Source organism: Heterodontus francisci, chromosome 28 (genome assembly GCF_036365525.1).
Source record: "Heterodontus francisci isolate sHetFra1 chromosome 28, sHetFra1.hap1, whole genome shotgun sequence".
NCBI lineage: Eukaryota > Metazoa > Chordata > Chondrichthyes > Heterodontiformes > Heterodontidae > Heterodontus > Heterodontus francisci.
The window spans coordinates 14647751-14791929 of record NC_090398.1 but is presented as its reverse complement, the minus strand read 5'-3'; the positions used below and the strand labels follow the sequence as shown (position 1 = coordinate 14791929).

General features: G+C 46.8%; 1 protein-coding gene across 1 annotated transcript; it reads left to right on the top strand.

Moving 5' to 3' along the window:
• Positions 1-31742: 31742 nt before the first annotated feature.
• LOC137385227 (equilibrative nucleobase transporter 1-like) lies at positions 31743-105607 on the top strand. The gene is made up of 14 exons (XM_068060213.1): positions 31743-31932; positions 49271-49403; positions 62664-62710; positions 73684-73760; positions 77626-77718; positions 80220-80359; positions 91301-91533; positions 92520-92687; positions 97501-97653; positions 98883-98888; positions 100448-100640; positions 102367-102490; positions 103252-103401; positions 105503-105607. The coding sequence occupies exons 1-14, from the start codon at positions 31743-31745 to the stop codon at positions 105605-105607; spliced, it is 1812 nt and encodes a 603-aa protein (XP_067916314.1).
• Positions 105608-144179: the final 38572 nt, after the last annotated feature.

The window sequence follows — 144179 nt, the reverse complement described above, 5'->3', positions numbered from 1 at the left end:
GGGGGATTCAGAGGGATTTATGTTCATTGTTTGTCCACATTCAGGAGGTTCCGGCTCCCCTGCAACTGCTGTCCTGGAGAAATTAATTGTATTCAAAATCTTTCCCTCAGTTTGGAGACGGTAGAAGAGACTGTTTACACTAGCAGAGGGGGGAAACAAATAGGCAGGGAGTTGTTCTGGTCTGGAATTCACTGTCTGAGAGGTTTCTGAAAGCAGATTCAAAATTAACTTTCAAAAGACAATCGGATCAAAACTTCAATTACTCGGAGTTATAGTACAGAAGATACCAGCATAGAAAGAGAAGTGAGAGAGAGAGAGATGTCATAACATTAGTGATGAAGAACTCAACACAACTTATTTAGAGAGTTTTTATTTGTAAATGATTGTTTGAGTTTAATTTGATGCTGTTGTTTTATTTATAAATTATCTTTAATCACCAAAAATAATTTTCCAAACAGGAACCAGTTTAATGTTAGAAGTGTTTACATAGTAGGAAGATAGCCATTGAACATAAATTGTATTGAAATTATTTCATTCAGCATCTCAAGTTTACAGAAAGTAAACTCCTCAAACTTTTGGAAACTTTCAAACTCTCAGTGACACAGAATTTCCCATCAGCAATGGCTCAGCATCTCCATCTGCTGGTGTCCCTGTCACACTGCAGCTACTGCCCACTCTCACCATCTCCATCTGCTGGTGTCCCTGTCTCACTGCAGTTACTGTCTCCGCCCTCCCCCCTCTCACCATCCCCATCTGCTGGTCTCCCTGTCTTACTGCAGTTACTGCCCACGCTCACCATCTCCATCTGCTGGTCTCCCTCTCTTACTGCAGTTTTTTAAATTTTTTTTTATTTCCAAAATATACTTTATTCATAAAAATCTGTAAAAATTACATTGCCAAACAGTTTCCAAACAGCACCAAAAAATACAAACATTGCAAGGGAGATCAGTTTCCTTCAATACTGTCATGAGTTTCTTCCCAACCCTTCCGTTTCACAATTGTCATGTCAATTACAGTTTTACATTTACAGCAATTGAGAATATTAACGATACAGTTCGAGGGGTTTCCCATGGATCCAGCCCCTCAGTTCAGCTTGGTGGGGGAACCTTACACTGTGGTCTTTCCCCATTGAGCCTTTGCTGCGGCTTACCCAAGCTTTAGTGCGTCCCTCAGCACGTAGTCCTGGACCTTGGAATGTGCCAGTCTGCAACATTCGGTGGTGGACAACTCTTTGCGCTGGAAGACCAGCAAGTTTCGGGCAGACCAAAGGGCGTCTTTCACCGAATTGATAGTCCTCCAGCAGCAGTTGATGTTTGTCTCGGTGTGCGTCCCTGGGAACAGCCCGTAGAGCACAGACTCCTGTGTTACAGAGCTGCTTGGGATGAACCTTGACAAAAACCACTGCATCTCTTTCCACACCTGCTTTGCAAAGACACATTCCAGGAGGAGGTGGGCGACCGTCTCTTCCCCACCACAGCCAACGCGGGGGCACTGTGCGGAGGGGGCGAGACTTCGGGTGTGCATGAAGGATCTGACGGGGAGGGCCCTTCTCACCACCAGCCAAGCTACGTCTTGGTGCCTGTTTGAAAGTTCTGGTGATGAGGCATTACTGCAGTTACTGCACACTCTCACCATCTCCCAACAATCCCAGTTTCTCCAGGCACTTCACATTAACTGAAGTCCCTCATCCCTGGGCCCATTACAGTCAATCTCCTCTGAACTCTTCGAAAGTCTTCATGTCCTTTGCAAAGTGTGGTTTTGAGTACAGAAGTAAAGAAATCTTGCTGCAATTGTATTGAGCCTTGGTGAGACCGTAAATATTGTGTACAGTTTTGGTCTCATCATCATACTTGCCATAGTACTCTCATACCCTTAGTACTGACCCTCCGACAGTGCAGCGCTCCCTCGGTACAGGGGTAATTTAATGGGATCTGTTCCCTGCTGGGGGATAATTTTGTGAGGTATATTCATGGTTGGAAGGTAATTTGATGGGGCCTGTTCACGTGGGTGGGGTAATTTGATGGGGCCTGTTCACGGGGGTGGGGTAATTTGATGGGGCCTGTTCACGGGGGTGGGGTAATTTGATGGGGCCTGTTCACGGGGGTGGGGTAATTTGATGGGGCCTGTTCACGTGGGTGGGGTAATTTGATGGGGCCTGTTCACGGGGGTGGGGTAATTTGATGGGGCCTGTTCACGGGGGTGGGGTAATTTGATGGGCGTCTGTTATTTAATTTGATGGGGGTATTTCCACGGGGTGCGGGGTAATTAGACGGGGTTCTGTTATCTAATTTGCTGGGGTCTGGTCACTGGGCAGTAAGTGGATGAGGGGGAGAGAACATGTGTTAGGGCGCGGGGGGAATCCTGTGGATATTCACCGAGGGAATTAGTTAATGTTTAAAATGGAAGGGGGTGTCATTTCTTCAGGTTTTCAGTGGGAGGGTGTGTGGATGAGTGCGTATTTATGTAGAGGGTCAGTGAACGAGAGAGGGCAAGGAGGAGAGAGGGCAAAGAGATGGAGAAGGAGACTGAGAAAGAGGGAGAAAGGCATATACTGGGGGCTGTTCAGGGGATTGGTGTAATAGATGAAGTTGCTGTTGTTGGGAGGGAAATTTGCAGGGGGATGAATTTGCAAAGGGGGGAATTTGCATTGGAAATATTGGTGAGGGGTGGGGGGAACTGGTGTGTGTGTGGAGAGATTTGCAGCGGGAAAATTTTCGGGGGTTGGTCGGGGGGGAGAGAAAATTGCGGGTGGTGAAGAATTTGCCCAGGGGGCACCAAAATCTATGATTGGGAGTGAAAGAAATCCAAAAAGAGAGAAAAATCCAGAGAGAGAGAAAAATCCAGAGAGAGAAAGATAGAAAGAAAGCCAGAGAAAGAGACAGAGACAGACAAAGAGAGAGTGAAATAGCCAAAGAAAGAGAGAGAAAGCCAGAGAAAAAAAAGTAAGAGAAAAAGCTGAAGAGCTAGCCAAAGAGAGAGAGAGAGAGAGAGATAAAGACACAGCCAGAGAGAGTCAAAGAGTAAAAACCAAGGAAAGAGGGAAACAGCAAAAGTGAAGGAGCCAGAGAGAGCGAGAAAGAGAAAGTTATAGTGATAGACAGACAAAGCCAGAGAGAGGGAAAGTCAAAGACATTGAGCCAAGAGAGAGAGAGAGAAAGCAAAAGGGAAAGAGCCAGAGAAAGTGAGAGAGAAAGCTAGAGTGATAGATAGGTAAAGCCAGAGAGAGGGAAAGTCAAAGACATTGAGCCAAGAGAGAGAGAGAGAAAGCAAAAGGGAAAGAGCCAGAGAAAGTGATAGAAAGCCAGAGAGAGAGAAATCTAGAGTGATAGATAGGTAAAGCCAGAGAGAGAGAGAGTCAAAGATAGAGCCGAGAGAGAGGAAAAGCTAAACAGAAAAAGCCAGAGAAAGAGAGAGAGGGAAAGCTAGAGTGATAGATAGGTAAAGCCAGAGAGAGAGAGAGTCAAAGATGGAGCCAAGAGAGAGGAAAAGCTAAAGAGAAAAAGCCAGAGAAAGAGAGAGAAAAAGCTAGAGTGATAGATAGGTAAAGCCAGAGAGAGGGAAAGTCAAAGACATTGAGCCAAGAGAGAGAGAGAGAAAGCAAAAGGGAAAGAGCCAGAGAAAGTGAGAGAGAAAGCTAGAGTGATAGATAGGTAAAGCCAGAGAGAGGGAAAGTCAAAGACATTGAGCCAAGAGAGAGAGAGAGAAAGCAAAAGGGAAAGAGCCAGAGAAAGTGAGAGAGAAAGCTAGAATGATAGATAGGTAAAGCCAGAGAGAGGGAAAGTCAAAGACATTGAGCCAAGAGAGAGAGAGAGAAAGCAAAAGGGAAAGAGCCAGAGAAAGTGATAGAAAGCCAGAGAGAGAGAAAGCTAGAGTGATAGATAGGTAAAGCCAGAGAGAGAGAGAGTCAAAGACATTGAGCCAAGAGAGAGAGAGAGAAAGCAAAAGGGAAAGAGCCAGAGAAAGTGATAGAAAGCCAGAGAGAGAGAAAGCTAGAGTGATAGATAGGTAAAGCCAGAGAGAGAGAGAGTCAAAGATAGAGCCGAGAGAGAGGAAAAGCTTTTTTTTATTTTATTTTATTTTATTTATTTATTTTATTTAGAGATACAACACTGAAACAGGCCCTTCGGCCCACCGAGTCTGTGCCGACCAACAACCACCCATTTATACTAACCCTACAGCAATCCCATATACCCTATCACCTCCCTACTCTAGGGGCGATTTACAACAGCCAATTTACCTATCACCTGCAAGTCTTTGGATGTGGGAGGAAACCAGAGCACCCGGCGAAAACCCACGCAGACACAGGGAGAACTTGCAAACTCTACACAGTTGATAGAGTGACAGAGTGATAGATAGGTAAAGACAGAGAGAGTCAAAGATAGAGTCGAGAGAGAGGAAAAGCTAAAGAGAGAAAGCCAGAGAGAGAGAAAGCCAGAGGAAAATAAAGTCAGAGAAACAGCTAAATAGAAAGCCAGAGAGTGAGTGAAAGAGGCAGAAAGAAAGTCACAGGGAGAGAGAGTCAAAGAGAAAGTCAGATAGAGAGAGAGAAAGAGCCAAAGAAATAGAGAAAGACAGAGAAAGAAAGAAATCCTGCGAAAGAGAGAGAGAGATATAAAGAGTCAGAGAGAGCCAAAGAAGGGAAAGAAACAGCCAGTGGGACAGAGAGAGAGCCTGAGAGAGAGAGAGAGAGTGAGAGAGAGAGAGCCTGAGAGTGAGAGAGAAATATAAAGAACGTGAGAGGGAGAAAGGTTCATCATAATGTGTAGCTTTTGTACTCTGTGCCGCCCATCCATAAAGTTTCTGTGGCTTATTCACTGATTTCTCAATCTGCCCTCTCACTTTCAACGATTTGTGCACATATACCCAAAGGCTTCTGCATCACTTTTAAAATTGATTCCTTTATTTTATGTTATGTTTCCTCGTTCTTTCCACGAAACTGCATCACTAAACATTTCATTGTATTAAATTTCATCTGCCGCGTGTATCCCTATTCCATCAATCTGTCTATGTCCTAAAGAAGTCTATCACCGTCCTCATTACAATGTTGTGCCATTTTCAAACTGTAAAATTGTGTGCTTCACAAGTCTAGGTCAGTAATAGAGACCAGGAAAATCAGTGGTCCTTGTACTGACCCTTGGTAAACCCCACTATATACATCCTTCCAATCCAAGAAACTTTTCTTCACCACTCCTCTCCACTTCCTGTAACTTAGCCAACTTCACACCCATGCTGCCAATGTCCGTTTTATTCCCTAAGCTTCAAATTTGCTGACAAGGCTGTTATGTGACACATCATCAAATGTCTTTTGGACGTCCATGTACACCACATCAACTGAATTATCCTCATCAATGTTCTCCGTTAACTCATAAAATTAGTTAAACACTCTTTGCCCTTACCCAAATCCATGTTCAGTATTATTTCTTAATTAACCCACATTTACCCATGCAACTGTTAATTCTGTCCAACAATATCGTTCCTTAAAAAAAAAACCCCACCACTGATATTAAACTGACTGGCCTGTAATTACAATGCATATCATTTAGTTTTTGTTTCAATGGCTCATGGGATGTGAACATCACTGGCAAGGCCTGAAATTTCTGCCCTTTCAAATTGCCTGGCGGAGGGAGTTTTTGAGCTGCCTGCTAGAACTGCTGCAATCCATGTTGTGCAGGTAAACCAAAAGTGCAGTTAGGAAGAGATTGTCACGTTTTGAACCCGACATGAAGGAACAGCGCTTATAGTCCCAAGTCAGGATGGTGTTCGCCTTGGTGGTGTTCCCATGTATCTGCTGTCTTTGTCCTTGGCGGTGGAGGTCACGGGTTTGAAAGGTGCTGTCGAAGGAGACTTAGCGAGTTGTTGCAGTGCATCTTGCAGAAGGTACGTTTTGATATTTTATCGAATGTGTCCAGTTAATTGTTTCAGTTTCCATGTGTGAGGACTGAGTCCAGCCCTGAAACGTGGATCGAAATTCTGTGCGCTTAAAGGCTAGAACAGGATCACAAAAGTAATTCGAAATCAGTGAATGAATCAGCTCTGACTTCACTTCATTTCTGTTAGATAACGAGATTCGTATTAGCTGTTATTCCCAAAAGTTATTAAAATGATCATATTCACCTTTTTCTTTTCTTTCAGGGATGTATGCATCACTGGCTAGGCCATCATTTATTGTCAATTCATAATTGCCCTTGAGGAGGTGGTGGTGAGCTGCCAATTTGGAACCACCACAGTCCTGGCAGCAGTGTGATACAGCTGAGTGGCTTGCTAGGCCATTTAAGAGGGCATGTAAGCGTCAATGACGTTGCTGTGGGTCTGGAGTCACATGTAGGCCAGACCAGGTAAAGACTGCAAGTTTCCTTTCCTAAACAGACATTAATGAACCAGATGGGTTTTTATAACAATCGGCAATGGTTTCATGATTTCTCCCATATCTGGTTTTAAATATATTCTTGTATAAAAAGACTTGCATTGTAAATGGTTAATGCTGCTGTGAAGTGACTAGTATTAATTTTACTCAGCTGGAAACCAGTTATGCCTGCTTATTACTTACAGTAAGTTAAAAACAGATTAACTCAATTCCACCATTAACGTTTCTTATCTAACTGAATTTCTCTTACCATATTTTCTAGACTAATTCAAGGCTCAATTCAGCAATTTAATACCTACCAATTCAATCCTTATATTCACTAATTTTATAATGTGAGAGATTTAACCATGGCTGGGAATGTAACCTGTCTTGTAGCTTCACTCTTCTGGGGGATATTTCGAAGGGATGTTGTGTTGGACAGTGTCAGCTCAGTAACAGTAAATTAGGAACAAAAAGAAAATGTGTACCAGATTGTCAGAGAACTCTCCCCTGCCTCACCAACCCTCTCCACCCCAATGTGGGACCATCCATATTGTGTGGTTTTCCCCCTATTCAGACGATTTGGCATTTACACAATGATTCTGTATAAAGTAACAGTTAAAGAGAGGAATAGAGACTCCGTGAAAGGTGCTGCTTACAATTGTGAGACTATGTTAGCGTATTTTTTCAGCCCTTATATTAAACGAGCACTTTCCACCCAAAAAGACTGTACTTTCAATCCAATACTATCCCTGATTAACTCCTGCCTCTCTAAGTGGAGATTAATCCTGGCCCTCATTTTTTTCCCAATAGTTTCCCAACCACTGATGTTAGACTCACTGGCCTGCAATTACCTGCTTTACCCCTGCTACCCTTGTTTAATAATGGTACCACATTTGCTGTCCTCCAGTCCTGTGGTACCTCTCCTGTGGCCAGAACGGATTTGAAAATTTGTGTCGCGCCCATGCTATCTCCTCCCTTTCCTCACATAACAGCCTGGGATATATCTCACTTTGGCCTGGGAATTTATCCATTTATAAGCCTGCTAAAACAGCTAATACCCCCTCCCTTTCAATGCTAATTTGTTCAAGTACATCACAAACCTTCTCCCTGATCTCTACACCTACATCGTCCTTCTCCATAGTGAGCACAGATGAAAAGTAATTATTTAGAACCTCACCTATGTACTCCAGCTCCACACATAGACTCCCAATTTGGTCCTGAATGGGCCCTACTCTTTCTCTTACCCTTAAGATGCTTATAAAACGCCTTGGGATTTTCCTTTATCCTGCCCTCTAATATTTTTTCATGTCTCTTCTTCGCTGTTCTAATTACTTTTTTACTTACCCCCCCCCCCACCCCCCCCCCCCCCCCCGCACTTTCTATACTCGTCTAGGGCCTTCACTGTTTTCAGCGCTTTGAGTCTGCCGTAAGCTTCCTTTTTTTCCTGATCCAATCATCTAGATCCCTTGACATCCAGGGTTCCCTGGACTTGTTGGGCCTACCCTTCAACTTTACAGGAACATGTTGGCCCTGAACTCTCACTGATGTGATGCAGACTTTCCTACAAGTAGCTGCTCCCAGTCCACTGTGGCTAGATCCTGTTTTATCATATTGAAATTGACCTTTCCCCAATTCAGTACTTTTATTTCCGGTCCCTCTTTGTCCATTTCCATAACTACATGCAATCCAGCCTTGCATTATTCACTTGTATCTTAACAGGTCTATAGTTGCTTTGCCTTCCAGACTGACTCAGTTTCCCTTCCATATTTGACGGTGCATCACCCACTACTGTACCTCCACTCTGTATCAGATCCCCTTGCCAGATTAGTTATCCCCCTTACCCCAACAGAACTAGCAAACCTCCCAGCAAGGATGTTGGGCCCATTCCGTTTCAGGTGCAACCCGTCCAACTTGTACAGATCCCAACTTCTCCAGAAATAGACCCAGTGATCCAGGAAACGAAAGCCCTCCCTCCTGCACCACATCTTCAGTTACGCATTCATCTGTTCTATCCTCCTACTGCTATAACTGCTATCACGTGCCACCGGGAGTAATCCAGAGATTACAACTTTTGAGGTCCTACTTTTTAATCTGCTACCTAGGTGCCTAAATTTTTGTGGCAGGACCTCTTCCCTCTTTCTACCTATGTCGTTGGTACCAGCGTGTACCACAACCTCTGACTGTTCACCCTCCCCTTTCAATGTCCTACAGCCGCTCTGTGACATCCTGGGCCCTAGCACCAGGGGGCAACATACCATCCTGGAGTCACGTTTGTGGCCATAGAAACGCCTAGCTGTTCCAATTACTATTGAATCCCCTATGCCTATAGCCCTGCCACAGGTGGCTCCTGCTCTATCTGTCGTCCTGTACTCTGCCCGGTGGTCACCAATTCTTTGGTGCATTTTGCGGCATTTTCCTGCGGTGTGACCATCTCGCTGAATTTGCGATCCACAATGATCTCAGCATCGCAGATGCTCCCACAGTGAATCCACCCGCAGCTCTAGCTCTGCAATGCGGGTAGCCAGTAGCTGCAGTTGGATACACGTCCCGCACACGTGGTCCCACATCGCGCAGGAGGAACATTTCACGGGTGTGAGCTCTCCTGCTGTGACTTACCTTTAGACTACTTAGTTACTCCCTTTAACAAATATTAATTACACCAGGGGCTTTGCTCTACTCCAAACACTACCCACTACAATCTAAGGATCTCAATAAATTTCACGAATTAAAAAAAAAACACAATTTAGTTGTACTAATCTTATCAATTATACGGTAGGTTCTGAGGTTTCTTTTTTTCTAAAAATAAGAACTGTCCCTTTATTTTAGAAGCTAGTTACAGGCACTAACAGCTGTTACTCACCAATAAATCACTTTGCAGCCTACATGTCAATCTTGACTTTTTGTACTTCTGTTTTGAAAACTCCAGCGCGCCTAGACTGCTCTCTGCTCCAGTCCTGGAAGATAAGTGTCTAGGCCACAATCCTCGGGCTCTATTTAGCCACCCCTCTCTCGGTGTTTTCCCCTCAGGTCCGCTCCGCTCCTGGAAGGTAAGTGTCCAGCCCACGATCCTCGCCTCTGTTTATCTGCTCCTCTCCCTGCGTTCTCCTCGCAGGTCCGCTCCTCTCTGTCCACTCCCGGAAGGAAAGTCTTGTCTTCCTGAATGCCTTGAGTAAGGGGGTGGTGGGCAGCAGCGAGGGGTGTGGAATGATCGGCAGGCTCTCAGAATGGGAAATTGGAAACGTGACATTGAGGCAGAAATGATGGGAGGGAACAGGAGACTATGAATGGAAATGGAGTTGGCGATCGTGGTTATTAAGGGGTGAGGACATCATTGCACGGGAACATCGGCACGTCCATGAGCACACTCATATTGGCAAGCTGGCAAATGTTTGCATGCAATGATGACATCCGGGATGGCACTACATATACTATGCATTGTCAGGAGTCACTGTTGTTAGGACAAGGCAAGACATGTGTCAAGGGGTCTTCTGCTGCCTTTACCTGGTCTTATTGTAGCAGGGTTTAAGTCTGAACAAAATGTGTTTTGAGTTCCCCTTTTGCGAATCCTTGTTCATAGCTTTCCAATTATAAGGCAAAGAAACCAACACACCAGGTTTTCACAGGTTGAAAGATGAAAGAGTGAAATTTATTAAAAAATAAACTTAAACTCTAATAGGGTTAACACATACGGATATATGTCGCACTGATGCTGGCATGCACACGTGATATACACACGCAAATAGGAACAGAAAAGAGGAGGAAAATATAGTAGAAAGGGGTATGAGGCAATATCAGAAGAGTATCTTGTCTACTGTGCTTTGAGCTCACTTGATTGTCGGTAGTCTTGCTGTTTGCTGGGGCCCAGTATTCTTCTCAAACCTTGTTCACATAGGAGACTTTTCTGTCTATGAGGGTGACGTGTTTTCAATGGATTCCAAAGCTGGTGAGAAACGGGATGATAGCAGACAGGAGAGAGATCTTCTCAAACTAGGAGCCAGGAGCTTTCTGAGTTCAAATCCTCTGTTAGAAGTTCAAATTCAAAAATTCCAGCAGTCAGTCTGTCATGTGACCAAAACTGGTCAGACCACTTCTTCTGTGCATTACAGAAGGGAGAAGAGGGGTGGGATATCCAGGGATTTAACTCTGCATTCTTAAAGGGAGGGGGGTATACAGGGGTCTCACTCTTCATTCCGGAAGGGAGGAGGGAGGGGGGGGGGGTGGTATACAGTGGTCTCACTCTGCATTCTGAAAGGGAGGGGTTCTGGGATTGCTGGAGGGAAAGCAGTGCTGGCATGAAGGAAGTGTACCCTCCCTCAGTTAACCATGTGCGCTCTGTGTTTGTGAGGGGGAAATGGCACACTAGGCACCCTGTGTGTGGGGAGTGTATCAGAAAGGGCAGGAGCATTAAGGCATGGATTTTCGGGGCAATCGATTCAGCTGCTAGGATCTTGATATGGTCATGCTGTGCCATTCTGAGTGTTGGCCAAGTTGGGCAGTGACGTGGCACGCCACATATTTGATAGAGGACAGCAGCTGATGTTCCCGTCAACACCAGTCCGTGCTCTGTCAGGAACCTTCGAATACATGCAGGGTTCAACGTTATTTATTATATGGAAATAGGTATGGCTCATCCTACATTGTGTGATCCTCTGCACGTGAGGAGCCGTAAGCGCCAGAGGCAATGCCAACAGGAAGGTGCGATCCACGTAGAGGCCCCTGCTCGTGAGCAGCATATCTCAAGGGGTGCCCGCCATTATGGTTGCCATGCTGCACATGACATGCCATCGGATGTCAGAGCACCAGTGTCAGAGGAGATCGCGCATATAGTTTTTTTTTCAAAATATACTTTATTCATAAAAATCTGTAAAAATTACATTGCCAAACAGTTTCCAAACAGCACGAAAAAATACAAACATTGCAAAAGAGATCAGTTTCTTTCAATAATGTCATGAGTTTCTTCCCAACCCTTCCGTTTCACAATTGTCATGTCAATTACAGTTTTACATTTACAGCAATTGAGAATATTAACGATACAGTTCGAGGGGCTTCCCATGGTTCCAGCCCCTCAGTCCAGCTTGGTGGGGGAACCTTACACTGTGGTCTTTCCCCATTGAGCCTTTGCTGCGGCTGCCCCAAGCTTTAGTGCGTCCCTCAGCACGTAGTCCTGGACCTTGGAATGTGCCAGTCTGCAACATTCGGTGGTGGACAACTCTTTGCGCTGGAAGACCAGCAAGTTTCGGGCAGACCAAAGGGCGTCTTTCACCGAATTGATAGTCCTCCAGCAGCAGTTGATGTTTGTCTCGGTGTGCGTCCCTGGGAACAGCCCGTAGAGCACAGACTCCTGTGTTACAGAGCTGCTTGGGATGAACCTTGACAAAAACCACTGCATCTCTTTCCACACCTGCTTTGCAAAGGCACATTCCAGGAGGAGGTGGGCGACCGTCTCTTCCCCACCACAGCCAACGCGGGGGCACTGTGCGGAGGGGGCGAGACTTCGGGTGTGCATGAAGGATCTGACGGGGAGGGCCCTTCTCACCACCAGCCAAGCTACGTCTTGGTGCTTGTTTGAAAGTTCTGGTGATGAGGCATTCCGCCAAATGACTTTGACGGTCTGCTCGGGGAACCATCCGACAGGATCCACCGTTTCCTTTCGCGCATATAGTGAGGGTTGTAACATGCCTCTGTGCCTTGCTCAAGGATGATTTGAAGTCCATGGGTTCTGGTGGACATCCCATGCCTTTGCTCCTCATAGTGACAACGGCTCTCATGCCTGATGCCTCTGCAGCCCTTATTTGGGCCCACCAGAGACCTTTGTGGGCTCACACAGTTAGCTGTGCACAGCTGCATCAGGGAGGTCACCAATGCCCTGCAATGGTGGTGGTGGGTGGGGGGGGGGGGCGGAGGGGGGTGGTGCAGTGAGGATGTCCGCTTCAGGACGGACTCTCACAGCCCGGCCCAGAGGGCCATTGGTTCTGGCACCATTGCTGGAGAACCATAGGTTATAATGTTCATAGACTGCACTCATGTGACCATCAGGCCCACTGCCAGGCTACCACCTGCAAACATCACCATTAAAGGAGCCCTCTCAATCTAGGTGAAGCTGGAATGTGATAACTGCAGATGCTTGCAGCGAATGTGTGACCACTTCTCAGGCAGCTGCCATGACACCTGGGATTTGCGCCAGTCCCGGCTGCCACCGCTGTTCACTGAACTGGCTCTGATGGAGGGGTGGAGTCTCACAGATAAGGGCTATCCTTTGCAGACATGGCTCCCAACACCAGTGAGATACCCCACCATTGCTGCTAAAGAGAGATACAAGGCCAACCACTGAGCTACATGAGCCGCCATTGAGCAGGAGATTGACATGCTGAAAGAGTGCCTCCAATGCCTGTATGGACAAGGTGATGCCCTGTACTATGGGCCTAAAAGGCCAGCTCCTTTCTTTGTTGCTCTGCATGACCAAGCACCCAATAGGCGCCGGGCCTGACATGATGAGCAGAGACGTCAACAGGATTCCTCCTCGAACTGTGCGGACACTGAGGAGCTGCAACATGAGGAGGGCAGATTGCACCCAGGCTCTGCATGCAGGGCTAGCAGTGAGCTAGCGATATATGGAAGTGTCTTATTGGACAAAGGTTGTCTGAATCATAGGCACCGACATGAGCTCTGCAAGTCACACATCACCCTCGCTCACCTGCTGTGCACCAGCCCACGTCTGCAGCATCCCTGTGTAAACCATTAGAGGCAGCAGCTGACTGAGCCAATGTCCATGTCACTGCATCCGTAGAGACGCTCATGAGTAATGGTGGCATGGCAATGATGTTATTGTATACGTTGGATCTCCTGAAGGGCCAATGGTGAAAAGGGATGTGACATTGGCGCTACAAGCTGGCACACATCATTCACAGAGAAAAAAGGACACACATGTTGGTGAGGAACATTTAGTGAAAGACGTATTTACATTGCTGTGACAACCGTGCATTCTGATTTGTTTCAGTGTGTTCTCTGTAAACCTCTGTAATACCTTTTATGGTCTATTTAAGTCTCCCATCCTGGAATGTGCAAATTTAAGATTATTCACCCATGTGCGGCATGCCTACAAGAAGGAATATTGCACTTGAGTAGGAGAAGAGGATCACAACTTCACAGGACACTGGGACACAGCAGGGTAAGTATGTGGCAGCAAAGCCGAAAGTGCTGGGGTCATTCAACAGGTCAGGCAGCATCTGTGGCGAGAGAAGCAGAGTTAACTTTCAGGTCTTTGAACTTGGACAAGTTAACTCTGCTTCTCTCTCCACAGATGCTGCCTGACCCGCTGGATTTCTGCAGCACTTAATGCTTTGCTGCCTGATTGACAGCCGCCCCACTCTTCAGTAGTCAGCTCAGTATTTCTTTGACAGATGTCAGGAAGCAGGTGCTGGGGGCGCTTAAAATAGGGTCCCAGCACCAGCTGCACAACTGTCAAAAACTCTCACTGCGTCAAATGTCCCAACTCTTCCACATAATATTGAAATTGCGGGGTCTCGGCGGCAGCTGGCGAATGTGGGTGTGCCGCCAGATTCAAAGGGTGCCGCAGTGGATGGCAGCACCGCAATAAAATTCATCCCAATATGTGCCTCAGTTGGCAGGTGTGAGGGAGCGGTGTGGAGGGGGGCGGTGGGGGGGGGGGGTGTACACTGTGGAAAACTATCAAGGCTGAAAGTTTAGGAAACAACACAATCGTGTCCTGATCAGAGAACTCCTCTACACCGATGATGCTGCACTCGTCGCTCACACAGAAACTCAGCTACAAAGACTCATGGACTGTCTCTCCAGTGCCTGTAACGTGTTCTCCTTGACTCAAAGCGTCAAGAAAAGCCTGGTCAATGTGTTTCATCTCCGCCCCTGTTAACACCCCACTGGAAGTAGTTAGAATATTCTGCTGCCTTCGGGTCCACAGAGACACTCAATCTTCCCCTTGATACAGAGCACCATATGTGCACAGGGAGAGAAACTACCACCTTTGTGAAACTTATGAAAGGTGCATGGGATAACATCAAGCTGACCTTTAGGATCAAGCTGATGGTTTATGATGCCTTTGTTCTCAGCAGCTTGCTGTAAGACTATAAAACATGGGTGACTTACAGCTACCAGGAAAAGAAGCTCAATAATTTCCATCTTCGCTAGGCTGTAGCACATTATAGATATATCCTTACAGAACAAAATCAAAAAAGTGACAGTCCTCTCAAACGCAGAGCTCCCAAGTGTTTTGGCACTAATCAAACAGAGGTAGCTTTGGTGGATCGGATATGCCTACGGAATGGAAGACGGTCGCACACCCAAGGAGATCTGTATGGTGAGGTAGCCGGGGCCAGACGACGAGTGGGGAAAACAAAGCTCCGTGTCAATGATGTTTGTAAGTGTGACATGAAGGCCCTAAATGCCGACTATTGCCCCTGGGAGTTACGAGCGAAAGAGGGGAATGACGGCACACCCTGTGGACTAGTGTGCATTACCACGACGACTATTTGCTACAGTAACTTGGCAACAGGCGCCAACATCAGAAAGAACAACTCACAGCGTCATTTAACAGCTTGACATGCAGCACCTGTGGCGGAACCTGCCTCTCAATGACTGTCCTTTCCAGCCATCAACAAAGGTGCACCAGGGGAAGACACCCCACTAAGTAGATTGTTTACTGTGTATCCATCATGTTTTTAAATGGAAGGATGTCAACACACACACACACAAACTGCACTCCCTCCAAGGCCAAAATCTCCTTCCTACGTTGTCGGCCAGTAACTCTGGATGTGGTCTAACTCAGCTTTGTACAGCTGAGGCCAGCATTTATTGCCCATCCCAAATTGCCCTTGAGGTGGTGGTGAGCTGCCTTCTTGAACCGCTGCAGCCCATGTGGGGTAGGTATACTCACAGTGCTGTTAGAAAGGGAGTTATTTACAGACTGGCCCTTGGCGACAGAGGATGATGTATTGGTTAACAACTCACCACACCTTTGCAATAACAACAGCAAAGATAGGAATGCAGAATATCAAGATGTACTGGTTAATCCTAAACTCAATGTGAAAGAGGTGGGGTCCAGAATGCTGTAAGAGATTTCATAGCACTGTTGCTTGCAAAAAAAGATGTGCGGGCCTAATAGCTATTCATGATCAATCACCATTGAACTAGGCTCCAGCACAGAAGGACATTGTTAGGCCCTTTGTACCTGTGTCTGTATCGAACCCTGTTTTTTTTTCTTTCTTTTTAACCACTCTGTACTGGGGACAGTATAGAGGGAGCTTTACTCTGTATCTAATGCTGTGCTGTACCTGCTCTGGGAGTGTTTAATGGGACTCAGTGCCTCTATTTTTTTCGCGCTCTCAATTTCTTTCCCTCTGTTCTCTCTTTCTTTTTTTTTCACTTTCCCGGTCTCTCATTTTAATTCTCTGTGTCTCTCTGTCTGTCTCTCACTTTGTCTCTATCACTGACTCTAACTTTCTCTCTCTACCTCTGTCTTTCTATTCTGCTTTCTCATGGTGCCTGTCTGCCTCACTTTCTTTGTCTCTCTCTTTCACATGTTCTGTCTCTGTCTTTCTCGCTTTCTCTATTTCTCTCCCATTCTCTGTCTCTCACAGTCTCTGCTTGTCTCTCCCACTTACTCTGACTCCCTGTCTCCCTCACTTTCTTTCTCTCCCTGGCCCTGTCACATTCTCTCTCTCTGTCCGTGGCTGATGCATGTGTTTTTGCAATGTCAGAATGGGAGCCAAACTGTTTGTTCTTCAAATCAAACGCAGTCTCAGCTGGGGCTTTTGCCTGAATTAAGCGTTCCACAGGCGGTGATTCTGGATCCCAGCAAGGTTGAAGTTTGCATTGAATACAATTGGTTAATTTACAGAAGAAATAAGGAATGAAACAAGTGGTCACAACATGATTTATTAGTTGAAAACCCAACCATTTCATCTTTCATCCCTTGCCACATCTGTGAATAACAGCAGTGAATGCAGGGAATGTGAAATCTCAGGATATGTTAGTGGGTCAGAAACTTGATATGAAAAAGGATTGATGCAGACTGGGGATGGAGGGGGAATGTGCTGCCGGATGTTTGTACTGTGCAACGTGAGTTAATCTTGGAGATAGTCTAAGTATGTCCTTAACTTAGAAATAGGGCCAAAAGTGAACAGAACCTGAAGAGATTTAAGCGCATGTCCCCTCGTTTTGAAGACCAGCACTTGAACCTGAGCCATAGAAGAAGCAGAACTGGGCAGATGGACAGACTCCAGTTAATGCCGTGTATTTGAAAAATGAAGTGTCAAACGTACACCCATCGCAAACTTAAACCCCTCCAATATTCTGAGGTTCCATCTCCAAACTTGCACAAGCTCCAGTTCATCCCACACCGCAGTGCTCACTGATCTACACTGGCTCCCAGTCTGATAACATTTGGATGATATAATTCTCCTCCCCATGTTCAAACCTCTCTATGGCTCCACCTCCCTATCTCTGTAACCTTGCTCAGACACTACAGCCCTCCCTTTCTCTGTAACCTCTTCTAGACCCTAAAGCCCTCCCTATCTCTGTAATCTCCTCCATACACTACAACCCTCTCTATCTCTGTAAACTCCTCCAGACCCGATTCTCCTTCCTATCCCTGTAACCTCTCCTAGACCCGACATTCCTCCCTATCACTGTATCCTCCTCTAGACGCTACACCCATCCACATAGCTGCAATCTCCTCCAGCCACTACAGCCCACCCCATCTCTGTAACCTCCTCCAAACCCTACACCCCTCCCTATATCTGTAACTTCCTCTGGACCCTACAACCCTCCCTATCTCTGTAACGTCCAACCCCACACCTCGCCCTATCCCTGTAATCTCCTCTAGACCCTACAACCCTCCCTATCTCTGTAACCTCCAACCCCCACACCCCGCCCTATCCCTGTAATCTCCTCTAGACCCTACAACCCTCCCTATCTCTGTAACCTCCAACCCCCACACCCCTCCCTATCCCTGTAATCTCCTCTAGCCCTACAAACCTCCCTATCTCTGTAACATCCTCCAGACCCTACACCCCTTCTTATCTATGTAACCTTCTACAGCCTGTACTACCCTTCCTAATTCCGTAACCTCCTCTAAACCCTGCAACTTTCCCTGTAACCTCATCTAGTCCCTTCAACCCTCCTTATCTCTGTAACCTTGTCCAACCCCTACGATCCTCCTAATCTCTGTAACCTCCTCCAGCCCCTGCACTCCTTCCTATCTCTGGAACCCCCTCCAGCCCCTGCAACCATCCCTATCTCTGGAAAATACATTATTGTTCGTGTCTCTGTCTGTCCACCTCTTTAGGGGGTTAGTTAATGCTCAGTTTGTGACTCATTCTGTATCACCTGCCTCAGTCTCTTTAATATTCTCAACTCAGTTACACAAGACGAAAGTGAGACTTTAAACCATGTCTGAATTAATACAGTTCCTTTCCCGGACTCAGGACATCCTTGAGCATTTTGAAGTGTCACCATTATTGCCATTTAGTCAACACAGCAGCCAATCCGTGTATCCGAAGCTCCCAGTAACAGTATTGTGATACTCGGACGCAGTGTGAGATAGAGAGGGAGTTGGGTTTGTAAAGGGTTAATTTATGAGGACAGGTTGAAGACTAGGCTCGTATTCCACCAAGTTTGGAATATTCAAAGATGACCTAATCGAGATGTTTTGATGATTAAGTTATTGATAGGATCGATAGAGAGAAAGTATTTCCTTTTGGTGGAGTTGGTGTCCAGAACAGAGGGGCAGGACATTAAAATGAGAGCCAGGCTATTCGGGGCAATCTCAGGAAGCCCTTCTTCACATAATTGGGAACGGAAAGCTGGAACTTTGTCCAAAAAAAGCTGTTGATACTGGGCGTTCATTTGAAATTTCAAACCTGAGCTTGGTAGATTTTTGCTAATGAGAAAGTGTATCATAAAATGCATCATGACATAGTATCTGTCATTCTGAATGTAACAGAGTTACAGCTGCCCAGCTAATGACCACTGGAAAAAGGAGAAATTGTATGAGAAACTGCTAAAGGGCATGTTCCAACAATTGTATTTGCAGAATTATGGGGACAACAGTCGGGACAGTTTTTGTAATCCAGTTAACAATAGTCATGTAGGCTTGGGGCGAGGAAATAGAGAATTGATTAATGATGCTTACACTGTGTTTAAGACAGGAACATCGCCGCTCTATAGTATGGATGATGTTTGAACCAATACAGGTGAAGATCCGACGGGACCAGCTAAACAGATATTAATCGTAGAGGGCGGAAGGAGATGAAACAGTTAACCTGTCTGCACAGAAAGAATAAGTTAGTTGAGACTCTGACTCATGATTAGCTTGGAGGACATCAACAACTGGACAATGTCATACGTTCACAGAAATTATGTATCACGATCAGTTCCTGGCAAGAATGAAGAGAAATAAACACTTGAACAATGCCATGAGCTAAGTGCCCATTGGTGTGAGGGAAATCACACTAACTTCATGCTGTAAAGACAGAAGGGGAGTAGATGAGGCAGTTGTGTAGAGCTCAGGAGATTGAAAGACCAAGATGAGAATGCCCAGCTGTCTCAGCAGGCTGATAACTGGTACTACAGCCTGAGGCCCTGGCGTGAGAGAGCATGACTGGAGCACTAAAAGAAAGGCCAACATTGAAACGTGGGCAGAGCAGTCAGTTTGAAGAAGGACGGGGATCGGTCATCTCCAAATCCCGGCCTACAATCAACATGGATGATGATCATCTACATGGGTGATTGCAACTTTCAATCAAATCATAGAGTTCTGATGAAAGGTCACAGACCTGAAACATTCACTGTGCTTCTCGCTCCACAGATGCTGCCTAACCTGCTGAGTATTTACATCACTTATTGTTTTTAAATCACAGAGGAGTTTGCACTGTGGTTTTGTTGGTCCAATAAACTAATGAATTGAAGTTGAGCCAAAACCTATTGTGTCGCCTGTATTTTGTTCTTGTATTTCTGAGGTCCAAGTTTCATTGTAAGGCGGAAGGAAACCAAATCCCTTGCAATAGACAAAGGCATTATGGGTTATGGAACCGAGGTGCAATAAATGCATTTCAGCCATGATCGAACTGAATAATGGAACAGGTTTGAGGGGCTGAATGGCCTTATCCTATTATTATAAGGGAAAGAGAAAGACAGCTCGAGACAAAGAGAGAGTCTGAGATAGACAGATGCAAAGAGAGAGAGAGAGCGCAGCTACATTGAGAGATAGAGACAGAGAGAGAGAGATAGAAAGGAAGGGGAAGAGACAGGTATAAAGGCATGGAAAGGAAGAGCGTGTAAGAGAAAGTTATAAAAGGCGAAGGGCAGAGGTAGTGAATAGCAAAAGTGGAAGAGGTGGAATCTGAGTGGTTTTGGTCCCCATTCATAAAATTCTTTATTCACAGATCAACACGTTATTGCTGGTTAATGAACACGGATTTAAAAAGAGAGCTGGAGTCGTCAAGCCCAAATAATAAGGGAACTCATAACCATGACCTACTATTCCTCTAACAGAAAGAGAGAGAGAGAGAAAGAGAGTCATAGAAATAGAGAGACAGACCGAGACAGAGAAAATGACAGAGAAACAGAATGAGAGAGTCTGAGGCAGACAGATGCGGAGAGAAAGAGAGAGCAGGTACATTCAGAGATAGAGGCGGAAAGAGAGAGGAAGAGAAAGAGGCTAGCACTCCAACACCTGAGTTCTAACCGTACCTGACTGGCAAGTTTCTATTTTCATGCTATTGTTTTTGGCGAGGAGTTGACACCCAAATGAAATATTCACAATGATTAATAACTGAACAATCTGAGAATTATTCAGCACAGATGGAGAAAGTTTGGAATAAACAACAAATGTTAGATGACAAAGAAATGTAGAGGAGCAGAGGGACCTTGGAGTATATATCCACAGAGCTCTGGAGATAAGATGTTTTCGTCGGTAAATACGATACTTTCCTTTCTTTGCTGAGGGATAGAATATAAGAGCAGGGGCATTATGCTAGAACTGTATAAAACATTGGTTAGATCATAGCGTACACTTCTGGTCACGACATTCCTGAAGGGTGCAGTCGCACTAGAGATCGTACAGAGGCTATCTAACAGAGGAATTTGCTCGGAATGGAGAATTATTGCAATGAGGGAAGATTGGATTAGCTGGGGTTGCTGGGGTGGCAGAGGAGGCTAACGAGAGATTTAATGGAGGTGTATAAATGATGAGGGGCCTAGATAGAGTGGATAGGAAGGAGATATTTCCCTTTGGTAGAGAGATCAATACCCAGCGAGACAGATTCAATTTAATTGATGGAAGGATCATAGGGGAGTTAAAGAGCATTTATTTTCACCTAGAGGCTGGTGGGGTCTGGAATTCAGTGCTTGAAAGGATGATAGCGGCAGAATTTCTCAACGCAGTGAAAAAAAACAACACTTGATGAGCTCTCGAAGTGTTGTAACCTACAGGGCTATGGACCAAGAGCTGGAAAGTGGGATTAGGTTGGATAGATCCTTTACAGCAAGCACAGACATGATGGGCCGAATGGTCTCCTTCTGTGCTGTAAATAGGTATGATTCCATGGTTCTATGAGGGAGAGGAATGGGGGGGGCAAAGTAAGCTAGATAAGGGGAGAAGAAGAGGAAGAGGATGGAGTGGAGAGAGAGAGGGTTCAGGTGAGTGAGAGAGGGAGAAAGAGATGGAAGGACAGAGAAAGGGAAAGACAGGGGAAGGTGGGGGAAGACAGAGGGAGGGGAGGAAAAGGAAATAGATGGAAGAGGAGAGTGAGAATAGGAGAAAGAGAAGGAAGGGGAGAGAGCGAGGTAATGGAAGAGAGGGAGAAGGGGCAGAGAGTGAGAGATAGATAAGAAATGAGTTAGAGAAGATGTTGTTCCAGAATCGGTTTTGGAACTGTTAATGAATGAAAAGCAATTATTTTGGAAATTGACAGCAAAGTTTCAAATATGATTAGGACCCAGTGAGATTTAAATTCAAAACTCCTAGTTCACAAAAGCTGTGCTCTATTACCTGAACTATGGGGCTGCTGGCTGTACAGACTGTTGGATATTCCCCAGTCAGTGCTGTGTGTTTGAAGAATGAGATGTGTGTCAGTTGAACACTCCGATTGCGACCCAACCACCAGACACCTTGATTCTGAAATATGTTTTTTTTTAGTTTGTTTCTACTGTGTCTACCCACTGTTTTTTAATGTTTGCGCTTGGAGTGCTTTGTGCTTTCCAGTCAATTCGCACCCTCTCTGTACTAACACTTTGTCTTTCAGCACACCATTAATATATAATTTGCCTTTGTTCCATGACCTTCTGGTCAGTTATTCTCTGTGGACCCTGTCCTAGCAACACTTTCTCCTGTGTTACATATTGTCCCCACCCCGCTTTGCTTGCTTAAAGCCTTTTACATTTCTAATGTTTGTCAGTTTGATGAAGGGTTACTGACCTGAAACGCTAACTATGCTTCCCTCTCCACAGATGCTGCCGGACCTGCTGAGTATTTCCAGCACTTCGTGCTTTTATTGTCTCTTTCAGTCTTTCTTTCTTTCCAGCTCTGTGTTTTGTTTTAATTACTCGTATGTGGGATGTGGGCATCACTGACAAGGACAGCATTTATTGCCCATCCTTAATTGCCATGGAGAAGGTGGTGGTCACAGAGTCATAGAGTTATACAGCACAGAGGCAGGTTGTTTGGCCCATCAAGTCTGTGCCAGCCATCAAACACTTAAATATTCTAATCCCATTTTCCAGCACTTGGCTCGTAGCCTTGTCTGATATGGCATTTCAAATGTTCATCTAAATACTTCTTAAATGGCATGAGGGTTATTGCCTCTACCACCTTTTCAGGTAGTGCGTTCCAGCTTCCAACTCCCCCCTCTGGATGAAAATAGTTTTCCTCAAATCCCCTCTAACCCTCCTGCCCCTTAACTTCAAACTATACCCCTGGTTATTGACGCCTCTATTAAAGGAAAAACGTTTCTTCCTATGTACCCTATCTATGCCCCTCATAAATTTGTATACCTCAATCATGTCCCCCCTTAGTCTTCTCTGCTCCAAGGACAACTACCCTCGCCTTTCCAGTCTCTCTTCATAGCTGAAATGCTCCAGCCCAGGCATCATCCCAATGGATCCCCTCTGCACCCTCTCCAGTGCAATCACATCCTTCCAATAGTGTGGTGTCCAGAACTGTACACAGTACTCCAGCTGTGGCCGAACTACTGTTTTATACAGCTCCTTCATAACCTCCCCACTCTTACATTCTATGCCTCGGCTAATAAAGGCTAGAATCCCATATGCCTTCCTAACCACCTTATTGACCTGTGTTGCTACCTTCAGAGATCTATGGACAAGTACACCAAGGTCCCTCTGACCCTCTGTACTTCCTAGGGTCCTACCATCCATTGTATATTCCCTTGCCTTGTTAGTCCTCCCAAAATGCATCACCTCACTCTTCTCAGGTTTAAATTTCATTTGCCACTGCTCCGCCCCATCTTACCAGCCCATCTATATTGTCCTGTAAGCTAAGGGTTCCCTCCTCATTGTTTATGACACCACCAATTTACATGTCATCTGCGAACTGACTGATCATACCTCCTATATTCATGTCTAAATCATTCATGTAAACAGCAAGGGTCCCAGCACCGATCCCTGCTGTACACCACTGGTCACAGTCTTCCACTCGCAAAAACAACCCTCGACCATCACCCTCTGCCTTCTGCCACTAAACCAATTTTGGATCCAAAATTGCCAAATTGCCCTGGATCCCATGGGCTCTTACCTTCTTAACCAATCTCCCACACGGGACCTTATCAAAAGCCTTACTGATGTCCATGTGGACTACATCAACTACTTTATCCAGTCACCTCCTCGGAAAATTTCAGCCAAGTTAGTTAGACACGATCTCCCCCTGACAAAGCCATGTTGACTATTACTGTTAAATCTGTGCCTCTCCAAGTGGAGATTAATCCTGCCCCTCAAGAATTTTTCCAGTAGTTTCCCTACCACTGATGTTACTGGCCTGTAATTACCTCTTTTATCCCTGCTACCCTCTTGAATAATGGTACCACATTCGCTGTCCTCCAATCCTCGGGTACCTCTCCTGTGGCCAGAGAGGATTTACAAAATTTTGTCAGTGCCCTGCTATCTCCTCCCTTTCCTCTTTAAATCAGTGCCATTGGTTTGATGTAGACATTCTTACATGGAGCTGCTCCCAGTCTACTTTGGCCAGATCCTGTTTTATCATATTGAAATTGTCCTTCCCTCAATTAATTACTTTTATTTCCGGTCCATCTTTGTCCTTTTCTATAAATACCTTAAATCTTACAGAGTTATGGTCATTATCCCAGAAATGCTCCCCCACTGACACTTCTACCACTTGTCCAGCTTCATTCCCTAGGATTAGGTTCAGTACTGCACCTTCTCGTGTAGGACGTTCTACGTGCTGGCTCAAAAAGCTCTCCCGTATACATTTTAAGAATTCTGTCCCCTTTAAACCTTTTGCACCAAGACGATCCCAATTGATATTAGGTAAGTTGTAATCCCTACAATTATTACCCTATTATTTTTACACAACTATGAGATTTGCCTACATATCTGCTCCTCTATCTATCCCTGACTGTTTGGAGGCCTGTAGCACACTCCCAGCCAAGTGATTGCTCCCTTTTTGATTTTAAGTTCTACCCATATGGCCGCATTTGTGGAGCATTCTACGATGGGCAGCACAGTGGCGCAGTGGTTAGCACCGCAGCCTCGCGACCCGCGTTCGGTTCTGGGTGCTGCCTGTGTGGAGTTTGGAAGTTTTCCCTGTGACTGCGTGGGTTTCTTCCCACAGCCAAAGACTTGCAGGTTGATTGATGAATTGGCCATTGTAAATAGCCCCTAGTGTAGGTAGGGCAATGGTGGGGATGTTGAAGGGAATATGGCATTAATGTAGGATTAGTATAAATATCTTTTGATCCCTTTTGCCCCAAGAGCTATATCTAACTCTTTCTTGAAAGCATACAATGTTTTGGCCTCAGCTGCTTTCTGTAGTAGTGAATCCCACAGGCTCACCACTCGATTGGAGGGTAACTTGCTGGTGGTGGTGTTCTCATGCATCTGCTGCCATTTTCCTTCTACGTGGTAGAAGTCTTGGGTTTTATATATATGTGAAGAGAAAATGATTAGCGAAGGCATGTGTGGGCCCCTTACAATCAGAAACGGGGAAATCTATAATGGGGAGCAAAGGCATGGCAGACCAATTCAATGCATACTTTGGTTCTGTCTTCACAAAGGAGGACATAAATTACCTCCCAGAAGTGGTGGGAAACATAGGGTCTAGCGATAAGGGGGAACTGTATGAAATCAGTACTAGTAGGGAAATGGTGTCAGGGATATTGACGGGATTGAAAACCGATAAATCCCCAGCACCGGATATTCTACATCCCAGAGTACTTAAGGAAGTGGCCCCAGAAATAATAGAAACATTGCTGGTCATCTTTCAATATTCTACAGACTCTGGAACAGTTCCAATGGATTGAAGTGTAGCTAATGAAACCCTACTATTTAATAAAGGAGGTGGAGAGAAAACAGGGTACTGTAGACCAGTTGGCCTGAAATCAGTAGTGGGGAAAATGCAAGAGTCCATTATAGAAGATGTAATAGCAGAGCCCTTGAAAAACAGTGACAGGATCGGACAAAGTCAACATGGATTTACGAAAGGGAAATCACGCTTGACAAATCCACTGGAATTGTTTGAGAATGTAACTAGTAGAATGGATAAGGGAGAACCAGTGGATGTGGTGTATTTGGACTTTCAGAAGGCTTTTGATAAGTCCCACCTCAGAGATTAGCGTGCAAAATTAAAGCACATGGGATTGGGGGTAAGGTACTGACATGGAAAGAGAACTGGTTGGCAGGCAGGAAACAAAGAGTAGGAATAAACGGGTCTTTTTCTGAGTGGTAGTCAGTGACTAGTGGGGTCAGTGCTAGTGATCAGTGCTAGGACCCCAGCTCTTCGCAGTATATATTAATGATATAGATGAGGGAATGTACTATAATATATCCAAGTTTGCAGACGACACAAAGCTGGGTGGGAGCGTGAGCTGTGAGGAGGATGCAGAGAAGCTTCAGTGTGATTTAGACAGGTTGATTAGTGGGCAAATACACAGCAGATGCAGTATAATGTGGATAAATGTGAGGCTATCCACTTTGGTGGTCAAAACAAAAAGGCAAATTACTATCTGAACAGCGATAGATTGGGAATGGGGCAGATGCAGCGAGACCTGTGTGTCCTTGTACAACAGTCGCTGAAAGTCAGCATGCAGGTGCAACAGGCAGTTAAGAAGACCTTCATAGTGAGAGTATTCGAGCACACGAGCAAGGATGCCTTGCTGCAATTACACACGGCCTTGGTGAGACCAAATCTGGAGTATTGTGTGCACCTTTGGTCTCCTTATCTGAGAAAGTATGTTCTTGCTATGGAGGGAGTGTCACGATTCCTGGGATGGCAGGACTGACGTATAAACAGGGATTGAGTCGATTCACTAGAGTTTAGAAGAATGAGAGGGGATTTCATAAAAACCTTCAAAATTCTAATAGGACTGGACAGATTAGATACAGGAAGGATGTTCCCAATGGCGGAGAAGTCCAGAACCAGGTGTCACAGTCTCAGGATAAGGGGTAAGCCATTTAGGAATGAAATGAGGAGAGATTTCTTCACTCAGAGAGTGGTGAACCTGTGGAATTCTCTACCAGGGAAAGCAGTTGAGGCATAATCATTAAATATATTCAAGAAAGAGTTCGATGTAGTTCTTCGCGTTCATGAGATCAAAGGATACCGGGAGAAATCGGGATCAGGTTACTGAGTTTGGATGATCAGCCATGATTGTATAAACTGGCCGAGCAGGCTCGAAGGGCCGAATGGCCTACTCCTGCTCCTATTTTTCTATGTTTGGAAAGTGTTGTCAAAGGAGCCTTGGTGTGTTACTGTGTGCATCTTGGGTTCTTGGGCATGTGGAGGAGCAGAGAGACCTTGGGGTCTATGTGCATAGATCATTGAAAGTTGCAACTCAAGTGGATAGGGCTGTGAAGAAGGCATATGGGGTGTTAGCGTTCATTAGCAGAGGGATTGAATTTAAGAGCCGTGAGGTGATGATGCAGCTGTACAGGACCTTGGTAAGGCCTCATTTGGAGTACTGTGTGCAGTTCTGGTCGCCTCATTTTAGGAAGGATGTGGAAGCCTTGGAGAGGGTGCAGAGGAGATTTACCAGGATGTTGCCTGGAATGGAGAATAAGTCTTACGAGGAAAGGCTGAACATTCTAGGCCTCTTCTCATTAGAAAGGAGAAGGATGAGGGGTGACATGATAGAGGTTTATAAGATGATCAGGGGAATAGATAGGGTAGACAGTCAGAAACTTTTTCCCCGGGTGGAGCAAAGCGTTACAAGGGGTCATAAATTTAAGGTGAAGGGTGGGAGATATAAGGGGGATGTCAGGGGAAGGTTCTTTACCCAGAGAGTGGTCGAGGCATGGAATGCCTTGCCCGGGGAAGTTGTTGAGTCAGAAACTTTAGGGACTTTCAAAAGGCTTTTGGATAGGTATATGGATAAAGGAGAATGATGGGGTATAGATTAAATTGTCCTTGACAGAGGACAAAGGATCGGCACAACATTGTGGGCCGAAGGGCCTGTTCTGTGCTGTATGTTCTATGTTCTATAATCTTGTAGATGGTACATACTGCTGCTCCTGTGAATTGGTGGTGGGAGTGAATGTTGAAGATGGCAGCTGGTGTGCCAATCTAACAGGTTGCTTTGTCCTGGATGGTGTCGGGCTTCTTGAGTATTGTTGGAGCTACACCCATGCAGGCAAGTTGGGAGTATTCCATCACACTCCCGACTTGTGTCATGGAGATGGTGGGCAGGCTTTGGGGAATCAGCAAGTGAGTTATTTGCCACAGGATTCCCAGCCTCTGACCCGCTCTTTTGGCCTCAGTATTTATGTGGCTGGTCCAGTTCAATTTCTGGTCAGTGGTAGCCCCTGGATGTTGATATTGGGGGATTCAGCGATGGGAATGCCACTGATCAACAAGGGGAGATGGTTAGATTCTCTCCTGTTGGAGATGGTCATTTCCTGGTACTCCTGTGGTTTGAATGATACTTGTCACTTATCAGCCCAAGCCTCGATAATTTCCAAGTCTTGCTGCATGTGGGCATGCTCTGCTTCAGTATCTGAAGAAATGTGGGTGGTAATAAACACTGCAATTATTAGTGAGCATTCCCACTTCTTACCTTCTTTCCCCTCTCTCTTTCATCCACTATCTCTAATTCCACTCCACTGTCCTTCTCCCCATTCCTTTCTACTTCTACCCTTCCCTCTCTCTATTTCTCCACTTCCCTCTATTCATCACCCCTCCCTCTCCCATCTTCTCCTTTTCCCTCTTCACTCCTCCTCGCTCTTTCTCCCAAAGAAACTACAATCCAGGTCCGAGGATACTTACAGGCAATGCGACAGGAGACCTGCTGCTTTGCTTTGACAGCATTTCTTATCACATCACTGAATGGTATTGCAACATTCTGGAACCATTATTGTTGATCATAACCTACTCAATCTCTCCACATTTTTTCCTTTATGTTGTTCTTTCAGCAGTGCATATTTGCAGATCAGATTTTATAGAATTTGTCACCAAGTTGGAGTTTTTCTCAAGTTTGTTGAAGTATTCGCAGCACAGATACTGTCCACTAGGCCCATCCACTCTGTGCTGATGTTTCTGCTTCACACGAGCCTCCACCCACTCCGACTTCATTTCACCCCCATCAACAGATCCTTCAGTTACGGTCTCCTTCATGGACTTTTCACAGACTTATAGAACGACAGAGGGAGGCCATTCAGCCCATCATGCCTGTGCCAGCTCTCTGCAAGCACATCTCAGCCAGTCCCACTCCCCACCATTTCCCCATAACCCCACCACATTTTCCCTTTCAGGTGCTCCTCCAATTCCTTCTGAAGGCCCCAACTGAATCTGTTTCCACCACACACTCAGGCAGTTCACTCCAGGTCCAAAACACATGCTGCATGAAAAGGGCTTTTCCTCTAACCTGCCGAACGTTACAATTGAGAGGTTATACTGATCAGGAAAGACAGATCAGGCTGGAGAGGGGGTGGAAGGAGGCCCGTGTTGAGCAGGAACACGAGCATGGTGCGGATGGGCCGACTGGCCTGTTTCTGTGCTGTGAATACTCAATAACATCGTCATACTTTGTAGTAATAGATCTCTCTGAAGAGGTCTGCTCCAGTGGCCTCAGAGTTACAGGTGTAAGACTGCTGTGGCCGAATAGTTTCCCCAAAACATCGAATTTCTCCCACCATATCTTACAGTAATGCTGAATTGTAAAATTCACCCATGAAAAATACGCATCCGGTTGCTTGCGATGATGTTTATGAACAGGCATTTCAAGAGGTTTACAAAACACATATTATTTCTGTAATTTTGGGGGAGTATTCAAGCTTTTGTGCGTGGCCTGACACTTTAACAAAGCTGGCTGTACTTAAAAATTTATTTGGAAGCCTTTGCTTGGGATGGATTCCCCTATAGAAAGCACCCCTTTGACTTATGTATGCGGGAGATAGGCAAACAAATCCCAAAAAGAGATACCAACCAGTTGGCACAGTGTTCCGATCCATTCAGAACTTCTCGGGTATTGATAGGTGGCAAGTAACATTCATTCCACACAAGTGCCAAACAATGACCATCTCCAACAAGAGAGAATTAAGTATCTCCCCTTGACATCCAACAGCATTAGAATCGTTGAATCCCCCACTATCAACATCCTGAGAGTTATCATTGACCAGAAACTGAACTGGAGCAGCTAAATAAAAACTGGTCACAACAGCAGGATGGGAATCCTGAGGCGTGCAACTCACCTCCTGAATCCCCAAAGCCTGTCCACCGTCTACAAGGCACCAGTCAGTAGTATGACGGAATAATCTCCACTTGCCTGGATTGGTGCAGTTCCAACAACACTCAAGAAGCTCGACACCATCCAGGGCAACGTAGCCCGCTTGGTTGGCACCCCATTTACAAAAATACACTCCGCCACCGACACAAGGTGGTAGCAGTGAAGACGATCTACAAGAAGCACTGCTGCAACACACCAAGGGTCCTTCGACAGCACCTTACAAACCCGTGACCTCTATCACATAGAAGGACAAGGGCAGTAGTTGTATAGGAACACCACCACCTGCAAGTTCCCCTCCAAGCCACACACCATCATGACTTGGAACCGTATCACCGTTCCTTCACTGACGCTGGTTCAAAATCCTGGAACTCCCTTCCTAACAGCACTGTGGGTGTACCTACCCCACATGGACTGCAGCGGTTCAAGAAGGCAGCTCACCACCACCTTCTCAAGGGCAATTAGGGATGGACAATAAATGCCAGCCAAGATATCGATGCTCACATCCTGTCAATAAATAATTATATATACGAAGTGGCTTGGCTGCACATTTCGGGATGTGTCAATGGGGTTTTTCTGCTGATGTCCCGTCTCACAAGAGAGCTAAGATCAGGGCAAAAGTCCATAAATGGTGTAATGTGTACAGTTTTGGTCTCCGTACCGAAGGAAGGATATATTTGGTTTGGAGGAAGTGTAAAGAAGGTTCACTGGACTGATTCCTGGGATGACAGTGTTGCCCAAGGAGGAGAGATTGAGTCGAATGGACTGATATTCCTTGCAGGTAAGAAGAATGAGAGGTGATCTCATTGAAATGTACAAAATCCTTAGAGAGCTTGACATGGTAGATATTGAGAAAATACTTCCCCTGGCTGGAGAGGTTAGAACTCGGGGGGGTGGGGGGGGGTGGGTTGGGGGGTGCGGGGTGGGGGGAGGGTTGGAAGGGGCATGGGAGGAGGGGGTGTCACAGTCTCAGGATAAGGGTCGGCCATTTCAGACTGAGATGAGGAGAAATGTCTTCACTCAGAAGGTTGTGAGTCTTTGCAATTCTCCACCGAAGTCGTGTATATTTGAAACTGAGACTGATAGATATTGCCGTGTAGATATTCTGAGCCCAAATCTGCCCTCTCAGGTGGGGAGGGGGGAGGAAGAAATGATCCCATGGCTGCCATTGAAAGAAGAGCAGGGGGGAGTTCACCCCAGTGTCCTGCACACAATGCTTCACCCTCAAACAACATTACTAAATGAAAACTGATGATCCGGTCATTATCTCATAGCTACCTGCGGGATCTTGCTCTTCATAGTTTGGGTGCCACATTTCCTGCAACAGTGACAACACTTAAAAAGTTGCTTCATCTACATTGGACACCATGATCTGGTGAAAGGTGCTTTACAATTGCCACTGCCCCTCTTTCTTCCCATCTTTGTTTCTCTTTGACCGTCATTCTCTTCCTCTCCTTCTCCCTTTGTGCCTTTTTCCATTTCTCTCCCTCCCTTTCCACAGCACATCAACATCCAACCCTTGGCCAATTGCCCATCCTGGTTAAAATATGTCGCATTGCTGTTGGCATCACATGAACTAAACGAGAAAAGGTACATTCCTTTCCGGTCTTTCGAAATCACGTGATGTTTCCACCAGTTTCTTGATCCACAACTATCGAGTACTCCAGAGGTGCAGTAGTGAGAGATCCCAGCACTGTCGGAGGGTCAGTACAGTGGAAGTACTGCACGGTCGGAGTATCACCACTGTGGGAGTGCTGCACTGTCCGAGTGTCACTACTGAGGAAGTGCTGCACTGTCGGAGTATCACTACTGAGGAAGTACTGCACTGTCCGAGTGTCACTACTGAGGAAGTGCTGCACTGTCCGAGTGTCACTACTGAGGAAGTGCTAGACTGCCGGAGGGTTACTACTGAGGGAACACAGCACTGTCGGAGGATCAGTACTTAGCGAGTGCTGCACTATCATTGGGTTAGTACTGAAGGAGTGCTGCACTGACGGAGGGTCAGTACCGAGGGAGTGTTGCACTGTCGGAGGGTCAGTACTGAGGGAGTGCTGCACTATCATTGGGTTAGTACTGAGTGAGTGTTGCACTGTCAGAGTTGCTGTCATTTAAATGTGAACTTTAATCGTTGTTGTGTCTGCACATGAATGTGGACTAACGGACACAGAGTCACTATTGGAATGGGAACTGGATGGTTCTCTCCTGTGACCTGGGCCCCATAGTTATCCCTGAAACAGCTTCAATAAGAAAAGATGAACCGATCATAATCTCATTGCTGTTTGTGGGAGCTTGCTCAGCACAAATCTGCTGTCACATTTCCTAAACAATGATCATCCTTCTACTGTACTTGATTGTCTGTAGAGCACATGGGGACATCCTGAGACAGTGAAAGGGGCTGTTTCTATTGCATTTCTTTCTTTCAGTTTTTGTAGGGAATATCCCAAGAGTCGGGACCGATGGAATCATTGTACAAGAGGGTGAAGCGGTATTTAACCTTTGCCACTGGGCTTTTCGAGTGCATTGGCTTCGCGGGTGTGGTCTTCGGCTGGGCCTCACTCGTCTTTGTGCTGAAGATTGAGGAATATTTTTCCGACCTCTGCGTCCCACTGCACAATGCCAGCGACCCCGGAGTCAGGAATGGCACCGGTAAATGTCCATGTAGAGTGACTGAAAGAAAGAAGAGGAGAGCAGGGACAGTGTAGAGAGAGTGAGAGATGGAATGTAGGGGAGCGGGAATAGAGGGAAGGAGGGGGAATGATATTGAGAGAAGGAGGAAGGGTGGGTGAGTGAGAGGGGTTCAGATGGAAAGAAAGTGGGAAATGGAGCATGGAAGCATGTGTTTGGACAGGTTAGAGAGAGGGATAGAGGGGAAAGTTTCCAGTAATTGTTGAGGGAGGGATTGAGAGAGATGGGGAGGGGGTGGGGGAAGGAGGGAGGGGAAGCGAGAGAGAAAGTGGGAGGGACGAATGTGCAGGGGAGATATTGACAGAGACAGAGAGAGAAAGAGAGAGAAAGAGAGATGGAGGCAGAGTGAGTGAAAGGAAGTGCACCAGTACGTGTTCAGGGGAGAGAGAGAGAGAGAGGATTGGAGAAAGTAGGTGTGTAGGGAAAGAGGGAGAGCGAGAGAGGGTGAAAGGTAATGGAGTTGCATCAGTAAGTGTGTAGGGCAGAGAGAAGTGTCCCAGAGAGAAAGGGAGAGAGAGAGAGAGAAGCAGAGGGAGACAGAGAGACAGAGAGAGAGAGACAGAGAATGAGAGAGAGAGTTGCACGCGTCAGTGTGCAGGAGAGAGAGATAGACCCAGAGACAGAGTAACAGAGAGAGAGAGAGACGGAGAGAGAGAGACAACCGGAAAAAGGCAGAGACAGAGACGGAGAGAGACTAAGGGAGAGAAAGAGACAGCCAGGGAAAGACAGAGACAGAGAAACACAGAGAGAGGTAGGGACAGAGAGAGAGATGGATAGATAAATAGATAAATAGATAGATAGATAGATAGACTGACAGATTGATAGATAGATAGATAGATAGATCGATAGATAGATAGATAGATAGATTGATGGATGGAGAGAGGCAGAAAAAGAGAGAGGGAGGAACATCAGTACACTGATGTCCAGAGGAAAGACAAACGCCGATACATCTGGTATATATTCTGTTGTAGGAGTTGCATGAAGGTACAAACTTGAGGGAAACACTTGCTGCCTAATGGGATTCCACTCCAGGTATTGTTGTGTTAACTCCCTTAGCCATTAGCTCTTGATGTTGTTCTTGATGTCGAAGGCACCAACTGGCAAGGCCCAGAATCAGCACAAAAGTAGGGGTAATCATGTCCTCCCGGTGTGCGAAGGGAGCAGCTACAGGTCTCTACGTAAGAGTTAGTAGCAGGAACAGACGATGCAGCCCATCGAACCTGCCACACCATTTAATAAGATCCGAGCTGATCTGATTGCGGCCTTAATTCCAATTTCCTGCCTGCCCCCCCATAACCCTCGACGCCCTTATAGATCAAAAATCTGACTAACTCAGTCTGGAAAAATGACCCAACCTCCACTGCTCTCTGAGGAAGAGAATTCCACAGACTAGCGACACTCTGAGAGAAGAAATTTCTCCTCATCCCCGTCTTAAAAGGGAGACCCCTTATTCTGAAACTGTCCCCTAGTTCTAAACTCACCCCGAGGGAAAACCTCCTCTCTACCTCCACCCCGTCAAGCCCCTCAGAATCATATATGTTGCAATAAGATCGCCTCTCATTCTTCTAAACTCCAATGAATGTAGGCCCAACATGCTCAACCTTTCCTTCATCCCAGGAATTAGCCTAGTGAACTTTCTCTGAACTGCTTCTAATGCAAGTATATCCCTCCTTAAGTAAGGAGACCGATTCCTAACATAGTACTCGAGGTATGATCTCAATGCCCTGAACAGTCGTAGCAAGACATCCCCACTTATATACTCCATTCTCCTTGCAATAAAAGCCTACATTCCAGTTGCCTTCCTAATTACTTGCTGTACCATCATGCTACATTTTTTGTGATTCATCTACAAAGATACCCAGATCCCTCTGCACCACCCCATTCTGCACTCGCTCTACATTTAAATAATATTTTGCCTTTTTATTCTTCCTGCAAAAGCGGACAACCTCATATTTTCCCACATTGAACTCTAGTTGCCCAATTCCTTAATCTAACGCTACCCTTTTGCAGACATTTTGGGCTGGATCTTGTTCTCCTCATGACTGCGGGTTTCGTGGCGGGGGCTTGGGGGACGCGGGGTGGGTGGCTCGGATCAGAGCGGCAGCGACTGCCATGGAAGTCGGCTGGACAGCACAGTCGTGCAGTGGTTAGCACCGCAGGCTCACAGCTCCAATGGCCTGGGTTCAGTTCTGGGTACTGCCTGTGTGGAGTTTGCAAGTTTTACCTGTGACTGTGTGGCTGTCCTCCAGGTGTGTTGGTTTCCTCCCACATGCCAAAGACTTGCAGGTTGATAGGTAAATTGGCCATTGCAAAAATTGCCCCTAGTGTAGGTAGGTGGTAGGAGAATTGAGGGAAGGTGGGGATATGAGAGGAAACAATGGGATTAATGTAGGATTAGTCTAAATGGGTGGTTGATGGTCGGCACAGACTTGGTGGACCGAAGGGCCTGTTTTGGTGCTGTATCTTTATATGAGTCTATGATTGCTGTTTCCAATTCTCCTGGGGACGGGATAGACCAATGACAGCCATCCTGCCCAGAGGCCAAATAAGGGTCTCTTCCCTCTGCCACTGGATCTTACAAGCAGCGTTCGTCAGATGAAGGGTCACTGGCCTGAAAAGTTAACTCTGGTGCTGCAAGACCTGCTTAGTATTTCCAGCATTTCTTGTTTCATTGCTTTCTTACCTATATTTGTGTCATTAAACACTTGTCTACAATACATTTGGTCGCTTTATCACGTCATTATTATAGATCGTCAATAGTTGAATCCCCAGCATTGATCCCTGCAGCACTCCACTAGTTGCAAGTTGCCAACTTAAAAATAGTCTTATTTATCCCAATTCTGTTTCCCGTTAGTTAGTGAGTCCTATATTGCTGCTAATATTTTACCTCCAACACCATGAGCTTTTAGTGTCGTAACCTTTTATGTGGCACCTTATAGATTACCTTTTGTAAATCCAAATACATTAGACTTTATCCACCCTACTTGTTACACCCTCGAAGGACTCTAATACATTTTTCAAATAAAATTTCCCTTTCATAAAACCATGTTGTTTTATAATTTCTAAATATTCTGCTACTATTTCTTTAATAATTGAGTCCAGCATTTTCCCTCACTGTCCTTTAGTTTTCTGCTTCTGTCTCCTAGTAACATAAGAAATAGGAGCAGGAGTTGGCCATTCGGCCCATCGAGCTTGCTCTGTCATTCAATAAGATTATGGCTGATCATCCACCTCAAAGCCACTTTCCCGCACTATCGCCAAGTCCCTTGATGTCATTAGTGTCCAGATATTTATCGATTTCTGTCTCAAACATACTCAATGATTGAGCTTTCACACCCTTCTGGGGTGGAGAATTCCAAAGATTCACCACCCTCTCAATGAAGAAATTCCTCCTCATCTCAGTCCTAAATGGCCTGTCCCTTATTCTAAGACTGTGTTCCCTGGTTCTAAACTTGCCAGCCAGGGAAACATCCTGTCTACATCCAGCTTGTCGAGCACTCTGAGAATGTTGTAAGTTTCAATGAGATCACCTCTCATTCTTCAAAACTCAGTTTCCTCAATATCTCCTCATAAGACAATCCCACTACTTCGGGGATTAATCTAATGAACATTCGTTGCACCCTCTTTATGCAAGTATATCCTTTCTTAGATGATGTGGCCAACACTGTGCACAATATTCCAGATATGGCCTCACTGAAGCTTGATGCAATTGCAGCAAGACTTCTGTACTCCAGCAGACAAAACCCCTTGTGATGAATGCCAACAAACCATTTGCTTTCTTAATTGCTTGCTGCACCTTCATGCTAATTTTTAGTGACACATGAACAAGGACACACAGGTTCCTTTGGACATCAATACTTTCCCAACCTTATATTATATTATCATATATAATAGACGTCACATTATATAACATCTGTCACGTTCTTGCCCATTCACTTTACCTGTCCAAGTCCCCTTGAAGCTTCCTTGCATCCTCCTCACAATTTATATTCCCACCTAGTTTTGTATCATCAGCAAATTGGAAATATTACATTTGGTCCCCACATCCAAATCATTTCTATAGATTGTGAACAGTTGTGGCCCTGTTAGTGGGAATGAATCTGAAAGAATCACTCAACACTCGGGTCTGCTCCAAACGTCAAACAGTTTATTGAGTTACGCTGGCGGGGAGCAGGTCACTGGGCAATTCAGATTCCTCTCCACTGAACAAAGGAAAATCATCCATACTTATACAGTTTCAAACAGTTACTCAGCCCATCCTGGCTGGACACGGTCCAATCATAGTGATTATAAATTAGATACATTGATTAGTGGAACCAATGAAATGGTAACCAATGGTTACTAGACATTGGGGGACTGCGTGGTCAGCTTATGCTCTTGGACAGCTTAGGGTTACTCATGCATACATGATGTCTTCCAGATTCCCTGCTTCACCGTCCTTGGGCCTTATGTATACATAACATCTTATCTTAACCTTGTTACAGGCTGGTGACTTTGTCAGAATTCCATCTTTGTCGACATTTCATAAGGGAATCGGCTGGAGGTCACTTAATTAGATTCTGCTGAATTTATGTGAATCATCTCTTGTGAGGAATGCGGTCAAGTTAGCTGAGTCCCACGATGCCTTGCAAACATTTCATTGCTCGCTAGAATTCTATGTTATTAGTTATATTTTTATTTTTATTTTATTTTATAGATACAGCACTGAAACAGGTCCTTCGGCCCACCGAGTCTGTGCCGACCAACAACCACCCGTTTATACTAATCCTGCAGTAATCCCATATACTCGACCACTAGGGGCAATTTACAATGGCCAATTTACCTATTAACCTGCAAGTCTTTGGCTGAGGGAGGAAACCGGAGCACCTGGCGAAAACCCATGCGGTCACAGGGAGAACTCCGCACAGGCAGTACCCAGTATTATTCACATAATATTTACTGTAGGTGCCTCTGCCCTGGGAATACACTTCAACAGGCCCCAGCACTGATACTTGCAGTACCCCACTAATAACAGCCTGCCATTCTGAGAATGACCGTTTATTCCAACTCTCTGTTTTCTGTCTGTTAACCAATTCTCAATCCATTGCAATATATTACCCGCAATCCCATGTGCTCTAATGTTAAAGACTAACCTCCTGTGTGGGACCCTACCAAAAGCCTTCTCAAAATCCAAATATATTACATCCACTGGTTATCCTTTATCTGTGCTACAATTAACATCCTCAAAAAAATAAACCCTAATAGGTTTGTCAAACATGATTTCCCTTTCATAAATTCATGTTGACCCTGGTCAAAAATATAATTATTTTTCAAGTGTATCATTATCACAACCTTTATAACAGATTCGAACATTTTCCCTATTACTGATGTCAAACGAACAGGTCTGCAGTTCCCCGTTTCCTCTTTCCCTACTTTATTTAATAGTGGGGTTACATTTGGTACTTTGCAGTCTGCACGAACCCTTCCAGAATCTATAGAATTTTGGAAGATAACCACCAATACATTCACTATCTCTTTGGCCACCTCCTTCAACACTCTGGGATGTAGCTCATCTGGTCCAGGGGATTTATCAACTTTCAATCCAGTTAATTTTTCGAGTACTACCTCTTTCTTAATACTGAGTTCTTTCAGTAATTCATAACACCACTCAGTTGTATTTAACTTGTCAGTAAAGTGATGGAATGTCTCATTGACAGTGCTATCAAGCAGCACTTGCTTCGCAAAAACCTGCTGAGTGACGCTCAGTTTGGGTTCCACCAGGGCCTCTCAGCTCCTGACTTCAGTACAGCCTTGGTTCAAGCATGGACAAAAGAGCTGAATTCAAGAGGTGAGGTGAGAGTGACTGCCCTTGGCATCAAGGAACCCTAGCAAAACAGGAGTCAATGTGAATCATGGGAAAACTCTCCGCTGGTTGGAGTCGCACTTAGCACAAAGAAAGGTGGCTGCTGTTGTTGGAGGTCAGTCATCTCAGTTCCAGGACATCACTGCAGGAGTTCCTTAGGGTAGTCTCCTCGGCCCAACCATCTTCAGCTGCTTCACCAATGACCTTCCTTCAGTCATAAGGTCAATAGTGCAGATGTTCACTGATGATTGCACAATGTTCAGCACCATTCACGACTTCTCAAATACTGAAGCAGTCCTATCGAAATGCAGCAAGACCTGGACAATATCCAGTCTTGGGCTGATAAGTGGCAACTAACATTTGCATCACACAAGTGCCAGGCAATGACCATCTCCAACAAGAGAGGATCTGACCATCTCCCTTTGACATTCAACGTCATTATGGTCGCTGATTAGTAAGGAGGGAAAACTTAGAGTACGAGAGAAAGTTGGCTCAAAATATAAAAACAAATAGTAACAGTTTCTATAGACATTTAAAGAAGATGAGTTAACAAAGTGAGCATTGGTGGTATAGAAAGTGAGTCTGGGGAATTAATACTGGAAAATAGGATGATGGCAGATAAATTGAACAGGTATTTTGCATCAGCCTTCACTGTAGAGGATACAAGTAGCATCCAAGAAATAGCTGTAAATCAGAAAATGGAAGGGAGAGAGGAACTCAAGAAAATTAAAATCACCAGGGAAGTGGTCCTGGACGAGTGTTGGAGCTGCGGGCCGACAAGTGCCGGAGTTCTGATGGATATCATCCTAGGGTCTTAAAAGAAGTGGCTAATGAGATTATTGATGTGTTGGTTTTAATTTTCCAAAATTCCCTAGATTCGGGGAAAATTTGATTAGACTAGAAATTAGTGAATGTAACTCCTTCATTCAAAAAGAGAGGGAGACAGAAAGCAGGAAACCACAGGCCACTTAGATTGACATCTGTCTTAGGGAAAGTGTTAGAAGCTATTATTAAAGACGTTATGACAGAGCATTTAGAAAAAAAAAATCAGGGTAATCAGGCAGAGTCAACATGGTTTTGTGAAAGAGAAATCCTGTTGAATCAATTCATTGGAGTTCTTTTCAGCGGTATATGTGCTGTGGATAAAGGGGAACCGGTGGATATATTGTACTTAGATTTCAAGAAGTTATTTGATAAGATGCCACATCAAAGGTTATTGCGGAAAATAAATGCTCACGTGTAGCAGGTGACATATTGGCATGGATAGAAGATTGGTTAGCTAACAGCTAACAGACAGTAGGCATAAATAAGTCATTTTCTGGATGGCAAGATGTTAAACAGTGATGTGCCACCTCAACTATTTACAATTTATATAAATGACTTGGATGAAGGACCTGAAGGTATGATTGCAAATTTGCTGATGGCATAAAGATAGGCCAGAAAGTAAGTTGTGAAGGGGACAAAAGGAAGCTACGAAGTGATTATGGATAGGTTATGTGAGTGGGCAAAGATCTGGTAAAAGGGGAATAATGTGGGAAAATGTGAAATTGTCCATTTCGGCAGGCCGAATAAAAATGAAGCATATTATCTAAATGGTAAGAGACTGCAGAGCTCTGAGATTCAGAGGGTTCTGGGTGTCCTAGTGCATGAATCTCAAAAGGTTAGTCTGCAGCTAAAGCAAGTAATTAGCAAAGCTAATTGTCTATTGCAAGACAAATTGAATACACAAGTAGGGAGGTTATGCTTCAGTTATACAGGCATTGGCGAGAGCTCATCCAGAGTATTGTGTACAGTATTGGTCCCCTTATTTAAAGAATGACGTAAGTGTGTTGGAAGCAGTTCAGGCTTGTATCCGCGGTAGTTTAAAAGAGTAAGAGGTGACTTTATTGAAACATATAGGATTCTGAAGTTTCTTGACAGGGTGGATGTGGAAAGGATGGTTCCCCTTATGGGTGAATCTAGAACTAGGGGCCACTGTTTAAAAATAAGGAGCCGCCTATTTACGATAGAGATGAGGAGAAACTTTTTCTTCCTCAAAAGGTGGCGGAAGCAAAGTATCTGAATATTTTTAACACAGAGATAGATCGATTTTGATAAGCAAGTGGGTGAAAGGTTAGTGGGGGAATCTAGAGTTGGGGTTACAATCAGATCAGACATGATCTTATTGAATGGCAGATCAGACTCGAGGGGTCGAGTGCTCTACTTCTGCTCCTAATTTTTACCTTCATATGAACGTATGTATACTCCATTATAAATTCTCCTGTCTCCGTCTGTAATGGACACACATTTCCTTCCCTCCTTTCTTAAACAGAGATATTACATTTGAGATTTTCCAAACAGTTGGACTTTTCTAGAATCTAGGGAATTTTGGAAGACTACAACCAATGCATCCACTCTATCTGCAGCCACTTCTTTTAAAATCCTAGGGCGCAGGCCATTATTTGAAAGGTTTTTGTCAGCCTTTAATTCTATTAGTTTTCTTGATACCTTTCCTCTAGTGATAGTGATTGCTTGACGCTCCTCTTTCCCTTTTGCCTTTTCATTTACCTCTATTCTAGGGATGTTTTTTGTGAAGCTACTGTGAAGACCGATACAAACTACTTGTTCAAAGTCTCTGCCATTGTTTGTTTCGCATTATTAATTCCCCAATGTCATCCTCTAAGGGACCAATGCTTATTTTAGCTACTCTTTTTTAATATATTTGTAGAGACGTTTACTGTTTGTTTTTATGTTTCTTACTAGTTTGCTCTCAGACGCTAATTTCACCCTATTTGATTGTAGTCCTCCTCTGCTAGTTTCTAAAATGTTCCCAATCTGTGCAGCATTGTATGCCTTTTCTTTCAATTTGATACCATCCTTAACTTCCTTAGTTTGCCACGGGTGCTGCATCCTTCTCATAGAGCCTTTCCATCTAAATGGAATATATTTTTGCTGAGTGCTATGAAATATCTCCTTTACTGACTGCCACTGTGTTTCTATCGTCTAATCTTTTAACTTCTTTTCCCAGTTCACTTTAGCCAATTCTTTCTTCATACCCTTATAATTGCCTTTATTTGAGTTTAGGACATAATCTCAGACACAAATTTCTCATCATCAAACTGAATGTGAAATTCCATCATGTTATGATCACTCTTGCCTATACGCCCCTTTACTATGATGTCATTAATTACTCCTGCCTCGTTACACAAATTCAGGTCTAAAATAGCCTGCATCCTGGTTGGTTCCAGAATGTTTTGTTCTAAGAAAGTGCCCCTTATGCTCACTGTGAACTCATCCTCCAAGCCCCCTTTGCCAATTTGATTAGTATAATTTATATGAAGAACAAAATTGCCCAGGATTATTGCAATACATTTCCTACAAGCCCCAATTATTACTTGATTTATACTCTGTTCTCCAACGTAGCTACTAGGGGGCCTAGAAATTGCTCCCACCAGTGACTATTTGCCATTTCTTATCCTGGTGGGTTGGGGGGAAGGGGGGAGAGGGCAGTGGGGGATGGTAATTAAGAGAAAAAGAGAAGGAGGAAGAGAGAAAGAGACAGAAAGAGGTATGGCACCAGTATGCGTGTAGAGGAGTCATTCAGAGATTATATATATATGTATATATATATATATAGAGAGAGAGAGAGAGGAGTGGCATTAGTAAGTGTGCAGGGGAGAGAGATGGAGAGGGAGACAGAGAGAGAGGGATAGAGAGATGGTACCAGTAAGTTTGTACAGGAAGGAATTGGGAGGGATAGATGTGAGAGAGACAGAGAAGAAGAGAGAGAGAAAGCAAGGAATAGCACCACGAGGTGTGTAGTGGAGAGAGAGAGAGAGAGGAAGTGTGAAATGGTACCATGAAGTGTGCAGGGATTCAGGGAGAGATTGAAATAGATAGAAAAGGACTGACAGATCTAAGGGGAATGTTGTCAAAAATATGCAGTGGGGAGGGATTAAGACAGATACAGAAGGAGAAGGAGAAGGAGGGAGTGTGAGCGAGCGAGAGAGATAGAGAGAGAGAGAAGAATGACACATCAAGTGAGCAGGGAGAGACCGAAAGAAATAGAGGAGTGAGAGAGGGCAATGGTGTCAGTAAGTGCTCAGGGGAGGGGGGATTGAGACAGATAATGAAAGAGAAAGAGAGAGAGAGGAGGGTGTGGGGATGTTACCAGTAACTGTGCAGGGGTGGGATTGAGAAATTTAGAGAGGGAGAAGATAGAGAGAGGAGGAGACTGAGAGAGAGGAATGGTATCAGTAAGTGTGCAGGAGAAGATGGAGAGAGAGCGGGAGGGTGGGGGAAGAGAGATAGGAATGGCAGCAGGAAGTGTGCATCGGAGTGATGGTAGAGGACAGGGGAGAGGTTCATAGAGATGGGCAGGGAGAGAGAAAAGGAGAGAAAGAGAGAGAGAGTGGAATGGCACCAGTAAATGTGCAGTAGAGAGATGGTAGAGGGCAAGGGAAATGCATCAGAGAAGGAAAGAGTGTGAGCAACAGCATCCATAATTGTGCACACGGAGAAAGGGAGAATAGGAGAGGGAAGAAAACGGAGAGGAAGGGGAGGGTTGAGGAAGGGGAGGGTAGAGAACGAGAGAGGAAGGGGAGCAGAGATAGTGGAGAGGGATACCAATAAGTGGAACGAGAGGGAGGAAGAGGGAGGGAAAGCAGGAGAGGGAGGGAGAAAGGGTGTGGAGAGCGAGGGTGGAGAGAAATGGAGAGGATGAGTGAGCAGTCTGGAGAATGAGATCAAAATGGTAAGAGTTGGAGGAAAATAGGGAGAGGAAGAGTGAGGAGAAAGGGAGAGAGCAAGGGAAGGAGAGAAAGAGAAGGAGTATGAGGTGAGCAAGGGAGGGAGGAAGTGGGACAGAGATAGATGTAGGGAGTGGAGAGAGAGACGTCTGGAGAGTAAGACTGAAGGGGAGAGTGTTGAAGGGGAATAGAGAGAGAGAGGGATAAAGAGAGTGTGACAGGAAGGGAAGAGAACAAGGTAAAGTGAGGGAGAGGAGTGAGAGGTGAAAGAGGGAGGGAGCACGAGGGAGGAGTGAGAGAATGTGGTTGCATAGGGTGGGAGAGATGGAGGGAAGGGAACAGGAGGGAGAAGGTGGGAGAAGTGAGGATGAGGAGCGTGATAGGGAGGTAGTTGGAGAGAAATAGGGATCGGAAGCAAGGGCGGGAAGGGACTGTGAGGGAGAAAGAGGGGAGGGAGAGAGGGAGAAAATGAAGGGAATGAAGGAGCGAGATGGAAGAAGGGATGAGGGTTAGAGGTGTAATATTACTTACCTCTTAGGTATGTGAACTATTATATAAGATTCACAGAACAACAAGCAATATCCCAAGAAAACATGGGTTTTATTCTACTTTAACTCGAACATAAGTACACAGCTGCCACATCTATACTGTCGAGCTACACCCTCAACTCCCTGGTTATGTGTGACACAACAACACACTCTCTGGTGATCATCACTTACACCCTTTTAAGTTCGTCCCACATCAGCCCCTTTTTTTCTTCCCAAAGATAAAACACATAAGTACAATAATGTTGCAGTTTGGACTAATTATACATGATTGAAACAAATTTTATTTACAATTGAGCAAGTTAGAAACATTCAAAAACTTTGAGGAGGTTTGCTTATTTGTCTCGATCTTTTTATCATCAACCTCTTCCCAGAGATGAGCTCCTCTTGATGAGTCCTTTGAGACTCTTGTGACTCGGAACTCTGGTTAGCATGTACTTCCTCTGTGTTTCTAGCCTCTGTATGTTCATCTTCCAACTTTGTCTTTGAACATGTCCATGATGCCACAGTCTGTCACATGTGGTGTCATACTGCTCTCTGAGCTGACTTCAGTTTGGTCTTAGAATCACATCCCTGTGTGTCTGAACCTCGTACGATATCTTCATCTTCCCTCTCTTGGAAAGCTTAGAAAAGTGATGACTGGCAACATCACCAAACCCTGGCAATCCCTCTGGCCTCTGGATTACTTGCTGCTATGAACTGAAGCCTGAGGAAAGATTCCCTGCAATATCATCTCTTCATGTCAAGACTCTCAGCCTTTGTGTCGTCCTTTACATGGACTGAGCTGATACACTCATCCTGGATATTTTCTACCATTTTCAGTGCATTACTAACTTCATGTAGTGTGACAATTTATAAACCGCAGCATACTGGAAGTCCTTTGACTGCTGGTCCACTTCTGTCTACAATATATAACATTTGTGGTAGCCTTTCGGAGTTCCCATAGCTGCACTGCAAGGTTATTGTTCCAATACACTTGATTGGAAAACCATTGTCGGCCGGTCAGCCTAGGCATGGTGGGTTGTCCCATCGATTCCCATTTCTTTAACTACATGTCCTTCTGTAACAGGCGAGCAGAGTATTTACACATCCTGTGGTGTTGATTTACACTCTGAACTGGTTCTTGCCACTCATAATCCCGATCATGGTGACTGCTTCAGATTGTGTAACAGCATTGACACGTTGATCCATCTAACTATGTGAAATGCTTGCTCTCTATTCACACAAGTGCATTCACCAAAGTCCTCCTGGCACTCTGTCTCTCTGCTGACCTGATGTACCTGCTTGGGCTTTCATCCTGCTTTGGCGTACCTTTTGTTGTATTTGCCATCCCATCTTGCAAACGTTCTCTCTGCATGTGATCTTCCACCGTTCCTGTGTGCAGTATCTGAGCTCGGCCTTCTGCACTACCTTGCCAAGTGTCCTCACATGTCACAAGCTTTATTTCGATCCTGGTATGCTGGACAACTGTTCATTGGGTGAATCAGGTCACATTTGCGACAACTCCAGGCAGTCCTGACAGTCCTCTGAACTTTGGTTTATGTAACAATTGTTCTATCTTCCCCCAACACTTGTAGCTGTTGGCACCCAGTCTTGATTGCTTCAAATTTCCTTCCGTCATTGAGTAGTGCATCTATGGTCTGCTCTTTCTTCCTTTCGTGCAGGTCTTTTTGAAAGTGGGGTAGACGTCATTGTCTTGGCATCTTGCAACAAACTGGTTAATGAACTCATCTTGCCTTTGTCAGGAAGCCTACGCACTCATAAATTTGCCTTCACTTTGCGCTGCTGCTCTGGCAATTCCCCAAGTTTTTTATGGTCCTTTCAACCATCAGCTGATAATCCTGATGTGTTGTATCCATTGCAACCCTCGTTGCCCAGTGCGATCTTCATTTTCGCAGCTTGTTTATGTGGTTCGGTCACTTCTTGATCCAGGAAACACAGTACCAAACAAACAGTTTTATTTCCAACACTATGTCCGACGTTTGTAGATCCATTATTGGATACCTGAAAGCCATTCTCCTTTTTTAATATAAATATAGGACTTTTTACATGTTTTTTTTCACACAGACAAATGTCTTTCACAGGCTCTCTGCTTTCCAGCTTTTGATGTTTGAACAGGTTATTTGTCTTTGAAGCTGAAAGAGCAGTTCTTTGTTTACCCAGCTGTATGATTTTTAAAACTCAGAGCTGTTTTTTTTTGACTGAGAGGAGTTCTTTTTCTAAGAATGCTGCAGCATGCTGTACTGGTAGCTGCCACAACAAAAAGAACCCGGAAAGCTGAAACATTCATGGCTGTACTACTTTTCAAATTTGTCAACCCACTGCCAGGTTAGTTGAAAGCTCCAATCTCCTGGCAACTTGCCTGCTGTACGCATAGCGTTTCAACATCTCCCGGGGTCCTGCCTGCAGCCTAGCTCACTGCACTGTTGTAGGGTCTCCTGCCAACTGTCTCTGGCAGGATATTCCACCACTCCAGTAGGCATGCTGCTGTTCATTGTTCTCTCTTGGTGTTTTCTTCAGCAAAAGAAAGATCAAGCATTGCCACCATCATTTGACGAACATCAGAAAAAATACATAATCCAGACATTTCCACCATATAATATACCTGTCCCTCTGGTATGTAAACTATTCTAAGATTCACAGGGCTACATGTAATATCCAAAGAAAACATGATTTTTTATATATTAGACTATAACTAGAATATACCTACACAGCTGATACATGAGCCTCATCTACACATATCTCACTCTATCAAGCAACACCGGCAACTTCTGGTCATGTGTGATGCAACGTTACTTCCACTGGTGATCTTCACTTACAGCGTCATAAGACGTTCCTTTTAAGTGTGTCCCGCAACAAAAGACAGAGTAATGGGAGGGGAGACAAAAACTGAGGGGAAGAGAGGGAGGGAGAGAGAGGGGGAGGTTGCATAAGCAGGAAGGGTGCATGAGCGAGAAGGGAAGAGTGACAGAGAGGGATAAAGAGAGAAGATGGAGGGTGAAAAGGAGCTAGAGAGAAAGAGAGGAAGCTAAAGGGAGATGGAGAAGAGGAGAGAGAGGGGGATGGAGAATGTAATGTAGTTAAAAGAGGGAGAGGAATAGAGGGAGTGATTGGAGAGGGAAAGAGGATGGGCAGAGAGAGCAAGGGAGAGTTAAAGGGGAAGATAGGGGCAGATGGGACTCAGAGAGAGAGATGATGGAGATCGAGGCAGAGAGCTAGAGGGGGAATAGGGGGCGAGAGGGGAGAGGGTCGGATGTGTGGGAGTGAGAAGGAGAGAGAGGGGTGGTGAGAGAGAGGGTGTGAAAAGAGATGGGGAGAGACGCTGAGATTGCAAGGAGAGAGGGAGGGAATTGGGAGAGGGATGGGGTGAGCTTGAGAGAGAGAGCGTGAGGAGAAGGGGAGTGAGAGTGAAGGAAGGAGAGAGAGAGAGAGAGCAGGGCAAAGGATGGAGAGGGAGAAAAAGAATGGAGAGAGATTGAAGGAGGAAGCCAGAGATGGAGGAGAGAGGGAAGAAAATTAGAAGAGGAATTAAGTGAATTCAAGAGAGGGAGCATGAGAGGAAGGGGAGATAGAATGAAGGAAGGGGAGGGAGGGAGAGAGATGAATGAAGGGGAAAAGAGAAAGGATGTACAAGAGTGCAACGTTTGCAATTTCCAGTCCTCTGGTACCACCCCCGAGTCTAAGGAAGACTGATAAATTATAGACAGTGCCTCTATGATTTCCACCCTCACTTCCCTCAGTATCCTTGGATGCATCACATCTGGCCCTGGTGTTTTATCACTTTAAATACTGACACCTATCGAATATGTCCTCTTTATCAATTTTAACCCCGTCTAGTGTCTGACTTACCTCCTCTTTCAATACTGCATGTGTTGCATCGTCTTCCTTAGTAAAGACAGATGCAAAGTACTCATTTAATACCTCAGCTATAGCTTCTGCCTCCATGTATAAATCCCCTTTCTGGTCCCTAATTGGCCCCACCCCTCCTTTTACCACCCTTTTCCTATTTATATGCCGATAGAAAACTTTGGGATTTCCTTTAATGCTAACTGCCAATCTCTTTTCATGTTCTCTCTTTGCTTCTCTTATTTAGTTTTGCATTTCCCGTGGACCTTCTATATTCAGCCTAGTTTTCAATACTATTTTCTACTTAGCATCTGTCATAAGCACACTTTTTCTTCTTTATCTTAATCTGTACTTCTTTTGTCATCCAGGGAGCTCTGGATTTGTTTGCTTCACTGTTTCCTTCAAGACAACATACCCTGACTGTGCCCGAATGATCTCTTCTTTGAAGATAGGGCATTGTTAATCGATCAGTTTTCCTGCCAGCTTTTCACGCCAATATATTCGCCCCAGCTCCATTCATACCCCATTGAAGTTGGCCTTACACCAGTTAATTGCTCTTACCCTGGATTGCGCTTTGTCCTTTTGCAGAGTCAGCCTAAACCTTATGGTACCATGATCACTATCCCCTAAATGCTTTCCTACTCATACATGCTCCGTAAGTGTGGTGGTGCAGTGGCTAGCACTGCAGCCTCACAGCTCCAGCAAACTGCGTTCAGTTCTGGATACTGCCTGTGTGGAGTTTGCAAGTTCTCCCTGTGACTGCGTGGATTTCTTCTGGGTGCTGTGGTTTACTCCCACATGCCAAGAACTTGTGCGTTGATCGGTAAATTGACCATTGTAAAAATTGTCCCCAGTATAGGCAGGTGGGCAGAAAATTGAAGGAAGGTGGAGATGTGAGAGGGAAAGGGGATTAATGTAGGATTAGTATGAGTTGATGGTTGGTGCAGACTCGTTGGGCCGAAGGGCCTGTTTCGGTGCTGTATCGCTCTATGACTTAGTCCACCTCATTCTCAAGAACCAGGTCTGGCAGTGCCTCCATTCTTGTTGTACTAGGGACATGCTGTTGTATAAAAGTTTCCTGAACACACTCCAGGAACTCTTGCCCCTCACTGCCCTTTGTACTGCTATTATCCCAGTATATGTTTGGATAATTAAAGTCCCCCATTATAACTACACTATAATTTTTGCACCTCTCTGTAATGTCCTTCCCACCAGCTGGTGGCCCATAGACAACACCGAGCAATGCAACTGCTTCTTTTTTGTTCCTTAGCTCTTGCCAAACAGATTCTGTCCTCGACCCCTCTGGGACATCCTTTTACTCCAGCAGATCAATGCTCTCCTTAATCAATCCTGCCACCTCTCCCGCTTTTTTCCCTTTCCTAACTTTCCCGAACACCTTGTATCCATGAATATTTAACACACAGTCATGTTCTTCTTTGGGTCAGGTCTCTGTTATAGCCACAACCTTATATTTCCATATGGCAATCTGCCCCAGTACCTCACCAATCTTATCAACCACACTCTGTGCATTCATATACATGCACATTAACTCTGATTCAGACTTTATTACTTTCTCCCGTACTCTGGCCCCACCGAAGAACGTATTATTGCCTACTGTTCTACTATCTATCTTTCCTAATATTCTGTGCACCTTGGCATTCCTCTCTTATACATGCTCCTGGTTCCCACAGCCCGGCTAAGTTACCAGTTTTTCTTCACTCCAGTCTGAGCTCCCTCTCAGTTTCCCATCTCCCTGAGAACAGGGAACAGTCCACAGGGAAGAATGAAAGAGAGGGAGAGGGATGACAGTGAGCAAGAATGAGGGAGAGAGAGTCAGTAGGAGAGACTGAAGACAAATATAGAGTGGCAGAGGGAGGGATAGACAGGGACTGAGGCGGAGGGTCAGCAATGGAAGTGAAGGAGGGAAAAGGAAAGGGAGAGAGGGAGAGGGTAGAGGGGGAGAGAGAGGGGAAGGGAGGGAGGGGAGAGAGAGAGGCAGACAATTGAAAATAGGGAGTGGAAATAGAGGGATAGTGGGAAGAAGGGGAGAGGGATATTGGGTGAGATTGAGAGTGGGAGTGATTGAAGCTGATGGAGGTTGATGGAGAGAGATTGGGGAAGGGAGAGAGAGAGAGAGAGGGCAGAGAGGAGAGAGAGCTGAGGGAGGCGTGAGGGAGCGGGAGAAGGAGGAATGGGAAACTGCAGTGTTTCTCACATAATTGACTGCATTGTTAAGTGATTTCTGACTGTAAAATGCTATGAACGGAGATATAGAATGTTTTTGTATTGCATCTAACTCTCTTTATCTCTCACACACTTCCCTGCTCCTTCTCCCTCAGTGGGCTGCAAACTTCAGGATGAACGTCTCGCTCTCGTCTTTACCCTTGCCTCATTTGCTTTCAATGTATCGGCCTTCGCCAGTGGCATCCTGTTTGATTACCTAGGTACCACGGTAACCCGCGTCCTGGCTATGTAAGTCCTTGACCTTTTTAGGTTATTGTGGGTTATGGTTTGCTTGGTGGGGGGGGGGGGGTGGCGGAGGACAGGGAGAAGAGGGAAATGTCTAAGATGATGAGGGGGCATGAAGAGGAGCAAGAGCAGGAGCAGGAGCAGGAGGGAGGGCGAAGATGTGAGGAAAAGGGAGGTGGGAGGGGATGATGGTGGGAGGGTAGGGACAAGAAGAGGAGGGAGGGGAGTGGAAGGATGAGGATCTGGGGCTGCAGGACAGAGGTCCTGGAGGTGCACAGTGTAGTGCATGTGAGGAAGTGGGACAGGAGAAGGGATGAATTGAAGCAGGAGAGGGGATGGACAGGGGGGTTGAGGGAGAGACAGGAGGTGAGGGAGGAGAGCAATGGGAGATGGGGACGCTCAGGAGGAAGGTCAGGTAAAGGAGGATATGGGGTGACTGGGGGAGGAGGGAGGATAGGAAAAGGAGGAAGGAGGGATAAGAGGATGGTGGGGAAGGAGGAATTGGATGGACAGGATGGAGAGGGTTGGGGAGCGGCAGGAGCAGCAGACGGTAGGAGGGGAAGGGGGAGGGTGACCACGAGGAGCATGTAGCATGTGAGTGATGAGGGGAAGAGGCAGGAGGCTGAGTGACAAGAGGGTGAGGGTCAGGATGCAGCAAGAAGCTGCAGGTGGGGAGGGCATGCAGGACAAGAGACTAGGCTGAGGCGGCAGAAGGGCAGGAGAGAGAGATGTAAAACGCCAGGAGGGGCAGGAGAGAGAAGTAGATGGCAGGAGGCAGGGACTGGTGGGGCACGGCCGTAGGGAAAGAAGGCAGCAGATTTTGGCCTGTGAGGAGGATGGGCAGAAAAGGGAGGAGCAGAGAGTGTTTTCCAGTGGCATTGCTCACATTACTCTGAGGACCCCATTCGTGTCTGCGTAAGGGTGGCAAGATTTTAGAGGACCCGGCTGTGCCACTCCCTCTCATTAATCTCGATTTTTCATTGTGGGTGTGGGTTAAATTTCCTAATCTGAATGTCATTGGTAATGTGACTGTAGCCACTCCAGGCGCTGCTTCACAAACCACTGACCACCTCCAGGCACTTACCCATTGTCTCTCGAGATAAGGAGGCCAAAGAAGAAGAAGATTGGTAATGTCATAAAGTGGGCAGGAATGGCAACACTTCTGCTTATAATGAATTCAGGAGGGGCAGGGATGGAAAAAAATGTCAGGACGGGTGTTGGGGACATTGATCAAGGATAATAATCAGCATTCTACAGAGGGATGATGAACGAGAGGGTCCTTTTTCTTTATTTAAATATTGACAGGATGCCAGCATCGCTGGCAAGGCCACCATATGTTGCCCACCCTGAATTTTCCTTGAGAAGGTGGTGGTGAGCTGCCTTCTGCTACCATTACAGTCCATGCAGTGTAGGTACACACATAGTGCTATTGAGGATGGTGTTCCCTGATTTTGATCTAGCTACAGTAAAGGAATGGTCTATAGGTTTCCAAGTCAGGATGGTGTGTGGATTGGAGGGGAATTTGCAGGTAGTGGTTTTCCCATGCATCTGCTGCTCTTGTCCTTCTAGGTGGTGGAGGACATAAGGAGCTTTGGTGCGATGCTGCAGTGCACCTTGTTGATGGTACACACTGCTGCCACTTTATGTCGGTGGTGAAGGGAGTGAATGGTTGTGGAAGGGGTGCCAATCAAGTGTGCTGCTTTGTCCTAGATGGTGTCGAGCTTCTTGAGTGTTGTTGGAGCTTCACCCATGCAGTGTCCTGCCCCACCTGCAGGAGAGTATTCCATCACACTCCTGACCTGTGCCTTGTAGATGGTGGGCAGGCATTGGGGAGTCAGGAGCTGAGTGACTTGCTCCAGAATTTCTACCCTCTTAGCTGCTATGTAGTCACAGTATTTATATGGCTGGTCCAGTTCAGCTTCTGGTCAATGGTAACCCCAATGGTGGGGGATTTAAAACGGTAAATCCATTGCACGTCAAAGGGAGATGGTTAGATTCTCTTTAGTTGGAGATAGCCTTTGCCTGGCATTTGTGTAGCGTGAACGTTACTTGCCACTTATCAGCTCAAGCCTGAATCTTGCTGCATAAGGACTCGGGCTACTTCAGTATCTGAGGAGTCATGAATGATGCTGAACATTGTGCAATCATCAGAAAACATCCCCACTTCTTATCTTATGATCGAAGGAAGGTCATTGATAAGCTTCTGAGGACTCTACCCTAAGGAACTCCTGCAGTGATGTCCTGGGACTGAGATGATTGACTCCAACAACCACAGCCCTCTTCCTTTGCATTGTGTACCACTCCAACCAGTGGAGAGTTTTCTTCCTGATTCTCATTGACTCCAGATTTTCTCGGGCTCCTTGATGTCACACTTGGTCAAATGCTGCCTTGATGTGGATGGCTGACACTCTCACTTTACCTCTGGAATTTAGTCGTTTACTATGTTTGGACAATGAGGTCTGGAGCCAATTTTGTATCTGGACATTCAAGAGGCATTTGTTGAAATCAATAAATCAGAATTGATTTACTCTGAAAATAGAAGCAAATGGTATCAAAGGTTGTGAGTCTGTGGAAGCCTCATCCTTGTAGAGTGGTGGAGGCAGGGTCATTGACTGTTTTTAAGGCAGAATTAGACAGGTTATTGAGCAACAAGGAAGTCAAAGGGGACAGGAGGTAGGCAGCAAAGTGGAGCTGAGCCCACAAACAGATCAGCCATGATCTCATAGAATGGCAGAGCAGGCTCGAGTGGTTAAATAGCCTACTCCTGCTCCTAGTTCATATGTTCATAAGGGACAGAGCTAACTTGGGTGCACAGTTGGATAAGGATAGGAGACAGCAGATAGTTGTGACTGGATGCTTTTCTTACTGGAGTTAAGGGTGCAGTAGGATTCCACAGGGGTTGCTCTTAAAGCCATTAGCTTTTTTTTCTGTTACAGTTAAATTATATGGACAGTGTACAGGGATACAATTTCGATGTTTGTGAACAAAATACCTTCACAATAGCAAATAGTGAGCAGGATACAGAAAACGTCAGGTGGACATGAACTGGTGAAATGGACAGACAGACGGCAGATATAATTTAATGTGCACAAGTGTGAAAGATGCAGTTTGGCAGGATGCTGTAAAATACAAATGTATTATCTTGAGGGGATTGCAGGAGCAGAGGGATTTGAGTGTACATAGTCATAAATCTTTGCATGTGTCAGGTCAAATTGAGAAGGAAAGCAAGAAAGTGTATGGGATACAATTAAGGCTTTTGTAAATAGTGACATTGGATACAGAAACAAGGAAGTCATGCCGGCACTGGGTAGAAAGTGGAGGAGAGGGGGGCGAAACACACTGTCAGGATAATGCAGAGGGAGCTGTACACTGTATCTAACCCGTGCTGTGCCTGCCTGGGAGTGCTCAGTGTTGACACTGGGTGGAAAGTCAGCGGGGGGGGGGGGGGGGAGGGGGGACCGGGGTGAGGAGGAGGTGGGGCACTGTCAGGGTGATGTAGAGGGAGCTGTACACTGTATCTAACCCGTGCTGTACCAGCCTGGGAGCACTCAATGTTGACACTAGGTAGAATGTCGGCGGGGATGGGGGAACGGGGTGGGGGGTGGGGGGGAGGTGGGGCACTGTCAGGGTGATGTAGAGGGAACTTTACACTGTCTCTAAACCGCTTTTTTAATGTCCTAAGGGAACGCGGATAATCTCAGGAAATAATGACTGCGTTTATACACGTGCCATTTCCGAGTAACAAATTCCCAAGTGACAACGTAGCACAGAAGGAGACATTTAGACAAATAACCAAAGCTTTTCTCTGTATCTGATCCTGTTCTGTACCTGTCCTGGGAGTGTTTGATGGGGACAGTGTAGAGGGAGATTTACTCTGTATCTAATCCTGTTCTGTACCTGCCCTGGGAGTGTTTGATGGGGACGGTGTAGAGGGAGCTTTACTTTGTATCTATACTTTTTTTTCTTCTTTTTTTTTTCTTTTTTATTTTAAGATCCCACGGCCACTATTGAAAGATGAAGTCACCAGAAAGTGAACAGGAATCTCCAAGTCGTTTTCATGTCAAACCTTTTATTTGGTCATTTCCGCTCTGTTTAATGTTGAGTTCAATAAACTGCAACCCTAACGTTGTTATCGTCTCACTTTGGTGAAAGTCATGACTTAAAACCCGTCAGGATGTGATCTGTAAACTGCGAGTGTTTGATGGAGGACAGTGTAGAGGGAGCTTTACTCTGTATCTAACCCCGTACTGTACCTGTCCTGGGGAGTGTTTGATGGGGACAGTGTAGAGGGAGCTTTACTCTGTATCTAACCCCTGTTTCTTTTTTTTTTCCAAGGTGGCCTTTATACCCCAGGCCCCTTTTATATATTTTATGTCGAGGGGGCCTTTATTCCTCAGGCCCCCTTTATATACACACTTATATTTTTAAAATAACTTTATTAAAAACAGAAATAAACAAAAGCTCAAATTAAAATGCCATTTTCGGCGTCGACAATGCACTCCAGTCCCCGCGGTGCCCACCGGTCGCGGAAGGCCTCAAGCGTACCGGCGGACACCGCATGCTCCTTCTCCAGGGACACCCGGGCACGAACATAACCGCGGAAGAGGGGCAGGCAATCAGGGAGGACGGAACCCCCGACGGCCCGCAGCCTGGACCTGTGAATTGCCACCTTGGCCAGGCCCAGGAGCAGACCGACGAGGAGATCCTCCTCCCGGCCCAAGCCCCTCCGCACCGGGTGCCCAAAGATCAGGAGCGTGGGACTGAAGTGTAGCCAGAATTTGAGGAGCAGCCCCTTCAGATACTCAAAGAGGGGCTGCAACCTTGCACACTCCGTATAAACATGGAACACGGACTCGTCCAGGCCGCAGAAAGTACAGGCGGCCTGGGAGTCCGTGAACCTACTTAAAAGTCTATTGCACGGGACTGCTCTGTGCAGCACCCTCCACCCCAGGTCCCCAATGTAAAGGGGGAAGACTCCCGCGTAGAGAGACCTCCATCGGGGTTTCCCCTCGCCGCCAGATGGCAACGCGGACTGCCAGGGCGTGTCCGGCCGGCTGACGAGGGCGAGGAAGTGGAGAGTGTGCAGGAGCAGCCCGTACAGGAAACCCCTCCGCGCCGATTGGAATGGCACGGAGGGCATTTCCGAGAGGCGGCTCGGGTTGCGCGGGACTAGCTCCTGAGGAAGGTTTCGGGGCCTGGGTCTGATGAGCAATTCTGGCCGAGCGGGGGTCAGCTTGGCCAGGGTGTGCTCCGCGATCCCGAGCCCCCTTGTCACCCGCCATGAGGGGCATCCCGGGGGCTTCGGCTGCTCCTCCGCTCGTCCATCCATCGCCGGAGCAGGTCGCCCAGACAGCCGAGGCACTCTCCTCCGCCAGCGGGAGAGCGCCCTGAATGGAAGTGACCACATTCCAGACTCTGTTTAGATCCCGATAAAAGACAGGCAACTCCATCAGCAAGGTGCAGCTAATGTTCTTCGCTAGGAGCTGCGTGTCGTCCTGAAGGCAGTGACACTGACAGAAAAAATACGTCGCCAGTGCACACCATCTGGGAGGATGCTCGATGTACAGGTATCTCTGCAGGGTCCGAAGGTAGAGAGTCACAACCTGGGTGTGGACGCACACCAACGACGGGTCGCCCTCCTCGATCGGGAGACTCAGGACTGCGGCAGAGACCCAGTGTTTCCTCTTGCTCCAGAACAAATCGACGAGTTTCTTCTGGATCTTAGTGGCGAATGCAGGGGGCGGGGCCAAAGTGACCAAACGGTACTACAGCATCGAGGCCACCAGTTGGTTTATGACCAGCGCTCAGCCCTAGTAGGAAAGCACTCGGAGCAGTCCTGAACAGTGCCACAACTGTGTGGTGACTTTTGCCTCCAACCCCTGCCAGTTTGCGGGACAGGTTTCCTCAGTGGGGCTAAGGTGGACTCCCAGATAGAGGAGGTGTGCGGTGCTCCACGCAAAAGGTGTTAACTCCTCCAGTAGGGAATCCACCCACCACTGACCCACCAGGAGTCCGGAACATTTCTCCCAATTCATCCTCATGTGGGACGTGGCAGCAAAGGTCTTCTGGCAGTCGTGCATCCGCCACAAGTCAATGGGATCTGTGACCGTGAGGAGCACATCATCAGTGTACGACAAGAGGATGGCCCGCAAAGCCGGCCCACGCAGAGCCAATCCCATCAACCTCCTGCAAAGCAGGCACAGGAATGGCTCCACGCACATGGTATACAGTTGGTGAGAGATGGGGTATTCCTGACGCACTCCTCTCCCAAAGCGAAGGGGTGCCTTCAAGGACTCGTTAATTTTGGCCAGACACTCCGCTGGGGCGTATAAAAGTTGGACCCGGGCTACAAAATGCTGCCTGAATCCGAATGTGCGCAGAGTCCCGAAAAGGTATTCGTGATTCACCCTGTTGAACGCTTTCTCCTGATCGCGTGAGAGAAAGGCGACTGACAGTCCAATCCTCTGGGAAAGATTGATCAGGTCCCGGACCAGGTAAATGTTGTCCTGGATGGACTGGATCGGGGTCGTGTAGGACTGGGGTCGGGTGGATCATGTGGGCCAGCACGGAGCCCAGGCAAGTCGATATAGCCCGTGAAAAGATGTTATCATCCGTGCTGAGGAGGGAGAGCGGATGCCAGTTTTTAAGCAAGTGGAGATCGGCCCACTTCGGCAGCAGGATGATGTCCACCCTGCGCCATGAGAGGGTTATCTCCCCGGTCGCCAGGCTTTCCCCCATGACCCGCGCGTAATCGTCTGCCAGGACGTCCCAGAATGCCCTGAGGGACTCCAGGGTCAACCCTTCCAGCCCCGGGGACTTGCACCTCTGCAGCTGGAAGAGGATGACAGTCAACTCCACCAATGTGAGGGGAGCCTCCAATCCTTCAGCGCCCTCCGGGCTGACCTTCAGCAGGTCCTCCCACAAAACTCGCACATCCTCGCTGGACGGATCCAGAGAGAACAATACACTGCAATATACACGGACCAGAAGGCCCATTCCCTCCAGATCCGTGATGGAGGATCTGTCGTCGGCCAGCAGGTCGAAGAGCTGCTTATGGACTCCCCGCCATTTTTCCAGCGAGTGGAAGAAGGGTGAGGCGCGGTCCAAATCTTCCAGGAACTGGATCCACGACCTCCCATACGCGACTCACAACCCTATGAGCTGCAGGTGCCTTAGCGTGCCCTTCTTCTCTTTGTACGCCTGCCACAGGGCTGGGTCCGTGATGGCATGACTGATGCGGAACTTCAAGTTAGGCAACTCCCTCTCTAGGCGTCCGATCTTGGCTTCCCGCCTCTTGGTCGACCCATTTGTGTACTCCTAACAGAAGACACGGATGTGAGTCTTGCCCACATCCCACCATAGCCTCAAGTTGGGGAAGCACCTTCCTTCTCCAGAGGGCCCAGAATTGATGGAACAAGTCCCGGAATCATTCGTCCTCCAGCAGCCAGTTGTTAAAATGCCAGTACACGGACCCTGCCCATGTGCAGAGCAGAGTGAACTCTGCCTGCATGAGGTTGTAGCCTGAGCACGGCACCAAACATATAGAGGCCACCGAGACGCGGGAGACGTAGGCCTTTGAAAAGTAGAGGCGGTTGATTCAGGCCCCTCCTCCTCCAGACCTCCACGTGACGGTGCTGGAGTCGGAATGGAGATTCCGCCAGACATCCACCAAGTTAAGGGAGCTGATCAGTTCCCTCAACTTCTCCACCGATGTTTGGCCGCGCTGGGGACCGGAGCAATCCCCCATCTCAAGGGTAAAGTTAAAATCCCTCCCCCCCAACCCCGAGGATGATGCACTCGCTGCTATCGATGTAGCTCAAGAGAGCGGACACTTCTTCAAAGAAGCGCGCTTGCAATGCACTGAACCTGGGCGCGTGCACATTCACAAAATGGAGCGGCACGCTACCCAGGCGAATGGTGAGGTGGAGCAAACAGCCCGGCAGGACCTCCTTGACCCCCAAGATCTCCGCCTGAAAAGTCGGGGCCAACAAAATAGCCACCCCACGAGAAATAGGGGTGAGGTGACTCATGTAGACCCCATCCTGCCACTCCAGGAGCCAGGTGGCTTCGTCTCCTGGAATGGTGTGGGTTTCCTGCAGAAAGTTCAACACATATCTCCCTTCCCTGAGGACTGAGAGATTGTGAAATCTGCGGTGAGACCCCCTGCTGCCGTTGATGTTGAGGTTGGCTATGGTTATCTTCATGTCAAAGGTACTTCAGACCCGTCACCAACACCTCACTGTGAGGAGGGAGCGGAAGTGCATCTGGCCCTCCACTCCCCCAGCAACCCATTGAGGAACATGTTAAAGCGGCGCCTCTCAACTACTTTCACACCTGCACCCTTTCCCACTTTCTTGATGGCGGCATGGACGGACCGGATGATCAGTGCAAGATTCGAGCAACAGCCGAGAGCCAGCTGAACTTTATTGCGGCAACCCCTGCATGCCGCGTGGAAATCCCAGAGTTCCGCTGTGGGGATGCGAGGAGGCACAGTGGGAGGCACGAGGGACCTCACTGCGGATGGAATCCAGATCATCCTCTGTGAACCACACCGAGTCCCTATCCTCCACCGGGTCATCACCGCCAGTGGCCGACACATCCACCACATACTGTGGGGCAGACGTCCCGGCCGCGCCATCTGGTCCCACGACAGTCACGATCCCAACCCCAGGATCAATGGCGGAGGAGTCCCTTCTGGGTTCTAGGATGAAACTGGAGCCTATGGGCGCCAGAGGTCCAGGACACGCCTCCACCTCCGTCCCCAGGCCAATGAGCGGTCCAGGGGAGATGGAAATGCCCAAAATTAAGCTGGAGCCAAGGCCGGAGGCAGAGAGAGGAGGCCATGTCCCGTCCCGTCAGCGCCCATAGGCCCAGCAGACAGGGAATTATGCAAATTGGCCTCTGGATCGGGTACATCCCGGGTGGCAGCGTAAGGCTGTTGGGAGGGCGGTCCCTCACAGAGCTCGCCCCCACCCAGGACATCCTACCCGTCGGCCACAGGCTCCCCCACCAATAGCGGGTTCCCCACCTCAGGAACTGACAAGATTACTTGTGCATGTCCCCCAACTCCTTTCCTAGAGGTGGAGGGTTCCCGCCCAGGGCTCGAGGCCCTGATTGTTCTGGAGGCAGGGTGAGCCTGAGAACCCACGCCAGCAGATGGACCCCGTGGTTCAGGGCCTTCTTCAGAGAAGGGAAGTCTCCCCCTCTTATTTCGGGAGGGGCGCGGCAGCTCAGATATATAAATGTCATCGGGGCATCTGCCTCCGCACCCTCTTTTTGCCTGATCACCCTGGGCCTGAGCCCAGGCCTAGGGCAGTTGGATTCCCCGGGAGCAGGCCTTGGGCTGAGCTCAGGCTCGGTTGTGCCATGGTGTCCACGGGACCCACCTCTCGATGTTTATTTTTCCTCTCCGCCTTCCTTTCACTTGGTCGGGTACCCCCCTCCACACCAACGACTCTGAAAACCTCAACCTCCAGCACCGACTGACCAGTGTCTGGTCGAGGTGTAGGGAGTGTGGGAGGAGGTGCAGCGGCACCACACTGGGCTGCTGAGGTGGAGATGGGAGCCGGGAGGTTGGGACAGTTCATACAAACATGCCCCCACCCCGTTGCAGACATGGCACCGTGCCCCTTCCAAGGTCCAGAAGACGTGGTAGGCCGTCGCCCTGGAGCTCCACATTGAAATGGCCATCGATGACCATCCCCCGCGCCAGCTGCAAAAATAAAGACTGGCAGCGGAAGGAGTAAACATGATGGAGGCTGTTCTCCCGAAGACCGAGCGGGACTGGGGTGAGCCTTGTCTTTACTTCCGCCAGATGGCACAGGTGGGGAAGGAGGAGATCACCAGGAATGAAGGGCGGGACATTTGACAGAATGACCCGTTGCACAGTGGCCTCCAGGGGGTCCACTGGCAGAAATGTCCCACCCATGGTGAGCCCCTTGCTCAGGGCCAGGGACACTGCCTGCTTGGTCTTCAGGAAAAACACAGCCTTCCTGTACATTTTAGAGGCAGCAACAATGGCCGAAGGGCCGACAACCTCGGCCATTGTTTTCACACATGCCTCTATCGTCATGTTCGAGTGGACGTAGCTCTGGACCCCATGCTTTGATGTTATTAATGCAAACGGTGACGGGGCAACAGATGCAGCTGCAGCAGCCGCAGCAGCATATGTGCGAGAAGGCCCCGTCACCAGTGACGAGAGGCTTGCCATGAGGTGGCAGAGGTACGCCCACTCTTAAGAAATAAAGCAAATAACAGTTTTTAAACTAACGCAATGTGATGGGGGGGGCGGTGGGGGTAGAGGAGAATAGGAGTGAAAAGGAAAAGGACTAGGAGAGGATATGAGAGGATAGGCAGCCGAGTGTTGGAAGGGAAAGAAAGGCTGTGAGGATGTTGCTGTCGATCTATGGTTGGAGCACCTTACTTCAGAGTTCACATCCAGTCTTCCAGTCAGGGGAGGTTTCTTCGGCCGGGTTGCTTAGAGACGCCCGGTTCTCTTCTTTTCCTGCTGCTCTGTAAAGACTGTAAAAACGTTCTTCAGCCAGAAGCTCGTCCAGAGCCACTCAGTGGAGTGGGGAGGGAGCCTCCTTTGTGCAGGATGGAAGGGAAACAAGAGCAAGTACAAGAGCGAGTGCAAACAAAAGAGCGAGCATCTCCTGACTCCCCAAAGCCTGTCCACCATCGACAAGGCACAAGTCAGGAGTGTGATGGAATACTCTCCACTTGCCTGGATGGGTGCAGCTCCAACACTCAAGAAGCTCGACACCACCCAGGGCAAAGCAGCCCGTTTGATTGGCACCCCATCTACAAACATTCACTCCCTCCACCACCGACGCACAGTGGCAGCAGTGTGTACCATCTACAAGATGCACTGCAGCAACGCACCAAGGCTCCTTAGACAGCACCTTCCAAATCCGTGACCTCTACCAACTAGAAGGACAAGGGCAGCAAATACATGGGAACACCACCACCTGCAAGTTCCCCTCCAAGTCACACACCATCATGACTTGGAAATATATCGCCATTCCTTCACTGTCACTGGGTCAAAATCCTGGAACTCCCTTCCTAACAGCACTGTGGATGTACCTACCCCACATGGACTGCAGTGGTTCAAGAAGGCAGCTCACCACCACCTTCTCAAGGGAAATTAGGGATGGGCAATAAATGCTGGCCTGGCCAGTGACGCCCACATCCCATGAATGAATTAAAAAAAAGGCTCCCTATAGAATTTGTCAGCCCCACCCCTGAATCTTCTGGCGCCTCCTTCCTCCCCCAACAGTCCAAACCACAAATAGTTGTCTGTTGCTCCAACACCCAACTCTCCAAAAATGACTTGCAGGTCTTCTTTCCCCTTGAAAAAGTGCAACAGTTCCACAGTTGAAGCGGTAAATGCAGCTCTTTCCACTCTACAGTCTCCTCTCCGGTTCCAGCTCCCACAGCTGGCTCAGGTGCAGGTGGTTCCCCTAATTGCACGCAGGAAGTGCTCCAAATTGCCCAGCCAATCCCATGCTGCACTTGTCCTGGGAGCACCCAACGCTGATACTAGATATAAAGTGGGGAGGGGGTGGGGGGGGATACATTGTCAGGGTAACGTAGAGGGAGTACATCTAACCCGTGCATCATTCATTCATGGGAAGTGGGTGTCACTGGCTGCACCAGCATTTATTGCCCATCCCTAATTGCCCTTGAGAAGGTGGTGGTGAGCTGCCTTCTTGAACCACTGCAGTCCATGTGGGGTTGGTACATCCACAGTGCTGTTAGGAAGAGAGTTCCAGGAGTTTGACCCCGCGACAGTGAAGGAACGGCAATATAGTTCCAAGTCAGGATGATGTGTGACTTGGAGGGGAACTTGCAGGTGGTGGTGTTCCCATGCATCTGCTTCTCTTGTCCTTTGAGGTGGTAGAGGTCGCGGGTTTGGAAGGTGTGTTTAAGGAGCCTTGGTGCATTGCTGCAGTGCATCTTGTAGATGGTACACACTGCTGCCACTGTGCGTCGGTGGTGGTGGGAGTGAATGTGTGTAGATGGGGTGCCAATCAAGTGGGCTGCTTTGTCCTGGATGGTATCCAGCTTCTTGAGTGTTGGAGCTGCACCCATCCAGGCAAGTGGAGAGTATTCCATCACACTCCTGACTTGTGCCTTGTCGATGGTGGACAGGCTTTGGGGAGTCAGGAGGTGAGTTACTCGCCGCAGAATTCCTAGCCTCTGACCTGCTCTTGTAGCCACGGTATTTCTATGGCTACTCCAGTTCAGTTTCTGGTCAATGGTAGCCCCTAGGATGTTGATAGTGGGGGATTCAGCGATGATAATGCCATTGAATGTCAAGGGGAAATGGTTAGATTCTCTCTTGTTGGAGATGGTCATTGCCTGGCACTTGTGTGGCGCAAATGTTATTTGCCACTTATCAGCCCAAGCCTGGATATTGTCCAGGTCTTGCTGCATTTCTACACAGACTGCTTCAGTATTTGAGGAGTTGTGAATGGTGCTGAACATTGTGCAATCATCAGCGAACATCCCCACTTCTGACCTTATGATTGAAGGAAGGTCATTGATGAAGCAGCTGAAGATGGTTGGGCCCAGGACACTACCCTGAGGAACACCTGCAGTGATGTCCTGGAGTTCAGATGATTGACCTCCAACAACCACAGCCATCTTCCTTTGCGCTCGGTATGACTCTAACCAGCAGAGAGTTTTCCCCCTGATTCCCATTGACTCCAGTTTTGCTGGGGCTTTTTGATGCCATACTCGGTCAAATGTTGCCTTGATGTCAAGGGCAGTCACTCTCACCTCACCTCTTGAGTTCAGCTCTTTTGTCCATGTTTGAACCAAGGCTGTAACGAGGTTAGGTGCTGAGTGGCCCTGTCGGAACCCAAACTGGGTATCACTGAGCAGGTTTTTGTGAAGTAAGTGTTGCTTGATGGCACTGTTGATGATACGTTCCATCACTTTACTGATGGTTGAGAGTAGGTGGATGGGGCGGTAATTGGTCGGGTTGGACTTGTCCTGCTTTTTGTGTACAGGACATACCTGGGCAATTTTCCACATTGCTGGGTAGATGCCAGTGGTGTAGCTGTACTGGAACAGCTTGGCCAGGGGTGCGGCAAGTTCTGGAGCACAGGTCTTTATTGATTGTAAAGGACTTGGGACCTTCTGATTTTGGGAAGGCTGCTGGATATCTGAGAGCTAGTTCCTTTCAGGGGAAGGAGAATGTGGGGACATGCTGGGACCTGGTTCAAAACACATTCTGTTTTTTTTTTATCTCCTCAGATCACTGTACACTACAGGCATGCTGATGATCGCCTTCTCCACTGCTGGTGAGTCTAACTCTCCGAGATTTTCTGTTATGCAACTGGGAGGGAAGGAGTAAATACCACGATTTTGAGAGAGACAGAGCATTTTCCCAGGCCTCAGCAATGAGGAGCATTCGAGGAGAGAGCTGGGGCTTCCCTTACGCTGTACTGAGTCTCTCTCTATCTCTCTCACACACACAGACAGACTGACACACATACTGTAACACTCACATAGAATATGTTTAGTTTAGTTTAGAGATACAGCACTGAAACAGGCCCTTCGGCCCACCGAGTCTGTGCCGACCATCAACCACCCATTTATACTAATCCTACACTAATTCCATATTCCTACCACATCCCCACCTGTCCCCATATTTCCTCTACCACCTACCTATACTAGGGGCAATTTATAATGGCCAATTAACCTATCAACCAGCAAGTCTTTGGCATGTGGGAGGAAACCGGAGCACCCGGAGGAAACCCACGCAGACACAGGGAGAACTTGCAAACTCCACACAGGCAGTACCCAGAATTGAACCCGGGTCGCTGGAGCTGTGAGGCTGCGGTGCTAACCACTGCGCCACTGTGCCGCCCTAAATATAGAGCACTGAAACAGGCCATTTGGCCCATCCAGTTCATGCTGGAGTTTATGCTCCCCTCGTCCCTCCTCCCATTCTTCTTCACCGTCCTCCAGCAGCATTCACCTCTATATTCTTGCCCCGCATGTGATTATCCAGTTTCCCCTTAAATACATAAACACTATTTACCTCACCACTCCCTGTGGTATAAAAACAGAAAGTTCTGGGAATACTCAGCATGTTTGGCAGCATCTGTGGAGAGAGAAGCAGATTTAATGTTTCAGCTCTGTGACCTTTCATCAGAACCCTGTGGGATCGAGTTCCACATTCTCACCACTATCTGGGGAAAGCTGCTGCTCCTGAATCCCCCATTGGATTTCTTATCTTATGAATATCTTATATCTGATGACCTGAGTGCCAACTGTGGCTCAGTTGCTACACTCTTGCCTCTGAGTCAGAAGATTCTGGGTTCACCCCTACTCCACAACATGTGACAAAAATCAAGGCTAGCATTCCAGTGCAGTGCTGAGGGACATCTGCACTGCCAGAGGTACTGTTGTTTGGGTGTCACGTTAAACTGAGACCCCGTTTTCCCTCTTCGGTGGATGCAAAAGATTCCATGGCCTCATGTCGGACAAGAGCTTGTGTTCCTCAATGTATATCACAGAAACAGATTATCTGTTCATTACCACATTGCTGTCTGTGGGAGATTGTTGTATGAAAATAGCTTGCTGCTTTGAGACGTCCAGTGATGAAGATAGGCGTTGCATAAATGCAAGTCTTTCCTCTTGGTTCCCTTTTTGGTTCACCACGAGTGTCTACTATCTGAATCTTTCATAATTTAAAAGATGTCAATCAGGTCAAGTTCAGGAGAGCAGGATGCAGAAGCAGTTTGGGTCGAGGTGAGAAATCATAAAGGCAAGAAGTCACTTGTGGGAGTGTTGTACAGGCCACCAAACATTAACCACACTGTAGCATGGGGTATAAAGGAAGAAATAATATCAGCTTGTCAGAAAGGTACAGCGATAATTATGGGGGATTGTAACCTACATATATACTGGAAAAATCAGATGGGCAAAGGTAGCCTAGATGAGGAGTACATAGAATGTTATTGAGATATTTTCTTGGAACAATACATTCTGGAGCCAACCAGAGAGTAGGCAATACTAGACCTAGTATTGTGCAATGGGATAGAATTAATTAATGACCTCATAGTTAAGACGGTGATCCAGATATGATTGAATTTTACAGTCAATATGAGGGAGGGAAGAGTGGGTCCAAGACTAGTATTTTACACTTAAACAATGGCAATTATGAGGACATGAAAGCAGAGTTAGCTAAAGTGAACCGACAAATCAGGTTAAGGGGTAGATCAATAGAGATGCCGTGGCAGACACTTAAGGGAATATTTCAGAATACACAGAATAGATACATTTCAACAAGAAAGAAAATTTCAAGGGTGGGAGCCACCATCCATGGTTAACTGAAACAGTTAAAATAGTATCAAACTTAAAGAAAAAGCCTGTAATTGTGCAAAGATGGGAGGCAGGTCAGAAGATTGGACAGAATATTTTTAAAAAACAGTAATGACTAAAAGATTGATAAGGAAGGTAACATTCGAGTACGAGAGAAAGTTAGCTGGAAATATAAAGACAGATAGTTAGAGTTTCTATGGATATTTTTAAAAATTACTTAACAAAGTGAGCGTTGGTCCGATAAAATGTACGTCTGGTGAATTAATAATGGATAATAAAGGGATGGCAGATGAATTGAACAGTTATTGTGCATCGATCTTCACTATTGACGATACAAGTAACATCCCAGTATTAGGTCAAAGTCAGGAAATGAATTGGAGAGAGAAACTCAAGAAAATTACAATCACAAGGGAAGTGGTACTGAACAAATTATTAGAGATGCGGGCTGACAGCCTCCGGGTCCTGATGGACTTCATCCTAGGGTGTTGAAAGAAGTAGCTAGTGAGATAGTTGATGCGTTAGTTTTAATTTTCCAAAATTCCCTAGATTCGGGGAAGGTTCTGTTTGATTGGAAAATAATGAATGAAACTCCTTTAATCAAAAAGGGAGGGAGACATAAAGCAGGAAATTACAGGCCAGTTCGCGTAACATCTGTCTGAGTGAAAATGTTAGAAGCTATTATTAAAGATGTTATAGCAGGGCACTTAGGAAAATCAAGTTAATCAGGCAGAGTCAACATTGGTTTGTGAATGGGAAATCATTGTTTAACCAATTTATTGGAGTTCCTTGAGGAAGTTGCATCTGTTATGGATAAAGGGGAACCGGTGGATGTACTGTACTTAGATTTTCAGAAGGCATTTGATAAGGTGCCACATCAAAGGTGATTGCAGAAAAAAACAAGCTCATGGTGTAGGAGGTAACATATTGGCATGGATAGAAGATTGGCTAGCGAACAAAAACAGAGAGTAGGCCTAAATGGGTCATTTTTTAGTTGGCAAGATGTAACAACTGGTGTGCCACAGGGTTCTGTGCTGGGGCCTCAACATTTTACAATTTATATAAATGACTTAGATGAAGGCACTGAAGGTATGGTTGCTAAATTTTCTGATGAAACAAAGATAGGTAGGAAAGTATCTTGTGAAGAGGACATAGAGAGGTTACAAAGGGATATCGGTAAGTTCAGAGATTGGGCAAAGACCTGTCAAATTGAGTATAATGTGGGAAAGTGGGAAATTGTCCACTTTGGCAGGAAGAATAAAAAAGAAACATATTATCTAAATGGTGAGAGATTGCAGAGCTCTGAGATGCAAAGGGTGTCCTAGTGCATGAATCGCAAATGGTTAAAATGCAGGTACAGCATATAATTAGGAAAGCGAATAGAATGTTATTGTTTATCGCAAGGGAGTTGAATACAAAAGTAGGGAGGTTATGCATCAGCTATATCGAGCATCGGTGAGACCACATCTGGAGTACTGTATACTTATTTCAAGTCTCCTTATTTCGGAAGGATGCAAATGCATTGGAAGCAGTACAGAGAGGATTTACTGGACTAATACCTAGAATGGGCGGGCTGCCTTATGAGGAAAGATTGGACAGACTAGGCTTATATCCGCTGACATTTAGAAGAGTAAGAGGCGACTTGATTTAAACATATAAGATCCCGAGCGGTGTTGACAGGGTGGATGTGGAAAGGACGTTTCCACTTGTGGGAGAAACTAGAACTGGGGGGTCGCTGTTTAAAAATAAGGAGTCACCCATTTAAGACAGAGGTAAGGAGAATTTCTTTCTTTCTGAGGGTTGTGAGACTTTGGAATTCTCTTCCTCAAAAGGCAGTGGAAGCAGAGTTTTTGAATATTTTTAAGGCAGAGGTAGATAGATTCTTGATATGCAAGGGGGTGGAAGGTTATCGCAGATAGATGGAAATGTGAAGTAATCAGTTCAGCCATGAACGTATTGAATGGTGGAGCAGGATCGAGGGGCCGAGTGGCCTACACATGCTCCTAATTCGTATGTTTGAATGCAGGTCATTCTTCAGCCTTTCCTGTTCAAGACAAAAGAGACCCAGTCTGTTCATTCTCTCCCAATATGTATAAGCTTACATTTCTGGGATCATCCTTTTAAATCTTTTTAGCACATGTACGGCGACCACTTCCCTGGTCTATCCCCGTATCCCTGCAAGTTTATTTCCCTCAGTGCCCATTCTATTTCCTTTTGAAATCATTCACTGCTTCCACCACCCTCATGGGCAACAAGTTCCAGGTCATTACCACGCACTGAGTGAAAAAAGTTCTTCCTCACCTACCCCTCCCCTCCCACACCCGCATTTCTTTCCCAAAACCTTCAATCTGTGTCCCCTCGGCCTTGTCGCACAAGCTCATATGAACAGCTTTTCTTTGTCTCCCTTAACTACACCTTTCATAATCTTATACACCTCTATCAACTCTTCCCTCAATCTCTTTGACCAAGGAGAACAACCCCAGCTTCTCCAAACTCAACCTTGTAACTGAAACGCCCCATCCATGGAACCTTTCTGGTAAATCTCCTCTGCATCCTCTCAAGGAACTGAGGGTATACAGGCTATAGAAGATTAAAGAGATAAGGAGGGTTTCAGGTGCTGGGGAGGTAACAGAGTTATGGAGGACGGTAGGGGTTGGAGGAGTTTACGGTGATAGGGAGGGTTGCAGGGACTGGAGGGCTGTACAGAGATAGGGATGGTTGTAGGCCTGGGAGGAGGTTACAGAGATAGGAATGTTGTAGGAGATAGGGGAAGTTGCGTAAATAGGGAAGGCTGCAGCGGATGGATGTGTTTACAGAGATTGGGGGAGGGGGATTGTAGGGGATGGAGGAGGTTACCAAGATAGGAGGGGTGAGGCATTGAGTGATTTGCAAATGAGGATGATAATTTTATATTCAGGTATTGGTTAAATAGGAACCAAGATAGATCATTGTGCACAGAGATGATTGGTGAATGGGACTTCCTGAAATTTAGGACGTGGACCGAAAATGTTGGATGACTTGACATTTACAAAGGGGGAAAGTTACATGGTAGTTTCTGGTTAAGAATCTTGACCTGTAATGCAGTGTACAGCAATAATCTAGGATACAGTGGCATAGGGGTTATGTTACTGGGCTAATAATCCAGGGTACAGTAGTGTAGGGGTGTTATGTTACTGGGCTAATAATCCAGGGTACAGTAGTGTAGGGTGTTATGTTAATGGACTAATAATCCAGGGTACAGTAGTGTAGGGTGTTATGTTACTGGACTAATAATCCAGGGTACAGTAGTGTAGGGTGTTATGTGACTGGACTAATAATCCAGGGTACAGTAGTGTAGGGTGTTATGTTACTGGACTAATAATCCAGGGTACAGTAGTGTAGGGTGTTATGTGACTGGACTAATAATCCAGGGTACAGTAGTGTAGGGTGTTATGTTATTGGACTAATAATCCAGGGTACAGTAGTGTAGGGTGTTATGTTACTGGACTAATAATCCAGGGTACAGTAGTGTAGGGTGTTATGTGACTGGACTAATAATCCAGGGTACAGTAGTGTAGGGTGTTATGTTACTGGACTAATAATCCAGGGTACAGTAGTGTAGGGTGTTATGTGACTGGACTAATAATCCAGGGTACAGTAGTGTAGGGTGTTATGTTAATGGACTAATAATCCAGGGTACAGTAGTGTAGGGTGTTATGTTACTGGACTAATAATCCAGGGTACAGTAGTGTAGGGTGTTATGTTATTGGACTAATAATCCAGGGTACAGTAGTGTAGGGTGTTATGTTAATGGACTAATAATCCAGGGTACAGTAGTGTAGGGTGTTATGTTACTGGACTAATAATCCAGGGTACAGTAGTGTAGGGTGTTATGTGACTGGACTAATAATCCAGGGTACAGTAGTGTAGGGTGTTATGTTACTGAACTAATAATCCAGGGTACAGTAGTGTAGGGGTCATGTTACTGAACTAATAATCCAGGTTACGGTAGTGTAGGGGTCATGTTACTGAACTAATAATCCAGGTTACGGTAGTGTAGGGGTCATGTTACTGGACTAATAATCCAAAGTACAGTAGTGCAGGGGTCATGTTACTGGACTAATAATCCAGGGTATGGTAGTGTAGGGGTTATGTTACTGGACTAATAATCCAGGTTACGGTAGTGTAGGGGTTATGTTACTGGACTAAGAATCTAGGGTACGGTAGTGTAGGGGTTATGTTACTGGACTAATAATCCAGGGTACAGTAGTGTAGGGGGTTATGTTACTGCACTCATAATCCAGGGTACGGTAGTGTAGGGGTTATGTTACTGAACTAATAATCCAGGGTACGGTAGTGTAGGGGTTATGTTACTGGACTAATAATCCAGGGTACGGTAGTGTAGGGGTTATGTTACTGGACTAATAATCCAGGGTATAGTAGTGTAGGGGGTTATGTTACTGCACTCATAATCCAGGGTACGGTAGTGTAGGGTGTTATGTTACTGGATTAATAATCCAGGGTACGGTAGTGTAGGGTGTTATGTTACTGGACTAATAATCCAGGGTACAGTAGTGTAGGGTGTTATGTTACTGGATTAATAATCCAGGGTACAGTAGTGTAGGGTGTTATGTTACTGGACTAATAATCCAGGGTATAGTAGTGTAGGGGGTTATGTCACTGCACTAATAATCCAGGTTATGGTAGTGTAGGGGTTATGTTACAGGACTAAGAATCCATGACACAGTAGTGTAGTAAGTTATGTTACTGGACTAATGATCCAGGGTACAGTAGTGATAGTGGTTATGTTACTGGACTAATAATCCAGTAGTGTTGGCATTAAAATGCTCGATGAGAGTAAGCTTGCAGAGAACATAAAAACTGACTGTAAAAGCTTCTATAGATATGTGAAGGGAAAAAAAAGATTAGTGAAGACAATTGTGGGTCACTTTCAGTCAGAAATGGGGAATTTATAACGGGGAACAAAGTAATGGCAGACCAATTAAATACATGCTTTGGTTCGGTCTTCACAAAAAAGGACATAAATTTCCTCCCAGAAATGGTGGGGAACATAGGGTCTAGTGAGAAGGAGGAACTGTATAAAATCAGTATTAGTAGGGAAATGATGTTTGGGAAATTGATGGGATTGAAGGCCTATAAATCCCCAGGGCCTGATAATCTATATCCCAGAGTACTTAAGGAAGTGGTGCTCGAAATAGTAGATACATTGCTGGTCATTTTGTAAAAGTCTATACACTCTGGAATAGTTCCAACGGGTTGGAGGGCAGCTAATGTAACCCCACTATTTAAAACAGATGCAGAGAGAAAACAGGGAATTATAGACAGGTTAGCCTGACACAGTAGTGGGGAAAATGCTAGCGTCCATTATAAAAGATGTAATAGCAGCATACTTGGAAAACAATGACAGAATTGGACAAAACCAACATGGATTTATGAAAGGGAAATCATGCTTGACAATTCTACTGGAATTTTTTGAGGATATAACTAAGAGAATAGACAAGGGAGAACCAGTAGATGTGGTGTATTTGGACTTTCAGAAGGCTTTTGATAAGGTCCCACATAAGAGATTAGCGTGCAAAATTAAAGCACATGGGATTGGGGGTAAAGTACTGACATGGATAGAGAACTGGTTGGGAGACAGGCAACAAAGAGTAGGAATAAATGGGTCTCTTTTTCTGAGTGGTAGGCAGTGAGGTACCGCAGGGATCAGTGCAAGGACACGAGCGAATCACAATATATATTAATGATGTAAATGAGGGAATTAAATGTAATATGTTCAGATTTATAGATGACACAAAGCTGGGTGGGAGGGTGAGCTGTGAGTAAGATGCAAAGAATCTCCAGTGTGATTTGGACAGGTTGAGTGAGTGGGCAAATACATGGTAGATGCAGTATAATGTGGATAAATTTGAGGTTATCCACTTTGATGGCAAAAACAGCAAGGCAGATTATTATCTGAACAGCTATAAACTGAGAGAGGGGAATATGCAGCGAGACCTGGGTGTTCTTGTACACCAGTCGCTGAAGGTAAGCATGCAGGTGCAACAGGCGGTAAAAAAGGCAAATGGTATGTTGGCCTTCATAGTGAGAGGATTCGAGTACAGGAGCAGGGATGTCGTGCTGCAGTTATACAGGGTCTTGGTGAGGCCATACCTGGAATATTGTGAGCAGTTTTGATCTCCTTATCTGAGGAAGGATGTTCTTGCTATCGTGGGAGTGCAGCGAAGGTTTGCCAGACTGATTTCTGGGTTGTTGGGACTGGCACATGAGGAGAGATTGAGTCGGTTAGGATTATATTCGCTGGATTTCAGAAGAGTGAGGAGAGATCTCATGGAAACCTATAAAATTCTAACAGACCTTGAGAGGGTAGATGCAGGAAGGATGTTCCCGATGGTGGGGGAGTCCAGAACCAGGGGTCATAGTCTAAGGATATGAGGTAAACCTTTCAGGACTGAGTTGAGGGGAAATTTCTTCACCCAGAGAGTGGTGAGCCTGTGGAATTCGCTACCACAGAAAGCAGTTGAGGGTAAAACGTTGCATGTTTTCAAGAAGGGGTTATGTATAGCTCTTGGTTCCCAAGGGATCAAAGGGGATGGGGCAAAAACGGGAACAGGCTACTGGGTTGGATGATCAGTCATGATCATAATGAATGGCGGAGCAGGCACGAAGGGCCGAATGGCCTACTCCTGTTCCTATTTTCTATGTTGCTATGTAAGTACTGCGGGGACGCTGCACTGTCAGTGGCTAGTACTGAGCGAGCACAACATTGTCGGTGGGTCAGTGCTGAGGGAGCACTGCACTGTTGAAGGGTCAGTGCAGAGGGATTGCTCACTGTCGGTGGGTCAGTGCTGAGGGAGCACTGCACTGTTGGAGGGTCAGTGCTGAGGGAGCACTGCACTGTTGGAGGGTCAGTACTGAGGGAGCACTGCACTGTTGGAGGGTCAGTACTGAGGGATTGCTCACTGTTGGAGGGTCAATACTGAGGGAGCACTGCACTGTTGGAGGGTCAGTACTGAGGGATTGCTCACTGTTGGAGGGTCAGGGCTGAGGGAGCACTGCACTGTCGGTGGGTCAGTGCTGAGGGAGCACTGCACTGTTGGAGGGTCAGTACTGAGGGATTGCTCACTGTCGGAGGGTCAGTACTGAGGGATTGCTCACTGTTGGAGGGTCAATACTGAGGGAGCACTGCACTGTTGGAGGGTCAGTACTGAGGGATTGCTCACTGTTGGAGGGTCAGGGCTGAGGGAGCACTGCACTGTCGGTGGGTCAGTGCTGAGGGAGCACTGCACTGTTGGAGGGTCAGTACTGAGGGATTGCTCACTGTCGGAGGGTCAGTACTGAGGGATTGCTCACTGTCGGAGGGTCAGTGCTGAGGGAGCACTGCACTGTCGGTGGGTCAGTGCTGAGGGAGCACTGCACTGTTGGAGGGTCAGTACTGAGGGAGCACTGCACTGTTGGAGGGTCAGTACTGAGGGATTGCTCACTGTTGGAGGGTCAGTACTGAGGGAGCACTGCACTGTTGGAGGGTCAGTACTGAGGGGGCACTGCACTGTTGGTGGGTCAGTACTGAGGGATTGCTCACTGTTGGAGGGTCAGTGCTGAGGGAGCACTGCACTGTCGGTGGGTCAGTGCTGAGGGAGCACTGTACTGTTGGAGGGTCAGGACTGAGGGATTGCTCACTGTCGGAGGGTCAGTACTGAGGGATTGCTCACTGTCGGAGGGTCAGTGCTGAGGGAGCACTGCACTGTCGGTGGGTCAGTGCTGAGGGAGCACTGCACTGTTGGAGGGTCAGTACTGAGGGAGCACTGCACTGTTGGAGGGTCAGTACTGAGGGATTGCTCACTGTTGGAGGGTCAGTACTGAGGGAGCACTGCACTGTTGGAGAGTCAGTACTGAGGGATTGCTCACTGTTGGAGGGTCAGTGTTGAGGGAGCACTGCACTGTCGGTGGGTCAGTGCTGAGGGAGCACTGCACTGTCGGTGGGTCAGTGCTGAGGGAGCACTGCACTGTTGGAGGGTCAGTACTGAGGGATTGCTCACTGTCGGAGGGTCAGTAATCAGTGGGTGCCACACTGTCAGATGGTCAACACTGAGGGAGAGTCTCACTCACGGAGGGTCAGTACTGAGGGAGAGTTGCGCTGTCAGATGGTAAGTACTGTGGGAGCATCACACTGTCAGAGGGTCAGTAAGGAGGGAGCGCCGCATTGTTGGTACTCCGTACTGAGGGAGCACTGCACATTCGGAAGGTCAGTACTGAGGTAATGCTGCACTGTTGGAGGGTCAGTACTGAGGGAACGATTCACTGTCGGAGAGTCAGTACTGAGGCACTGCCTCACTGTCAGATGGTCAGTACTGAGGGACTTCTGTAATGGTGGGTGGTCAGTACTGAGGGAGGGCAGAACTGTCGAAGAGTCAGCACAGAGGGAGTGCTGCAATGTCGGAGGATCAGTACTGAGGGAACGCCGCACTTTCAGAAGGTCAGTGCTGAGGGAGTGCAGCACTGTCGAAGAGTCAGTACTGAGGGAGCACTGCACTGTCAGAGGGTCAGTACTGAGGGAGTGCTGCACTGTCAGAGGGTCAGTACTGAAGTTTTTCCTCACTGTTGCTGTTGCCTTCTAAGGTGATGAGGCTTCAGATCGAGGCTGGCCTTCACTCTCAGCTGGTGTAAAAGATCCTCTGTTCACTACTGTAGAAAGAGACAGGAGGATATCTCTTTGGTGTCCTGGAGCAAATCTCTCAACCAACACCTAGACAGAGATTATCTGGTCTTTACAACAGTGCCTGTTTGTGTCATCTGTTCGTCAGGAAAATGGCAATATTGACAAAACATTAAATAAGTCATTTCATTGACTGTAATATGTTTTGAATTTGAAGGTCTGTGGTTGTGAAAATCACATTTTAAATTCAATTGCATTAATTCTCACATTACCCCTCTCCATTTGTTGCAGCTTCTGCAGGAATATTGTTCCCTGCACTCTTGCTGATTGCAGTGGGTGGAATATCTTTATTGATAACCAATATACAGGTAAGATAACATAGTGTCTGATCGAGCAAGTAACAGAATGAGGGAGCGCTGCACTGTTGGAGGGTCAGTACTGAGGGAGTGCTGCACTGCCAGAGGGTCAGTACTGAGGGAGTGCTGCACTGTCAGAGGGTCGATACTGAGGGAGTGCTGCACTGTTGGAGGGTCAGTACTGAGGGTGTGCCGCACTGTCAGAGGGTCAGTACTGAGGGAGTGCCGCACTGTCAGAGGGTCAGTACTGAGGGAGTGCCGCACTGTCAGAGGGTCAGTACTGAGTGAGTGCTGAGCCATTGGAAGGTCAGTACTGAGGGAGCACCGCACTGTCAGAGGGTCAGTAATGACGGAGCGCTGTACTGTCAGAGGGTCAGTACTGAGGGAATGCTGCGCTGTCGGAGGATCAGTACTCGGGGGGTCGGTGCACTCTCGGAGGGTTAGTACTGAGGGAGTGCTGCAAGGACGGAGATTCAGTTCTGAGAGAGTGCTGCACTGACGGATGGTCGGTACTGAGGGACTGCTGCACTGCCGGAGGGTCAGTATTGAGGGAGAGCTGGACTGTTGGAGGGTCAGTACTGAAGGAGTGCTACACTGTCGGTGGGTTAGTACTGAGGGAGTGCCGCACTGTTAGAGGGCCAGTACTGAGGGAGTGCTGCACTGTCGTAGGGTCAGTGCTGAGGGAGTGCCGCACAGTCGGAGGGTCAGTACTGAGGGAGTGCTGCACTGTCGTAGGGTCAGTACTGAGGGAGTGCCGCACAGTCGGCGGGTCAGTACTGAGGGAGTGCTGCACTGTCGTAGGGTCAGTGCTGAGGGAGTGCCGCACAGTCGGAGGGTCAGTGCTGAGGGAGTGCCGCACTGTCGGATTGTCAGTACTGAGGGAGTGCTGCATTGCCGGAGGTTTAGTAATGGGGAACTGCTTTACTGTCAGGGTTACTCTCTTTTGGATGAGATATATCTGAGGCCCCCATCTGCCTTCCCAGGTGGCGTTAAAAGATCCTACAGCCATAACTGGAAAAGTGTGGGGGCTGGGTTCACTTTCTGACTCATCTTTTGAAGCCAATATTGATTCTTCAACGAGGATCTGTGAAACCGATGATTTAGTCATGGATCTAATTGTTGATTCAGGGAACTTGCTTTCTCTTTTCCAACATTGCTAAAGTGACAACACTTCAAATATACTTCGCTGGGTTTGAAATGTTTTGTGTTGTCCTGAGATTGGAAAAGTTGCTGGGAGTAATGGGAGTTCTTGATTTGTAATCTCAGTTTATTGTGGAACTCCTCTGTGTGATGGACATGTGTTTCAACTTTGGTCATTGGGATTTCTTGGGGAAATAGTCATGAGTAGGAGATGTTCGTTGAAAGCAATTTAAGGGACACCAACAAATTATAACTGATTTTAGCTGTTGTTATTCTGTTCAGGTGTGATGTCTGTAACTGTACATGCGTTCGTATCACCTGTAAGCATGAAGCTCACGTTCCAGTCAGAATGAAGGGTGTGTGTTTTCATTTACTGGTCCAACACAGAAAGGTCACAAGGTGGAGCCTGGACCTTTCTTGCAATGTGGATGTGTGGATCTCTGTGTCACACCAGGTGTGATATCAGGCTGACTCAGAACAGGCTCGATTGGAGGCTGGGCCTTTCCTGCTATGTCTGTGAGTCTCGGTAATCCACCAGCTGCTCATGAACTTGCTACCAAAGCACGAGGCCGCGATTGGTTCCTGGGCCTTTCCTTCTGTGTGGGACTCAGTCAGACACCACATTTGAGATCAGGCTAACTCAGCACTACGACGGGATTGAATCATGGGCATTTCCTGCTGTTTTTGTGGGTGTCTCAGTACCACTCCACATTGACGATGATAACTCAATGCAGGCTGGGATTGGAGCCTGGGCCTTTCTTGCTGTGTCTGCGGGTCTCAGTATCACAGTGGGTGTGATAGCAGGCTAATAGCACTAGGCCAGGATCGAAGCCTTGGCCTTTCCTGCTGTGTGTGTGTCTCAGCGCCACACCAAATGTGAGATCAGTCTAACTCAGAGCTAGGCCGTATTTTGATCCTGAGCCTTTCCTGATGTTTCTGTGGGGCTCAGGAGCACCCTGCTTTCATCATGCTAACTCAGCACTAATCCGGAACTGGTGTCTGAGCCTTTCCTGTTCTGTGCGCCCCAACGATTGACGAAGTAGCTTCATGTGCTTTTACACATCCACAGTGCAGCACTGTTGTTGTTACATCCAGAATTGGCTCAAATTGGATCCTTAATTGGTTTGGAGACTAGGATAATGGTTGACAGGTGTTTGTGAAACTGGAAGGCTGTTACTAATGGAGCTCTGTAGAGTTCAGTACTCAGTCCATGACTCTCACCATATTGAAAACAGCATTTGGATGTCGTCCAGAATGGATGAGGAACTTCAGTTAATGTGGATAGATTGGAGAAGTTGGGGATGTTCTCCTTGGAGCCGAGAAGGTTAAGAGGTGATTTGATCGAAGTGTTCAAAATCATGAGGGGCTCTGGACAGAGTCGATAGAGAGAAACTGTTCCCATTGGTGGAAGTAAAGAGAACCTGAGGACTCTGAGTTAAGGTGATTGGCAACAGAAGCAACCGCAACATGAAGGAAAACCTTTTTACGCAGCGAGTGGTTAGGATCCGGAATGCACTGCCTGAGAGGGTGGATCATCTGTGCTAGTGGCTGGTGAAAGAACAGCGGCCCGTCCGTGCAGGCCACGTGTCGCAGAGCTGCCGCAATCTTCTGCGCAGCGGCTCATTTCAATAGCTGGGCCGGGCCGTCCCAGCCAATCATGATTAGAGGGCGGGCTTTCCGTCCCTGGCAATGGCCTCAGCTGCCTGTGTGCCAGGAGGTAATGCATTACTCAACGGCTGTCAGTCCAACCAGCAGATTTAAATATTGAAAGATAAATTTCATCAAAATAAATAAATGCATCTCTTATGCCCCTCTCCCAATAACAATTAAATTACTAATTTTCCCTCCCCCCCACCCCCCAAAAAAAAAACACCTTTACAATCTGAACTTCTCCCCAACCACCAAACTACACACACCTCCTCCTCCCCTCGCAACCAGTGTCGAACCTCGTTTACCCGGATGGGGTTCCGAAAACCCGAGAGTACTGGACATTGGGCTGAAGATTGTAGCGGGACATCAGATGGTGATGTGTATATCAATAATTCATTCACTTAAAATGATCTAAATTTTCAAATTGGGGTCCTGTCGCTGAGAGGCTGTGATGGGGGGGTGCCAAAGGGCCTCGGCACCGCTGGTAATATCACCCCTCCCCTCCCCCGGGCGTCGGGATGCGTGGTGGCCCTCTCCTGAAGACATCTTTAGGCTGACCCCCCCTCCACGGAACCCGATTCCTGGGGGAGAATGAAGTCCAGCCCAGATTATGATCGAGGCAGATTCTATCATGGTTTTCAAAAGAGAATTTGATAATTATCTGAACAGAAACAAAATGCAGGTCTGTATAAAAAAAGGCAGGGGAGTGGGGCTGGGTGAGTTGCTCTTGCAGAGAGCCAGTGCAGACACGATGGGCCGAATGGCCGTCTTCTGTGCTGTAACCATTCTGTGATTCTAACAATTTTATCAGGACTGGGCTACGGACCAGGTGTCGGTTGGTAGAATTCGATAGGGACGTTAAAGGAAAGGCAAAAGACAGCGGGTACTGGAAATCTGAAGTAAAAACAGGAAGTGCTGGAAATACTCAACAGGCCTGGCAGCGTCTGTGCAGAGAGAAACAGAGTCAACGCTACAGGAATGTGGCTGTGTAATTCTTTCCTGACCAGCACAGACACGATAGGCTGAATGGCCTCCCTCTGTGTTGAAAATGTTCGATGATTCCATGATTCTATGTTCTGATCCGCAGGTTGGAAACTTATTTGGAACTAAACGGTCCACAGTTATCACCCTGTACAATGGTGCCGTTGGTTCCTCATCAGCCGTGTTTCTGCTGGTTAAGGTGAGTGGCGAAAGTGGATTCAAGAGTAATTTTCAAAAGGAAAGTGTGGCATGGCTGGGATTAAGAGACAGCACAGACACAATGGGACAAATGGCCTCCTCTGGGTGATATCATGTTCAGAATCTTAAGCAGAAGAAACAAACTGACTCCCAAAGACACAGATTGTGGGTAGATGATTCGAGTCATCTTATAAAGCAACACAGACTGGCCGAGTTCATCCCGGAGGTGAAAGGTTAACGTCTGACCTACTGACCTCAGCCACGGACACCACATTAGAGGGGGAAGTCCTTTAGCCCCTGTTTCCTGAGGGGGGTGTGGAGAATGTGAGAGGTAGAAGAGGGAGACCCTTGGGTTTGGAGCCAGAAGACCCGAAAGGGTGCCAGCGGGCGAAAGGGAGAAAGGGAGAAAGAGAGAGAGAGAGAGAGAGGGAATGGAGAGGGAGAAAGGGAGGCACAGGGTGAGAGAGGGGTGAGGAGAGAGGGAGCACAGCAGTAGCAATTGAGATACTGGGAGAGAGGGGGCAGAGAGAGGGAGAAAGGCAGAGACAGGGGGAGAGAGGGGACAGACGGAGCAGAGAGGGAGAAAGGGAGAGACAAGAAGGGAGAGGAGAGCAAAGGAGTTTAGGGAAGTTAGGGAGGCAGAATGGGAGAAAGAGGAGAGAGAGAGCAGAAAGAGAGGGAGAAAGGTAGAAAGAGAGCGGGATAAAAGTGAGAGAGACAGTAAGAATCAGAGAATGAGAGAGAGAGGACAGAGGACACAGAGAGGGAGAGAGGGAGCACAGAGGGATAGATGGATTAAGGGAGCAACAGAAAGGGAGAGGGGAAGAGAGAGGGAGTAGAGGTAGAGAGGAGGAAAGGGAAAGACAGGGTGAAAGTGAGTGCAGAGAGAGAGAAAGGAAGGGAGAGAGATAAATTGAGGGAGCAGAGAGGGTGAGAGGGAGAAAGGGTCAGAAAGGGAGAGAGAGTGGAGGGAGGAGAGAGAGGTAGAAAAGGGACACAGGGACAGAGTGGATAATGGGATTAGAATGGGTGAAAGGGAGACCGACAATGAGAGATGAGATAGAGGGAGCAGGGCAAGGGAGCGGAGAGATAGGCAGGTAAAAGGGAGGGATAGGGAGAGAGACATAAGAGAGGGATCAGAGAGACAGGGAGCAGAGGAAGAGAGAGGGAAAAAGGGAGAGTGTCAGGGAGAGAGGGAGCAGGAGAGATAAATAGGTCAAGAGAGAGGAGAGAGAGAGAGAGCAGAGAAGGAGAAAGGGAGGGCCAGAAAGAGAGAGGAGAGACAGAGGGGGAGAGTGAAGGAGAAAGATCAAGAGTGGGAGCAGAGAGAGAGTGAGAGGGACAAAGGGAGGAGCAGGGAGAGGGAGGACAGATAGGGAGCACTGAGAGAGAAGGGGAAATGAGAGAGACAGGGAAGGGGGGAGAGGGTATCAGAGAAAAGGGGAAAGAATGGAGTGAGTCTAGAGAGAGGGTTAGAGGGAGAAAAGGAGTGATAGGCAGAGAGTGTGGAGAACGAGGGTACATGGAGGGAGAGAGAATGAGGAGAAAGGGAGAGATGCAGGGAGAAAGAGAGAGCATAGAGGAAGCAGAGAGAGTGTGTGTGTGTCACTGTGTGGGGTAAGGGGGAAGAGGGAGAGATAGGTTTGATTACAGAGGGAGCAAAAAGCAAAGAGTGAAGGAGACAAGTGGAAAGATGGGGTGAGGGTGTCACTGTGGGACAAGTGAGGGGGCAGGGGGGAGGGCGTGAACTGGAGAGCAAGGGGAGGGAGAGAGACAGGTGGAAGAGAGAGAGAGAGAAAAAGAGGAGACATACGGGAGAGAGACAGGGTGCACCGAGAGAGGGAGAAAGGGAGAAACATGGAAATAGAGGGCAGATACAGGGTGTTACTGGGGGAAAAGAGAGTGTGGTGCACTGGGAGAGAAGGAGAAGAGAGAGAGGAGGAAAGGGAGAAACAGTGTGAGAGTGGGGAGAGAGGGGGGAGAGAGAGGTGGGAGAGAGGGGGCACCACTGGAGGGGAAAAGGGAGAGGGTGCACCGAGAGGGAGCAGAGAGAGAGGGAGAAAGGGCGAAACAGAGAGAGAGAGAGGGGAGATAGAGGAGAGACAGAGGGAGAAAGTAAGAGAAGGTAGGTAAGAGAGTGCAAGAGAGGTAAGAACTAAGAAAGTGGGTGCAACGAGATAGACAGCTGAGGGAGAGTGAGCACAGGGGATTGAGAGGATGGGGTTGGGGGTACTGAGAGGCAGGAAAGATGAGTGCGGAGGAGAGAGGTGTTGCGGGTGGAGAGAGTGCATGGGTGCAAGGAGAGAGATGGGAAAGAGAGAGTGTGGGTAGAGAGACAGAGAGTGGAGGGTGCAGGGTGAGTGTTGCAGAGTGCGCTGATAGAAGGAGGAGGGTGCGAGGGGGACAGAGCAAAGGGGAATGTGAGGAGGGATGTGGTCAGATGAGAGCGACTAATAACATCCACCTCTTGTTTTATTCGGGCCCCAACCCCACTCCCTGTAGATTTTGTACGAGGCTGGCTTGTCCCTGATGTCCATGTTCCTCTTCATCAGCAGTCTCAGCTCCATCCAGATCCTTCGCACAATCTTCCTACTTCCCCGGACACACATTCCCTACCCTCTACCGGAGGGGTACACCTATGGGTAAGGAGGAGAGAAGGGAGTTACAGGCTGGAATCTAATGGAGGGGTTCGTTGGGGTTTATCTATGGAATAAATGATACCCAAGAGTAAGTTACAGACTGGAATCTAATCGAGTGGTTTGAGGGGTCAGTATATGGAATAACAGATAACTGCCAGTGAGTTACAGACTGGAATCTAATCGAGGGGTTCGTGGGGTTTATATATAGAATAACAGATACCCGGGAGTGAGTTACAGACTGGAATCTAATCGAGGGGTTCGTGGGGTTTATATATAGAATAACAGATACCTGCCAGTGAGTTACAGACTGGAATCTAATCGAGGGGTTCGGGGGGTTTATATATAGAATAACAGATACCCGGGAGTGAGTTACAGACTGGAATCTAATCGAGGGGTTCGTGGGGTTTATATATAGAATAACAGATACCTGCCAGTGAGTTACAGACTGGAATCTAATCGAGGGGTTCGGGGGGTTTATATATGGAATAACAGATACCCGGGAGTAAGGTACAGACTGGAATCTAATCGAGGGGTTCGTGGGGTTTATATATAGAATAACAGATACCTGCCAGTGAGTTACAGACTGGAATCTAATCGAGGGGTTCGGGGGGTTTACATATAGAATAACAGATACCCGGGAGTGAGTTACAGACTGGAATCTAATCGAGGGGTTCGGGGGGTTTATATATGGAATAACAGATACCTGCCAGTGAGTTACAGACTGGAATCTAATCGAGGGGTTCGGGGGGTTTACATATAGAATAACAGATACCCGGGAGTAAGTTACAGACTGGAATCTAAACGAGGGGTTCGGGGGGTTTATACATAGAATAACAGATACCCGGGAGTAAGTTACAGACTGGAATCTAAACGAGGGGTTCGGGGGGTTTATATATAGAATAACAGATACACGGGAGTAAGTTACAGACTGGAATCTAATCGAGGGGTTCGGGGGGTTTATATATAGAATAGCAGATACCCGGGAGTGAGTTACAGACTGGAATCTAATCGAAGAGTTCGGGGGGTTTATATATAGAATAACAGATACCCGGGAGTAAGTTACAGACTGGAATCTAATAGAGGGGTTCGAGGGGTTTATATATAGAATAACAGATACCCGGGAGTGAGTTACAGACTGGAATCTAATCGAGCAGTTTGGGGGGCTTTATATATAGATTAACAGATACCCGGGAGTAAGTTACAGACTGGAATACAATCGAGGGGTTCGGGGGGTTTATATATAGAATAACAGATACACGGGAGTGAGTTACAGACTGGAATCTAATCGAGGGGTTCGGGGGGTTTATATATAGAAAAACAGATACCCGGGTGTGAGTTACAGACTGGAATCTAATCGAGGGCTTCGGGGGGTTTATATATAGAATAACAGATACCCGGGAGTGAGTTACAGACTGGAATCTAATTGAGGGGTTCAGGTGGTTTATATATAGAATAACAGATACCCGGGAGTGAGTTACAGACTGGAATCTAATCGAGGGGTTCGGGGGGTTTATATATAGAATAACAGATACCCAGGAGTAAGTTACAGCCTGGAATCCAATCGAGGGGTTCAGGGGGTTTATATATAGAATAACAGATACCTGGAGGTGTGTTACAGACTGGAATCAAATCGAGGGGTTTGGGGGGTTTATATATAGAATAACAGATACCCGGGAGTGAGTTACAGACTGGAATATAATCAAAGAGTTCGGGGGGTTTATATCTAGAATAACAGATACCCGGCAGTAAGTTACAGACTGGAATCCAATCGAGGAGTTCGGGGGGTTTATATACAGAATAACAGATACCCGGGAGTAAGTTACAGCCTGGAATCCAATCGAGGGGTTCGGGGGGTTTATATATAGAATAACAGGTACCTGAGATCGAGTTACAGATTGGATTCCAATCGAGGGGTTCGGGGGGCTAATATATAGGATAACAGATACCCGGGAGTGAGTTAAAGTCTGGAATCCAATCGAGGGGTTCGGGGGGTTTATATATAGAATAACAGATACCTGGGAGTGAGTTACAGACTGGAATCTAATAGAGGGCTTCGGGGGGTTTACATGTCGAATAACAGATACCCAGGAGTGAGTTGCAGACTGGAATACAATCGAGGGCTTCGGGGGGTTTATACATAGAATAACAGATACACGGGAGTGATTTACAGACTGGAATCTAATCGAGGGGTTAGGGTGGTTTATATATAGAATAACAGATACCCGGGAGTGATTTGCAGACTGGAATCTAATCGAGGGGTTCGAGGGGTTTATATATAGAATAACAGATACCCGGGAGTAAGTTACAGACTGGAATCTAATCGAGGGGTTCGAGGGGTTTATATATAGAATAACAGATACCCGGGAGTAAGTTACAGACTGGAATCTAATCGAGCGGTTCGGGGGGTTTATATATAGAATAACAGATACCCGGGAGTGAGTTACAGACTGGAATCTAATCGAGGAGTTCGGGGGGTTTATATATACAATAACAGATTCACCGGAGTGATTTACAGACTGGAATCCAATCGAGGGGTTCGGCGGGTTTATATATAGAATAACAGATACCCGGGAGTGATTTACAGACTGGAATCCAATCGAGGGGTTCGGGGGGTGTAGATATAGAATAACAGATACCCGGGAGTGAGTTACAGACTGGAATCTAATCGAGGGGTTCGGGGCATTTATATATAGAATAACAGATACCCGGGAGTGAGTTACAGACTGGAATCTAATCGAGGGGTTCGGGGGGTTTATATATAGAATAACAGATACCTGGGAGTGAGTTACAGACTGGAATCTAATCGAGGGGTTCGGGGGGTTTATATATAGAATAACATATACCCGGGAGTGAGTTACAGACTGGAATCTAATCGAGGGTTTCGGGGGGTTTATATACAGAATAACAGATACCCGGGAGTAAGTTACAGCCTGGAATCCAATCGAGGGGTTCAGGGGGTTTATATATAGAATAACAGATATCTGGGAGTGTGTTACAGACTGGAATCCAATCGAGGGGTTTGGGGGGTTTATATATAGAATAACAGATACCCGGAAGTGAGTTACGGACTGGAATCTAATCGAGGGGTTTGGGGGGTTTATATATAGAATAACAGATACCCGGGAGTAAGTTACAGACTGGAATCTAATAGAGGGGTTCGAGGGGTTTATATATAGAATAACAGATACCCGGGAGTGAGTTACAGACTGGAATCTAATCGAGCAGTTTGGGGGGCTTTATATATAGATTAACAGATACCCGGGAGTAAGTTACAGACTGGAATACAATCGAGGGGTTCGGGGGGTTTATATATAGAATAACAGATACACGGGAGTGAGTTACAGACTGGAATACAATCGAGGGCTTCGGGGGGTTTATATATAGAATAACAGATACCCGGGAGTGAGTTACAGACTGGAATCTAATTGAGGGGTTCGGGTGGTTTATATATAGAATAACACATACCCGGGAGTGAGTTACAGACTGGAATCTAATCGAGGGCTTCGGGGGGTTTATATATAGAATAACAGATACCCGGGAGTGAGTTACAGACTGGAATCTAATTGAGGGGTTCGGGTGGTTTATATATAGAATAACACATACCCGGGAGTGAGTTACAGACTGGAATCTAATCGAGGGGTTCGGGGGGTTTATATGTAGAATAACAGATACCCAGGAGTAAGTTACAGCCTGGAATCCAATCGAGGGGTTCAGGGGGTTTATATATAGAATAACAGATACCTGGAGGTGTGTTACAGACTGGAATCCAATCGAGGGGTTTGGGGGGTTTATATATAGAATAACAGATACCCGGGAGTGAGTTACAGACTGGAATATAATCAAAGAGTTCGGGGGGTTTATATATAGAATAACAGATACCCGGCAGTAAGTTACAGACTGGAATCCAATCGAGGAGTTCGGGGGGTTTATATACAGAATAACAGATACCCGGGAGTAAGTTACAGCCTGGAATCCAATCGAGGAGTTCGAGGGGTTTATATACAGAATAACAGATACACGGGAGTGAGTTAAAGTCTGGAATCCAATCGAGGGGTTCGGGGGGTTTATATATAGAATAACAGATACCTGGGAGTGAGTTACAGACTGGAATCTAATCGAGGGCTTCGGGGGGTTTACATGTCGAATAACAGATACCCAGGAGTGAGTTGCAGACTGGAATACAATCGAGGGCTTCGGGGGGTTTATACATAGAATAACAGATACACGGGAGTGATTTACAGACTGGAATCTAATCGAGGGGTTAGGGTGGTTTATATATAGAATAACAGATACCCGGGAGTGATTTGCAGACTGGAATCTAATCGAGGGGTTCGAGGGGTTTATATATAGAATAACAGATACCCGGGAGTAAGTTACAGACTGGAATCTAATCGAGGGGTTCGAGGGGTTTATATATAGAATAACAGATACCCGGGAGTAAGTTACAGACTGGAATCTAATCGAGCGGTTCGGGGGGTTTATATATAGAATAACAGATACCCGGGAGTGAGTTACAGACTGGAATCTAATCGAGGAGTTCGGGGGGTTTATATATAGAATAACAGATTCACGGGAGTGATTTACAGACTGGAATCCAATCGAGGGGTTCGGCGGGTTTATATATAGAATAACAGATACCCGGGAGTGATTTACAGACTGGAATCCAATCGAGGGGTTCGGGGGGTGTAGATATTGAATAACAGATACCCGGGAGTGAGTTACAGACTGGAATCTAATCGAGGGGTTCGGGGCATTTATATATAGAATAACAGATACCCGGGAGTGAGTTACAGACTGGAATCTAATCGAGGGGTTCGGGGGGTTTATATATAGAATAACAGATACCTGGGAGTGAGTTACAGACTGGAATCTAATCGAGGGGTTCGGGGGGTTTATATATAGAATAACATATACCCGGGAGTGAGTTACAGACTGGAATCTAATCGAGGGTTTCGGGGGGTTTATATACAGAATAACAGATACCCGGGAGTAAGTTACAGCCTGGAATCCAATCGAGGGGTTCAGGGGGTTTATATATAGAATAACAGATACCTGGGAGTGTGTTACAGACTGGAATCCAATCGAGGGGTTTGGGGGGTTTATATATAGAATAACAGATACCCGGAAGTGAGTTACAGACTGGAATCCAATCGAGGAGTTCGGGGGGTTTATATATAGAATAACAGATACACGGGAGTAAGTTACAGCATGGAATCCAATCGAGGGGTTCGGGGGGTTTATATATAGAATAACAGGTACCTGAGATCGAGTTACAGATTGGATTCCAATCGAGGGGTTTGGGGGGTTTATATATAGAATAACATATACCCGGGAGTGAGTTACAGACTGGAATCTAATCGAGGGTTTCGGGGGGTTTATATACAGAATAACAGATACACGGGAGTGAGTTAAAGTCTGGAATCCAATCGAGGGGTTCGGGGGGTTTATATATAGAATAACAGATACCCGGGAGTGAGTTACAGACTGGAATCTAATCGAGGGCTTCGGGGGGTTTACATGTAGAATAACAGATACCCAGGAGTGAGTTGCAGACTGGAATCTAATCGAGGGCTTCGGGGGGTTTATATATAGAATAACAGATACCCGGGAGTGAGTTACAGACTGGAATCTAATCGAGGGGTTCGGGGGGTTTATATATAGAATAACAGATACACGGGAGTGATTTACAGACTGGAATCTAATCGAGGGGTTAGGGTGGTTTATATATAGAATAACAGATACCCGGGAGTGAGTTACAGACTGGAATCTAATCGAAGATTTCGGGGGGTTTATATATAGATTAACAGATACCCGGGAGTAAGTTACAGACTGGAATCTAATCGGGGGGTTCGAGGGGTTTATATATAGAATAACAGATACCCGGGAGTAAGTTACAGACTGGAATCTAATCGAGCGGTTCGGGGGGTTTATATATAGAATAACAGATACCCGGGAGTGAGTTACAGACTGGAATCTAATCGAGGAGATCGGGGGGTTTATATATAGAATAACAGATACCCGGGAGTGATTTACAGACTGGAATCCAATCGAGGGGTTCGGGGGGTTTATATATAGAATAACAGATACCCGGGAGTGAGTTACAGACTTGAATCTAATCGAAGATTTCGGGGGGTTTATATATAGATTAACAGATACCCAGGAGTGAGTTACAGACTGGAATCTAATCGAGGGCTTCGGGGGGTTTATATATGGAATAACAGATACCCGGGAGTGAGTTACAGACTGGAATCTAATCGAGGGATTCCGGGGGTTTATATATAGAATAACAGATACACGGGAGTGATTTACAGACTGGAATCTAATCGAGGGGTTAGGGTGGTTTATATATAGAATAACAGATACCCGGGAGTGAGTTACAGACTGGAATCTAATCGAAGATTTCGGGGGGTTTATATATAGATTAACAGATACCCGGGAGTAAGTTATAGACTGGAATCTAATCGAGGGGTTCGAGGGGTTTATATATAGAATAACAGATACCCGGGAGTAAGTTACAGACTGGAATCTAATCGAGCGGTTCGGGGGGTTTATATATAGAATAACAGATACCCGGGAGTGAGTTACAGACTGGAATCTAATCGAGGAGTTCGGGGGGTTTATATTTAGAATAACAGATACCCGGGAGTGATTTACAGACTGGAATCCAATTGAGGGGTTCGGGGGGTTTATATATAGAATAACAGATACCCGGGAGTGAGTTACAGACTGGAATCTAATCGAGGGGTTCGGGGGGTTTATATATAGAATAACAGATACCTGGGAGTGAGTTACAGACTGGAATATAATCGAGGGGTTCGGGGGGTTTATATATAGAATAACAGATTCACGGGAGTGAGTTACAGACTGGAATCTAATCGAGGGGTTCGGGGGGTGTATATATAGAATAACAGATACCCGGGAGTCAGTTACAGCCTGGAATCTAATCGAGGGGTTCGAGGGGTTTATATATAGAATAACAGATACCCGGGAGTGAGTTACAGACTGGAATCTAATCGAGGGGTTCGAAGGGTTTATATATAGAATAACAGATACCCGGGAGTAAGTTGCAGACTGGAATCCAATCGAGGGGTTTGGGGGGTTTATATATAGAATAACAGAGACCCGGGAGTGAGTTACAGACTGGAATCGAATCAAAGAGTTCGGGGGGTTTATGTATAGAATAACAGATACCCGGGAGTAATTTACAGACTGGAATCCAATCGAGGAGTTCGGGGGGTATATATATAGAATAACAGATACCCGGGTGTAAGTTACAGCCTGGAATCGAATCGAGGGGTTCGGGGGGTTTATATATAGAATAACAGATACACGGGAGTGAGTTAAAGTCTGGAATCCAATCGAGGGGTTCGGGGGGTTTATATATAGAATAACAGATACCCGGGAGTGAGTTACAGACTGGAATCTAATCGAGGGCTTCGGGGGGATTATATGCAGAAAAGAGATACCCAGGAGTGAGTTACAGACTGAAATCTAATCGAGGGGTTTGGGGGGTTTATATATAGAATAACAGATACCCGGGAGTGAGTTACAGACTGGAATCTAATCGAGCTCTTCGGGGGGTTATATAAAGAATAACAGATACCCGGGAGTAAGGTACAGACTGGAATCTAATCGAGGGGTTCGGGGGGTTTATATATAGAATAATAGATACCCGGGAGTGAGTTACAGACTGGAATCCAATCGAGGGGTCCGGGGGGTTCATATATAGAATAACAGATTCACGGGAGTGAGTTACAGACTGGAATCTAATCGAGGTCTTCGGGGGGTTTATATATAGAATAACAGATACCCGGGAGTGAGTTACAGACTGGAATCTAATCGAGGGGTTCGGGGGGTTTATACATGGAATAATAGATACCCGGTGGGAAGTTACAGACTGAAATCTAATCGAGGGGTTCGGGGGGTTTATATATCGAATAACAGATACCTGGGAGTGAGTTACAGACTGGAATCTAATCGAGGTCTTCGGGGGGTTTATATATAGAATAACAGATACCCGGGAGTGAGTTACAGACTGGAATCTAATCGAGGGGTTCGGGGGGTTTAGATATAGAATAACAGATACCCGGGAGTGACTTACAGACTGGAATCCAATCGAGGGGTTCGGGGGTTTTATATATAGAATAACAGATACCCGGGAGTGAGTTCCAGAATGGAATCTAATCGAGGGGTTCGGGGGGTTTATATATAGAATTACAGATACCCGGGAGTAAGTTACTGACTGCAATCTAATCGAGGAGTTCGGGGGGTTTATATATAGAATAACAGATACCCGGGAGTGAGTTACAGACTGGAATCTAATCGAGGGGTTCGAGGGGTTTATATATAGAATAACAGATACCCGGGAGTAAGTTACTGACTGGAATCTAATCGAGGAGTTCGGGCGGTTTATATATCGAATAACAGATACCCGGGAGTAAGTTACAGACTGGAATCCAATCGAGGGGTTTGTGGGGTTTATATATAGAATAACAGATACCCGGGAGTGAGTTACAGACTGGAATATAATCAAAGAGTTCGAGGGGTTTATATATAGAATAACAGATACTCGGCAGTAAGTTACAGACTGGAATCAAATCGAGGGGTTCGGGGGTTTTATGAAGAGAATAACAGATACCTGGGAAAGAGTTACAGACTGGAATCTACTCGAGGGGTTCGGGGGGCTTATATATAGAATTACAGATACCCGGGAGTGAGTTACAGACTGGAATCTACTCGAGCGGTTCGGGGGGTTTATCTCGAGAATAACAGATACCCGGGAATGAGTTAAAGACTGGAATCTAATCGAGGGGTTCGGGGGGTTTATATGTAGAATAACAGATACCCGGGAGTGAGTTGCAGACTGGAATCTAATCGAGGGGATCGGGGGGTTTATATATAGAATAACAGATACCCGGAAGTGAGTTACAGACTGGAATCCAATCGAGGGGTTCGGGGGGTTTATATATAGAATAACAGATTCACGGAAGTGAGTTACAGACTGGAATCTAATCGAGGGGTTCGGGGGGTTTATATATAAAATAACAGATTCACGGGAGTGAGTTACAGACTGGAATCTAATCAAAGCGTTCGGTGGGTTTATATATAGAATAACAGATACCCGGGAGTGAGTTACAGACTTGAATCTAATCGAGGGCTTCGGGGGGTTTATATATAGAATAACAGATACCCGGGAGTGAGTTACAGACTGGAATCTAATCGAGGGCTTCAGGGGATTTATATATGGAATAACAGATACCCAGGAATGAGTAACAGTCCAGATTCTGAAGGAATTAGATAGACGTCACATGAAGATTATTGCAGACCATTTTAATCTCTCGAAACTATCTCTTTTTTTCTGTATTGGGCATGCCCCATCCGTCATGGTGGTGTGAGGGTATTGGGCATGCCCCATTCGTCAAGTTGGATGGAGGGTATTGGGTATGCCCCATCCGTCATGGTGGACGGAGGGTATTGGGCATTCCACATCCGTCATGGTGGTGGGAGGGTATTGGGCATGCCCCATCCGTCATGGTGGTGGGAGGGTATTGGGCATGCCCCATCCGTCATGGTGGTGTGAGGGTATTGGGCATGCCCCATCCGTCATGGTGGTGTGAGGGTATTGGGCATGCACATTCCGTCATGGTGGTGTGAGGGTATTGGGCATGCCCCATCCGTCATGGTGGACGGAGGGTCTTGAGCATGCCCCACCCGTCATGGTGGTGGGAGGGTATTGGGCATGCCCCATCCGTCATGGTGGACGGAGGGTATTGGGCATGCCCCATCTGTCATGGTGGTGTGAGGGTATTGGGCATGCCCCATCTGTCATGGTGGACGGAGGGTATTGGGCATGCCCCATCCGTCATGGTGGTGGGAGGGTATTGGGCATGCCCCATCCGTCATGGTGGTGGGAGGGTATTGGGCATGCCCCATCCGTCATGGTGGTGTGAGGGTATTGGGCATGCCCCATGTGTCATGGTGGTGTGAGGGTATTGGGCATGCCCCATCCGTCATGGTGGTGTGAGGGTATTGGGCATGCCCCATCCATCGTGGTGGTGTGAGGGTATTGGGCATTCCCCCATCCATTATGGTGGTGTGAGGGTATTGGGCATGCCCCATCCATCATGGTGGTGTGAGGGTATTGGGCATGCCCCATCTGTCATGGTGGACGGAGGGTATTGGGCATGCCCCATCCATCATGGTGGTGTGAGGGTATTGGGCATGCCCCATGTGTCATGGTGGACGGAGGGTATTGTGCGTGCCCCATCCGTCATGGTGGACGGAGGATATTGGGCATGCCCCATCCGTCATGGTGGTGGGAGGGTATTGGGCATGCCCCATCCGTCATGATGGTGTGAGGTTATTGGGCATGCCCCATCCGTCATGGTGGACGGAGGGTATTGGGCATGCCCCATCCGTCATGGTGGTGTGAGGGTATTGGGCATGCCCCATCCGTCATGGTGGACGGAGGATATTGGGCATGCCCCATCCGTCATGGTGGTGTGAGGGTATTGGGCATGCCCCATCCATCATGGTGGTGTGAGGGTATTGGGCATGCCCCATCCGTCATGGTGGTGGGAGGGTATTGGGCATGCCCCATCCGTCATGGTGGTGGGAGGGTATTGGGCATGCCCCACCCGTCATGGTGGTGGGAGGGTATTGGGCATGCCCCATCCGTCATGGTGGTGTGAGGGTATTGGGCATGCCCCATCCATCATGGTGTCGGGAGGTTATTGGGCATGCCCCATCTGGTACCTTCGCACACCATTTTGACAGCCATTCCAACTCCCAAGCCCATCCCTTAGGGGCTGTTAAAATTCAGTCCTTTGTGCAAAATACCTCATCAGATCTCCCCGTGTACCCTTTGTTCTAAGAAAACAATTTGTGCCAAATGTTCCAATTGAGTGAGGTCCTTTCTGAGTAAATATTGCCTTCTTTGGACAGGGTCAGTTGTGAGAAGATTGCATTGGAAGCGTTCTCCCTTGAGGACGTAACTGCGAGCCAGAGGCAGTCACACCATGGAGGAGATGCGACGGAGGGAGAGGAAGAATTGAGACGGGCAAAGATGGAAGGAGATCGGGGAGAGAGACTGGAAATGGCAGAGGGAAACAGGGACGAGGAACAGGAAGGAACAGAGATGAGTGATGGTGTGAATCCCCAGCCCAATGGGACAGAAGGTGAGAGTATTTTCCCCCTGCCCTTCCTCTTCCCTCCCCATCTCTCCCCCGCTTCTGTCTTCATATCCCCTCCCTCACCTGTCTAATCCCCCCACTCCCTCACCTGTACCCTTTCCCTCTTTACCCTCCTCTATCACCTCCCCACTTTCCCTTACCCACTTCCCTTCTTTCGCTACCTTTTTGCCATCTCTGCTTCCCCTTTCTGTAAGTACCCTCTTTACCCTTTGCCACTTCCTCATTTTCCTTCTGCCCTTCCCTTCCCTCTTCCCTGCCCTCATTTCTCCTTTTATTCTCTAACCTTTCGCTTTTCCTCCGACCCTTCCCTCTCTCCCCTTCTCCCCACACACTTATCCTTTCTCCTTCCAATTTTTTAAACTTCTCTTTCCCAATTGCCCCTTTCCCTTCACTCTCATCCCTGCAATTGCCTTCTCTTTCTTCCTCCACTACTCCCATCTCTTTTCCATGCAGGATCCATGGCCATCTGAATACAGACGGAGTTCAAATCAAGGAGGTGATTGCTTTGCTTTTACGTCAAAGTGAAATCGTTTCCAGTGGCAGGAGGGTCGGTGACCAGGGACACACAGATTTAAGATAATCAGTAAAAGAGCCAGAGGAGGACTTGAGGTGACATTTTTCTTATATAGCGAGTTTTTGTGATCTGGAATCTGCCTGAAAGGGTGGTGGAAACAGATTCAATTGGAACATTCAAAAGAGAATTGTAGAAATAGCTCAAGGGGGAAATAAACAATTGCAGGGCTCGTGGGGAAGAAGGGGGGTTAATTAGACACAATGCTTCAAAGAGTTGGCACATGCAGGACGGACCGAATGGCCTCCTCCTGTAATTTATAGAAGGCTATAAAGGGGCAAGAATTTCCTGTCGACCACTCTGGTTGAAATTGTTCAGTGAAGTGTCCATGTACCACAATACTTTTCTTGGCCAGTTCCTGCTCCATGTAACTCTGTGTTTCTTCTCCCCTCCCAACTAGACTCAGAAAACATTGAGGAGGAGATTCCCTCCTTCAGGAGCTGCATCTTCTCCAAGATCTTCCTCACCCACCTGCTCTGGTTCTCTGTCATGCTGCTCCGTCACTACCTCTTCATTGGCACGCTGAACCCTATGCTTAACCTGCTTGCCAGCGGTGACTCTGAACAAGGTAAGGGGGCAGAGGGAAGATACTGGTTATGAATGGGGATGGGGCAGAAGAAGGGAGACAGGTAGTGGAAAGGGAGAGAGGGGGTGAAAAGGGGAGTGTGTGAGGGGAGAAGAGAGAGAGGAGATAGAGCTATGGAGGGAGAGAGAGCGGATGAGACAGAGGGGCAGACAGAGAGAGTGAGAGGAGAGATAGATAGAGGGGGACAGAGGGAGAGAGATTGAGGTAGACAAATAAGAAGGTGAGGAAAGAGGAAAGCATTGAAGCATTTGAAGAGTGTAGACATCTTGATAGTCATGGGTGATTCGACTACAAATGTTGGCATGGAAATGGGATAAGAACTTATAGACTGGGAACAGAGAACAGCAGAGCTTAACACCTGCTACAGATCTGTGAGAAAAAAACTACTTGGTCATTGTTACAGCCATGTAATAGGGGTGGAGAGGGGTATGGGTGGGTCCCACTGTTCACCACCCAACTGACTTCAAAAAGTGTTTTTGTTACTACGTTTTTAACCCCTTTGTCTTTTAATTTACAAATAAACAGACAGTGACAGGTTTAAATCCAAAGATTAACTATTTATTGAGCGATATTCATTCCCGAAATGTTTGCAACCACATCTGCACAGACATTTGTTTGTGGACATACTTACACACATAGAAGAATAGATAGGTAGAGAGGAAAAATGTTAGGTGGTTTGAAGTGAGGTAGGTGTTTGCAGGTTCACAGTAAACCTGTTGAATATTCTTGGAGGTCAATTTGCCTTTTAAAATTGCAGGTCTGTCTTGTTTGTAGATTTATCTGGTGGTTGATACTTCAGACTGGAGATGGGGATCACTTTCCGTTCCCACTGCACAAGTTGAAGTGCAGAAATCACAGCAGGGCCACTTATTTGGTTTTTGCTGAATCTCTCTCTGCTCTCGGTTGGGCAAGCTTTTAGGATATTTGTTCTGATAGCCCCCTCTCTCCAGAGAGCTACATTTCAAGGTCAAAAGTCACTCACATGTTGCCTCTGTTGGGAGATGCAGAAACCCCCTCCCTGTGATGACCACAAAGGCCCAGTGTGTGGCTACTTCACATCTTCTTTGTTTCAGAAGAACCCATTGAATTCAAAAATGTATTTTGATGGTTTCAGGATGGGCCTAATTGACACTTCAGAGTTTGGAATGTGTCCTTTCATTCTTAATTGACAGTGGGACAGTTTGAATATACTAATTTTTCATAACACTTCAGTTTGGGTTCTGTATTTTCAATTGCACTTCAAGTGACCACGGCGGTCATCCTGAATACACTCTGCAGACAACACCCAAGTAGACTGCATATCTGGAAGAGACCAGGAGATGTTCAGAGAAATAAAATAGATTTTCTGATGATCAATGAAACATGCAAGAACAACATCAAGAATACCTTCACTTACCCAGGTGCAGACATCAGTTCAGATGAATGCCTGTTTGTAATGAAGATGAAGATTAGGCTTAAAATCCCAAACAGTGGTCCCATGAAAGATGAAGCCAACCTAATTAGACCAAGGGAGGAAGATTTGATGTAGCATACTGGGTGGAATGGGTTCTTCTGAAACAAAGAAGATGTGAAATAGCCACATACTGGGTCATTGTTGGTTATCACAGGGAGGGCGTGTCTGTATCTCCCAACAGAGGCAACATGTGAGTGACTTTTGACCTTGAAATTTCACTCTCTGGAGAGAGAGGGAAATTAGTACAGACATCTGTCTAGCCGAGAGCGGAGAGAGATTCACCAAAAACCAAATAAGGGGCCCTGCTGTGATTTCTGCATTTCAACTTGTGCAGCAGAGAGCTGGAAGTGAACCCCGTCTCCAGATTGAAGTATCAACCACCAGAGAAATGTACAACAACACAGGCCTGCAACTTTAAAAGGCGCATTGATCTCCAAGAAAGTTATTAACAAGTATGAAGCTTTACTTAAGGAAGGGACAGTGCAAGATCTTAGTTAGGAGGAAACAATAGAAAGAAAGGTTTAAATAGAGCATTAAACACATAGCAACTGAGATGGTCTCTAAGAAAGATCAGGAAAAATTGGGAGTGGCTGACTGATGAAGTACTAGATATGATAGAGAAAAGGAGGCAGAGTACGGACAATAAAGAAGAATATGATAAAATAGAATTACAGAGAAGTAAACACATGTTGGGTGGCCAAGAAAACGTGGTAATGAAGACGTTTGCAATGAAATAGAAGGACTGGAGAAAAGGCAAAATATGAGAGAATTGCATGAGAATGTCAAAACACTGACATACAAGAAGAAAATAGTCAAAATCCCCATGGACTCCAATACTCCAATCCATACTGTGAATTCTATCCCAATCCACTCCAATATCCAATTCCAATTCCGTCCAAGACCCAAATCTCAAATTCACCTGGAGACCAATAGCCCAATCCACACTGAGACTCCTATTCCAATCCACACGGAGACAGTAAAAGCTTCTTTAGGTATGCAGAAAGGAAATGATTAACAGGGTCAAATGGGGGTCCATTACAGGCAGATACAAGAGTTTTTATGATGGAGAATCTGGAAATGGCAGAGAAATGAAACAATATTGTGTACAGATTTAGTCTCATCATCTAAACAATTACTTTGTGTCTGCCTTCACGGAGGAAGATATAGAAAATCTCCCAGAAATACGAGGGAACCAACGGACTTGGGAAAATGAGGAACTGAAAGAAATTAGTATTAATAAAGATGTATATCTTGAAAAATTAACTGGATTGAAGGTTGATTAAATCTCCTGGACAAAATGAACTATATCCCAGAATGTTGATGGAGGTGGCTATAGAGATAATGGATGCATTGATGGTTATATTTCAACATTCTATAGATTCAGGAAAGGTTTCTGTAAACTGAAAAGAAGCAAATCTCACCCCAATATTGAAGAAAGGAAGAAGAAAGGAAACTGAACTACAGACCGGTTAGTTTGACATCAATAGTAGGGAAAATGTTAGAATCTATTATAAAGGATGTGATGACTAGACAGTTATTAAAACACTGATGTGATTGTGCAGAATCAAAATGGATTTAGGAAAGGGAAATCATGCTTGACAAACCTGTTGGAGTATTTTGAGGATGCTCCTTGTAGCATAGATAAAGGAGAGCCAGTGAATGTGGTGTATTTGGATTTTCAGAAGGCTTTTGATAAAGTCCCATGTAAGAGATGAGTAAACAAAATTAGAATTCATGGGATTGGGGGTAATATACTGGTATGGATTGAGAATTGGTTAACATACAGAATACAGGCAGTAGGAATAAATGGATCATTCTCAGGATGGCAGAGGGGGTACCGCAAGAATCTGTGCTGGGGCTACAGCTCTTCATAATCTATATAAATGATTTGGATAAGGGAACCAATTGTAATATTTCCAAATTTGTTGGTGACACAATACTAAGAATGTAAGTTGTGAGGAAGATGAAAGGACAATAAAACAATAACAAGGCAGATGGAATATAATGTAAATAAGTGTGAAGTTATCCACTTTGGTAGAAAAACAGAAAGAGAGAGTATTTATTAAATGGCGAGTGGTTGGGAAGTGTGGATCTCCAAAGAGACCTTGGGTGTCCTTGTTTACGAGTCACTAAAAGCTAGCATGCAGGTGCAGCAAGCTATTAGGAAGGCTAATGGAATGTTGGCCTTCATCGCAAGGGGTTTTGAGTACAGCAGAAAAGAAGTCTTGCTGCAATTGTATAGTCTCGATGAGATCCTGGAATATTGTGTACAGATTTGGTCTAAGGAAGGATATACATTGCCATAGATGGAGTGCAATGGAGGTTCACCAGACTAATCCCTAGGATGTCAGAATTGTCTTCTGAGGAGAAACTGAGGAAACTGGGCCTGTATTCTCTCGAGTTTCGAAGAATGAGATGTGATCTCATTGAAAAGTTTCAAAATTCTTACAGGCATAACAGCGTTCACAGGAGGTTTCCCATGGCTGGCGAGTTTGGAACCAAGGGATTATAGTCTCAGAATAAGGGTTAGGCCATTTAAGATTAAGACAAGGAGGAATTTCTTCATTCAGAGGCTGGTGAATCTATGGAATTCTGTACCCCAGAGGACTGTGGAAGTTCAATCATTGAGCATGTTCAAGACAGAAATCGCTAGATATCTGGATACTATTGACATCAAAGGACCTGAGGTTGCTGCAGGAAAGTGACATTGAGGTAGATGATAAGGCATTTTCTGATTGAATGGTGGAGTAGTCTCGGCAGGCTGGATGGACTACACCTGCTCCTATGTTTCTACAATCCACACCAATATCTGTATCTCAATCTGCACTGAGTCCCATATCCCAATCCGCACTGAGACCAGTATCACATTCCACATTGAGACAGGTATATCAATCCACCATGAGGCATGTACCCCAATCCACCCCGAGACTCGTATCCCAATCCGCACCGAGAACTGTATCCCAATTCATACCGAGGCACGTATCCCAATGCACACTGAGACCATATCCCAGTACACCCCAAGACCCATATCCCTATACACACTGAGACCCAGACCTGAACCTGCACTGAGACTCATATCACAATGCACACCAAAACCCTATTCCAATCCACCCTAAGATCCGTACCTGAATCCATACTGAGCCCTGTATTCCAATGCACACCAACATTCGAATCTGAAATTCCATTTCAGGAAAAGCTTCACATCTAAGTGAGGACTAATGCAGCAAACCGCTGTTTGAATTGATCTCTTTCACTGTTTTTATGATTTTGTCTGCTATTGTGTGTGTCTCTCTTTGTCTCCCTATCTTTCTTTCTGCATATAACTTTGACTTTCTCCCTCAGTCAGCAGGATCACAAATGCCTTCGCCTTCATACAGCTGTTTGCCATTTTCTGTGCTCCCTGGAATGGGCTACTCATGGACTGGCAAAAACGCAGAAACAAACCAGCAGACGTTGTCTCAGGTAATCCAGGTGTGATTAGTCAGCTCCCTCCCTGTCTGGTTATCTGAGTGTAAACACTCAGCTCAGTGCTGTTTGGAAAGGAGTTCCAGGATTTTGAACCAGCAAACATAAAGCCACAGTGATATAGTTCCAAGTCAGGATGGTGTGTGCTTGGAGGGGAACTTGCAGGTGGTGGTGTTCCCATGCATTTGCTGCCCTTGTACATCTAGTTGGTTGAGGTTGTGGGTTTGGAAGGTGTTGTCTAAGGATCCTTGGTGTGTTGCTGCGGTGCATCTTGTAGACGGTACACACTGCTGCCACTGTGCGTCGGAGGTGGAGGGAGTGAATGTTGTGGATGTGGTGCCTATAAAGCGGGCTGCTTTCTCCTAGATGATGTCGAGATTCCTGAGTGTTGTTGGAGCTGCACCTATCCAGGCAAGTGGAGAGTATTTCATCACTCGCCTGACCTGTGCCTTGGAGATGGTGGACATGCTTTCGGGAGTCAGGAGGTGAGTTACGCGCTGCAGGATTCCCAGCCTCAAGATAGTCATTCCCTGGCACTTGTGTGGCGTGAATGTTACTTACCACTTATCAGCCCAAGCCTGGATATTGTCCAGGTCTTGCTGCATTTCTACACGGACTGCTTCAGTATCTGAGGAGTCGTGAATAGTACTGAAAATTGTGCAATCATCAGCGAATATCCCCACTTTTGACCTTATGATGCAAGGAAGGTAATTGATGAAGCAGCTGAAGATGGTTGGATCTGGGACACTACCCTGAGGAACTCCTGCAGTGATGTGCTGGAACTGAATATCACTCGAAAAACGTTCTACTGAGAGTAGCAAGGAATGTACTTCGGGTGGGGGACTTCAATGTCAATCACCGTGTGGCTCAGTAGCACCACTACTGGCTGAGTCCTGATGGACAGAGCTACCAGATTGGGTATGTGGCAGGGAGCGAGAGAACTAGCAGAAGGGAAAAAACTATTTGATTTCGTCTTGACCAATCTACCTGCCACAGATGCATCTGCCCATGATTGTTTGTTGGGAGTGACCATCTCACAGTCCTTGTGGAGGTGAGGTCCTGTCTTCACACTGAGGACGCCCTCCATCGTGTTGTGTGACGCTACTACTGTCCTAAATGGGATAGATTCAGAACCGATCTTGCAGGTCAAAATGGGCATCCATGAAGGGCCTTGGGCCATCAACAGCAGCAGAATTGTACTCAACTACAGTCTATTACCTCATGGCCCTGCGTATCCTTCGCTGACCATGACCATCAAGCCAGGAGTTCGACCCTGGTCCACTGCTGCTGCTAATGAGAGAAACTAACTGGAGGAGGATGGAGGAGCCGACAAAGTCAGTGCCAGAGACAAGGCTGAAGCATTTGCAGCCATGTTCAGCCAGAAGTACTGAACAGATGATACATCAAGGCGTCCTCCTAAGATTCCCCAGCATCACAGATGTCATTTTTCAGTCATTTAAATTCAGTCCACATGATAGCAAGTTGCTGCTCAAGGCACTGATGGGCCCTGACAACATCCTGTCTATATTGCTGATGACATGTGCTTCAGAACGAGCTGTGTCACTAGCACAGCTCTTTCAGTTCACCTACAAAACTGGCATCTACCCACCAATGTGGAAAACTCGCAGACATGCCCAGTCCACAAAAAAATGGACAAATAAGTCCAGCCAATTATCGCCCACACAGTATATTTTCGAGCGTCAGTAAAGTGATGGAAGGTGTCATCGACAGCGCTTTCAAGCGGCACTTGCTGAGCAATAACCTGCTCAGTGACGCTCAGTTTGGTTTTCCGACAGGGCCACTCAGCTCCTGACCTCATTACAGCTTTTGTTCTCACATGGGCAAAACAGCTGAACTCAAGAGGTGAGATGAGAGTGACGTCCCTTGACATCAAGGCAGAATTTGACCAAGTGAGGCATCAGGGAGCCCGAGTAAAACTGGAGTCAGTGAGAGCCAGGGGGAAAAAAATCTCAGCTGGTTGGAGTCGTACCTCGTGCAAAGGAAGATGGTTGTGGTTGTTGGAGGTCAATTATCTCAGCCCCAGGACGTCACTGCAGGAGTTCCTCAGGGTAGTATCCTAAGTCCAACCATCTTCAGCTGCTTCATCAATGACTTGCCCTCCATCATAAGCACAGAAGTGGGGATGTTCACTGCTGATTACATAGTGTTCAGTAACATTTACAACTCCTCAGATACTGAATCTGTCCGTGTACACATGCAGCAAGACCTGGAGAACATTCAAACATGGGTGATAATTGGCAAGTCACATTCATGTCACACAAGTACTGGGCAATGACAATTTCCAATAAGGGAGAATCTAACCATCTCCGCTTGACCTTCAGCGGAATTACCATCGCTGAATCTCCCACTATTAACATCCTGGCGTTACCGTTGACTAAAAACTGAACGAGAGTAGCCATATAAATACCGTGGCTACAAGAGCGTGTCAGAGGCTAGAAATCCTGCGGTGAGTAACTAATGATTTGACTCCCCAAAGCCTGTCCACCATCTACAAGGCAGAAGTCAAGAGTGTGATGGAATACTCTCCACTGGCCTGGATGGGTGCAGCTCCAACAACACTCAAGTAGCTCGACACCATCCAAGATAAAGCAGCCCGCTTGAACGGCACCCCATCCACCACCTTAAACATTCACTCCCTCCATCAGGGGATTTGAGGTTGTGCTTCTCTCCCTCCGGGATAATTGGGATACAGGGGAGGGGGATGAATTTGGGGGATCCTCTGTGTGTCTCTCAGGTGGAACATGCCCAGTGCACACTGACTGAGTGTGGTTTTTATTCCTTCTCTTTCTCGTCCCCCCCTCAGGTGCTGCTCCCTCACAGAGACTGGCTGACATGAAGTTGGTGGTGCTCTCTCTTGCTATCACCGTCACATTAGGCGTACTGTTCTCAATCTGTGCTGCTATCCCTGTACTGCAGGTTCAGTACCTGACCTTCGTCCTACAGCTTTTCAACACAGCATTCATGTTTGGAGGCTATACCACATTCATCGCCATTACGTAAGTTAGCCCATGACATCCAGCGAATGCAGCCCCCGGATCTGCAGCAAAATCAGACCAAAATCATAGTTAGATATGCAATTTTGATACTAGCAGCTTATTGTGTTTCCAGTCATATTGTTAGCTCTGGGATTCTGAAACCAATAGTTCATTTAGACTCCCATTACAAAGTTAGATCTGGGATTGATGAGAACAGAAGTCCATTCACACTCCTGTTATACTGTTTGATCTGGGATTCTGAGACCAGGATTCCAGTCAGTCCCCCGTTATTCTTTTACATTTGGGATTCTGAGAACAGGAGTCCATTCAGACTCCCCTACATTGTTAGGTCTGGGATTCTGAGACTAGGAGTCCTCTCTGACTCCGGTTACACTGTTAGATCTGGGATTCTGTGACCTGGAGTCCATTCTGAATCGTGTTATAATGGTAGATCTGCGATTCAGAGGCAAGCAGTAAATTGAGATTCCTGTTACACTGTTCGACCTGGGATTGAGAGACCCGGAGTACCTTCAGATTCCCGTTGTACTGTTAAACAAGGATTGGCAGAGAAGGAGTCCATTCAGATTCCAGTTACACTCTTAGATCTGGGATTCTGAGATCAAGATTCCAATCAGGCTCCCGTTCCACTGTTAGATCTCAGATTCTGTGAACAGGAGCCCATTCAGATTCCAGTTACGCTGTTACATCTGGATCTGTGAACAGGAGTACATTATACTGTTTGATCTTGGATTCTGTGACCTGGAGTCCATTCAGATTCCCATTACAGCGATAGATCGTGGATTCTGAGACCAGGAGTCAATTTAGACTCCCATTATGTTGTTAGAACTGGGATTTTGAGACCAGGTGTCCACTCAGGCAGGCGTTAATCTGTTAGACCTGGGATTCTGAGACCAGAAGACCTCTCACATTCCAGTTACTCTGTTAGAACAGTGATCCTGAGACCAGGGGTCCGATCAGACTTCCGTTATACAGTTAGAAATGGTATCCTGAGACCAGGGGTCCATTCAATGTTCTGTTACACTGTTTGATCTGGGATACTGAGACCAGGAGTACATTTAGCATTCTGTTGCATTGTTAGACCTGGGATTGAGAGACCAGGAGATCACTAAGCCTTGTTACACAGTTAGTTCTGGGATTCCTAGACCAGGAGTACAATCACATTTCCATTACAATGTTATATCTGGGATTCTGTGACCAGGAGTGCATTCTGATTCCTGTGAAACAGTTGGATCTGTGATTGTGAGACCAGGGGTGTATTCAGGGTCACGTTACACAGTTAGATCTGGGATTCCAAGACCAGGAGTTCATTCAGATTCATGTTACACAGTTAGATCGATCCGGGATTCTGTGATCAAGAGTACATTCAGATTCCAGTTAAATCACTAGATCTGGGCATCTGAAAACATATGTCTATTCCGACTCTCGTCACATTGTTAGATCTGGGATTCCGAGGCCAAGAGTCTTTTCAGTCTCCCATGTGCACTGTTATGTAGACAAGACCGCTGATAATGTGGAACTCGCTACCTCGAGCAACCGTTACAATGAGAAGCATCGATGCATTTAAGAGAAAGCTGCAAGAACACAGGAAAAAAAGAATAAAAGGATGTGTTGATATGTAGAGCATTAGCACTGGTTGTACCCGTTCAGCCAAATGGCCTGTTTCTCTGCTGTAGATTTAACGTAATTCTCTGCACCTCGTCCTTCTCTCTCTGTTTGTTTCCTGCAGATTCCCACCCTGCCATTTTGGGAAGATATATGGTCTGGGAAGGGCTATCACAGCTTTTGTCACGCTGCTTCAGTATCCTTGCTTCGCTCTGGTCCAGGGACCTCTGCAAGACAACCCTCTGTATGTAAGTATCAGGGAGTATCCGAGGTCTTCATCTCTGCCTTTCCTGACCTAGAGAGTTATAGATACAGCGAGAGGCATTGGATGAAGCAGTCATGGGATACGTAGGTATAGAGAGAAGTAGATCTTGATGCATCAGGCTGGGCTCTGTTGATCCCGAGATAAATCCCACATCACCATAGGATGAAAGGTCAGTGTGTAAGCTTGGATATATTCTCCCATCTACTAATGTGTCAAATGGGAACCCTGGGTTTTATAAATAGAGAAATAGAGCAGACAGTCAGGAACTTACTCTTGACGAAACAATAGATAGGATTCAGATGGAGTATTGTGTCCAATTCTGTGCACCACAGTTTAGGCAGGCTGTGAAGACTTTGATGAATGCACAGAAGAGCTTTACCAGAATGGTTCCAGGAATGAGGGATTGTAGTCACATGGAGAAACTAGCAAAGCTGGAATTAAACATCCAAAAAATTAACAAATACTGAATGATTTGGTGCACATTGTCTGCGACGGTTCTGGATCCTTATTTAATCTTTCGCCTCAAAAAGAAATCGGATAAATACCTGAAGGAAAATTTTGGAGGGATATTAGGAAATGGAAGAGGGTGGGACCAAGTCTTTGAAAGAGCCATCACAGGCACGATGGGCTGAATGGCCATGTACAGTTCTGTATTATTCTATGATTCCATGCACATATTCTGAGATTGCCTTTACCTGGACACTAATTATCATTGTTCATCTTTTTGATGGTTTTTTAATGCAGCTGAACATCGGATTCATTGTCCTGGTATCCCTGACCTACGTTCATCCCATAAATGTCTACCTCCACTGCCGATGGCAAACCCAGCAGAGAGGTGCAGTGACGCCTTCCCGAGATGCTCTGCCGGGCCTGGGGCAGCAGGACAATCAACCGGCGAGAGATAGCTGAGCAGGACGCTTGTTTGATTTGGGGTGTGCAGTATGAGGGGGAGGGGGTGGTGTATGGGGTGAGGCTGTGTACGGGTGAGGTGTACAGGGTGGGGTTGCGAGGTGTATGGGGTGATGCTGTGCACGGGTGGAGGAGGGCCGTGTGGTGGTGAGAGTGGTCTTGTATAGGGTGAGGCTGTGTACGGGTGAGGTGTACAGGGTGGGGTTGCGAGGAGTGGTGTATGGGGTGGGGCTGTGTATGGGTGAGGTGTACAGGGTGGGGTTGCGAGGAGTGGTGTATGGGGTGGGGCTGTGTACGGGTGGAGGAGGGCCGTGTGGTGGTGAGAGTGGTCTTGTATGGGGTGGGGCTGTGCAGGGGTGGAGGAGGGCCATGTGGTGGTGAGAGTGGTCTTGTATGGGGTGGGGCTGTGCAGGGGTGGAGGAGGGCCATGTGGTGGTGAGAGTGGTCTTGTATGGGGTGGGGCTGTGTACGGGTGGAGGAGGGCCGTGTGGTGGTGAGAGTGGTCTTGTATGGGGTGGGGCTGTGCAGGGGTGGAGGAGGGCCGTGTGGTGGTGAGAGTGGTCTTGTATGGGGTGGGGCTGTGCAGGGGTGGAGGAGGGCCATGTGGTGGTGAGAGTGGTCTTGTATGGGGTGGGGCTGTGCAGGGGTGGAGGAGGGCCATGTGGTGGTGAGAGTGGTCTTGTATGGGGTGGGGCTGTGCAGGGGTGGAGGAGGGCCATGTGGTGGTGAGAGTGGTCTTGTATGGGGTGGGGCTGTGCAGGGGTGGAGGAGGGCCATGTGGCGGTGAGAGTGGTCTTGTATGGGGTGGGGCTGTGCAGGGGTGGAGGAGGGCCATGTGGTGGTGAGAGTGGTCTTGTGTGGGGTGGGGCTGTGCAGGGGTGGAGGAGGGCCGTGTGGTGGTGAGAGTGGTCTTGTATGGGGTGGGGCTGTGCAGGGGTGGATGGGTGCCGTGTGGACATTTGAAGGCGTGTGAATCCCCAGGAAAACGCTGACGGATTTCCTCAGTGTCGTGTCCTGGGCACAACTATCTTTAGCTATTTCATTAATGCCTTCCCAGTATAATATGTTCAGAAGTGGGGATGTTCGCTGATGATAGGACAGTGTTCAGTTCCATTAATGAAGCATTCTGTGCCTAAATGCAGCAAGACGTGGACAACATTCAGGCTTGGGCTGATAAGTGGCACGCAATATTCAAGTCACACAAGTGCCGGGCAATGACCATCTCCAACAAAACAGAATCTGAATATCTCCCCATTTGCATTCAATGGCATTGCCATCGCTGAATCCCCACCATCAGCATCCTGGGACTTATCATTCTCCAAAAAGTTAACTGGACCAGCACATAAATACCGTGGATACAAGATCAGGTCAGTGGCTGGGAATCCTGCAGTGATTAACTCACCTCCCAACTCCCCAAAGCTTGTCCACCATTTACAAGGCACAAGTGATGGAATACTCTCCACTTGCCTGGATGGGTGCAGCTCCAACAACACTCAGGAAGCTCGACACCATCCAGGACAAAGCAGCTCGCTTGATTGGCACCCCATCTACAAACATTCACTCCCATCACCACCGATACACAGTGGCAGCAGTGTGTACCATCTACAAGATGTACTGCAGCAATGCACCAAGGCTCCTTAGACAGCAACTTCTAAACTCGCAACGTCTACCACCGAGGCATCAGATACATGGAAACACCACCACCTGCAAGTTCCCCTACAAGCGAGACGCTATCCTGACTTGGAACTATATCGCCGTTCTTTCACTGTGGCGAGGTCAAAATGCTGGAACTCCCTTCGTAACAGCACTGTGGGTGTACCAACACAAGACATCTGAAGACTGTATACAGAGCCAAGCCTCATAAAGCAGAGAGTAAAACTGTGCTCAGTGTGAGCTCATTTTGGGTCCAATGACTGGCATTAAGCAGCAGATGTAATGCTTTCAGCCTTATTTTGGTGGTGTCCCATGAAACCTCGTGAACCTCTCCAGGTCCTCTCACTCTCGGTTAGAACCTCTGCTCTAAACAACTGATTTCGGGAGAGAAGGATTTCACCTGATGTTCTGGGCACTGGATTCTCTGTCACAGGAGAGGTCATTACAGGTCATACAGAAAGCAACAACTCATAAACATAACTCAAAGAATGTGATTGTAACAGATGCAAGACTGAGGAACGCTCTCTGTACGTCATGAAAAAAGCAAAGTGGTCGGTAATTGCCCTTAAGGATCCGACCTGGTCGATATTTGACTCCAGTCACACACAGACTCTCATTGTGCCTATCCCTGAGTTGCTGTGAGGACATTAATGCACTTTTCATCACTTTACTGTGTTTCAGTACTGGGGCAGGGGCGGAAACCTTAAGGGTGCAATTCAAACATGGAGTTCTGGGAAAGATGGTGCGCGGATTTGGGAGGCAAGATCATCGTCAAGGACTTGGGAGATGAACTGGCGGGTGCTGATGGGGTGGATGTTTTCCATGATGGGAAGGTTAATATTGTTTTTTGGAAGGACAGAGCAGTAGAACATGAGGAGATGGATCCATGAACGATATCCTTTTACATGTGAGCCAGGAAAGGACATGAACTGAACGAGAAAAGGTACATTCCTTTCCATTCTCCAGAAATCATGTGATGTTTCCACCAGTTTCCTGTTCCACAACAATCAAACACTCAAGACAGTCAGAACTGAGAGATCCCAGCACTGTCGGTGGGTCAGTACTGAGGGAGTGCTGCACTGTCAGAGGGTCAGTACTGAGGGAGCGCTGCACTGTCGGTGGGTCAGTACTGAGGGAGTGCTGCACTGTCGGAGGGTCAGTACTGAGGGAGCTCTGCACTGTCGGTGGGTCAGTACTGAGGGAGCGCTGCACTGTCGGAGGGTCAGTACTGAGGGAGTGCCGCACTGTCAGAGGGTCAGTACTGAGGGAGCGCTGCACTGTCGGTGGGTCAGTACTGAGGGAGCGCTGCACTGTCGGAGGGTCAGTACTGAGGGAGCGCTGCACTGTCGGAGGGTCAGTACTGAGGGAGTGCTGCACTGTCGGAGGGTCAGTACTGAGAGATCCCAGCACTGTCGGAGGGTCAGTACTGAGGGAGTGCTGCACTGTCGGAGGGTCAGTACTGAGGGAGCGCTGCACTGTCGGAGGGTCAGTACTGAGGGAGTGCTGCACTGTCGGAGGGTCAGTACTGAAGGAGCTCTGCACTGTCGGTGGGTCAGTACTGAGGGAGCGCTGCACTGTCGGAGGGTCAGTACTGAGGGAGTGCCGCACTGTCAGAGGGTCAGTACTGAGGGAGCGCTGCACTGTCGGTGGGTCAGTACTGAGGGAGCGCTGCACTGTCGGTGGGTCAGTACTGAGGGAGCACTGCACTGTCGGAGGGTCAGTACTGAGGGAGCGCTGCACTGTCGGAGGGTCAGTACTGAGGGAGCGCTGCACTGTCGGAGGGTCAGTACTGAGGGAGTGCTGCACTGTCGGAGGGTCAGTACTGAGAGATCCCAGCACTGTCGGAGGGTCAGTACTGAGGGAGTGCTGCACTGTCGGAGGGTCAGTACTGAGGGAGCGCTGCACTGTCGGAGGGTCAGTACTGAGGGAGCGCTGCACTGTCGGAGGGTCAGTACTGAGGGAGCGCTGCACTGTCGGAGGGTCAGTACTGAGGGAGCGCTGCACTGTCGGAGGATCAGTACTGAGGGAGTGCTGCACTGTCGGAGGGTCAGTACTGTGGGAGCGCTGCACTGTCGGAGGGTCAGTACTGTGAGAGGGTTGCACTGTCGGAGGGTCAGTACTGAGGGAGCGCTGCACTGTCGGAGGGTCAGTACTGTGAGAGGGTTGCACTGTCGGAGGGTCAGTACTGAGGGAGTGCTGCACTGTCAGAGGGTCAGTACTGAGGGAGTGCTGCACTGTCGGAGGGTCAGTACTGAGGCAGCGCTGCACTGTCAGAGGGTCAGTACTGTGGGAACGCTGCACTGTCGGAGGGTCAGTACTGTGGGAATGCTGCACTGTCGGAGGGTCAGTACTGTGAGAGGGTTGCACTGTCTGAGGGTCAGTACTGTGGGAACGCTGCACTGTCGGAGGGTCAGTACTGAGGGAGCGCTGCACTGTCGGAGGGTCAGTCCTGTGGGAATGCTGCACTGTCAGGGGGTCAGTACTGTGGGAACGCTGCACTGTCGGACGGTCAGCACTGTGAAAGGGTTGCACTGTCGGAGGGTCAGTACTGTGAGAGGGTTGCACTGTCAGAGGGTCAGTACTGAGGGAGCGCTGCACTGTCGGAGGGTCAGTACTGTGAGAGGGTCGCACTGTCGGAGGGTCAGTACTGTGGGAACACTGCACTGTCGGAGGGTCAGTACTGAGGGTGCGCTGCACTGTCGGAGGGTCAGTACTGAGGGAGCGCTGCACTGTCAGAGGGTCAGTACTGAGGGAACACTGCACTGTCGGAGGGTCAGTACTGTGAGAGGGTTGCTCTGTCGGAGGGTCAGTACTGAGGGAACACTGCACTGTCGGAGGGTCAGTACTGTGGGAACACTGCACTGTCGGAGGATCAGTACTGAGGGTGCACTGCACTGTCGGAGGGTCAGTACTGTGGGAACGCTGCACTGTCGGAGGGTCAGTACTGTGGGAACGCTGCACTGTCGGAGGGTCAGTACTGTGAGAGGGTTGCACTGTCGGAGGGTCAGTACTGTGGGAACGCTGCACTGTCGGAGGGTCAGTACTGTGGGAACGCTGCACTGTCGGAGGGTCAGTACTGAGGGTCTGAGAGTACTATGGCAAGTATGATGATGAGACCAAAACTGTACACAATATTTACGGTCTCACCAAGGCTCAATACAATTGCAGCAAGATTTCTTCACTCCTGTACTCAAAACCGCACTTTGCAAAGGACATGAAGACTTTCAAAGAGTTCAGAGGAGATTGACTGTAATGGTCCCAGGGATGAGGGACTTCAGTTAATGTGAAGTGCCTGGAGAAACTGGGATTGTTGGGAGATGGTGAGAGTGGGCAGTAACTGCAGTGAGACAGGGACACCAGTAGATGGAGATGGTGAGAGTGGGCAGTAACTGCAGTGAGACAGGGACACCAGCAGATGGAGATGGTGAGAGTGGGCAGTAACTGCAGTAAGACAGGGACACCAGCAGATGGAGATGGTGAGAGTGGGCAGTAACTGCAGTGAGACAGGGACACCAGCAGATGGAGATGGTGAGAGTAGGCAGTAACTGCAGTGAGACAGGGACACCAGCAGATGGAGATGCTGCGCCATTGCTGATGGGAGATTCTGTGTTGCTGAGAGTTTGAAAGTTTCCAAAAGTTTGAGGAGTTTACTTTCTGTAAACTTGAGATGCTGAATGAAATAATTTCAATACAATTTATGTTAAATGGCTATCTTCCTACTATGTAAACACTTCTAACATTAAACTGGTTCCTGTTTGGAAAATTATTTTTAGTGATTAAAGATAATTTATAAATAAAACAGCATAAAATTAAACTCAAACAATCATTTACAAATAAAAACTCTCTAAATAAGTTGTGTTGAGTTCTTCATCACTAACGTTATGACATCTCTCTCTCTCTCACTTCTCTTACTATGCTGGTATCTTCTGTACAACACAGAATTGTATCTCCAACACAGAAGTCCTTGAAGTGGCTAACATCCCCAGCTTGTACACACTACTGAGTCAGTGGCGCTTGAGATGGCTTGGCCATGTGAGCCGCATGGAAGATGGCAGGATCCCCAAAGATACATTGTACAGCGAGCTCGCCACTGGAATCAGACCCACCGGCCGTCCATGTCTCCGCTATAAAGACGTCTGCAAACGCGACATGAAATCCTGTGACATTGATCACAAGTCGTGGGAGTCAGTTGCCAGCGTTCACCAGAGCTGGCGGGCAGCCATAAAGACAGGGCTAAATTGTGGCGAGTGGAAGAGACTTAGTAGTTGGCAGGAAAAAAGACAGAGGCGCAAGGGGAGAGCCAACTGTGCAACAGCCCCAACAAACAAATTTCTCTGCAGCACCTGTGGAAGAGTCTGTCACTCTAGAATTGGCCTTTATAGCCACTCCAGGCGCTGCTTCACAAACCACTGACCACCTCCAGGCGCGTATCCATTGTCTCTCGAGATAAGGAGGCCCAAAAGAAAGAAATCTTCTGTACTATAACTCAGAGTAATTGAAGTTTTGATCCGATTGTCTTTTGAAAGTTAATTTTGAATCTGCTTTCAGAAACCTCTCAGACAGTGAATTCCAGACCAGAACAACTCCCTGCCTATTTGTTTCTCCCCTCTGCTAGTGTAAACAGTCTCTTCTACTGTCTCCAAACTGAGGGAAAGATTTTGAATACAATTAATTTCTCCAGGACAGCAGCTGCAGGGGAGCCGGAACCTCCTGAATGTGGACAAACAATGAACATAAATCCCTCTGAATCCCCCAGGAGAGCAGAGGAAAGAAACAGTCAGGAAGCAAATGGGAAACAAGTGACACTTTATTACAGCAGCAAAAACTCTTTGTCAGAATGTGGAGGTCGTTATCACTGAGCTTTATATAAACTGGAGGTGACAAGTGGAAGATCTTGAATACAATTTGTGTTAAATGTCCATTTCCCAGCTTTGTAAACCCTTGTAACATTAAACTGGTAAATATTAAGAAGGTTTTTTTAATTGATTACATCCTAATAAGGTTCCCCATGGTAGGCTCATTCAGAAAGTGAGGAGGCATGGGATACAGGGGAAGTTGGCTGTCTGGATACAGAATTGGCTGGCCCATAGAAGACAGAGGGTGGTAGTCGATGGAAAGTATTCAGCCTGGAGCTCGGTGACCAGTGGTGTTCCGCAGGGATCTGTTCTGGGACCTCTGCTCTTTGTGATTTTTATAAATGACTTGGATGAGGAAGTGGAAGGCTGGGTTAGCAAGTTTGCCGATGCCACAAAGGTTTTTGGAGTTGTGGATAGTGTGGAAGGCTGTTGTAGGTTGCAATGGGACATTGACAGGATGCAGAGCTGGGCTGAGAAGTGGCAAATGGAGTTCAACCTGGAAAAGTGTGAAGTGATTCATTTTGGAAGGTCGAATTTGAATGCAGAATACAGGCTTAAAGACAGGATTCTTGGGAGTGTGGAGGAACAGAGGGATCCTGGGGTCCATGTCCATCGATCGCTCAAAGTTGCCACCCAAGTTGATAGGGTTGTTAAGAAGGTGTATGGTGTGTTGGCTTTCATTAACAGTGGGATTGAGTTTAAGAGCCGCGAGGTTATGCTGCAGCTCTATAGGGCCCTGGTTAGACCACACTTGGAATATTGTGTTCAGTTCTGGTCGCCTCATTATAGGAAGGATGTGGAAGCTTTAGAGAGGGTGCAGAGGAGATTTACCAGGATGCTCCCTGGACTGGAGGGCATGTCTTATGAAGAAAGATTGAGGGAGCTGGGGCTTTTCTAATTGGAGCGAAGAAGGACGACAGGTGATTTGATAGAGGTGTACAAGATGATGAGAGGCATAGATAGAGTGGATAGTCAGAGACTTTTTCCCAGGGTGGAAAGGGCTATCACCAGGGGGTATAATTTTAAGGTGATTGGAGGAAGGTTTCGGGGAGATGTCAGAGGTAGGTTCTTTACACAGAGAGTGGTGGGTGCGTGGAATGTGCTGCCAGCGGTGGTAGTAGAAGCAAATACATTAGGGGCATTTAAGCGACTCTTGGATAGGTACATGGATGATAGTAGAATGAAGGGTAGGTAGTTAGTTTGATCTTAGAGTAGGTTAAAGGTTCGGCACAACATCGTGGGCCAAAGGGCCTGTACTGTACTGTGCTGTTCTATGTTCGATCTCCATCTGCGGGTCTCCCCAGTTTACTGCAGTTGCTGCCCCTCTCACCATCTCCATCTGCTGGTGCCCCTGTCTCACTGCAGTTACTGCCCCCCCCTCACCATCCGCATCCGCTGGTGACCCCCTCCTTCTGTTTGTCTGTCTCTTTTCCCCTCGCAATCTGTGTTAACCCTTAAATAAAAGCAAAATACTGCAGATGCTGGAAATCTGAAATAAAAACAAGAAATGCTGGAACCACTCAGCAGGTCTGGCAGCATCTGTGAAAAGAGAAGCAGAGTTCCGAAGAAGGGTCACTGACCCGAAACGTGAACTCTCTGCTTCTCTTTTCATAGATGCTGCCAGACCTGCTGAATGGTTCCAGCATTTCTTGTTTTTATTTCTGTGTTAACCTTTTCTCTATTCCCCCTTCTTTGTTGTTCTCCCTCTCTCTGTTGTCCCCTCACTCTGTGACATCCCCCGTGTCATTTCCCCCTCTCTGTACACCTCCCTCTCTGTCCCCCTCTCTCTCTGCCCCTTTATTGCTCTGCCTATCTCTATCACACTGTCCCCTCTTTCTCTTTACCCCTTCTCTCTGTTCCCTCCTCTCTCTCTGCCCCTTGCTGGCTGTGTCCCCCTCTCTTTCTCTCTGTCTGTCTCTCTCCCTCTCCCAATCTGTCAACATTCTCTCTGTCCCTCTATCTCTCTGTCCCTCCGTATCACTTTGCTCCCTCTCTCTCTCTTTCCCCCTCTCTGTTCCTCTCTTTGTGTTCCCCTCTCTCTTCTCTCTCACTGTCCCCTTCGCGATGTGCACGCCAGACTTTCTCTCTGTCTCTCTCCTTCACTGTCGCCCCCTCTCTCTTCTCCCTCTCTGCCCTCTCTCTCTCTCCCACTGTGCCCCTTCTCTCTTTGCACCCTTCTCTCTCTCTGTCTCTTTCACTGTCGCCCCCTCTCTCTCTCCTCCCTCTCTGCCCTCTCTCTCCGCTGTACCCCTTCTCTCTTTGCACCCTTCTCTCTCTGTCTCTCTCACTGTCGTCCCCCCCGTCTCCTCCCTCTCTGCCCTCTCTCTCTCCCACTGTACCCCTTCTCTCTTTGCACCCTTCTCTCTCTCTCTCTGTCTCTCTCACTGTCGTCCCCCTCGTCTCCTCCCTCTCTGCCCTCTCTCTCTCCCACTGTACCCCCTCTCCCTTTGCACCTCCTCTCTCTCTGTCTCTCTCACTGTCGACCCCCCTCGTTCTCTCCTCCCTCTCTCTCTTCACTGTCCCCCCTCTCTCTTTGCACCACCCCCTCTCTCTCTCTGACTGTTGCTGAGAGCAGTAGCAGCAGTTTCTGAACTTCAGATGGATTCGTGGTTTTCCAGAGGGCTTTTAAAAAACCTGAACCTGCCGGAAAGCCCCGAATTAGTCCAGAGTTTGGAAGCTGCTGTTCCTGCTCTCAGCTGTGAATATGGAAAGGATTGTTAATGAACATTAGATAAAGATCTGAACTTAGAAATTCCAATTCAGCTGTAAAACTGACAGGTGTATTCCCACTCTGGTGGGAAAGCAGAAGCCAATGGGAAATTTCTCATCTCTGAAATTAACAGTCCTGGACCTCAGCATAATTACCACTGACACTGGTGTCCGTGTACGGACACTTTGCCGACCCCTGCTCACATGGGGACCAGTTGGGGAAGTTGGGTGGTCAGCAGTTTAGTGGGAATAGGGGATGAGTGAGCAGGAGGTGGGCCGACAGTACAAGATGAGCTGAGAAAGGGCACAAGGGGAGATAGGAGAGCAGCAAGAGAAGGATACAAGTTCAGGTCCAGGACGGGGAGGAGGGTGAGGTGTCTTTGAGGGAGTTTAGCTCAGTGGGCGAGGGGAAGGGAGGGAAGCAGCAGAGGCAGCTGATCACATGGTCTGAATCTCAGTGAGGAAGTTCATGAGCTCCTTACTGTTGGAGGGGAGACGGTGGCAGAGTGGTCATGTCACTGAACTAGTAATCCAGAGGTCCAGGCTGATACCCTGGGGACACGGGTTCAGTTCCGACCACGGCAGCTGTGGAATTTAAATTCAATTAATTAATAAAAATCTGGAATTGGAAGCTCGTCTCAGTAATGGTGTTACAAAACTATCATTGGTTGTTGTTAAAAACCCATCTGGTTCACTAATGTCCTTTCGGGAAGGAAATCTGCCGTCGTTACCTGGTCTGGCCTACATGTGACTCCAGACCCACAGCAATGTGGTTGATTGTTAAATCCCATTTGAAATCTCCACTCAGTTATCAAGGGTAATTCGGGATGGGTAATAAATACTGGCCTTGTCAGTGATGTCCACATCCCATGAATAAAAATAATAAATTAGTGAAGGTGGTGTGGATAATGCTCCCAATATCCCTCTTCATTCATGAAGAAAATTTGATATTGATGACCCCTTATCACGAACTCACGAACCCAATCTTTCCCTATTCACTGAACAAAGTCCTTGCTGTTTGAAAAAGTTTTATTAAATCACCTCTCAGCTTCCTGTACTCCTGTAGAAACAATCTCCCTTTCAGTCCTCTACTCGGATCTGTAGGAGGTAGTTTAAATATAATTGTACAGACTGCAGCACTGAAACCTGCTCAAATTTAGAAGCAGAATCAGTTTTGTGAGACCAGTCTTGTTATTTAAGATGTTCTGTGTCACTACACAAATCTAAAGATTTACTTGCAAACATTTCCTGTTATTTGAATTAACAAATATTTCAGATAATGACAGAGAAACTCAAACGGAAACATTGGTGATAACTTTGCAGCATTTGATTTTTATTTGATTTGTTATGAACTGACAGAGAAAAAGCAAAGTTACAAATCCACCCTGCACCGAGGAACAACAAATGTTGAGCTTTACAGAGTTACACAGATTTTTGGAATCAGTTTGCGCGGAGCTGCTTCAGTATTTAGTGAAAGATGTTCGGTGCAGACTCTCTCTATCTTGCAGACAGTGAGTTTAGTAAAGGAGAGGACAGTCTATCAGCAGAGGGCAGGAAGCATTCAGAGTGGATCAGCCTGGGCACCGACCTGTTCAAACTCTTCTCCAGCTGAGTTTTCACACTTGATCATCAGTGCTCAGTAGTGCTCCCTGTTCACCCAAGCAGGCGCAACGATTCAAGCTTTTTATCCATGTGACGAAGACTGGGATATTCTCCTGCATTATAATGAATCGAATCTCCGGTGTAGTTTGTGCCGGTGTAAGCTACCCATTGTTTCCCCTTCACCTTCAGGGAGAGGGCTTTGTCGGAGAAGTTATAGGCGACAAGGTCAGGGACGCTCTCCGTAAACTCTTCACTGTTGCCACGGAAGTTGACCTGATCATAGAGGATAATCTTGTCCATGCTGAATGTGATGTTGTCGATGTTCTCTGATTTCAATGTGATCAGTAGCAGTGAAATCACTCGATAGTTTTCTAACTCCCGGAGTGAGTTTATATCCACATCTTTCTGATTACTCAGCAAATTATAATCGATAATCAGCATCCAACAGGCAAATGGCAGCCAATCCAACCCAGAATTGTGCAAATTCTTAAAACTGAATGACAACACAGCAGGCAGGGAAACATTTCACAAATAACACGAAACAGCGATTCAATAATGGTACACAAGGTGTATGAAAGTGTCTGACTCTCCATGTTCCAGTAATTGTACACACTGTGTCTCCACACTCTCACTCTCCATGTTCCAGTAATTGTACACACTGTGTCCCCACATTCTCACTCTCCCTGTTCCAGTAATTGTACACACTGTGTCCCTCACACTCTCACTCACCATGTTCCAGTAAGTGTACACACTGTGTCCCTCACAAACTCACACTCCCTGTTCCAGTAACTGTACAAACTGTGTCCCTCACACTCTCACTCACCATGTTCCAGTAAGTGTACACACTGTGTCCCTTACACTCTCACTCTCCCTGTTCCAGTAATTGTACACACTGTGTCCCCACACACTCACTCTCCATGTTCCAATAACTGGACACAGTGGCCCCACAATCTCACTCTCCATGTTCCAGTAATTGTACACACTGTGACTCTCTCACTTTCACCATCCATGTTCCAGTAATTGTACACACTGTGTCCCTTACACACACTCTCCATTTTCCAGAAATTGTACACACTGTGTCCATCACACACTCACACTCCATGTTCCAGAAACTGTACACATTGTGTCCCCACACACTCACTGTCCATGTTCCAGTAACTGTACTCACTGTGTCCCTCACACACTCACTCTCCATGTTCCAGTAATTGTACACACTGTGTCCCTCACAAACTCACACTCCCTGTTCCAGTAACTGTACAAACTGTGTCCCTCACACTCTCACTCTCCCTGTTCCAGTAATTGTACACACTGTGTCCCCACACTCTCACTCTCCCTGTTCCAGTAATTGTACACACTGTGTCCCCATACTCTCACTCTCCATGTTCCAGTAATTGTACACACTGTGTCCCCACACACTCACTCTCCCTGTTCCAGTAATTGTACACACTGTGTCCCCACACACTTTCACTGTCCATGTTCCTGTAATTGTACACACCTTGTCCCTTACACTCTCACTCTCCCTGTTCCAGTAATTGATCACACTGTGTCCCCACACACTCACTCTCCCTGTTCCAGTAATTGTACACATTGTGTCCCTTAAACTTTCACTCTCCATGTTCCAGTAATTGTACACACTGTGTCCCTTACACTCTCACTCTCCATGTTCCTGTAATTGTACACACTGTGTCCCCACACACTCACATTCCCTGTTCCAGTAATTGGACACATTGTGTCCCTCACACACTCACTCTCCATGTTCCAGTAATTGTACACACTGTGTCCCTCACACTTTCACTCTCCGAGTTCCAGTAATTGTACACAAAGTGTCCCTCACACACTCACACTCCCTGTTCCAGTAACTGTACTCACTGTGTCCCTCACACACTCACTCTCCATGTTCCAGTAATTGTACACACTGTGTCCCCACACTCTCCCTCTCCCTGTTCCAGTAATTGTACACACTGTGTCCCTCACGCTTTCACTCTCCATGTTCCAGTAATTGTACACACTGTGTCCCCACACTCTCACTCTCCCTGTTCCAGTAATTGTACACACTGTGTCCATTACAATCTCACGATCCATGTTCCTGTAATTGTACACACTGTGTCCCCACACACTCACACACCATGTTCCAGTAACTGTACAAACTGTGTCCCTCACACTCTCACTCTCACTCTCCATGTTCCAGTAATTGTACACATTGTGTACCTCGCACACTCACTCTCCCTGTTTCAGTAACTGTACATATTGTGTCCCTCACACACTCACTCTCCACGTTCCAGTAATTGTACACACTGTGTCCATTACAATCTCACTATCCATGTTCCTGTAATTGTACACACTGTGTCCATCACACACTCACACACCATGTTCCAGTAACTGTACAAACTGTGTCCCTCACACTCTCACTCTCACTCTCCATGTTCCAGTAATTGTACACATTGTGTACCTCGCACACTCACTCTCCCTGTTTCAGTAACTGTACATATTGTGTCCCTCACGCACTCACTCTCCATGTTCCAGTAATTGTACACATTGTGTCCCTTGCACTCTCATTTTCCATGTTCCAGTAATTGTACACACAGCCCAAATATATAGGTTTCTACTTTCCCAGCAGTCCCTGCTACACTGAAACTCCCAATGAAATTGACTTCCCAGCTGTTCACTCCTCGCGCGCAATGCCTGTGCTCCTGGAAAAGCTGCACAACGAAAAGGAATTGTTAACACTGTGTCCCCACACTCTCACTCTCCATGTTCCAGTAATTGTACACACTGTGTCCCCACAAACTCAGTCTCCATGTTCCAGTAATTGGACACATTGTGTCCCTCACACAGTCACACTCCATGTGCCATTAATTGAACACACTGCATCCCCGCACTCTCACTCTCCCTGTTCCAGTAACTGTACACGCTGTGTCCCTTACACTCTCAATCTCCCTGTTCCAGTAATTGTACACACTGTGTCCCTCACACACTCACTCTCCATGTTCCATTAATTGTACACACTGCATCCCCACACTCTCACTCTCCCTGTTCCAGTAATTGTACACATTGTGTCCCCACACACTCACTCTCCCTGTTCCAGTAATTGGACACATTGTGTCCCTCACACACTCACTCTCCATTTTCCTGTAATTGAACACACTGTGTCCATCACACACTCACACTCCATGTTCCAGAAACTGTACACATTGTGTCCCCACACACTCACTGTCCATGTTCCAGTAATTGTACACACGATGTCCCTAACACTCTAAAATCTCTGAGTTCCAGTAATTGTACACAAAGTGTCCCTCACACACTCACACTCCCTGTTCCAGTAATTGTACACACTTTGTCCATCAGACACTCACTCTCCCTGTTCCAGTAACTGTACAAACTGTGTCCCTCACACTCTCACTCTCCATGTTCCAGTAATTTTACACACTGTGTCGACACACTCACTCCCCAAGTTCCAGTAATTGTACACACTGTGTCCCCACACACTCACACTCCATGTTCCAGTAATTGTACACACTGTGTCCCTTACACTCTCACTCTCCCTGTTCCTGTAATTGTACACACTGTGTCCCCACACACTCACTCTCCATGTTCCAGTAATTGTACACACTGTGTCCCTTACACTCTCACTCTCCATGTTCCTGTAATTGTGCACACTGTGCCCATCACACATTCACACTCCATGTTCCAGTAACTGTACACATTGTGTCCCCACACACTCACTCTCCATGTTCCAGGAATTGGACACATTATGTCCCTCACACACTCACTCTCCATGTTCCTATAATTGTACACACAGTGTTCCCACACACTCACTCTCCATGTTCCAGTAATTGTACAAACTGTGTCCCTTACACTCTCACTCTCCCTGTTCCTGTAATTGTACACAATGTGTTCCCACACACTCACTCTCCATGTTCCAGTAATTGGACACATTGTGTCCCTCACACACTCACTCTCCATGTTCCTATAATTGAACACACTGTGTCTCTGACACTTTCACTCTCCATGTTCCAGTAATTGTACACACTGTGACCCTTACACTCTCACTCTCCATGTTCCTATAATTGTACACACTGTGTCCATCACACACTCAAACTCCATGTTCCAGTAAATGTACACATTGTGTCCCCACACACTCACTCTCCATGTTCCAGTAATTGTACACATTGTGTCCCTTACACTCTCATTCTCCAAGTTCCAGTAATTGGACACATTGTGTCCCTCACACACTCACTCTCCAGGTTCCTATAATTGTACACACTGTGTCTCTCACACTTTCACTCTCCATGTTCCTGCAATTGTACACACTGTGTCCCTTACACTCTCAATCTCCATGTTCCTGCAATTGTACACACTGTGTCCATCACACATTCACACTCAATGTTCCAGTAACTGTACACATTGTGTCCCCACACACTCACTCTCCATGTTCCAGTATTTGTACACATTGTGTTCCTTACACTCTCATTCTCCATGTTCCATTAATTGTACACATGTGTCCCCACACACTCACTCTCCATATTCCAGTAATTGGACACATTGTGTCCCTCACACACTCACTCTCCATGTTCCTATAATTGTACACACTGTGTCTCTCACACTTTCACTCTCCATGTTCCCGTAATTGTACACACTGTGTCCCTTACACTCTCACTCTCCATGTTCCTGTAATTGCACACACTGTGTCCCTCAACACTCACTCTCCATGTTCCAGTAATTGTACACACTGTGTCCCCTACACTCTCACTCTCCCTGTTCCCATAATTGTACACACTGTGTCCCCACACATTCCCTCTCCATGTACCAGTAACTGGACACACTGTGTCCCCACAATCTCACTCTCCATCTTCCAATAATTGGACACACTGTGTCCTCACACACTCACTCTACATGTTCCAGTAATTGTACACATTGTGTCCCCACACTCTCACTCTCCCTGTTCCTATAATTGTACACACTGTGTCCCGTACACTCTCACTCTCCATGCTCCAGTAATTGTACACACAGTGTCCCCACAGTCTCACTCTCCATGTTCCAGTAACTGTACACACTGTGTCCCCACACTCTCACTCTCCATGATCCAGTAATTGTACACACTGTGTCCCCACACTCTCATTCTCCCTGTTCCTGTAATTGTCCTCACTGTGTCCCCACACACTCACTCTCCATGTTCCAGTAATTGGGCACATTGTGTCCCTCAACACTCACTCTCCATGTTCCATTAATTGTACACACTGCGTCCCCACACTCTCACTCTCCCTGTTCCAGTAACTGGACACACTGTGTCCCTCACACACTCACTCTCCATGATCCAGTAATCGGACACATTGTGTCCCTCACACACTCACTCTCCATGCTCCAGTAATTGTACACACTGTGTCCCCACACTCTCATTCTCCCTGTTCCTGTAATTGTACTCACTGTGTCCCCACACACTCACTCTCCATGTTCCAGTAATTGGGCACATTGTGTCCCTCAACACTCACTCTCCATGTTCCATTAATTGTACACACTGCGTCCCCACACTCTCACTCTCCCTGTTCCAGTAATTTTACACAGTGTGACCACACACTCACTCCCCAAGTTCCAGTAATTGGACACATTGTGTCCCTCTTACACTCACTCTCCATGTTCCATTAATTGGACACACTGTGTCCCCACACACTCACTCTCCATGTTCCAGTAATTGTACACACTGTGTCCCTTACACTCTCAATCTCCCTGTTCCTGTAATTGTACACACTGTGTCCCCACACACTCACTCTCCATGTTCCAGTAATTTTACACACTGTGTTCCCACACTCTCACTCTCCATGTTCCTGTAATTGTGCACACTGTGTCCATCACACATTCACACTCCATGTTCCAGTAACTGTACACATTGTGTCCCCACACACTCACTCTCCATGTTCCAGTAATCGGACACATTGTGTCCCTCACACACTCACTCTCCATGTTCCAGTAATTTTACACACTGTGTCGACACACTCACTCCCCAAGTTCCAGTAATTGGACACATTGTGTCCCTCTCACACTCACTCTCCATGTTCCATTATTTGGACACACTGTGTCCCCACACACTCACACTCCATGTTCCAGTAATTGTACACACTGTGTCCCTTACACTCTCACTCTCCATGTTCCTGTAATTGTACACACTGTGTCCCCACACACTCACTCTCCATGTTCCAGTAATTGTACACACTGTGTCCCTTACACTCTCACTCTCCATGTTCCTGTAATTGTGCACACTGTGTCCATCACACATTCACACTCCATGTTCCAGTAACTGTACACATTGTGTCCCCACACACTCACTCTCCATGTTCCAGGAATTGGACACATTATGTCCCTCATACACTCACTCTCCATGTTCCTATAATTGTACACACAGTGTTCCCACACACTCACTCTCCATGTTCCAGTAATTGTACACATTGTGTCCCTCACACACTCACTCTCCATGTTCCTATAATTGAACACACTGTGTCTCTGACACTTTCACTCTCCATGTTCCAGTAATTGTACACACTGTGTCCCTTACACTCTCACTCTCCATGTTCCTATAATTGTACACACTGTGTCCATCACACACTCAAACTCCATGTTCCAGTAACTGTACACATTGTGTCCCCACACACTCACTCTCCATGTTCCAGTAATTGTACACATTGTGTCCCTTACACTCTCATTCTCCAAGTTCCAGTAATTGGACACATTGTGTCCCTCACACACTCACTCTCCAGGTTCCTATAATTGTACACACTGTGTCTCTCACACTTTCACTCTCCATGTTCCTGCAATTGTACACACTGTGTCCCTTACACTCTCAATCTCCATGTTCCTGCAATTGTACATACTGTGTCCATCACACATTCACACTCAATGTTCCAGTAACTGTACACATTGTGTCCCCACACACTCACTCTCCATGTTCCAGTAATTGTACACACTGTGTCCCTTACACTCTCAATCTCCCTGTTCCTGTAATTGTACACACTGTGTCCCCACACACTCACTCTCCATGTTCCAGTAATTTTACACACTGTGTTCGAACACTCTCACTCTCCATGTTCCAGTAATTGTACACACTGTGTCCCTTACACTCTCACTCTCCATGTTCCTGTAATTGTGCACACTGTGTCCATCACACATTCACACTCCATGTTCCAGTAACTGTACACATTGTGTCCCCACACACTCACTCTCCATGTTCCAGTAATCGGACACATTGTGTCCCTCACACACTCACTCTCCATGTTCCAGTAATTTTACACACTGTGTCGACACACTCACTCCCCAAGTTCCAGTAATTGGACACATTGTGTCCCTCTCACACTCACTCTCCATGTTCCATTATTTGGACACACTGTGTCCCCACACACTCACACTCCATGTTCCAGTAATTGTACACACTGTGTCCCTTACACTCTCACTCTCCATGTTCCTGTAATTGTACACACTGTGTCGACACACACTCACTCTCCATGTTCCAGTAATTGTACACACTCTGTCCCTTACACTCTCACTCTCCATGTTCCAGTAATTGTACACACTGTGTCCCTTACACTCTCACTCTCCATGTTCCTGTAATTGTGCACACTGTGTCCATCACACATTCACACTCCATGTTCCAGTAACTGTACACATTGTGTCCCCACACACTCACTCTCCATGTTCCAGGAATTGGACACATTATGTCCCTCATACACTCACTCTCCATGTTCCTATAATTGTACACACAGTGTTCCCACACACTCACTCTCCATGTTCCAGTAATTGTACACATTGTGTCCCTCACACACTCACTCTCCATGTTCCTATAATTGAACACACTGTGTCTCTGACACTTTCACTCTCCATGTTCCAGTAATTGTACACACTGTGTCCCTTACACTCTCACTCTCCATGTTCCTATAATTGTACACACTGTGTCCATCACACACTCAAACTCCATGTTCCAGTAACTGTACACATTGTGTCCCCACACACTCACTCTCCATGTTCCAGTAATTGTACACATTGTGTCCCTTACACTCTCATTCTCCAAGTTCCAGTAATTGGACTCATTGTGTCCCTCACACACTCACTCTCCAGGTTCCTATAATTGTACACACTGTGTCTCTCACACTTTCACTCTCCATGTTCCTGCAATTGTACACACTGTGTCCCTTACACTCTCAATCTCCATGTTCCTGCAATTGTACATACTGTGTCCATCACACATTCACACTCAATGTTCCAGTAACAGTACACATTGTGTCCCCACACACTCACTCTCCATGTTCCAGTAATTGTACTCACTGCGTCCCTTACACTCTCAATCTCCCTGTTCCTGTAATTGTACACACTGTGTCCCCACACACTCACTCTCCATGTTCCAGTAATTTTACACACTGTGTTCGAACACTCTCACTCTCCATGTTCCAGTAATTGTACACACTGTGTCCCTTACACTCTCACTCTCCATGTTCCTGTAATTGTGCACACTGTGTCCATCACACATTCACACTCCATGTTCCAGTAACTGTACACATTGTGTCCCCACACACTCACTCTCCATGTTCCAGTAATCGGACACATTGTGTCCCTCACACACTCACTCTCCATGTTCCAGTAATTTTACACACTGTGTCGACACACTCACTCCCCAAGTTCCAGTAATTGGACACATTGTGTCCCTCTCACACTCACTCTCCATGTTCCATTATTTGGACACACTGTGTCCCCACACACTCACACTCCATGTTCCAGTAATTGTACACACTGTGTCCCTTACACTCTCACTCTCCATGTTCCTGTAATTGTACACACTGTGTCGACACACACTCACTCTCCATGTTCCAGTAATTGTACACACTGTGTCCCTTACACTCTCACTCTCCATGTTCCTGTAATTGTGCACACTGTGTCCATCACACATTCACACTCCATGTTCCAGTAACTGTACACATTGTGTCCCCACACACTCACTCTCCATGTTCCAGGAATTGGACACATTATGTCCCTCATACACTCACTCTCCATGTTCCTATAATTGTACACACAGTGTTCCCACACACTCACTCTCCATGTTCCAGTAATTGTACACATTGTGTCCCTCACACACTCACTCTCCATGTTCCTATAATTGAACACACTGTGTCTCTGACACTTTCACTCTCCATGTTCCAGTAATTGTACACACTGTGTCCCTTACACTCTCACTCTCCATGTTCCTATAATTGTACACACTGTGTCCATCACACACTCAAACTCCATGTTCCAGTAACTGTACACATTGTGTCCCCACACACTCACTCTCCATGTTCCAGTAATTGTACACATTGTGTCCCTGACACTCTCATTCTCCATGTTCCAGTAATTGTACACACTGTGTCCATCACACACTCACTCTCCATGTTCCAGTAATTGTACACATTGTGTCCCTTACACTCTCATTCTCCAAGTTCCAGTAATTGGACACATTGTGTCCCTCACACACTCACTCTCCAGGTTCCTATAATTGTACACACTGTGTCTCTCACACTTTCACTCTCCATGTTCCTGCAATTGTACACACTGTGTCCCTTACACTCTCAATCTCCATGTTCCTGCAATTGTACATACTGTGTCCATCACACATTCACACTCAATGTTCCAGTAACTGTACACATTGTGTCCCCACACACTCACTCTCCATGTTCCAGTATTTGTACACATTGTGTCCCTCACACACTCACTCTCCATGTTCCTATAATTGTACACACTGTGTCCCTTACACTCTCACTCTCCATGTTCCTGTAATTGCACACACTGTGTCCCTCAACACTCACTCTCCATGTTCCAGTAATTGTACACACTGTGTCCCTTACACTCTCACTCTCCCTGTTCCCGTAATTGTACACACTGTGTCCCCACACATTCACTCTCCATGCACCAGTAACTGGACACACTGTGTCCCCACAATCTCGCTCTCCATCTTCCAATAATTGTACACACTGTGTCCTCACACACTCACTCTACATGTTCCAGTAATTGTACACATTGTGTCCCCACACTCTCACTCTCCCTGTTCCTATAATTGTACACACTGTGTCCCGTAAACTCTCACTCTCCATGCTCCAGTAATTGTACACACAGAGTCCCCACAGTCTCACTCTCCATGTTCCAGTAACTGTACACACTGTGTCCCCACACTCTCACTCTCCATGCTCCAGTAATTGTACACACTGTGTCCCCACACTCTCATTCTCCCTGTTCCTGTAATAGTACTCACTGTGTCCCCACACACTCTCTCTCCATGTTCCAGTAATTGGGCACATTGTGTCCCTCAACACTCACTCTCCATGTTCCATTAATTGTACACACTGCGTCCCCACACTCTCACTCTCCCTGTTCCAGTAACTGGACACACTGTGTCCCTCACACACTCACTCTCCATGATCCAGTAATCGGACACATTGTGTCCCTCACACACTCAGTCTCCATGTTCCAGTAATTTTACACACTGTGTCCACACACTCACTCCCCAAGTTCCAGTAATTGGACACATTGTGTCCCTCTCACACTCACTCTCCATGTTCCATTAATTGGACACACTGTGTCCCCACACACTCACTCTTCATGTTACAGTAATTGTACACACTGTGTCCCTTACACTCTCAATCTCCCTGTTCCTGTAATTGTACACACGGTGTCCCCACACACTCACTCTCTATGTTCCAGTAATTTTACACACTCTGTTCCCACACTCTCACTCTCCATGTTCCAGTAATTGTACACACTGTGTCCATCACACATTCACACTCCATGTTCCAGTAACTGTACACATTGTGTCCCCACACACTCACTCTCCATGTTCCTGTATTTGTACACATTGTGTTCCTTACACTCTCATTCTCCATGTTCCATTAATTGTACACATGTGTCCCCACACACTCACTCTCCATATTCCAGTAATTGGACACATTGTGTGCCTCACACACTCACTCTCCATATTCCTATAATTGTACACACTGTGTCTCTCACACTTTCACTCTCCATGTTCCCGTAATTGTACACACTGTGTCCCTTACACTCTCACTCTCCATGTTCCAGTAATTGTACACACTGTGTCCCTTCCACTCTCACTCTCCCTGTTCCAGTAAATGTACACACTGTGTCCCTCAACACTCACTCTCCATGTTCCAGTAATTGTACACACTGCGTCCCCACACTCTCACTCTCCCTGTTCCAGTAACTGGACACACTGTGACCCTCACACACTCACTCTCCATGATCCAGTAATCGGACACATTGTGTCCCTCACACACTCACTCTCCATGTTCCAGTAATTTTACACACTGTGTCCACACACTCACTCCCCAAGTTCCAGTAATTGGACACATTGTGTCCCTCTCACACTCACTCTCCATGTTCCATTATTTGGACACACTGTGCCGCCACACTCTCATACTCCATGTTCCAGTAATTGTACACACTGTGTCCCCACAATCTCACTCTCCATGTTCCAGTAATTGTACACACTGTGACCCTTACACTCTCACTCTCCCTGTTCCTGTAATTGTACACACTGTGTCCCCACACACTCACTCTACATGTTCCAGTAATTGTACACACTGTGTCCCTTACACTCTCACTCTCCATGTTCCTCTAATTGTACACACAGTGTTCCCACACACTCACTCTCCATGTTCCAGTAACTGTACAAACTGTGTCCCTTACACTCTCACTCTCCCTGTTCCTGTAATTGTACACAATGTGTTCCCACACACTCACTCTCCATGTTCCAGTAATTGGACACATTGTGTCCCTCAAACACTCACTCTCCATGTTCCTATAATTGAACACACTGTGTCTCTGACACTTTCACTCTCCATGTTCCAGTAATTGTACACACTGTGTCCCTTGCACTCTCACTCTCCATGTTCCTATAATTGTACACACTGTGTCCATCACACACTCAAACTCCCTGTTCCAGTAACTGTACACATTGTGTCACAACACACTCACTCTCCATGTTCCAGTAATTGTACACATTGTGTCCCTTACACTCTCATTCTCCAAGTTCCAGTAATTGTGCACACTGTGTCCCCACACTCTCACTCTCCATGTTCCAGTAATTGTACACACTGTGTCCCTTACACTCTCACTCTCCCTGTTCCCGTAATTGTACACACTGTGTCCCCACACATTCACTCTCCATGTACCAGTAACTGGACACACTGTGTCCCCACAATCTCACTCTCCATCTTCCAATAATTTTACACACTGTGTCCTCACACACTCACTCTACATGTTCCAGTAATTGTACACATTGTGTCCCCACACTCTCACTCTCCCTGTTCCTATAATTGTACACACTGTGTCCCGTACACTCTCACTCTCCATGCTCCAGTAATTGTACACACAGTGTCCCCACACTCTCACTCTCCTGTTCCAGTAACTGTACACACTGTGTCCCCACACTCTCACTCTCCATGCTCCAGTAATTGTACACACTGTGTCCCCACACTCTCATTCTCCCTGTTCCTGTAATTGTCCTCACTGTGTCCCCACACACTCACTCTCCATGTTCCAGTAATTGGACACATTGTGTCCCTCAACACTCACTCTCCATGTTCCTATAATTGTACACACTGCATCCCTCACACACTCACTCTCCATGATCCAGTAATCGGACACATTGTGTCCCTCACACACTCAGTCTCCATGTTCCAGTAATTTTACACACTGTGTCCACACACTCACTCCCCAAGTTCCAGTAATTGGACACATTGTGTCCCTCTCACACTCACTCTCCATGTTTCATTAATTGGACACACTGTGTCCCCACACACTCACTCTCCATGTTCCAGTAATTGTACACACTGTGTTTTTTACACTCTCAATCTCCCTGTTCCTGTAATTGTACACACTGTGTCCCCACACACTCACTCTCCATGTTCCAGTAATTTTACACACTGTGTTCCCACACTCTCACTCTCCATGTTCCTATAATTGTACACACTGTGTCTCTCACACTTTCACTCTCCATGTTCCTGCAATTGTACACAGTGTGTCCCTTACACTGTCAATCTCCATGTTCCTGTAATTGTACACACTGTGTCCATCACACATTCACACTCAATGTTCCAGTAACTGTCCACATTGTGTCCCCACACACTCACTCTCCATGTTCCAGTATTTGTACACATTGTGTTCCTTACACTCTCATTCTCCATGTTCCATTAATTGTACACATGTGTCCCCACACACTCACTCTCCATATTCCAGTAATTGGACACATTGTGTCCCTCACACACTCACTCTCCATGTTCCTATAATTGTACACACTGTGTCTCTCACACTTTCACTCTTCATGTTCCCATAATTGTACACACTGTGTCCCTTACACTCTCACTCTCCATGTTCCAGTAATTGCACAAACTGTGTCTGTCACACATTCACACTCCCTGTTCCAGTAACTGTACACACAGTGTCCCCACACTCTTACTCTCCATGTTCCAGTAATTGTACACACTGTGTCCCTTCCACTCTCACTCTCCCTGTTCCAGTAATTGGACACACTGTGTCCCCACACATTCACTCACCATGTTCCAGTAACTGGACACACTGCGTCCCCACACTCTCACTCTCCATGTTCCAGTAATTGTACACACTGTGTCCCCACACACTCAGTCTCCATGTTCCAGTAATTGTACACATGTGTCCCCACACACTCACTCTCCATATTCCAGTAATTGGACACATTGTGTCCCTCACACACTCACTATCCATGTTCCTATAATTGTACACACTGTGTCTCTCACACTTTCACTCTTCATGTTCCCGTAATTGTACACACTGTGTCCCTTACACTCTCACTCTCCATGTTCCAGTAATTGCACAAACTGTGTCTATCACACATTCACACTCCCTGTTCCACTAACTGTACACACTGTGTCCCCACACTCTCACTCTCCATGTTCCAGTAATTGTACACACTGTGTCCCTTCCACTCTCACTCTCCCTATTCCAGTAATTGTACACACTGTGTCCCCACACATTCACTCACCATGTTCCAGTAAATGGACACACTGCGTCCCCACACTCTCACTCTCCATGTTCCAGTAATTGTACACACTGTGTCCCCACACACTCAGTCTCCATGTTCCAGTAATTGTACACACTGTGTCCCCACACTCTCACTCTCCCAGTTCCTGTAATTGTACACACTGTGTCCCTTACACACTCACACTCCATGTTCCAATAATTGTGCACACTGTGTTCCCACACTCTCACTCTCCATGTTCCAGTACCTGTACACACTGTGTGCCCACACTCTCACTCTCCCTGTTCCTGTAATTGTACACACTGTGTCCCAACGCACTCGCTCTCCATGTTCCAGTAATTGGACACACTGTGTCCCCACACATTCACTCACCATGTTCCAGTAACTGGACACACTGCGTCCCCACACTCTCACTCTCCATGTTCCAGTAATTGTACACACTGTGTCCCCACACACTCAGTCTCCATGTTCCAGTAATTGTACACATGTGTCCCCACACACTCACTCTCCATATTCCAGTAATTGGACACATTGTGTCCCTCACACACTCACTATCCATGTTCCTATAATTGTACACACTGTGTCTCTCACACTTTCACTCTTCATGTTCCCGTAATTGTACACACTGTGTCCCTTACACTCTCACTCTCCATGTTCCAGTAATTGCACAAACTGTGTCTATCACACATTCACACTCCCTGTTCCAGTAACTGTACACACTGTGTCCCCACACTCTCACTCTCCATGTTCCAGTAATTGTACACACTGTGTCCCTTCCACTCTCACTCTCCCTATTCCAGTAATTGTACACACTGTGTCCCCACACATTCACTCACCATGTTCCAGTAACTGGACACACTGCGTCCCCACACTCTCACTCTCCATGTTCCAGTAATTGTACACACTGTGTCCCCACACACTCAGTCTCCATGTTCCAGTAATTGTACACACTGTGTCCCCACACTCTCACTCTCCCAGTTCCTGTAATTGTACACACTGTGTCCCTTACATACTCACACTCCATGTTCCAATAATTGTGCACACTGTGTCCCCACACTCTCACTCTCCATGTTCCAGTACCTGTACACACTGTATGCCCACACTCTCACTCTCCCTGTTCCTGTAATTGTACACACTGTGTCCCAACGCACTCGCTCTCCATGTTCCAGTAATTGTACACACTGTGTCCCCACACACTCACTCTCCATGTTCCAGTAATTGTACACACTGTGTCCCTTAGACTCTCACCCTCCCTGTTCCTGCAATTGTACATACAGTGTCCACACACTCACTCTCCATGTTCCAGTAATTGGACACATTGTGTCCCTCACACACTCACTCTCCATGTTCCATGAATTGGACACACTGTGTCCCCACACACGCATTCTCCATGTTCCAGTAATTGTACACAATGTGTCCCCACACACTCACTCTCCATGTTCCAGTAATTGGACACATTGTGTCCCTCACACTCTCACTCTCCATGTTCCAGTAATTGTACACACTGCGTCCCTTAGACTCTCACTCTCCCTGTTCCTGTAATTGTACACACTGTGTCCCCACACACTCACTCTCCATGTTCCAGTAATTGTACACACTGAGTCCCCAAACTCTCACTCTCCCTGTTCCAGTAAATGTACATAATGTGTCCCTCACTCTTTCACTCTCCATGTTCCAGTAATTGTACACATTGTGTCCCTGACACACTCAATCTCCCTGTTCCAGCAACTATACATACTGAGTCCCTTACACTCTCATTGTCGATGTTCCAGTAACTGTACAAACTGTGTCCCCACACTCTCACTCTCCCTGTTCCAGTAATTGTACTCATTGTGTCCCTCACACTTTCACTCTCCAGGTTCCAGTAATTGTACACACTGTGTCCCTTACACTCTCACTCTCCCTGTTCCAGTAATTGTACACACTATGTCCCCACACACTCACTCTCCATGTTCCAATAATTGTACACACTGTGTCCCCACACTCTCACTCTCCATGTTCCAATAATTGTACACCCTGTGTCCCCACGCACTCACTCTCCATGTTCCAGTATTTGTACACACTGTGTCCCCACACACTCTCTCTCCATGTTCCAGCAATTGGACACATTGTGTCCCCACACACTCACTCTCCATGTTCTAGTATTCGGACACACTGTGTCCCCACACACTCACTCTCCATGTTCCAGTAATTGTACACACTGTGTCCCTTACACTCACACTCTCCCTGTTCCAGTAACAGTACACACTGTGTCCAAAACACACTCACTCTCCATGTTCCAGTAATTTTCCACATTGTGTTCCTTGCACTCTCATTCTCCATGTTCCATTAATTGTACACAATGCGTGCCCACACTCTCACTCTCCCTGTTCCAGTAACTGTACACACTGTGTTCCCACTCTCTCACTGTCCCTGTTCCTGTCATTGTACACACTGTGTCCCCGCACTCTCACTCTCCCTGTTCCAGTAATTGTACACACTGTATCCCTTACTCTCGCAGTCTCCATATTCCAGTAATTGTACACACGGTGTCCCCACACTCTCACTCTCCATGTTCCAGTAATTGTACACATGGCATCCCCAAACTCTCACTCTCCCTGTTCCAGTAAATGTACATAATGTGTCCCTCACTCTTTCACTCTCCATGTTCCAGTATTTGGACACATTGTGTCCCTTACACTCTCACTCTCCCAGTTCCAGTAATTGTACACTTTGTGTCCCTGACACACTCACTCTCCCTGTTCCAGCAATTGTACACACTGTGTCCATCACACACTCACTCTAACTGTTCAAGTAACTGTACATACTGTGTCCCTTACACTCTCATTGTCCATGTTCAAGTAATTGTACATACTGCGTCCCCACTCTCTCACTCTCCCTGTTCCAGTAACTGTACACTCTGTGTCCCCACACTCTCACTTTCCCTGTTCCAGTAATTGTACTCACTGTGCCCCTCACACTTTCAGTCTCCATGTTCCAGTAATTGTACACACTGTGTCCCTGACACTCTCAATCTCCCTGTTCCAGTAATTGTACACACTTTGTCCCCACACACATACTCACCATGTTCCAGTAACTGTACACACTGTGTCCATCACACACTCACACTCCATTTTCCAATAATTGTACACACTGTGTCCCCACACTCTCACTCTCCATGTTCCTGTAATTGTACACACTGTGTCCCAACAGTCTCACTCTCCCTGTTCCTGTAAATGGACACCCTGTGTCCTCACGCACTCACAATCCATGTTCCAGTATTTGTACACACTGTGTCCCTGACACACCCACTCTCCATGTTCCAGTAATTGTACACACTTGGTCCCCACACTCTCACTCTCCATGTTCCAGGAATTGTACACACTGTGTCCCTTACACTCTGATTCTCCCTGTTGCTGTAATTGTAAACACTGTGTCCCCACACACTCTCTCTCCATGTTCCAGTAATTGGACACATAGTGTCCCCACACACTCACTCTCCATGTTCTAGTAATTGGACACACTGTGTCCCTTACACTCACACTCTCCCTGTTCCAGTAACTGTACACACTGTTTCCAAAACACACTCAATCTCCCTGTTCCAGCAACTATACATACTGAGTCCCTTACACTCTCATTGTCGATGTTCCAGTAACTGTACAAACTGTGTCCCCACACTCTCACTCTCCCTGTTCCAGTAATTGTACTCATTGTGTCCCTCACACTTTCACTCTCCAGGTTCCAGTAATTGTACACACTGTGTCCCTTACACTCTCACTCTCCCTGTTCCAGTAATTGTACACACTATGTCCCCACACACTCACTCTCCATGTTCCAATAATTGTACACCCTGTGTCCCCACGCACTCACTCTCCATGTTCCAGTATTTGTACACACTGTGTCCCCACACACTCTCTCTCCATGTTCCAGCAATTGGACACATTGTGTCCCCACACACTCACTCTCCATGTTCTAGTATTCGGACACACTGTGTCCCCACACACTCACTCTCCATGTTCCAGTAATTGTACACACTGTGTCCCTTACACTCACACTCTCCCTGTTCCAGTAACAGTACACACTGTGTCCAAAACACACTCACTCTCCATGTTCCAGTAATTTTCCACATTGTGTTCCTTGCACTCTCATTCTCCATGTTCCATTAATTGTACACAATGCGTGCCCACACTCTCACTCTCCCTGTTCCAGTAACTGTACACACTGTGTTCCCACTCTCTCACTGTCCCTGTTCCTGTCATTGTACACACTGTGTCCCCGCACTCTCACTCTCCTTGTTCCAGTAATTGTACACACTGTATCCCTTACTCTCGCAGTCTCCATATTCCAGTAATTGTACACACGGTGTCCCCACACTCTCACTCTCCATGTTCCAGTAATTGTACACACGGCATCCCCAAACTCTCACTCTCCCTGTTCCAGTAAATGTACATAATGTGTCCCTCACTCTTTCACTCTCCATGTTCCAGTATTTGGACACATTGTGTCCCTTACACTCTCACTCTCCCAGTTCCAGTAATTGTACACTTTGTGTCCCTGACACACTCACTCTCCCTGTTCCAGCAATTGTACACACTGTGTCCATCACACACTCACTCTAACTGTTCAAGTAACTGTACATACTGTGTCCCTTACACTCTCATTGTCCATGTTCAAGTAATTGTACATACTGCGTCCCCACTCTCTCACTCTCCCTGTTCCAGTAAACTGTACACTCTGTGTCCCCACACTCTCACTTTCCCTGTTCCAGTAATTGTACTCACTGTGCCCCTCACACTTTCAGTCTCCATGTTCCAGTAATTGTACACACTGTGTCCCTGACACTCTCAATCTCCCTGTTCCAGTAATTGTACACACTTTGTCCCCACACACATACTCACCATGTTCCAGTAACTGTACACACTGTGTCCATCACACACTCACACTCCATTTTCCAATAATTGTACACACTGTGTCCCCACACTCTCACTCTCCATGTTCCTGTAATTGTACACACTGTGTCCCAACAGTCTCACTCTCCCTGTTCCTGTAAATGGACACCCTGTGTCCTCACGCACTCACAATCCATGTTCCAGTATTTGTACACACTGTGTCCCTGACACACCCACTCTCCATGTTCCAGTAATTGTACACACTTGGTCCCCACACTCTCACTCTCCATGTTCCAGGAATTGTACACACTGTGTCCCTTACACTCTGATTCTCCCTGTTGCTGTAATTGTAAACACTGTGTCCCCACACACTCTCTCTCCATGTTCCAGTAATTGGACACATAGTGTCCCCACACACTCACTCTCCATGTTCTAGTAATTGGACACACTGTGTCCCTTACACTCACACTCTCCCTGTTCCAGTAACTGTACACACTGTTTCCAAAACACACTCAATCTCCCTGTTCCAGCAACTATACATACTGAGTCCCTTACACTCTCATTGTCGATGTTCCAGTAACTGTACAAACTGTGTCCCCACACTCTCACTCTCCCTGTTCCAGTAATTGTACTCATTGTGTCCCTCACACTTTCACTCTCCAGGTTCCAGTAATTGTACACACTGTGTCCCTTACACTCTCACTCTCCCTGTTCCAGTAATTGTACACACTATGTCCCCACACACTCACTCTCCATGTTCCAATAATTGTACACCCTGTGTCCCCACGCACTCACTCTCCATGTTCCAGTATTTTTACACACTGTGTCCCCACACACTCTCTCTCCATGTTCCAGCAATTGGACACATTGTGTCCCCACACACTCACTCTCCATGTTCTAGTATTCGGACACACTGTGTCCCCACACACTCACTCTCCATGTTCCAGTAATTGTACACACTGTGTCCCTTACACTCACACTCTCCCTGTTCCAGTAACAGTACACACTGTGTCCAAAACACACTCACTCTCCATGTTCCAGTAATTTTCCACATTGTGTTCCTTGCACTCTCATTCTCCATGTTCCATTAATTGTACACAATGCGTGCCCACACTCTCACTCTCCCTGTTCCAGTAACTGTACACACTGTGTTCCCACTCTCTCACTGTCCCTGTTCCTGTCATTGTACACACTGTGTCCCCGCACTCTCACTCTCCCTGTTCCAGTAATTGTACACACTGTATCCCTTACTCTCGCAGTCTCCATATTCCAGTAATTGTACACACGGTGTCCCCACACTCTCACTCTCCATGTTCCAGTAATTGTACACACGGCATCCCCAAACTCTCACTCTCCCTGTTCCAGTAAATGTACATAATGTGTCCCTCACTCTTTCACTCTCCATGTTCCAGTATTTGGACACATTGTGTCCCTTACACTCTCACTCTCCCAGTTCCAGTAATTGTACACTTTGTGTCCCTGACACACTCACTCTCCCTGTTCCAGCAATTGTACACACTGTGTCCATCACACACTCACTCTAACTGTTCAAGTAACTGTACATACTGTGTCCCTTACACTCTCATTGTCCATGTTCAAGTAATTGTACATACTGCGTCCCCACTCTCTCACTCTCCCTGTTCCAGTAACTGTACACTCTGTGTCCCCACACTCTCACTTTCCCTGTTCCAGTAATTGTACTCACTGTGCCCCTCACACTTTCAGTCTCCATGTTCCAGTAATTGTACACACTGTGTCCCTGACACTCTCAATCTCCCTGTTCCAGTAATTGTACACACTTTGTCCCCACACACATACTCACCATGTTCCAGTAACTGTACACACTGTGTCCATCACACACTCACACTCCATTTTCCAATAATTGTACACACTGTGTCCCCACACTCTCACTCTCCATGTTCCTGTAATTGTACACACTGTGTCCCAACAGTCTCACTCTCCCTGTTCCTGTAAATGGACACCCTGTGTCCTCACGCACTCACAATCCATGTTCCAGTATTTGTACACACTGTGTCCCTGACACACCCACTCTCCATGTTCCAGTAATTGTACACACTTGGTCCCCACACTCTCACTCTCCATGTTCCAGGAATTGTACACACTGTGTCCCTTACACTCTGATTCTCCCTGTTCCTGTAATTGTAAACACTGTGTCCCCACACACTCTCGCTCCATGTTCCAGTAATTGGACACATAGTGTCCCCACACACTCACCCTCCATGTTCCAGTAATTGTACACACTGTGTTCCCACACTCTCACTCTCCATGTTCCAGTAATTGTACACACTGTGTCCCTTACACTGCCAATCTCCCTGTTCGAGAAACTGTGCACACTGTGTCCCCACGCACTCACTCTCCATGTTCCAGTAATTGTACACACTGTGTCCCCACACACTCACTCTCCATATTCCAGTAATTGCACACACTTGGTCCGCACACACTCACTCTCCATGTTCCAGTCATTGTATACACTGTGTCCCTTAGACTCTCACTCTCCCTTTTCCAGCAGCTGGACACACTGTGTCCCTCACACACTCACTCTCCATGATCCAGTAATCGGACATATTGTGTCCCTCACACACTCAATCTCCATGTTCCAGTAATTTTACACACTGTGTCCACACACTCACTCTCCATGTTCCATTAATTGAACACACAGTGTCCCCAGACACTCACTCTCCATGTTCTAGTATTCGGACACACTGTGTCCCCACACACTCACTCTCCATGTTCCAGTAATTGTACACACTGTGTCCCTGACACTCACACTCTCCCTGTTCCAGTAACAGTACACACTGTGTCCAAAACACACTCACTCTCCATGTTCCAGTAATTTTCCACATTGTGTTCCTTGCACTCTCATTCTCCATGTTCCATTAATTGTACACAATGCGTGCCCACACTCTCACTCTCCCTGTTCCAGTAACTGTACACACTGTGTTCCCACTCTCTCACTGTCCCTGTTCCTGTCATTGTACACACTGTGTCCCCGCACTCTCACTCTCCCTGTTCCAGTAATTGTACACACTGTATCCCTTAATCTCGCAGTCTCCATATTCCAGTAATTGTACACACGGTGTCCCCACACTCTCACTCTCCATGTTCCAGTAATTGTACACACGGCATCCCCAAACTCTCACTCTCCCTGTTCCAGTAAATGTACATAATGTGTCCCTCACTCTTTCACTCTCCATGTTCCAGTATTTGGACACATTGTGTCCCTTACACTCTCACTCTCCCAGTTCCAGTAATTGTACACTTTGTGTCCCTGACACACTCACTCTCCCTGTTCCAGCAATTGTACACACTGTGTCCATCACACACTCACTCTAACTGTTCAAGTAACTGTACATACTGTGTCCCTTGCACTCTCATTGTCCATGTTCCAGTAATTGTACATACTGCGTCCCCACTCTCTCACTCTCCCTGTTCCAGTAACTGTACACTCTGTGTCCCCACACTCTCACTTTCCCTGTTCCAGTAATTGTACTCACTGTGCCCCTCACACTTTCAGTCTCCATGTTCCAGTAATTGTACACACTGTGTCCCTGACACTCTCAATCTCCCTGTTCCAGTAATTGTACACACTTTGTCCCCACACACATACTCACCATGTTCCAGTAACTGTACACACTGTGTCCATCACACACTCACACTCCATTTTCCAATAATTGTACACACTGTGTCCCCACACTCTCACTCTCCATGTTCCTGTAATTGTACACACTGTGTCCCAACAGTCTCACTCTCCCTGTTCCTGTAAATGGACACCCTGTGTCCTCACGCACTCACAATCCATGTTCCAGTATTTGTACACACTGTGTCCCTGACACACCCACTCTCCATGTTCCAGTAATTGTACACACTTGGTCCCCACACTCTCACTCTCCATGTTCCAGGAATTGTACACACTGTGTCCCTTACACTCTGATTCTCCCTGTTGCTGTAATTGTAAACACTGTGTCCCCACACACTCTCTCTCCATGTTCCAGTAATTGGACACATAGTGTCCCCACACACTCACTCTCCATGTTCTAGTAATTGGACACACTGTGTCCCTTACACTCACACTCTCCCTGTTCCAGTAACTGTACACACTGTTTCCAAAACACACTCAATCTCCCTGTTCCAGCAACTATACATACTGAGTCCCTTACACTCTCATTGTCGATGTTCCAGTAACTGTACAAACTGTGTCCCCACACTCTCACTCTCCCTGTTCCAGTAATTGTACTCATTGTGTCCCTCACACTTTCACTCTCCAGGTTCCAGTAATTGTACACACTGTGTCCCTTACACTCTCACTCTCCCTGTTCCAGTAATTGTACACACTATGTCCCCACACACTCACTCTCCATGTTCCAATAATTGTACACCCTGTGTCCCCACGCACTCAATCTCCATGTTCCAGTATTTGTACACACTGTGTCCCCACACACTCTCTCTCCATGTTCCAGTGATTTTCCACATTGTGTTCCTTGCACTCTCATTCTCCATGTTCCATTAATTGTACACAATGCGTGCCCACACTCTCACTCTCCCTGTTCCAGTAACTTGTACACATTGTGTTCCCACTCTCTCACTGTCCCTGTTCCTGTCATTGTACACACTGTGTCCCCGCACTCTCACTCTCCCTGTTCCAGTAATTGTACACACTGTATCCCTTACTCTCGCAGTCTCCATATTCCAGTAATTGTACACACGGTGTCCCCACACACTCACTCTCCATGTTCTAGTAATTGGACACACTGTGTCCCTTACACTCACACTCTCCCTGTTCCAGTAACTGTACACACTGTGTCCCTTACACTGCCAATCTCCCTGTTCGAGTAACTGTGCACACTGTGTCCCCACGCACTCACTCTCCATGTTCCAGTAATTGTACACACTGTGTCCCCACACACTCACTCTCCATGTTCCAGTAATTGCACACACTTGGTCCGCACACACTCACTCTCCATGTTCCAGTCATTGTATACACTGTGTCCCTTAGACTCTCACTCTCCCTTTTCCAGCAGCTGGACACACTGTGTCCCTCACACACTCACTCTCCATGATCCAGTAATCGGACACATTGTGTCCCTCACACACTCAATCTCCATGTTCCAGTAATTTTACACACTGTGTCCACACACTCACTCTCCATGTTCCATTAATTGAACACACAGTGTCCCCAGACACTCACTCTCCATGTTCCAGTAATTGTACACACTGTGTCCACACACACTCACTCTCCATGTTCCAGTAATTTTACACACTGTGTTCCCACACTCTCACTCTCCATGTTCCAGTAATTATACACACTGTGTCCCCACACTCTCACTCTCCATGTTCCAGTAATTGTACACACTGTGTCCCTTCCACACTCACTCTCCCTGTTCCTGTAATTGTACACACTGTGTCCACACACACTCACTCTCCATGTTCCAGTAATTTTACACACTGTGTTCCCACACTCTCACTCTCCATGTTCCAGTAATTGTACACACTGTGTCCCTTATATTCTCATTCTCCCTGTTCCTGTAATTGTACACACTGTGTCTCTCACACTTTCACACTCCATGTTCCAGTAATTGTACACACTGTGTCCCTTACACTCTCACTCTCCATGTTCCAGTAATTGGACACATTGTGTCCCTCACACACTCACTCTCCATTTTCCTATAATTGTACACACTGTTTCTCTCACACTTTAACTCTCCATGTTCCAGTAATTGTACACACTGCGTCCCTTACACTCTCACTCTCCATGTTCCTGTAATTGTACATACTGTGACCATCACACATTCACACTCCATGTTCCATTAATTGTACACACAGAGTGCCCACACTCTCACTCTCCCTGTTCCTGTAATTGTACACACTGTGTCCCCACACTCTCACTCTCCCTCTTCCTGTAATTGTACACACTGTGTCCCCGCACTCCCACTCTCCATGTTCCAGTAGTTGTACACAATGTGTCCCTTACACTCTCACTCTCCCGGTTCCAGTAATTGTACACACTGTGTCCCCACACATTCACTCTCCATGTTCCAGTAACTGGACACACTGTGTCCCCACACTCTCACTCTCCATGTTCCAGTAATTGTACACACTGTGTCCCCACACTCTCACTCTCCATGTTCCAGTAATTGTACACCCTATGTCTCCACACTCTCACTCTCCCTGTTCCTGTAATTGGACACACTGTGTCCCTTACACTCTCACTCTCCATGCTCCAGTAATTGTACACACTGTGTCCCCACACTCTCACTCTCCCTGTTCCTGTAATTGTACACACTGTGTCCCCACACACTCACTCTCCATGTTCCAGTAATTGGACACACTGTGTCCCTCAAACACAGACTCTCCATGTTCCTATAATTGAACAAACTGTGTCTCTCACACTTGCACTCTCCATGTTCCAGTAACTGTACACATTGTGTCCCCACACATTCACTCTCCATGTTCCAGTAACTGGACACACTGTGTCCCCACAATCTCACTCACCATGTTCCAGTAATTGTACACACTGTGTCCCCACACTCTCACTCTCCATGTTCCAGTAATTGTACACACTGTGTCTCCACACACTCACACTCCATGTTCCAATAATTGTACACAGTGTGTCCCCACACTCTCACTCTCCCTGTTCCTGTAATTGTACATACTGTGTCCCCACGCACTAACTCTCCATGTTCCAGTAATTGTACACACTGTGTCCCCACACTCTCAATCTCCATGTTCCAGTAATTGGACACACTGTGTCCCTTAGACTCTCACTCTCCCTGTTCCTGTAATTGTACACACTGTGTCCCCACACACTCACTCTCCATGTTCCAGTAATTGGACTCATTGTGTCCCTCAACACTCACTCTCCATGTTCCATTAATTGTACACACTGCGTCCCCACACTCTCACACTCACTGTTCCAGTAACTGTACACACTGTGTCCCTCACACACTCACTCTCCATGATCCAGTAATTGGACACATTGTGTCCCTCACACAGTCACTCTCCATGTTCCAGTAATTTTACACACTGTGTCCACACACTCACTCTCCATGTTCCAGTAATTGGACACATTGTGTCCCTCACACACTCACTCTCCATGTTCCATTAATTGGACACACTGTGTCCCCACACACTCACTCTCCATATTCCAGTAATTGTACACACTGTGTCCCTTACACTCTCAGTCACCCTGTTCCTGGAATTGTACACACTGTGTCCCTCACACTCTCACTCTCCCTGTTCCTGTAATTGCACACACTGTGTCCCCACACTCTAACTCTCCATGTTCCATTAACTGGACACACTGTGTCCCTCACACACACACTCTCCATGTTCCTATAATTGAACAAACTGTGTCTCTCACACTTGCACTCTCCATGTTCCAGTAATTGTACACACTGTGTCCCTGACACTCTCACTCTCCATGTTCCTGTAATTGTACACACTGTGTCCATCACACACTCACACTCCATGTTACAGTAACTGTACACATTGTGTCCCCACACACTCACTCTCCATGTTCCAGTAATTGTACACATTGTGTCCATGACACTCACATCCTCCATGTTCCAGTAATTTTACACACTGTGTCCCCACACTCTCACTCTCCCTGTTCCAGTAATTGGACACACTGTGTCCCTGACACTCTCACTCTCCATGTTCCCGTCATTGTACACACTGTGTCCATCACACACTCACACTCCATGTTCCAGTAACTGTACACATTGTGTCCCCACACATTCACTCTCCATGTTCCAGTAACTGGACACACTGTGTCCCCACAATCTCACTCACCATGTTCCAGTAATTGTACACACTGTGTCCCCACACTCTCACTCTCCATGTTCCAGTAATTGTACACACTGTGTCCCCACACACTCACACTCCATGTTCCAATAATTGTACACAGTGTGTCCCCACACTCTCACTCTCCCTGTTCCTGTAATTGTACATACTGTGTCCCCACGCACTAACTCTCCATGTTCCAGTAATTGTACACACTGTGTCCCCACACACTCACACTCCATGTTCCAGTAATTGTACACAATTGGTCCCCACACTCTCAATCTCCATGTTCCAGTAATTGGACACACTGTGTCCCTTAGACTCTCACTCTCCCTGTTCCTGTAATTGTACACACTGTGTCCCCACACACTCACTCTCCATGTTCCAGTAATTGGACTCATTGTGTCCCTCAACACTCACTCTCCATGTTCCATTAATTGTACACACTGCGTCCCCACACTCTCACACTCCCTGTTCCAGTAACTGTACACACTGTGTCCCTCACACACTCACTCTCCATGATCCAGTAATTGGACACACTGTGTCCACACACTCACTCTCCATGTTCCAGTAATTGGACACACTGTGCCCATTACACTCTCAGTCTCCCTGTTCCTGTAATTGTACACACTGTGTCCCCACAAACTCACTCTCCATGTTCCAGTAATTGTACACACAGTGTTCCCACACTCTCACTCTCCATGTTCCAGTAATTGTACACACTGTGTCCCTTGCACTCTCACTCTCCCTGTTCCTGTAATTTTACACACTGTGTTCCCACGCTCTCACTCTCCATGTTCCAGTAATTGTACACACTGTGTCCCTTACACTCTCACTCTCCATGTTCCTGTAATGTTGCACACTGTGTCCATCACACATTCACACTCCATGTTCCAGTAACTGTACACATTGTGTCCCCACACACTCACTCTCCATGTTCCAGTAATTGGACACATTGTGTCCCTCACACACTCCCTCTCCATGTTCCTGTAATTGTACACACTGTGTCTCTCACACTTTCACTCTCCATGTTCCTGCAATTGTACACACTGTGTCCCTGACACTCTCAATCGCCATGTTCCTGTAATTGTACACACTGTGTCCATCACACATTCACACTCAATGTTCCAGTAACTGTACACATTGTGTCCCCACACATTCACTCTTCATGTTCCCATATTTGTACACACTGTGTCCCTTACACTCTCACTCTCCATGTTCCTATAATTGTACACACTGTGTCTCTCACACTTTCACTCTTCATGTTCCCGTAATTGTACACACTGTGTCCCCACACACTCACTCTCCATGTTCCAGTAATTGTACACACTTGGTCCCCACACTCTCACTCTCCATGTTCCAGTAATTGTACACACTGTGTCCCTTCGACTCTCACTCTCCCTGTTCCTGTAATTGTACATACAGTGTCCACACACTCACTCTCCATGTTCCAGTAATTGGACACATTGTGTCCCTCACACACTCACTCTCCATGTTCCATTAATTGGACACACTGTGTCCCCACACACGCACTCTCCATGTTCCAGTAATTGTACACACTGTGTCCCCACACACTCACTCTCCATGTTCCAGTAATTGGACACATTGTGTCCCTCACACTCTCACTCTCCATGTTCCAGTAATTGTACACACTGCATCCCTTCGACTCTCACTCTCCCTGTTCCTGTAATTGTACACACTGTGTCCCCACACATTCACTCTCCATGTTCCAGTAATTGGACACACTGCGTCCCTCGGACTCTCACTCTCCCTGTTCCTGTAATTGTACACACTGTGTCCCCACGCACTCACTCTCCATGTTCCAGTAATTGGACACATTGTGTCCCTCACACTCTCACTCTCCATGTTCCAGTAATTGTACACACTGAGTCCCCAAACTCTCACTCTCCCTGTTCCATTAAATGTACATAATGTGTCCCTCACTCTTTCACTGTCCATGTTCCAGTAACTGGACACATTGTGTCCCTTACACTCTCACTCTCCCAGTTCCAGTAATTGTATACATTGTGTCCCTGACACACTCACTCTCCCTGTTCCAGCAACTGTACATACTGAGTCCCTTACACTCTCATTGTCCATGTTCCAGTAATTGAACACACTGCATCCCCACACTCTCACTCTCCCTGTTCCAGTAACTGTACATACTGAGTCCCCACACTCTCACTCTCCATGTTCCAGTAATTGTACTCACTGTGTCCCTCACCCTTTCACACTCCAGGTTCCAGTAATTGTACACACTGTGTCCCTTACACTCTCACTCTCCCTGTTCCAGTAATTGTACACACTTTGTCCCCACACACTCACTCTCCATGTTCCAATAATTGTACACACTGTGTCCCCACACTCTCACTCTCCATGTTCCTGTAATTGTACACACTGTGTCCCCACAGTCTCACTCTCACTGTTCCTGTAATTGGACACCCTGTGTCCCCACGCACTCACTCTCCATGTTCCAGTATTTGTACACACTGTGTCCCTAACACACTCACTCTCCATGTTCCAGTAATTGTACACACTTGGTCCCCGCACTCTCACTCTCCATGTTCCAGTAATTGTACACACTGTGTCCCTTACACTCTTATTCTCCCTGTTCCTGTAATTGTACACACTGTGTCCCCACACACTCTCACTCCATGTTCCAGTAATTGGACACATTGTGTCCCCACACACTCACTCTCCATGTTCTAGTAATTGGACACACTGTGTCCCCACACACTCACTCTCCATGTTCCAGTAATTGTACACACTGTGTCCCTTACACTTACACTCTCCCTGTTCCAGTAACAGTACACACTGTGTCCAAAACACACTCACTCGCCATGTTCCAGTAATTGTACACATTGTGTTCCTTGCACTCTCATTCTCCATGTTCCATTAATTGTACACAATGCGTGCCCACACTCTCACTCTCCCTGTTCCAGTAACTGTACACACTGTGTTCCCACTCTCTCACTGTCCCTGTTCCTGTCATTGTACACACTGTGTCCCCACACTCTCACTCTCCCTGTTCCAGTAATTGTACACACTGTATCCCTTACTCTCTCAGTCTCCATATTCCAGTAATTGTACACACAGTGTCCCCACACTCTCACTCTCCATGTTCCAGTAATTGTACACACTGTGTCCCCACACTCTCACTCTCCATGTTCCAGTAATTGGACACATTGTGACCCTCACACACTCACTCTCCATTTTCCTATAATTGTACACACTGTT

Bases quoted from the DNA above. Each gene is read 5' to 3' on its own strand.
- LOC137385227 (XM_068060213.1), top strand. From the start codon at position 31,743: ATGGAATCATTGTACAAGAGGGTGAAGCGGTATTTAACCTTTGCCACT. The intron at 31,933-49,270 runs GTAAATGTCCAT...CTTCTCCCTCAG, and splicing joins CGGAGTCAGGAATGGCACCG to TGGGCTGCAAACTTCAGGAT. The intron at 80,360-91,300 runs GTAAGGAGGAGA...TTCTTTGGACAG, and splicing joins CCGGAGGGGTACACCTATGG to GGTCAGTTGTGAGAAGATTG.